The 131,314-nt window shown below is 41.5% G+C and overlaps 3 protein-coding genes and 1 long non-coding RNA gene across 5 annotated transcripts; 3 read left to right on the forward strand and 1 right to left on the reverse strand.

Annotated features, from left to right (window-relative positions):
* Positions 1 to 13,666: 13,666 nt before the first annotated feature.
* Positions 13,667 to 24,504, reverse strand: LOC310636991. The gene is made up of 3 exons (XR_014491851.1): positions 24,467 to 24,504; positions 23,293 to 23,526; positions 13,667 to 13,795 (listed from the first exon to the last, which is right to left on the reverse strand). It is a non-coding gene; the product is annotated as an uncharacterized lncRNA (long non-coding RNA).
* CAMKV (CaM kinase like vesicle associated) lies at positions 22,700 to 39,050 on the forward strand (the record flags this gene model as incomplete). The annotated part of the gene is made up of 10 exons (XM_083357231.1): positions 22,700 to 22,794; positions 24,494 to 24,625; positions 25,564 to 25,638; positions 26,170 to 26,308; positions 26,681 to 26,801; positions 27,804 to 27,879; positions 28,157 to 28,293; positions 28,648 to 28,726; positions 29,028 to 29,115; positions 38,694 to 39,050. 10 exons carry the CDS (start codon positions 22,700 to 22,702, stop codon positions 39,048 to 39,050), a joined length of 1,299 nt encoding a protein of 432 aa, XP_083213357.1.
* A 15,822-nt stretch (positions 39,051 to 54,872) lies between these two features.
* TRAIP (TRAF interacting protein) lies at positions 54,873 to 94,677 on the forward strand (the record flags this gene model as incomplete). The annotated part of the gene is given in 15 exon segments (XM_083351094.1): positions 54,873 to 54,970; positions 55,864 to 55,921; positions 59,708 to 59,737; positions 59,739 to 59,792; positions 75,459 to 75,779; positions 76,284 to 76,309; positions 77,627 to 77,729; positions 77,733 to 77,740; positions 79,686 to 79,773; positions 80,355 to 80,444; positions 80,634 to 80,715; positions 81,701 to 81,867; positions 83,075 to 83,688; positions 91,406 to 91,609; positions 94,334 to 94,677. Coding segments are annotated over 12 exon segments (981 nt in total). The 3' UTR covers positions 81,724 to 81,867; positions 83,075 to 83,688; positions 91,406 to 91,609; positions 94,334 to 94,677.
* A 923-nt stretch (positions 94,678 to 95,600) lies between these two features.
* On the forward strand, positions 95,601 to 119,787 carry RHOA (ras homolog family member A). Of its 2 annotated transcripts, none has more exons than XM_083356148.1 (6): positions 95,601 to 95,718; positions 97,177 to 97,238; positions 113,922 to 114,079; positions 114,774 to 114,894; positions 117,020 to 117,150; positions 118,541 to 119,787. In XM_083356148.1, exons 3-6 carry the CDS (start codon positions 113,924 to 113,926, stop codon positions 118,712 to 118,714), a joined length of 582 nt encoding a protein of 193 aa, XP_083212274.1. In that variant the 5' UTR covers positions 95,601 to 95,718; positions 97,177 to 97,238; positions 113,922 to 113,923; the 3' UTR covers positions 118,715 to 119,787. The 2 variants fall into 2 exon arrangements, with proteins under 2 accessions (XP_083212274.1, XP_083212275.1); XM_083356149.1 differs by lacking the exon at positions 95,601 to 95,718 and adding an exon at positions 96,176 to 96,297.
* Positions 119,788 to 131,314: the final 11,527 nt, after the last annotated feature.

Genomic DNA, 131,314 nt, shown 5'->3' on the forward strand with positions numbered 1-131,314 from the left:
TTGAGTTTGACACCCCTGCTCTAAATGCATGCTGGTTGCCAGTGGCCAAATTTTGGTCACATGACTGTGGAGATGCTGCAATGGTTATAAGTGCAAGGATCCATTGTAAGCCATTTCTTTTTCAGTGCTGTTATAATGGCACCCTGTAAGCTGAAGGCAGCGTAGAAGAAGTGAAATGTTATGAAATCATTAATTTAAGCTTTTCCTTCCAACTCCAGCCAGAGAGAGCATAATGTTGTGTCTCCTAAGTCCAGCTCAATGGATACAATCATGTCAAATCAATTGCAGCAAAAGATCCCAGTGATCTAGTCAAATTATACTCTCTCTCAAGGAATGTTGGCATAGCCATCCACTCAAGTATCCGAGACTCCTTCTACCGCAAATTCTATCCCGAATGCCAATTATAATGGAGTTATATAATTAATTTCTTTAAAAATCACGTTGATTTGAAATCCACCCACCCTTCAACTCACTTCAACATCTTGCTCAGAAAATGTAGAAACAGAGCAGTAATTTCCCCTGATCATAAAAAGAAAATGGGGAGAACTGGGTGGATAGGATAAGAGAAACAGAAGCAACCCATTTCCAAGGATCACTGATTAATTTTGATGTCTAGGCAATGATCCCCAAAGCATGTGGTAGATTTTAGTCCTTAAAGTAGTTTGACACATAGTGCAGCCCTTCTGCAGTAATCTCTGCGTCTGTTAAAATTATGGCATTCATTAGTGAAGCCTGAGTAGCTTTATTTATGAAAAAAATCAAATTACAAGGGTCTTTGAAGTTCTACTTTTTGATCTGTTCCAAAATAGTCTGCTCACCATCAGCTCCACGAGACAATATTGAGTGGATGTGAAAGCGCCATTGAAATAGTCATCCCAAACCTCTCATGTGGATACCGTGTAAAGTCATAGACAACATTCAAAGTTCTGCATAACTCCAGAGCACCTTTTTGAATGTGTTACCTTTCTGTTTTATTTTGATCAAGATATATAACCCATGAGACTTCCAGTTGCTGTGCTTCATGTATAACCCTCAAATCCCCACCCAAAATTCAGCATCAAAATGCAAGGCAGTTTTTACTGATTTTCAGAGATGACAGGTAAATAAAAATGGGTGTGTTAAGCCCTACGCAGGCTTTCACATATCTTTTTATAAATATACTAACGTCTTTTTCTGGAAAAGTGAAAAAAAAAGAGTCCTGACGTTTTCTGGTGATGTAATTATATTGCTGCTGGCCATAGTAAAGTCACTTACTCTATAAATAAGTCTGTGCTCCTTCCATGTAACATTTTTATGTGCAAAATAATAAGTATGCTTTCTAAATCAGATCGCCAATCTGAGATCCAGTATTTTAAAAATCATTTTGTAACATTTTTAAATTGAATGCTTTTAGGTGAATTTTTATTATGCAATTTAGAAATTAGTTTGTGGAAAGAAAGGTAAACTTATCTCTTCCACATAAGAGATGGAAGATGATGTGGCATGTTCTTGGTAATCTCCCATATCTTCATCATTTTCTTTACCACCAAAAACCTAAGAAGGGAAAACCAGAGTAACTGCATAACATCTTTTGACTGGGAATACAAACGTATCTATCTAAAGTGATGGCCCCAGTTCAGGGACCAATTTTCTGTTATCTTGGGAGCACTTTGAATGGTAGTTCCTAATTCAGAACTTGGCAAAGTAGAACACTAGTTAAGTTTTTAATTTTGCATAGCATATGTCACTTTGCATTTACCAACATTTAATTTCATCTGCCATTTCATTGCCCTTTCTCCTGACACTGTGAAATTCTTCTGTAAATCTTTTCAGTCTGCTTTATACTTATATTTGAATAATTTAGCACCATTGGAAAATTTAGTCTATTTGTTATTCATTCCTTTTTTCAGCTCATTAATGATTTAAAAAACAAGTATCACATTAATGTGGAGACCTCTTTTCTTCTTTGTGTCTGCCATATTTAATAATAATAATAGGTTGGGAACTTCCGGTGGCTCCGCGGCGCCGGAGACAGCCTTCCCGGGCTGCCCGCGGCTCAGCTGTGTGATTTTTCGCCCGAAACAGCGCCAATCAGCTGTTCGGGCGAATCTGAAGCCCCCTCCTCGGGAGAAGAGGAGGGGGTGAGCCCCCAGGTGGGGGTTGAGTTCTCCGGGGCCGCCTGAGCTTGGAGCTTGGGCGGCCGAAGGATTGAACTCCCCCGTAGCCTGGGCTGCTCCCAGCTGACCAGCGTCTCTGCTCCGGACTTTATGGAGCAGAGCCAGGCGTCTGCGACCATCCCTGCTTGAAGGAGAGACTATGAAAGGGAAAGAGCAGGCAGAGCAGTACAAGAGGGAAAGATGAAGAGATGAAGAAGATTTTATTTTACTCTCAAGCTTGATGGACTTTGCTTAAAACTTAAAGTGAAAGTGCGTCACAATTGTAAGTAAAGATGGCGGCTAAACCTCCCCCTAGAACTTTTCGGAGTGCTGGAAATTCTCCGGTGCAACAACAATCATTGCTGCAGGCGTTGCATTCTCCTGATGTATTGACATCGAAGGATCTTGAAAAACATACCCAGTTAATTTTGGAGTCAATGGGTGTTAAATTTCTACAGATGGAGGAGAAATTGGAGAAATTGGAGCAGAGAATGGAAGAAAGGATGGAACAGAAACTTAGAGAAATGAAGGTAGACATTTTGTCCTCAGTGCAAAAAGTTGCTAAATGTGTGGAGGTGCTGGATGATCAAGTGCAAGACTTGATTCAAAAGAATGCTTTATTGGAAGCAAAAGTATTGGAAATTGAAGATTTAAAAGACAAAATTGACAGTGAACAGAGCTTGGCCCAATTTTACCAGATGCAGTTTGCTGTGAGAATTAGAGGCCTAAAAGAGAATATTAAGGAAGATTTAAAGCAGCTGGTTTCTGAGGCTTTTGAGGGAGTATTGAACCATCCAGCATCTGAATTAAAACAAGGTATGGACAAAGTGTTTCGTGTGAATTCGTGGATTGCTAAACAGAGAAAGTTGCCTAGAGATGTGGTGGTTTATTTTGTAAAAAGGGAAATTAGAGATGAAGTTATACAAGCTGCCTACGATACCAAAGTTGTGATTGCTGGTCAACAAGTTTTGGTTCTAAAAGAAATTCCTCCAAAGATTTTAAAGAGAAGGAAGGATTTCATATTTCTTGTGCAAGAGCTCAAGCAAAGAGATATAAGGTTCAGATGGGAGATCCCAGTTGGGTTGAGCTTCATGTATGATGGCAAAAGATACTGTTTGAGTAATGTGAAGCAAGCGCATGATTTTTATAATAATGTCTTGGAAGTAACCCCATCAACACTACTGGAAGCTGCAGAGGGATCTGGAGAAGGAGAACATCAAGAGGATGAAGATGCACAGATAGACGAGAAGGGTACAGGAGGAGTTCAAGCTGCAACTCTTTTGGATGATCTTAGAGAACAGAGGGTGACGCGTGCTGCCTTAAAACGCTCAAAAAAGAAAAAAAAATAAGACCAGTAGAAATATATGGAACTTCCACAAAATATTTATAGTTAAGTGGTAGTTGTGTTTTTTTAAAAAAGGAGAAAGAAAAAAAAGGGAAAAGGGAAGAAGAAGAAGAAGAAAAAGGAAAGGGAAAAAAAAAAGTTTTGGGATGCTATGTATGGTAATAGATTTTTTTTTTTTAACTTGGAATTAATGGACAACTTACTACAGAGGAAGAGGAAGAAAGTTTTGTGGGTTAATGTGGGTTAATTTGTGTAAGAACTATTTATTAATGTGCAAATCAGAATATGTTAAGGTAATAGTGAATTGTGGAAGAACATAGATGGGAATGATGCTAGTTTTCTTTTATTTTAGTTTTTTATATATATTTAGTATTATTAAGGATTGGTTTACTATATACAAGCTAGAGAGTGATGGATTTTAGAGTTTATAATTGTTAGTATATGATTGTTTATGATTGCCTTTTAGATATATACCTTGTATTTTGCTCTGGGAAGTCGGGGGGGGAGGGGGGAGGAGGGGAAGTGGAGGGGGGGAGGTAGGGGAGGGAGGAGGGGGAGGGGGAGGGGGGGAGATAGGGGGGAGGTAGGGAGGGGAGGAGGGAGGGGGAAGGGGGTTTTTTTTTAAAGGAAAATTGTATTTTATAAAACTTTTCAATAAAAAAAAAATAATAATAATAGGTTGGAAGGGACCTTGGAGGTCATCTAGTCCAACCCCTGCTCAGGCAGGAAACCCTATACCATTTTGGAGAAATGGCTGTCCAGTCTCTTCTTAAAAACTTCCAGTGTTGGAGCATTCACCACTTCTGGAGGCAGGTTGTTCCACTGGTTAATTATTCTAACTGTCAGGAAGTTTCTCCTTAGTTCTAGGTTGCTTCTCTCCTTGACTAGTTTCCATCCATTGCTTCTTGTCCTGCTTTCAGGTGCTTTGGAGAATAGCTTGACTCCCTCTTCTTTCTGGCAGCCCCTGAGATATTGGAACACTACTATCATGTCACCCCTCACTCTTCTCTTCGTTAAACTACACATACCCAATTCCAGCAACAGTTCCCTATATGTTTTAGCCTCCAGTCCCCCAATCATCTTTGTTGCTCTTCTCTGTACCCTTTCTAGAGTCTCGACAACTTTTTTACATCGTGGTGACCAAAACTGGATGCAGTATTCCAGGTGTGGCCTCACCAAAGCATTGTAAAGTGGTATTAGTACCTCACTTGATCTTGATTCTATCCCTCTGTTAATGCAGCCTAGCACTGTGTTGGCTTTTTTGGCAGCTGCAGCACACTGCTGGCTCATATTGAAGTGATTGTCTACTAGGACTCTGAGATCCCTCTCGCAGTGACTACTATTGAGCAAGGTACCACTTATACTATACCTGTGCATTTGATTTTTCCTGCCTAAATGTAGAACCTTACTTTTTTCACAATTGAATTTCATTTTGTTAGATAGCGCCCAGTGTTCGAGTCTGTCCAGATCCTCCTGTATTTTAAGCCTATCTTCTGGAGTATTGGCTATTCTTGCCAGCTTGGTGTCGTCTGCAAATTTGATGAGTTCCCCATCTATCCCCTCATCCAAATCGTTAATGAAAATATTGAAGAGCACTGGGCCCAGAACAGAGCCCTGGGGCACCCCACTACACACTTCCTTCCATGTAGATGCAGTTCCATTGAGGACCACATGCTGAGTACGGCCTGTCAGCCAGCTACGAATCCATCTGGTGGTGATGCTATCTAACCCACATTTTTCTATCTTATCAAGTAGTAGGTTGTGATCTACTTTATCAAATGCCTTATTGAAGTCCAAGTAAATTATATCTACAGCATTCCTCTGGTCCACTAATTTTGTCACTTGGTCAAAGAATGTGATAAGATTTGTCTGGCATGATCTGTTTTTGACAAACCCATGTTGACTTTTAGTGATGACTTTGTTTGCATCAAGGTGTTCGCTGATTTGTTGTTTGGTTATCTTTTCCAGAATCTTCCCAGGTATTGAGGTCAGGCTGATAGGTCTGTAGTTTCCTGGATCTATTTTTCCCCTTTTTTTGAAGATGGGAACTACATCAGCTCTCTTCCAGTCCTCTGGTAGTTCCCCAGTGCTCCAGGATCTTTGAAAAATATAGTTCAGTGGTTCTGAGATCACGTCTGCCAGTTCCTTGAGAACTTTGGGGTGTAATCCATCTGGTCCTGGTGATTTGAACTTGTCTAGGCTGGACAGGTGTTCACTTACTATTTTTTTGCCTATCTTAACTTGCGTTTCTATTCTGTTTTTTATGGCACTGGTTTTGGTAGGTTGGACTGTTTTTTCCCTTTGTGTAAAGACATTGTCTTCTTGTGTAACGAACTATCTTCTTGTGTAAAGAATTGATACAATTCTTGTTGCATTTGACACCCAGAAAACAATCTCATTCCTTTATCTGATACAATTTGTTTGTCAAAAGAATATATTTTCTTTTTTAAAGTTAAAGAAAGATTTGGATAAAGTTTTATGAAACTTTGATTCAATAAAACATGACATGAAAGTTCCATCAGTAGCTCTTGACATCAGTTTTTGTCTAAAACTAGTCTACAGTTGAAGGATATCAATTACAGAATATACAGGTAGAAGGAGTTAACCTTTAACCTGCTGCAGCTTTCTCAGTGCAGTCCCACAATGGCTATTTTAACAAGGCAGCAGAAAAACATAATAGATTATTCAGATATGTGATTTGCATTATGGAATCGACAAATTAAATATTTAAAACCTGATCTAAATCCTTCCAATGCCTTCTTTCTTGTGGGAGGGTGGCAAAAAACACCCCAACCCCAAATTCCAATTGGTACCATGTTGTCTTCTCTATTCTTATCTTCATTACAATACTTGGGTCAAAGGAGAGAAGAACGTGACATCATATAGAAGGCTAGAAAATGTTAGTGGTTTCACTTCTCTCATACAAAAAGCTGGATCAAATGACAATCTGTACTACTCTGCTAAAATATATACTATGGATGCAATTCTGTTTCTCTCGAATCACAGCTAGCTAGAAATAATTAGTATAAAGGGGAACTGATCCATTTAGCTTCATGAGCCACTAATCTTACTAAATTAGTTGTTAACATAATTTCTTCAGGACTATTGATCTCAATGGGTCCCCAAAGCTCTCAGCTTCAGCTAGTCAGTACTCAATAGACACTGGCCAGTTAATTTTAACAGTTAATGGGTTTTGTAAGAATGATAGACTTTTACTGTGTGTGCTTACCATTTATCTGGTGTGTTTTTTTTTAAAAAAAATAGTGATGGTTGGATATCAAAACAACAGCAAATGCTCAAAGTGGGGATTTTTGTCTGTTTGTTTGCTGTTATTCAAAGGGTATAGATCTTTTTCATTTTTGTCCTAGCACAAAAGAACATGGGAAAGAAAGTAAAAGGGTTTGGGACTCAAATAGACAAGATGGCCGGAGTCTCAAGGCCCCTTAGGTAACTTCCCCCAAACTGAAGAGAATAATCCCAACTCTGATGTGGACAAATAGCTTACAAAACAAAGACCGGCTCCCCAAATGGCTCGGGGGGGGGATGCAAAAAGAAAAAAAAATGCCTCAGGTATCCTTATAGGAGAGGCAGCTGAACAGCACCTTGGCATGCTGCTAGCTGCCCCATTCTAAGCACCACCAGCCCACTACCCATATGACAAAAGTTGCATGCAGCCTGCCCTCTGACTCCCAGTGCGTACATCCAGAGAGACCCAGACGCAACATGATAGAAAAGCAGAAACACTCACAGATACAATGCCTTAAATCCTTAGAAGACAATACAAACACCTCCTACGGCCACTGCTGTTCAAGGGACAAAAAACAATTCCAATAAGCCATTCTCTGCACACTTTCTCTCATTTGTTTATTCTTTCTGATTCAAAGGAACATTGGAAATAAATTATGTGATTATGGAAACTGGTTCAGCCGGATAATTCTCGGGAAACTGAGTAGAACTAAATTTGGTGTGGAGGAAGGTGGGAAAAACAAGATAGGAGTTGGAAAATGGGAGATGAACCTAGGCACTAATTTGTAATATTGCTGATTGCTCTGCTCAAAGCCCCCTCCCTCATTCCTCTCAGCCACGTAACTCAGAGCGGACTATTAAGAGCTTGGAAAAAATTGTAGTAATCTTGCTTCACTTACTTTCCCTATTTTCTTTCCCAAAGTGTCTAATAAGCTACATGGATATTAATGAACCTATTTTATAAAAATGAGCCACTTTATTCAAATAAATTTACTAGGTTCAAAATAGGCCTCAAAGATAATTGAAATAGTAACAAAGTTAGTCAAAGAACTGAGTCAAAGTATGACATTCACTGAAGTGTAAACCTTTGATTCAGTTTTTGACTTATCCTCAATTTATTTTAGGAATTCCTCCAATTCCTCTGCTGATGCTCTTTTGCAGATGCACTGTTGTTATTTCTTCTCAGATTTTTTTTTTAAAAAAACTCAATATATCAAGACCAGTAATGTGTCAGCTCATTTTAGGGAATCTTGGAAAACTGACAACTTTCTCCATTACATTCTTTCCTAAAATGTCATCTTACATTGTTATAGCCTTACTGATTTTAGTTGACAAGTAATTCAAATGAATAGGGGTGCTGTTTGCATGCATAACTCTAAAAGACACAAAATATAAATAGAGGAATTAATTGTTGATTCATCAATTTGGGAAGCATCTCTTTATACCATCACAAAGCCCAACAAACAATGAGCTCATTGTCCCACTTTTTGGGATCATAGTCAATTGAATTGGCTACCTACAACCCATTTTTATTTGGCACCTCTCTCTCTCTCTCTCTCTCTCTCTCTCTCTCTCTCTCTCTCTCTCTCTCTCTCTCTCTCTCTCTCTCTCTCCTCTCTCTCCCCCTCTCTCTCCCCCCCTCTCCCCCCCTTCTCTCTCAGTTTCATTCTGATATATTGTTTCTGATTGTTCCACTTTTTATGTCCATTTGGAAAAAGCCCAGAGAAAGAAAGTAATGACATGCTTGTGAAACTACAATAACAGATCTGGGTTGGAATGACAACCATTTTCTCTTTAGCTCTTTGACCCCATTTTTAAAGAAAGAAATGTCCTGCTTTGGGGGTCACTGAGTTACCTAATCTCACAGGAGAAATTGGGGACGACAGGAGAGATTAAAGCAAAGGGGCTTTAAATTAAGAGAGCAACAGGCACAGTAGAAAGGGGAGGCAAAGTGCCACTGAGAAGCTGCAAGAGGGCCCAGGACCATGGATAGCTCCACACAAGAATGCCCTTATTACGGTAGTTTCATACTTATTGGATACAGAAATAAAAAGAGATTGTCACTGCAAAGCCTCTAAAACTAACTGAACCCTCAGATAAGTTTCCAGGATTCATTTTGTGACCAATTCCATTCCTTCAGCAGCAGCAGCCTTCTGGATCTTAAACAAGCCTACCTGATTTTATACTCTGTAATACTGGGGAAATAGAAGTTCTGCTAGGGATTCCTCCTCTAGCATTAAAACCAACTGCAGAGCTGAGTTGCCTGGCTGGAAGGGTCACAGAGGACTGTGAAGTCCAAGGACTGGAAGCCATAACAATAAGGAGTTCAGTATAGACTTGCAGCTCTCACTGACATTGCTGTGTTTTTATTTTAATTCTTTCTATATTGGCAAATCAGCATTGGCCCATCATAGGAACTCATCATTGTTGTTCTCTATCTCTCTCAAAATGGAAGTATTTTAAGGTTTGGCTGATTGAGTGAAATGGTACTTAGAAAGACATATTCAAACAAGGTTTATTGTGAAAACATTCTACTGAATGGCATTTTTTTCAACTTGTTCCTTCTTTTTGATATTACACTATGATGACCGATGCAGTCTTCACTCTGTAGAAGAAAAGGTGGCAATATGGAGTTATGGAGTCATAACTGCACAGACAGCATTGATAAAATAGAACCAATATATTATACTATCCCCATCAAAGTAGAAAACCTGTGATTCTCTAGCTATTTCTGAATTTAAATTCCCAGCAACTCCAGCACCACATAGTCAACAGCAGGTGATATTATGAATAGCAACATCTGAAGACCCATAAGTTTCCCCAGCACTGATCTTCAGATACAGATATGCAATATGTGCAGAATGGATATAGAAAGTATCAAGGTTACAGAGATTGGTAGTGAAATATGGGGGGGGCTGTCTCACAATTAAAAAATATAACCAAAATTACAGGTATTAACAGTGGGAAATGATCAAAACCATTTTAAGTTTCAAGTATTTCTAAAAAGGAAAAATATTAATTTCTCAACAAAATTTTATACAGAAACTATTATTTTGCCTTGTCTTCTGCCATTACCTTTTGTGGGTTTGTTTCTAAGCAAGCAGGGTAGCATATAAATAAATACTTGAAGAATTGTAAATTGAAATCTTTTGCCACAATATTAAAATTTTTAACTGTACTGTACTGGCAACTTTTTTTTGCAGATGGATTTGTGATTTGTGCCCAGAATTCCCAGTATTGAATATGCATGCTCTGCTTATTGCTCTGAGGGATACATTGCCATAATTTACGGCTAATTTTTCTTCCCAAACAACTTTTTATAGTTTGTGTAATTTGTATAATGTTTCCATATCCACAGATATCCAGTTTTAAAGCTTCTCAGAATCCATAAGTGTTGGTATGTGTATACTAATATGTTTTTACACAGAAGGATACTTCTTCAGTCTGGAATAACCTTCTTTAATCCCCCCATTCCCTCCTCCCAATTGCATCTTTGGCAAGCATGGTTCCTGTGTAGCATGAACCTTACCTTTATTATTTTTATTCTTCCTGTGGATTCTTTCATAAATGCTTCTTCCCTGAGGTGGTCCAAGATTACAACCATTCTTCTCTGTTTCCTAGCAAGGAATCACAAATGAGACACATAAATACAATTTCAACAAGTCAATGAGTTGTCCTTTCTTTTTTTCCCCCTTTTTTGGCCAATAGTTTGTATTACAGCGCCCTCTGGTGCCTTGAGGTTCTCTTTTGTCTTCTTGTGGTTTCACGGACACATCCAGGGAGTCTCCTTGATAGCAAAATTTGCCATTGTTTTCTTTTAGGATTTATTTGGACTTCTGTTCTAGCCTTTAGTCCTGGCATGTCCTATGCAAGTACTACTAAAGACCAGCTTCCAAGCTCACATGAACATGACCAGGAGTTGCCACTTGCTGAGGCAGGACACACAGGCTGCATATAATATTCCATAGAGATTATATTTTTTTAGAAAAGACAAAACATACCTATATAATACCACCTCTGATCTTTTTTTCTGCTTAAAATCTGTTCCCTTCCCAGCAGTTTCTCTTGTATTTCCCCCCCCCCCCCGTGTTTTGGAAATCAAGTGGGGATGTGGAATGAATTAAGCACTTCTCCCCCAGATGTTGACGCTCTCTCGACCCCAAACCACCCCAGTGATGCCCTTGCTGTGATGTCCCGTTGCCTGGAGGCGGTTCGGGTCTGGATGGTGAGGAACAGACTTCAACTCAACCCTGACAAGACTGAGTGGCTGTACATTCCGGCATCCCGGGACATTCAAAATGTTCCATCTCTTTCTATGGGGGGTGAGCTCTTACCCCCCGTGGATAGGGCTCACAACCTGGGAGTCCTCCTAGATTCACGGCTTACTTTGGAAGATCATATAGTGGCTGTGACTAGGAGGGCTTTCGCCCAGGTTCGCCTGGTGCGCCAGTTGCGGCCCTATCTGGACCGGGATGCCCTGTGTACGGTCACTCATGCGCTCGTGACCTCTCGCCTTGACTACTGTAATGCTCTCTACATGGGGCTTCCCTTGAAGACCACTCGGAGGCTCCAACTGGTACAGAATGCGGCCGCGAGAGTTGTCTTGGGAGTTTCCCGGTACTCCCATGTTACACCTTTGCTCCGCGAGCTGCATTGGCTACCAGTTGTCTTCCGGGTGAGGTTCAAGGTCCTGGTCATGATCTTTAAGTCCTTACATGGCATGGGTCCGGGTTACCTCGGGGACCACCTGCTGCCAGCGTCAACTTCCCTCCGCCCAGTACGTGCCCACAGAGAGGGCCTCCTCAGGGTGCCTCCGGTCAGGGAATGTCGACTGGTGGCCCCCAGGGGGAGGGCCTTCTCTGTGGGCGCTCCGGCATTATGGAACCAACTGCCGGTTGAGCTCCGGATGGCATCAGACCTCCGATCCTTCCGCCGCGGCCTGAAGACCCACTTATTTGAATTAGCTGGTCTGGCCTGATGGGGGAATATGGGTTTTAAATTGGTTTCTAGTACTTTATTATTGTTGTTTTTTAACTGGGCACTGGTTTAATTTCTTTTTAACTTTTGTATCGTTATTTATATATGCCCTGTGAACCGCCCTGAGTCCCTAGGGAGAAGGGCGGTATAGAAATCAAATAAAACTAAAACTAAACTAAAATCCCCAACTAATTTGTAAATGGAAATCTAAAATACATCTGAATGTAGAATCTAAAATACATCTGAATGGAATCTAAAATACATCTGAATGTAGTATGAAATTTAGCCTCTTGTCACAGTATCAGGATGGCAGCTCCTAGAGTTCCTATAATATGATTTGTGTGCATTGTGGTGAGGTTTTGCTTGCCTTAACTAGTAATTTGGTTTTTTATGTTATTATGTATCAGATAAAATATGGTAACTTGTGATTGAGATGTTTTGGTCACATTTTTAGGTCTGGCACTCAAGATATAAAAACAGGTGAAATATACCTGCAGGATGAATTAGAAAGCATCAAAAGACAGGAACATGCAGAAGATGCTTATCATAATCCAGAGATCTGAATAACAATCTGAGAAATAAAAAATCTGGACTGTGAACAACAAAGAATAAGAGAACTAAAAAGCTCTAAAAACAAAAAGTTCCACAATCTAAGACACACAGGGTAAGAGTTATGTAGTCTTATCTATAATCTGATCCAGACAGTGGTTGGATTCATGCATCATGCTGGGTTATAACATGATTTGTTTAACCTGTTGTGTGAATGCAGCATTTGGCAGAACACAGAACCATTTGAGACACAGAGACCATCTCTCCATCCTCTCAGTGTAGTGCTATATTGCTTGATCTGTCTTTCTAATCTCAAATATAGCAACACTCCTATTACCAAAACATAAATATATTCAAAATTAATAAAATAAATCTGATAAAATAATATTCTATCCCAGCCCAATTTCTTTCAATATGTGTCATAAATATTTTGTATTTTGCCTCCAGCAACAAAAACTACTTTAAACATTATAAGCCATAACTGACTAGATTCATAAATATTAAGGCATTAAATTGTGGTTTATAAATCACAAAGTATGAGTTTATAAATCACAAAGTATAATTCAGCAAAATAAGTCTTAATAAGGTGTAAGAAATCAGTCAAAACAGTTGGGACATCAAATCTGTGACAAAAGCCACTAATCTATTTTTTAATGTTTGGGAGTAAGGATCAGATGACCTACTGAATCAAGGTCTCCAAGGAGCAAATTGGAATCTACAACTGGGTACCGAGTTAACCATGGGATTCTTTCTCATAATCTGTTAAGCCACAAAAAAAGCTAAAATATGGTTTAAACCTACAAGATCAGTATGATGTACAATACTCTTTACTGGTTAAAGCATATTGTATTGCAGGGCCTAGGGGGTGCAGTGACTCAGTAGTTAAAAAGATGCTGAGCTTGTCAGCCCGATACAGGAGCACTGTGAAATGGAATGAGTTCCTGTTACTTGCCCCAGCAACTACCCATATAGCAGTTTGAAAGCAAGCAAATGTGAGTAGGTAAATAGGTACCACTTAGGTGGGTAGGTAACAGCGTTCATGCGCCTCGGCATATAATCATGCTGGCCACATGACCACAGCAATGTCTTCAGAAAACATTGGCTCCCTCAGCTAAGAAATTAAGGTGATCACCGCCCCCTAGAGTTGGACATGAGTGGACAGGGAAAACCCTTTATCTTTGTGACAGAGTTAATTGTGCCTTATCGCTGAAAACCTCAATCTTTGGCATCTATGCTCATCTCTTCCTTTAATGTGTTTCTGATTTGGTGCAAACCAGATTTCTGCTTTATTCAAAAGCAGCAGGCATGCCATACAAAGCACATTATTTGAAGTAACATCAGTAACACAAATTCAGAATTCATTTCTGAGAGTTGAAGGGAAAGGAATTATCTATCTTAAAATATTACTTCAGGCCCCAGATATCTCAGAGCTCCAAGGTTTCAGCAACTCTCCTGAACAGTCAAGGGCAGACTTGCCTTTCATCTTGGACACGTTGGTGATCCTGTGCAGAAACACTAGGCATCGTTTGTGGAAAAATGTTCTCTGAATGGGAATGGAGAGAAAAATTATATTTGGTCAGAATTTGAAAGTTTTTTCATATTGCTGATCAGCTATTTTTTTTTTCATTAGCTAGCATAATACAACCTTTTGTATTATCTGGGCTTTGTGCTGTACTAAATTTCTTGGAACTGCAAATTTTGCATCAGAGTGCACATTTAATCTAATAAAATTCTGGCAAGCAGCATTATCTGCTAGAAATTGGCATACTGAGTCAACTTTTTTCCCCAAGGGCAAACCTAGGATACAAACTATTTCTTTTTATTTCTGGATAAATTACTAAAGAGTTGAAATGCAAAGCTTGGATTCAGTATAAGGGTTTGGGTTCAAACTCTAAAATGACGTTCTGAATCAGCTGAACTGGATGAAGGACACTAGCTGTTCTTAATGTAGTGTAGACAGTGATGATCCTGGACAATCAAAAGAGAGATCAAGAAATTGGGTGCCATTCTAGAGGCCTGAGTCAGTGGGGTCAAATGAAGAAACATTCAAGATAACGCTACTACAATTGTATAACTGTAATGCCATGAGTTATGTATTTATATTAGATGTCATGACAAAGCTACAAAACTGATATCAGTGTGATATCACAGTTGGTTACAGGCACCACTGCTTGGAGGTAAAAGTAGTATATACATTTCATATTTTCCTTGGCTTCCTTCAACTAGCTAATGACATCTGAGATAGCTAGCAGGCTTTCTTGCCAGACTCTGTTCCCTCAAAAACATAGAAGAGATCAAGTATTTTCTCAATGGATGCTGTTTTGAGAATATCTATGATATAAACAAAGTGACAACAAATAGTGACAACAAAATTCTTGGAAGATATTTACATTTTAACTTGTGAACTCCAGAGTCATTGGGAGTTATGTAACATATAAATTTAATATGTTATTATGATTGTTTGCACAGTTGGCCACAGATTTAGACTGGATTTGATATTTTTTATCAAATATCTGTTTATTAGATATTCTCAAGGTTTTGGGATAGGCAGATGTTGTTTGAGGGTGTTAAAGGTATTGCTGCAGGATGTAAACTATTCCAAGTAAAGCTGCCTCTTGCAATTGACTGATAGCAATTTTGTCAATGCTGTTGGTGCTCAAGTGGTGCTCCAGATTTTTGAGATTGCACTCAAGCCATCTATTATAGAGATACTATCTTTGCTTTATTTTGCCATAGTTATTTTACTTTTGTTTGTAGATCTTTGTATTTTGTGATTTTTTTTCCAGTTCCTTCTCTTCTATTCTGTCTCCAGTATTGCAACATCCACTATCCAGACTTTTTTAGTCTTTGTATTGTTGCAGATACTCGAATGCACCATTACTGCTACTTTCTCATGCCATTGTTTGTAGTCAGTCAGTGGGATCTTCTTGCAGATAACCAGATGATCCACTCTGTCTTCATTTTCTTTGCAGAGGCAGCATGTGCTGTCTGTTGCTGTCTTCTCAGTTCTGGCTTTGTATGCATTTTTTTCTTAAAGGCTTGTGCAACCAGAATGAGGCCCTCTGACTCTTTCTTCAACTTTTCTGCTCTTAGCCTTTGCCAGGTCTTGTTATCTGCTTTTCCTGCTTTGTGTTTGTTTGTGTATGTGTATGTGTGTACTGACCATATAATAATTACCTTGCCATGCCTGTTTTCTATTTTTTTTATATGGTCTTTCTCATAGGCCATTTTTGTCTCTCCGATATTCATTAAGATTTCCTGGCATAATAGCCGCAGTGCATCTTCTTCACCATCCTTCAGATATTCTTCCACTACTGTATTTTCTTCTTCAACTGTCTGGGGTACTTGCAACATTCCACACTCACCTATTAATATTACTCCTGAATAAGTAATCAACATCACTTTGTAGATGTAGGACATGATTTGTTATCATTATTTTTCTGGTCTGCCTATCCAGGGCTTTTAGTTTTTCTTGAGTCCAGGCACTATTCCAACCGTATATCTAATGACTAGAACTGCATAAGTGTTAATTGCCTTGATAATATTCCCTCTACTGAGTTTTGGACTTTAAGATCTTCTTTACTCTTATGAAGTATTCATTTCTAACCTTCTTCACTTCAGTTTGCTTGATGTTGTCAGCTTGAAGGATGCCCAGGTATTCCTAGTGATCTTCCTTAACTAGACTCTTGTTATTTCCATAGGGCATCTTGATTCCTTAAGTTTTCGTTATTTTCTCCTGCTGATGGTAAGAGTGGCACATTTATCCAATCCAAACTCCATTGCACTATCTTGGCTGTATATACGGATAGTACTGAGCAGCAATTCTATTTCAGATGACATTTTTCCATATCAGATCACCCCTGTAAAGGAGGTGGGATAGTCTGGCCAATGCTTTTGCTATTTGATAGCCATGGCCTGTCTTGTACAGTATTGTTGACAGAGGAATTGATGCAGTGAGAAACAGTAGTGGGGATAGTGAGTCTCCTTGAAAGATTCCTCTCTTTATATTAACCTCTCCTCATCTATCGCCCACTGACCAGCAACCATGTCTTCCATTGTACCATTGATTTTTGTACAATAAGTTTCTGTTGTTTTTACTGATTCCTATTATTTCTAGGCATTTGATTATCCAAACATGTGGCAGGGAGTCAAATGCCTTCTTGAAATCAATTGAAGCTACTTTCAAGTTGGTCTTCCTTCTCTTGCAGTTTTCAAAAATCATCTTGTCAATTAGGAGCTGCTGTTCTGTGCCTCTGCTGTTCAAGCAGTTTCTTTCTGCTCAGATGGAAAAAAAATATATTTTCAAGTAGATACTGTTGGACTGCATCAGCTACCACACCAGTTAGTAATTTGAAAGTTATTGATAAGTAGGTAATTGCCCTGCGCTTGCCTGATGCTACCCTTTTTGTTGGATCTTTCATTACCATGTAGGTTTTGCCAAATGAGTAAGTGTAGACAAGTCAGATATTTCAACCAAAAACCATGCAGTTCATCTCCTGGTGCTAACCAATTCTCGATCTTTCTTGCCTCTTTCTTCACCATTTCTGCTGTTATTACTAGTTCTTTCATTTCATTTTCTTTTTTTATTCTTATCCACCTCCTTTACCCAAGCTACACTCTTGTTGTGTTTCTTTGCGTTGTCCCATAGCTGTACCCAGAACTGCACTGATTTTTCTTTGTCAGGTGTTGACTGGCAGTCAACATTACAGTCTCTCCATTAATAGATTGGTAGGGTTTTTTTTCTTATTGAATTAAAATTGGAGATTCTGCCTATAGTGTGCGATTCAAGCTTTATATCCACTGATCTTGGCTACAAGTGTTATTTGCTACTTTGTATTTCTAGTATTTCCTTAATCTCCCTTGTTTCTAGTTGATATTTCTTGATCAGGTATTGTTTGATCTTCTTGTTCTTCAGCTTCTTTTCTTTCACCTGTTCTAGTTTGCTTGCATCTGATCTTACCATGTTTATTTTCCAAAGCCTCCAGTTATGCTATAGGTATAAAACCACTGGTGTAATCAATTTTTCTGTAACATATGAATCAGGAGAGACTAAGTGCATCTGACTCCCAATGTTGGACTTCCATAGTAAACTGGATGTGGGTCAGTAAGCTGAATCCTGATTATAGAAGCACAGTTAAATCTTCTCAAATCTAGAACTACTGTTAGTACAGGTTGTAGCAGTTAAGCTACTGACTGGGATAATGTCTCTAGACATAAATTATACCTCTTCCAAAAGCTATGCACTAATTGGCAGCCTGTTCTTACACAGATTCACGATGTTGAAATTAATATACAAAGCCCTAAACAACTTGGCATAAGACAATGACTCTATTTACACCCACTTCCCAGACCATAAGAACTTAGCAGGAGGCCCAACCTTCTGTGTCACAGCTTGCTGATCTCCTTCTGTGAAAGATCCAGAAGCTGGCCTTCTCTGAGGAACAACTGTGAGTTGGGAAAGACCTCTTCTTTATAGTATGCCAAGCCCCAACAATTTACTTTAAGCATCTTTTTGAAAGCCCAGTTTTGGCCTTTCTTGGATACGAAATCATCCTGAGGCTTTTATCTGATAAATCATTTGAATTCAGCTATTACTTTATTTTATTCTTTCAGTTGGTTGATTGGTTGGTTGGTTGGTTGGTAGGTAGGTTGGTTGGTTGGTTAGTTTTAGAATGAACTACAGATTTTGCAAACAAGGGATATAATACTACTAATTCCTGAGATGCCATTTGTTGCAAAACAGCTACCTGCCAACTTATCACAATACTAAGTCCTGTTCTAAGAGAGGAGGAGAACCCCACTCAAAAGGGAAGAAAAAGAAAAACTGGTGACTTTATTATACACTCTTTGTACATACATCAGAAACTTTTCAAGAACTCAACAAATAGCACTGGTACAATCCAGTCTGTACTGTCCACTCTATTTCTCTAAAAGAAAATATAGATATACAGGTATTCCTCAGCCACAATGGCACCCCAAATTTCTGTTGCTAGGCAAGACAGTTAAGTGAGTTGTGCTCCATTTCCCAACATTTTCGCCACAGTTGTTAAGCAAATCACTGCAGTTGTTAAGTGAATCGTGCAGTTGTTAAATTTGGCTTCGCCCATTGACTTTGCTTGTTAGAAGCCCCCTGAGAAGGTTGCATATGGCAATTACATGACTCTGAGACAGTGCAACTGTGTCACAAATACATGCCAGTTGTCAAATACCAGAATTTTAATCAGGTGACCACGGAGATGCTTCAACAATCACATGAAAACCGGTCATTAATCACTTTTTTCAGTGCTATTGTAACTTTGAATGGTCACTAAATGAACGATTGTAAGTCGAGGATTACCTCAATACCAGAGCACTGTAACATGTGTAACAAACCATCCTGTTCCAAAAGCAGATCTAACAATACTGGGTTACCTTATAGCAATATATCTTAAAAAAAAGAAAGAAAAACTGACCTGTTTTTTTACATGGAAGCAATTACTACCCATCAGGGAAGATTTTTAGAAAAAAATATGTACAAGACTCTTCCTGCTCCAGGCAGCATGCATGTCAATCGAGGTTAGGACTACTCATTAATTGGCTTAATGTGGCCCCAGGATGCAAATTCCTCCACCACCACCCCTCCATGTAGATCATCTTACTTTATAGTTAATACGGGAGAAGGATAAAGGTACACTCCAAGATAATGTGGCAAGGTAATAGGACAGAACTTTGATCACCTCTACTTTATGAGATGTTATTTTTGTGACTCTTCGGGGAATTGCCACTAAGCTAGGATGCCTGCAACACATTCCTGATGGTATTTCAGGCCAATTATGGGAAAAGTCACAAGCCTTAGTCGTGAGATTTTTCAGCTTGCTTTGCTTTGCCTAGCTGTGTTGATTTCCTTTTTCCCCTGTCAAAAGGGCTAGCTGCAATTTTCTGAAAAGGGCCGTAAGGTTCTGATTAGTTTTAAAAACTTTTTTTTAAAGCAGGAAAATTAAATTTGTCAAGCCCCAATTTTAATTGATAGGAATGCAATCCCTAATATTTCTGTTCATGACATTGTAGTGTGATGTGCTTGTGATCATTTAGGCTTGTTAAAAAAAAGTGCTAATGATACAGCTGTCATTACTGCTGTGTGACACCTGAGAAAGCAGCTGCCTGATGAGTAATCCCAGTCTTGACCTAGGTCAGGGGTAGGCAACCTCGGCTCTTTTATGAATCATGGACTTCAATTCCCAGAATTCCTGAGTCAGCTTGAAGTCCATGAGTCATAAAAGAGCCGAGGTTGCCTACCCCTGACCTAGGTCATAAGGTATGTCATCTGAATACAATTTTTCCCCTCAAATTAGCTTTCCAAAATTCCTAGAGGCATAGTAAGAAGTGGTCTTCTATATAACAAAAAGAGTTTAATAATTGTGACCTCCTCACTGCCTGCCCAAGGTGTTATTTCATGCAAAATGAATAGTGCCTACTGTACCTCAAAATAGTTCTATTCGTGTCAGCTCTAAGTAGGACAAAAAGAAAAAAAACATGTGCACATTATGTGTAAATTATGAGATATTCTGCATATATATTTTGAGTGTCTACTGTTGGATGCATTCTTAAATTTCAGTTCAACCCCCATGAACTTAATGGGGCTTTTGAAGTGTTACTTTTAGGCTGTACTATAATTCACTTATTGCCCACTGAAAGCCTGAACCTGTAGTCATGATTAATTTGGTGCACTGAATTCAATAGTACTACAGATCTTAACCCTGATCTCCTCTGTATGCTTATCAGTGGGAGGGAAGATAATTACCAATCCTGTCACCCAAATCCTTGCATGCAAACTTCTGCTAGGTTCATTGGACAATCTTGCAAAGTAGGGTCTATGGGAATTTTCATGCTTTGGATTTAATTTTAGTCTTCTCAAAACACTATTTTACTATGAGAAGTTGAAGAACACCACTTCCCCGAACAAACAGTGACTCCTGCATATAGAAATGTGCCTAAATCATTATTAATAATGTTTATTGGGGAGCCAATTTGGTGTAGTGGTTAAAGCACCATGCTAGAAACCAGAAGACTAAGGTATGAGAACTAGTCCCATTTTAGGCATAAGACCTGTTGTGTGATGTTTTGGGGCTGCTTACTTTCTCTCTCCCAGGCCTTGAAAGGAGGCAAGGGGAAACCTTTCAGAAACATTTGGCAATAAAGCTGAAGGGCCTAGTCGAGGCAGTCACAAGGAGCTTATCAACATTTATTTCTGATTTCAAGCCTCTTACAGACTTTTTGAGAAAAAATGAAAAAAGTGATTTATGGTTTTGCTTATTAGACAAGTTAGCTTACAGAAAGAAGAAGAATATGATGTAACCTGAGAGAGAGAGCTTAAAATATACAGTGTTTGTACTTAGAACTATTGTAAAAATATCAGAAGCCACTTCTTTATACCTCTTTCTCTGCTATTTCTTTCACTTGTTTTCATCTGCTTGCTCCTCCTGCTTTTTCTTTGATTTCTTTTTTCTTCCTTACTTTCTATTAGTTTGTGTCAGTTTTTATCTTCTTGTTTAAAAAATTTAACAAAAATTATACACGCAAAAAAGAGAAGTGAAACGAACGCTACCTGTAGTGTGTTGATTAAAAATGCTGCTCTGAATTTTTTTTTATGGAAAATCAGATTAAAAATATTTAAATATAGTTTAAAAAAGAAATATTATTCGTGCCAGATATTTTGAGTTTAATTCATCTTATCAATTCTCCCAGGTACAGACAGTTAGACCAATGCATCTGTTATAGGTTTGCTCACTGGAAGAATTTATCCATCCGTCTGACTGTCTGTCTGTCTAATCCAGAGGTAGGCAACCTTGGCTCTTTTATGACTCGTGGACTTCAACTCCCAGAATTCCTGAGCCAGCCTTGGCTCTTTTATGACTCGTGGACTTCAACTCCCAGAATTCCTGAGCCAGCCTTGGCTCTTTTATGACTCGTGGACTTCAACTCCCAGAATTCCTGAGCCAGCATGGCTGGCTCAGAAATTCTAGAAGTCCACGAGACTTCCAGAACATCAGGAGGGATGGAACTAACCTAATGTTGGGGAGGGCCAGGGCAGAGGATGTTTCATAAGGCAGGTGCCATGGTAGAGAAGGCCCACTTCCTGGGATCCACTATAAGTTTCTGGCAGAGGGAATCCACTCTCCCTGATCTGATGGAGCAGGCTGATGTAATCAGGGAGAGATGGTCCCACAGATAATCTTGTGCCATGAAGGGCTTTAAAGATTTAACCCAGCATCTTGAATTTTATCCAGATGCAAACTTGCAACTCAGGGAGCAGAAGTGTAACATGCTCTATTCTAGAAGTACACATAATTGCATTTTGAAGCTTCCACATACTCTTCAAACGCAACCCCATGTTGAGCACATTACAGTAGTCCAATCTGGAGGTGACTGGGGCACAAGTGATTGTGAGCAGAGCCTGCTGATCAAGAAATGGGCACAACTGGCACACAACACAAAGCTGAGCAAAGACCCTCCTAGCCATGACTGCCTCCTGCTCTTTGAGCAGGAGTTGTGGGAGTTGGAGTCCACGAGTCATAAAAGAGCCAAGATTGCTACCCCTGGTCTAGGAGGACCCTCAGATTGTGCACCAGGTCGGCTGGGGCAGCACAGCCCCATAAAGAGGGTAACATCCTAGAAACAGTTGGCTCCAGAACCCAAAGTCACTCAGTCTTCTCAGCAGCTGAAGCCTGTTGTTCCCTATCAGACCCCCGTAGCCTAGAGGTAGATAAGATGTTCACAATATTGCTTAATTATTAAACTAAATTAAACTACACTCCATCTCATGTTACTAAACTTCAGTTCCCCAACAATCTCAGCCAGGATGGACAACATTGAAGATGGACAGCAAGGAGCTGTAGTTCAGCAACTACTTTTATTGTGATGGATTATACTCTCTGGCATAGCTATCTGGCAAATAGCCAACATATTCTCAGAATTTTGTTTAGCAGGCTATGCATGCCACCTAACCTAAAAAAAAAATCCCGGTAATGTTGTCTTATTGAGGAACTCCTTTTTGATCATTTTGACAGCATGTACGTTTTCCAGCAATGCCATTTGTGATCTGAGATTTATAATTATCATTCCAAATGGGGCTGCTGCCCTAACTTTTATAAAGACATTACAATATGGCAGGTTTTTGTTTTCATTCAGTTTTGAATCATTGTCAACATTAAATCTCTTTCACTGGAGCTTGGACAGTGGGTCAATCTTTTCATGGACAAATGCTTACCAGCCTGTCACTGCAAACCACATCTGAGCATATGTGACTGTCTTAACTGCACCTGCTCACATTCAGCTTGCTCAGTGATGCAGTGGTGAGTGGATCTCCCTAGATGCCCAATCAAGATCCTGAAGTGCTTCAAATTATCTGTATTCATGAATGATGACTCAGAGCCTTCCATGCACTTATTTTTCAGTATCAGGCTTGGCAATGCCGTTTGGATGTGTTACCTTGGGAGATAAGAAGGATTATAACCAGCCATCTGAGGTGACTGACAGATATGACCTGGGACAGGTAATCAAAACGTAAGTGTTCTACTATTCTGTGCAGTTTTCATAAATTTCCCGGAATGGTGTTCTACTACTCTCTGCAATGTTCTTAAGGAATGATGGAGAAATTGATTGATAATGCAGTATTAGTGACTTTGGATAAAATTTAGACTAGCAAGCACTACTATTACTGTATATTTCATGAATAAGAAAATAATACAATGATTATCAGGTTTTATACTTATATTTAACCACCAGGGATCCAAATGACAATTTAGAAAACAGATGGGCAGATGAACAGAATGACTTCCCAGAGTCACAGTCTCTCTTCTGTGCCAAAAAGAAAGCTGTGGTCACACATTTCAGATGACTCAAACATCCCTTCCCTGTCTGTAGACTGTACAGGCAACGAACCACAGAGAATGCCAGTACCTTTGCCACGTAATTGTTTTGCTGTACTTCTCCCCTAAACAAAAGCCAGCAGGAAATCATGTCACCCTAAATCTTACTGGGTAAAAAGAGGGTTGTGGGTACCTGAGATCCATTCCTTGTCACAGCCAAAAGAGGAATAAAGAGCAGCAAAGAAGTCAGGCACTAGACTTCATCCAATACATCCTTATGGACAAGATAGTTGGGCAGGAGCTCATAATGTTTTTAGCTATTCCATTCTAAGCACTTCTCTCTCATCTTCCTGGTAATGTGACCTAGAGCAGAAATTATGCTGCCAGCCCCATTCACACAAGCTATATACTGTATAGTACATAGTTTCTAAGGGAAAGACAGGCAGGCAGACATGCACACACACACACACACACAGAGAGAGAGAGAGATGGGTTACTTGATTACACAGAAGAAAATGCAAATATTTTCTGTAGCCACTGCTGGTAAAGGGGTTGGAAATAATTCCATAAATCATTCTTTGTATGTTTTACCTATCCTGTTTTATTCCCCCCCCTTAGAGCAAGATTTTAAAAAATACAGAAATGCAACTGGAGTAGGCACCACCATGAGTGAACTCAAAAGATGGTTTTACCTATTCCTTTCTGCAATTTGTCACACATGTTCTCTGTGGCTGGAGAGCAGTATGAAAGCTACAGAGGAGGTAGAGGTGCTTTGAGGGAGTGATCTCTTATGAGTCTCATCTCAGGAGTGAAGAGAGTTAACTAACTCCCTGATTACTAGCTTATTTAACAGAGTGTTAGTGGAGTGAGGGGATTTAGTTTGGTCTGAAACAAGACAGGACCATCTAACCCTCTCTTAAGTTAGTAAATCTATTTAGGTTAGAACATATGGGTGGCACTCTTCCCCTTCCCCTGAATTCCCCCCTCATCTTTTGTTTTATATCTTGTGGTCAAGAAGTGACACAACTGACTACATGAAAAAACATGTAAATGCAAATACAGAATCCTGGGAGACAGGGCTAAATTTAAAGGTCTCCCGAAGTTTGCGAATAATAGGTACTTTAGCAAACACACTTATAATGTTGTACATGTGTAATACATATAATGGACAAATATTTTTTTTTCCCTCTGCTTTTCCTGTCCTTCCATAGTACGCCCCTTGTGGTCAATCCTCAGCCAATATGCACTTAATAATACTTTTGTGTCCTCTGTCTCTTTTGGGGAAGTGGATGATTCATAAAGTTAAGCTGTTTATCCTGTCTGCTGCACAATTGTGTTGCTTCAGCGAATGGATGTAATCTACTTACAATTAAAGTTGGGCATTCTTTTCCCAGAGAGGAGTTTTGTGAGATATTCCGTGCCAAAGAGAAATCGACAGGCAAGCTTTATACTTGCAAGAAGTTTCTGAAAAGAGATGGGCGCAAAGTGCGAAAGGCAGCCAAGAATGAGATCATCATCCTGAAGATGTGAGTGGAGAAGGTTGATTCCAATAGATCCTAGAATCTATGCTTCCTCAGCTACTTTATTGCTACGCTTGCTTAGCCCTTGAAGCTACAAATGTTCAATTTAATTCTTTGTCTAAATGGGATGCAGCTACAGTTAACTCTAATAGTTATTCAGGAACAGTGATTGCCCCTTTCTTCAGGGTTCACTTAAAGTGCCAGCCACCTGTCCCTGAGCCAGCCAAAACCGCATCAGCAGAATATGTATACTGTCCTATACTGTCAATTCCTAACCTGCCTCTCTCCTGATTCCCACCACCACCACCAGATGGTGGCATCCTGATTTTGGGTGCATAAGGCATGTTCACCACTGGTCAGAACCCTTGGCCTTGCTATTCATCCCCCATTCTAAACATCCCCACGAAGAAACACATTCACCTTAGCATAAGAGAAATACTAATTCACACAATGTAACATTTCAGAATAGATGTTGATAAACTGAGGATTCCAAAAACAATTGCACAGATGAGAAAAATACTTGGAAACTAATACTATAAAGCAGAATTAAAGGAACTGACATGCTCCGGAAAGGATTCAATATAAAATATACTTTTCAGAAAGGGGAAACAGTTTCTGCAGGGATCAGAGGGAAGGGGGGGGGGAATGTCAGACTGATGAAAGTAGCATTGCAACATCACAATGCAAGTCACATTCATTTTGCGTATGATAAAAGCAACAGAATTCTACAGTATTTATTGTATCCATGAATAATGGAACAAGTTGTATGGCTTCAGCTATGCCAAAACAGATTTAGGCGAGATATAACATCCTAATTAAAATGTAGTAAAAGAATATAAGGTGACTTGACAGGTTTCTTGAGAAGACCGAGCAGATATCTGACTTTGGCTTTACATTTCTGTCTGATAGTAGACCCTCAAAGTAGCTTTTCTCTTTTCCTACAGGGTAAAGCATCCCAACATTCTACAACTGGTGGATGTATATGTTACCCGGAAGGAGTATTTCCTCTTCTTGGAGCTGTAAGTAGGTGTTGCATGAATCTAAACTCCTAAAATGATCCATTGGGTTCTCCCTGCTGCCATGGCCGTAGGATTATGATGCTAAGCCTTGCCCTTCCCTCCCCCCATCCCAAAATACAGCATGGTTTCTTGGGCACTTATCAGAAACACCTTAAATGTTCATGGCACCATCTAGAAGAGGAGGGAAGGACCTTCCTTCTCATTATATTATAATTTCTTTTTACTGCGGGGAAAGCCCATAACTCAGTAGTACTATTTCTGTTTTCTCTGGTTCAATCCCTGTCATCTTTACAGTAAAATAATGCTGGGAAAGTTTCTATTGTGATGACAATTAACATGTACCAAATCAGATGGATTCAAACAAAGGAGGCTGTTTTGTTTCATTCTCTATTGTAAGCTTAATTTGTAGTGATGTGAAATGAGAAAGCCGCTTTCCTGATATACCACTGCAGTTTGTAAAACTGGTTTGCATTAACTAGTATCTTGGTTATCCAATTTCCCTCTTGCTTTTGTCCATTCTCTCATTTATAGGGCCACCGGTCGAGAGGTATTTGATTGGATCTTGGACCAAGGGTACTACTCTGAGCGTGACACCAGTAATGTCATCAGGCAGGTCTTGGAGGCTGTAGCATACCTGCATTCACTGAAGATCGTACATAGGAATCTCAAGGCAAGTCGGATCATCATCCTCTAGCCTGTGTCTCTTGTTGGTGATACATTCATGGCACATGTACTCTTCCTTCCATTTATAAATTGATTTCAGCAATTACAATGGCTTCTTTTGCTCCTTTCCCCCCCCCGAGTTTAGAAAGACATCCTATATATGATGCTATATATACATAGTTGAAGGAACGGATAGAAACTTCCATTTCAAATATCATGCCTTTTACTATTGCCAGAAGCCGGAAGTGATTGTGTAGACGTATAAGCATGCATGTAAACTAACACATACGTCTAGAAGGGAATAATGCTCCCGTTCAGCAGTTTTATCCACTTCATTCTTTCATCCATATAGTCATTCTCTTTTCAACTGTTTCTGCAGCTAGAAAATTTAGTATATTACAACCGCCTGAAGAACTCTAAGATTGTGATCAGTGACTTTCACCTAGCCAAGTTGGAGAATGGACTCATCAAAGAACCTTGTGGAACTCCTGAGTATCTAGGTAAGAAACGGTACAGCAATTAGGGCAACATTATAATGAATAAACTATAGAAACAGAAAATAACATTCCAGTATCTAGGCATAGACTTATTTCAATCAGATGCCTACTCCTAAGCATAAAACTCCTTCCCTGTTATTGGTCTATAGCAATTTACAGTACATATATGTATTACCTTCTGCCTTGCTGCTTCGTCACAAGTTCCCCATTTTTGCCACAGATATTTTGTGCAGAGAGGAAAAACACTAATCTTTTATATTGTTGCATATCAGTGACAAGCACTGTGGTCCCTACAGATTCTTTCACTGGGAATGCAGCCTATGACACAAAAATATTTCTCTAAATATGGTTGATTCAGTGCAAATGACATTTTTCAACATAGGGAGCAACTTTCAAATATTCCAAACCATTCTGCACAGAGATTTATGTATATGTTATGCAGTGGTAAGATTCAGATATGTGAACAACTGGTTCTCTGTGTGGATGCTGCTTCTGGAAGTTCATTCTGGGCCTGGGCAACAAAACAATTAGCTACTGGTTCTGCTGAAGTGGTGCAAACCGGCTGAATCCCATCACTGATATTATGGTTCAATTATATATACTCTAAATGTGCAATTTGTAAGTTGTAAAAAAGAGAGGATTTGAGTGCAAATGACTCCTAACATGGATATTAAATGTTTCCGAAATAATTAACTGCTTAAGGACATAAGTTTACCTCTATATCACAATTCCATCTCTGTCCCACAAAATGATTATGTATGGAAACATAAGATACCACTAAGGAAGATTTTAATTACCTTCTTCATTACACTCATTCTATAATTTCTCACGATAATATTTTGAAATAGAATTAAGTTAGATTTAACAGCATTCTGTATTTAGCTCTGCCAAGATAAATTTCCTGAAATGTTGTCTACTGAAATTTTCACTGTAATGTGTAATGTGTTCAGAGAAACATATGCCTGTCCTGTGGATAGTCCTGATCTTCTACAATTGCCCTTTCAGCACCTGAAGTGGTGGGGCGCCAACGATATGGGCGGCCTGTGGACTGCTGGGCTATTGGTGTGATCATGTATATTCTGTAAGTAAAGACGGATCATATTGATGACTGGGAGGGAAAGGAGGAAGGTCCAAACATAAAACAGAATGAACATCAGGAGAAAAATATGGCTGCAGAAAAAGCAGTAGAGAGTTCCTATGAAAGGATTTTATAAGTCTGCCAGTGAGCTGTATTGGAATGTGTTGGAACTGCAGTTTTTAGACTTACCAACCAGCGGCTGCATTGGCCATGCTGGCTGGGAATTGGAAGAGGAATATTCAGAGGTATTCTAATCTGCACTCCTATTTCTGTGCTGTAGCTTGTCGGGAAACCCACCTTTCTATGAGGAAATGGATGAGGATGACTATGAGAACCATGACAAGAACCTATTTCGCAAGATCTTGGCTGGAGACTATGAATTTGATCCTCCTTATTGGGATGATATCTCACAGGCAGGTAAGGCTGTGAAAATGGTGGAGGCAAGAAAAAGAGGTTGCACACTGTAACCCAAAATGTTAAGGGCAAATATAAGGCTGAGCTGAGATTGCACCCTCTGGATTATAATTTCCAATACTCCCAAATCACTACCTTTCTGGCAATTTTTAACAAAAAGATTGTGACCCTCAAGGCTGTTTTTATATACAAAAGAAGTCAGTCATACTAAATTACTTCTGTGTAGTATCTCTTTTGGGCTGAAAGACACACATTATTTTTTTATGAACTGGTAATCCTTTCAGAATTTCTGTGTTGCAAAATCTTTACTCCCACTGATGCCATTGAAAAGTCATTTTCCTCCTTTTTTTTCTTTAGCTAAGGACCTAGTGGCCCGTCTGATGGAGGTGGATCAAGACCAGAGAATTACAGCAGAAGAAGCTATCTCTCATGAATGGTGAGAACCCTATAGTTGCTCCATAAGGAAAAAATACAGAAGATATAGAATGCCAAGAAAGATGAACAGGGACGTTATTAAGTGCCACTTCTCCATGTTCGAAAGGAACAGCTCAAGATGTTCCGATTTCACAACGTTTACAATGTGAATTGTTTTGTACTGAGAGCAGGATAATTGCTGCCTCTAGCCTTCCCATTTAGGATCTACGATCTAGGCTAGTAAGCAAAGCAAGACATTTAGACTAGGAAGGGGCTATGATGAAGTGACATAACTGGCTGATTTTTTTTTCTTTCGTCTCTAGGATTTCTGGCAATGCAGCTTCAGACAAGAATATAAAAGATGGCGTATGTGCTCAGATTGAAAAGAACTTTGCCAGAGCAAAGTGGAAGGTAATGTATTGCTAGAAAAGGCCGTCGTTTGCAAAGCTTATGGCAGTTTCACTCTGAATTTGAGAAAATGCATCCAGAACCTTTTCTTTCAGTCTCTATGAAAATCCTTGTGTTGGTTTTCTTTCAGAGGGCTAAATCTAGATGAAAGAATTAGACTTCACTACAGATAACTAAGAAATCAAAATAAGTTTATCCATTTCTCACAATACTTATAATAACTGAACAATACAGGTCGTCCTCGACTTACAACAGTTCCTTTAGTGACTGTTTGAAGTTACAGCAGTGCCGGAAAAAAATACTTATGTTTTTCACACTTACAACCATTGCAGCTTCCCTGTTAAATTGTCTTTACAAAGACAGGCGAGAGACCGTAGGCAAGGTTAACACATTTATTTGGTTCAGCTCCCGGCAGCTGACTGTCAAAACAATCCGGGTTTATATAGGGAACTGTCAAACAGCGTAACCAATCAGGTAGCGGTATTTCCCCGCCGTTCAGAGAACGGCCAATCAACTAACGGTACTTTGACAGCTCTGCGGCTGTCAGGGAATTCCTCTCAGCTGAGCGCTTAGCTCAGCTCGGAGGACCGGGTTGAAGACTTCACGATTTGACAGTTCCGGGAACTGTCAAATCTGGCGCGTGCGCGTTGGCCCCCGGCAGCCCTTTTGACAGCTGTCAACGGGAATGGCGGCCGGCTGGGCGGTGCGCGTGCGTCGTTGCTCCGGGCGGCCATTTGACAGCTGTCAACTGTCAAATGTCGGCCGGCTCGGCTTTTTACTTGCGGCTTGGGAACTACTGGTTCCCAGATATGATTCACCCCCTTTCCCCCCCCTGAACAGGTATGTTATGCATAACAACAGTTGAACGTTTTAAAACAGTATGGTTAACAGGTTCTTTAACAGATGGTGGGTTTCCCTTCCATTCAAAGTCCGCGAGGTATGCGGGGGGTTTTCTGGCTCGGCTGGACCGTCGGGGACAGGGGGTGCTTAATTCGGGTTGCGTGGCTGGAGGGGTTGTTTCTTGGTGGGGCTCAGCAGATGGTTGTGGGACCTGGGGGAGGAATTCATCGGGTCCGGGGGTGTCGGCTGGCGTAGGCTCACCCAGAGTCGGTTGTAGAGAGGGGTTGGGTAGTGACCTGGGTCGGAGCTGATCCGTGTGCCTGCGTTGTATGAGTCCTGCCCCTGTGTCCACCGTGTATGATAAAGGTCCAGTTTGGTCCAGGATAACCCCCTGAACCCACTTATCCCTTCCCCCATAATCTCGGGACCAAACATTTTGTCCTTTGGAGAATGTTTTTGGCTGGGTGTTCGGTGTCATTTCGGCTGCTAGTCTGTCGGGGTGGAGTCTGTCGAGCCGTGTCACCAGGCGGCGGCCCCATCGAAGTTCGGCCGGGCTTTTGCCAGTAGTTGTGCAGGGAGTAGAATGGTGGGCTAAGAGAAATTGTGACAGACGTCGGTGCCAGTTTCCTGTGATGATTCTTTTGAGGGCGTCCTTGGTGGTCCTCACCATAACCTCCGCAAGGCCGTTGGACGATGGGTGGAAGGGAGCCGATGTTGAATGCCTAATACAATTTCTCCTCGTGAAGATCTGAAAGTCATGAGAAGTAAATTGAGGGCCATTGTCTGAAATAATGACGTCGGGGAGACCGTGTGTTGCGAAGATTCCCCTGAGGGCTTGAATGGTTGCGGCAGACGTTGTGCTGTGAACCGGGAGAACCTCCAGCCATTTGGAATAACTATCTACAACTATGAGGAAGACCTGTCCTTGGAAGGGCCCGGCGTAATCAATGTGGATGCGGGACCAGGGGTTTTTTGTGAGTTCCCATTTATGAATTGGGGCTTTGGGTTGGAGTGGGCGGGATTCTTGGCATAGGTAGCAGCCAGCAATGTATTTTTCTATGTCTTGGTCTATTCCTGGCCACCAGACGTAGCTGCGGGCCAGGGCTTTTGTTTTTACGATGCCAGGGTGGCCCTCATGTAAGGTGTGCAGTACTTTTGGCCTGTGTTTGGTGGGCACGATTACCCTGCACCCCCAGAGTAAACATCCTAAGTGTGACGTTAGTTCATTTTGCCTGGAGAAGTATGGCTGAAACTCTGTGCCTGGGCAAGAGGACTGCCAGCCTGTGTGTACCCATGCTAACACTCTGCTAAGTGTTTTGTCTGACGAAGTTGCAGCAGCGATATCTTTTGCTGTCAGTGGGCATTCTGGGAGCTCTTGAATAGCTAAGATGTTGCCTGCTGGGGCTGGGTCTGGCTCTGTGTGGGGTAGAGGTAATCTGCTGAGGCCATCAGTGTGACACATTTGGTGTCCTGGCTTATATATTAATTGGTAGGAGTATGCTGTGAGGAATGTTGTCCAGCGCAACATCCTGGGGGATAAGATTTGGGGGGTCTGACGGTCCCAAGTGAATAGTCCTAACAATGGTTTGTGATCTGTGTAAATCACAAAGGGGCGACCGTAAAGGTAATCGTGAAATTTTTTAATTCCCGCCACAATTGCCAGGGCTTCTTTATCTATTTGGGCATAGTTTCTTTCCGTTTTGGAAAGAGTTCTGGAATAATATGCCACTGGGGATTGGGTGCCATTGTTGTCTAAATGGCTTAAAACTGCTCCGATCCCATATGGGGATGCATCGCAGGCTATGCATAGAGGTTTGTCCTCCTGGTAGTGGGAAATAGTTGCGTTGCTGGAAAGCATTTTTTTAAGTGACTTGAAACTGTTTTCGTGGGCTGAAGTCCACTGCCAGGCTGCCCCTTTATCGAGCAGTCTGTGGAGGGGTTCTGCGATTGTTGCCTTCCCTGGTAGGAAGGCGTGGTAAAAATTTAAAAGTCCAAGGAAGGCTTGGAGCTCGGTTTTATTTTTTGGGGTAGGGGCGGCCTTGATAGCAAGGATTTTTGAGTTTGTGGGGTGAATTCCTTGCGAGTCGATCTTGTAGCCTAAGAAATCTGCTGACGGGACGCCTATGGAACATTTTTCACGTTTTAGTTTGAGCCCTGCTTTTCTAAATCTTAATAGTACTTCCTGTAGTCTGTCTGCTAAGTTGTTTTCCGATTCCCCAGCGATGAGTATGTCATCGAAATAGGGGCAGACACCTGGGATTCCTTTTAAGGTCCTTTCCATGACCTCTTGGAAAATGCCAGGGGCCACAGAGATGCCGAATTGGAGGCGGTTTACTTTGAAAGCGCCACGGTGAGTGACGATGGTTTGTGCTTCAGCTGTTTCCCGGGTGACCGGTAGCTGAAGAAAGGCATGCGCTAGGTCGAGTTTGGCGAATATTGAGCCGGACCCTATTTCTGACAGCAGGTCCCTGACAGCAGGCACTGGGTATGCGTGGGGATTTAATGCGCGGTTGACTGTTGCTTTATAGTCCGCGCATATTCTCACGTCACCGTTTGGTTTAACTGGTGTCACTATGGGGGTTTCCCAGGTTCCCCCGTCTGTTGGTTCTAGGACTCCCAGGCTGACTAGACGGTCTAATTCTGCTTCGATTTTTTGTTTTAGCGCAAAGGGGACCCTTCTAGCCTTGATGCGGATGGGACCTACCTCAGGTTTTAATTTGAGGTCTATGGGGGGACCTGTATATTTGCCAAGCGTTCCGTCGAAAACGTCCGCAAACGCCTGGCAGACCTGCTCTAGTGTTCGGGATTGTATGCGGTTGGTGCCCTCCAGGTGGATGCCTAGAGCCTCGAACCAGTCTAACCCGATGAGGGTGGTCCTGGGAGCCTCAGTGATTTGGATTGTTAATTGCCCCTGGAATTTTTTGTATTCTACCCTTACTTGTGCCTGTCCCTTTAAGTGGATGGCGGCCCCCTGGAAGTCTGCAAGGAGTATTTTGGAGGGCTGCAGGGGGATACGGCGTCTGATTTTAAACCCAATCTTTTTGAGAGTGTCCCAGGACATTATCGAAACAGAGGAGCCGGAGTCGACCTCCATTTCACAGGGCACTCCTTGAATTTTGACCCAGATCTTAATTTTGGGCTGTAAATGGTGGATGGGCGAAATTTTTTGTTGGGCCCGGATGGACAATACTGAGGGCTGAGGAATTTCCCTGGCAGAAAGGGGAACCCTGGTCCTACCTGCCGGCATCTCCTCAAGCTCGTGGAGGGTTTCCCGGTTCGAGCTGCGACACGCGGAGCGAATGTGCCCGGTCTTCCCGCATCCGTGACACCTGGCATTTCTGAAACGACATGTGGTTCTGGCATGCGCCCCGCCGCAGCTGGCACACTTAGGTTTTTGGCCTGCGGAGGTGGGTCTTGGGCCGGGGGTGGCTGGCCTGAATGACCTGCGGTTCTTTCCGGGGTCGGTGCCCATTTTGCTGAAACGGGACATGATGTCGTCGACGCCGGTGAAGGTTTCGGGTTGCTCGTCGTTCGGTTCCCCGGCGTAGTGGACTGACCCGGCTGGGCTGCTTCTGAACGGCGGGGAGCCTTCACGGTGGCTATCTTCGTAGGCCATGATCTCTAATGTGAGTTGGGCGAGGTCTAACGTGGGTCTGGCTACCAATTTCCGCTGGAGCCGTTCGTTGGAGAGGCCGACGATGACCTGATCTCTGATACGGTCTTCCAGGTCGGGAAATTGGCACCTGCGGGCAGCGTGACGTACCCCAGCGATGAAGGCTGTGGTCGTTTCGCCCGGTTGCTGTCGGCGGCGGGCAAAATGGAGGCACCAGTACAGCTCGGACCGCCGGGGCATGAAGTGCTTGCTGAGGCGGTCGGTTAGTACGGCGTAGGGGACGGTCACGATGGGGTCTGGGCTGCAGAGCCCTACGGCGATGTCGTAGACGGCAGGCCCGCTGAGACACAGGAGGGCGGCAGCCTTGTGACGATCCTCCGTTATCTTGTTGACTACGAGGTAGCCTTCGACTTGTCCCCAGTGCGATTCCCATCCCTCGGGATGGCGGACGTCAAACTCTCTGACGTGGCCTAAATTTGCCATGGTCTGGATCCACGGTGCCGTTCAAACTGCCGAAGGGTTCCTTTGCCCTCGATGTGGCTTCAGCAGTGACTTTCAGCGAGAGGGATCGGAACTCCTTCGCGGAGGTTAACTCAGCAGGCAGTTCTGTAGTACCGGGATCCCACCTTCGTCGCCAGGTAAATTGTCTTTACAAAGACAGGCGAGAGACCGTAGGCAAGGTTAACACATTTATTTGGTTCAGCTCCCGGCAGCTGACTGTCAAAACAATCCGGGTTTATATAGGGAACTGTCAAACAGCGTAACCAATCAGGTAGCGGTATTTCCCCGCCGTTCGGAGAACGGCCAATCAACTAACGGTACTTTGACAGCTCTGCGGCTGTCAGGGAATTCCTCTCAGCTGAGCGCTTAGCTCAGCTCGGAGGACCGGGTTGAAGACTTCACGATTTGACAGTTCCGGGAACTGTGAAATCTGGCGCGTGCGCGTTGGCCCCCGGCAGCCCTTTTGACAGCTGTCAACGGGAATGGCGGCCGGCTGGGCGGTGCGCGTGCGTCGTTGCTCCGGGCGGCCATTTGACAGCTGTCAACTGTCAAATGTCGGCCGGCTCGGCTTTTTACTTGCGGCTTGGGAACTACTGGTTCCCAGATATGATTCACCCGTAGTCATGTGATCAAAATTCAAATATTTGGCATTTGGTTCATGTTTATGATGGCTGCAGTGTCCCACTGTCAAGTGATCCCCTTTTGCAATCTTCGTGTTGTGTATGGGGTTTGGGTGACAACATAGCAACAGCGCTACTTATACCTCCAGGTGGCGCTGTACTGGGACTGATGCGGATTGGGCGATGTCTCGGCAGGAATACCAGGTTCAAATGGATTGGCTAGGTGGATACCTGGCCAGGTATATATAAAGACTCAGGTAACCCACAATAAAAGAGCTGCTTGCTGTACTTCTCTGCCTGGCATCTTCCATGCGGTCTAGAACCCACTACACAATACTTCAGATAAGCAAAGTCAATGGGGAAGCCATATTCAGTTAGCAACCATGTTGCTACAGTAAATTAACAACTACATTGGTTCACTTAACAATAGTGGCAAGAAAGGTTGTAAAATCAAGCAAAGCTCACTTAACAAATGTTTCACTTAGCAAAATAAATTTTGGATTCAATTGTGCTCGTACGTTGAGGACTACCTGCAGTGTGATAATGGGTAATGGGAAACTATACTTGCTTGATTAGCTGGCAACGCCTAGCTGACTTTGGATGATCTTGAAAAACTAAGCAGGGTCAAGCTTCCTTATGATCTGATCAGAAACTATTAAGAAATACCAGGTTTGAACCAATGGTGGGATTCAAATATGTGAATAACCAGTTCTCTGTGTGGATGCTGCTTCCGGAAGTCTGTTCTGGGCTTGGGCAACAAAACTTTAGCTACCGGTTCTGCCGAACTGGTGTGAACTGGCTGAATCCCACCACTGGTTTGAAGGATCTACATATTCTACTCCACCTAGGATGTTTTGCAAGTGTAGCTCTACAACTTTTTCCACAGCCTGCTGCGGAAAGAGGTTAGAGAATACTGTGTCTGGAAAATCTGGATGTTATGGTTCCAATCTACTAAGTTCAAGAATGCTGGAATTTTGGAAACCCAGTCAACTACAAAGCTTGCTGAGTGGCTTGAACTAATTATTAGTTAATTATTAACTAATTAGTTAATTAATTAATGAACTGATTGATAAATTAGATAAATAGATATCTCATTTACCTGTTTTATAGCTTTTTAATATTTTTAATATTTTCAATAATAATATTTATTGTTTTGGTTTTGTTGTACCCTTGCAGTTGTACCTAGAATCACTTACTTGTGAGATGGACAGCTAAATAAATTACAAAAATAATAAAATAAAATAAAATATAAACTGCATTTCACAGCTTAACTTCTTTTTTTATTTAAAAAGTTTTACAGTACATTTTAACTTTAATCCCCCCCTCCCCCACCCCTACCTAACCCTCCCTATCCCTCTCCCCCATTCCCTCCTCCCCCCCCCCCCGACTTCCCAGAGCTAAATACAGGGTATAAAAACGAAAAACAAACATAAGCATCCATATGCTATCAACAATAAACTATTAATTCTATCACCCTCTAGCTCATGTAAAATGATTACAAACAATATTAATATTACAGATAAAAAAAGAAGAAAACAGAAAAGGAGCTTTACTCAAATGCTAAATAAAATTTCTTAATCCCAACCCTTATTCATATTAATTTCAAAAAAAAAACCTTTCATCTACTATTTACATTCTCCCACATTTCTCTAATTTCTAAACAAATTCTCAATTACGCGCCAAGAGCACCTATCTCTATTAACCTTATTAATCTCCAACCAAACTGAACTATGATCAAAAATAGTTCTTGCGTGTATCACGCCAAATGTCTCGCAGTTCCAGATCATCCTTGAGATCAAATTTAAAAAAAACAGCTTTATCCATCTATACGTCTAGGACAGCTTAACTTCTATATCACAAAGTGCAGTACAAACATGCAGCCTTGAAGTTGTAGCAGGAAATGATAAACATTTTTGATGGAATATAGATTATCATTGGTGTCAATACTTAGCAACTACAGAGATAATTATAGCTATATCTTTCATAATATATCCAAAATATGATTATTTGACCCAGATCATTTGTGCCTCAAATAAGAACACTGAATTGATTCTTTTTCCATGATTCATTTGCTTGTTCTCTTGGCTACCTATGATATTCTCAGGAGTCTTCTCCAACATCAAAGTTCAAAAGCATCAATACTCTTTCTAACACTATTAGAATATTACAGGGAAAAACATTGCCTGCCTTATTCCATATAGGCCTGCCATGGCATCTGAATATTTCTTCATTATTACCCTACCAAACGCTAATTTGTGATATATTTCTTGACTGCTTATTTATTTAACCCTAAAAAGGAGAAGTTATCCACTATTTCAGTTTCTTCATTGTCATTCTAAGGATGGTTGCTTTATCTGCAGTCATTAATCTAGTCTTTTTTATGTTTATTCTTAGTCTCATTTTTTTCACTGTGCTCCTTGACTTTCATTAGAGCTTGCAAATCATTTGCACGTTAGGCTATTGGCATAGTGTCTTCAACATAACACAAGATATTGATGTTTCTTCCTCCAATTTTAAAAACCCTACAGTATTTTACATTTTCTTTACCAATCCAGAGCCCATCTAGTTTGCTATGTTTTATCACGAATATGGCTTCCTGTGATACTGTGATAATACATGTTCTAGAGTTCCCATTTTCCTAAGGATTTTCCACAGAATTACATAATTTACACCATTAGTGGCCTTTCTAGAGACCTCCAAGGTCCCTTCCAACTTTGCTATTCTATTATTCTATAAACAATGAGGCACATATTCATTTTTGAGAAATATGCTTTTAATTTCTCAAATGAGTGGGCATCAGCAGTAACATTTCTTTTTTTTCTAAAGCTATCTCAAATACCCAGCATCTCTCTTTCCATGTAATTGATGTTGGATAATCCTGAGAATTTATGCTTATGGTTCATGTTTCCACTTTCCAGCTTCAGATTTTTTTAATGGCAACCTCAGCCATTCATATATAAGCTGAAGACTTTAATCTAAAAGAATAATAAAATACCAGCTGTATTCTGGAAAATTCTCACTTCTTCAATAGCATTTTGAGTACCATCCCATCTGAAGGGCCCATTAATCAGCATTACATCAGCAAGCCCTTTATCATGTCTACCCATGTGGTTTCCTTGGTAAAATACAGGAATCATTTAGTTTTCCCTTCTCCCATGATTATTATCCACATTTTAATTGTTTTCCTCTGTTATCACATTAAAATTAAAAATAAAAGTTACAACCTGCTGAGGAATGCATCCAAAGTTTTCAGGGGTCTACTCTCCTTTATTCTTGTGAAGAAATCATTCATATTTTATATCAATTCATTAACCACTGGAATAATTTCTGAAGAGAATTTTCCCTGGAAATTACTATCATAGACATTGTACAAAACTTTCTAAAATAAATTGTTTCTCAACTAAATGGCATGAAGAACTTATTGGTAGAACAAGCATTTTAATTAACCTGGTACTGATAAGATACTAATACTTTTTAATATCACAAATATACATTTAAGTATTTTATAGTAATTGTATATTCCATATACATTTATTTCTCACTATTCCTTGTTTGACTTTTATTAACCTCAATAAATCAATGTCTTTAATCCCTGTATTAATATTAATTTTCCTGTCTCTTTCCTTTATGGTTTAAAAAACAGTATCTAAAAAGCTTAAATTGAATGACAGCCATAAATTGCAATTTCTAAAGACTGCTAGTTGGATTAATCATCATCAGATAAAGTACAAATCACGATACATTAGTCGTACCTTGTTATTTGCTTTCTGATACTTTTACCCTTTGGGATCTGTTATAGATCCATTCTTTTCTCAAGTGTTTATCTGCAGTCACGGACTCTGACAGCACATTTAAAAATAAAATGTGGAACTTCCAGTATGAATACATCAAGGTTACTCTTTTTAAAAAAGCCAAGAGGTCTGTACAATTGTGTATTCTGAGCTGGGATTATGAAACATTAAGGAGACATTAGATCTCAAAACCATCTTTCTCTTGGCAACCCACAGAAAGCTGTCCGAGTGACCACAATGATGAAGAGACTCCGAGCACCAGATCACACAGATGCAGCCAAGCCAACCCCTCCCACTGCTGCCACAACAGATGGTGCTGCTACAACACAGCCCAACAACACCCTGCAGGCTAAACCTGAAGCAGATAGCACAGCTCCAACAACTGAAGCTGCCCAGGTGGCCACAATGGTATCAGCCCCTGCAGAAGGAAACCCAGGGGGTAAAACATCCACAGCTCCAGCAACTAAAGCAGAAACATCAACAATGACATCAGCAGGTCCAGCCACATGCAACGGGGAAGGAACCACTGCCCCCAGTGCCACCCCCGAGTCCTGGAATGAGGAGACTGGCTGAGTCAGAGAGGTGCCAAGCAAGGGCAGGATTGTACCTCTCTGTGTTGTATCTCTCTTGTAAATAATCACCGGCATGGTCCCTCCAAGTGTCCTGGCTTCCCAATCATTCCCTCTGTGTGTGGCTGTCAGTTTGTCTCACTCTGTGTTTCTCCAGCAGAGTTTCTATTTTTTATGTGACACAATCCAGAGTGACCCTGATGGGCTCCAACAAACAGATGCTGTGGAGGCCCAAACACTGCATGAATTTCTTTCGTTTCTCTCCACCCCTTGTCCCTTTCTTCTCTTGCTTTCTTTTTCATTAGTGGATTTTATTTGTTTTGTAGGTACAACCATCCTAAGGGTACTTTTATTTATTTTATGCATTCCTGAGACCACTTTCAAGACTGCCATCTTCCCAGACATTCCCTCAGCCAGTCACTCACACACTCACTCACTGTCCAATTTCTCCGCTCTTTGAGCATCACTAGAAGAAGCTGAGGCAAGCGGATGAAACACAGAAACCACATTCTTCAGCTGACCTATCTGTTATACCATAGGGACATAGTAAATCAAAATCCTTGCAAAACTGCTAACTTTAATTAAGTATTACATAAGTCCATACTACACCATAATTACTCAGTAGAAAATATACATAGAATTTGTATGTTCAGCTGCTATTTAGAACTTCTGCTGTATTTTTATGCGCTCTCTCTGTGTATGTGTCTGTGTGTGTATGTTTTGTCTGTGTGTGTGTGTGTGAGAGAGAGAGAGAGAGAGTTTTCATAGTTTGATTATTTGAGTCTTTTCCTGTGGACAGATGAAATGTTTAAATATTACTTAGGAGTAGGCTGAGGTAATGAAGATGAAATACAATTATGATATTACTTTAGATTTACTACCTGAGGAATCAGCATAAGCAGTTATGCTGCACAATTATAGATTATGTAAATCTGGAATACAGAAGCCCAGATTATTAGCAATAGTTGTAATAATAGGAGTAAGAGCAACTTTAGAATACATGGAACATGAATTAATGCCAATTAGGCTCGCAGCAAATACAAATAGATCACAACTTGACCAAATTCTACTAATAAATTTCATAGGGGTTCTTTTTTATATTATGAAAGGATTATAATCACTTGCAAACAGGCTGGTCGGTGTAAGGTAGAAAGACCAAATGCAAGTGAGAATGCGTTGCTAATATTGCTCTCTACTTTTATTGTATGAATGAATAATTTCTGCAATCACAATTTTTATTTTGCACCTACTAACTTCCTTTAGTAAACTCCCTTTTTACGAACCTGCAATCCCTTAATTCGGGGTAAAGTAAAGGCAATTAGATGGACCTGAATACCTTCCATAACACCAATATTTTATGAGGTGGAAATACAGCTTTTCTGTGGAACTGAGTTTCAAAAATCAAACTGATGATAGTTTACAGGAGCAAACAACTTTGTGGGGCAGAACATATAAAAAGAAAAAAAAGGGATCAGGAGATACATGCAGTGTTGGTACAAAAGATTACACTCATATATACTAATCACAGGAAAAAAAAAACTCCTAAAGTGCACCAGGCAAAGAACTAATTTGCCAGTAGGTAATAACAAATGAATATGCTCCTTTTTTCTTTTTTCTCTTTCACCCTGAAAGTGATATTCTATATTCCAAAAATTAACATTCCTGAGACAGAATAAACATTGCAATTTTTGTAATTGCTGCTATTTCCCATCTAACAGAGATGAAGATAACATTCTACTTTCAAAATTATTGTGAATTTATATAAAATATTAATAATTTTATACAGAATTCCTGTCTATAAACAAATATTTTTTTCAGCTGTAAACAAATGAGAATGGCATGGACATGGCATCTGTCTAGGAGTCCAACAGCTTTGCCCTATGTGTATGCATTAAGTCCGTGGCGGCGAACCTATGGCACGCGTGCCACAGGTGGCACACAGAGCCTTCTCTGTGGGCACACGCGGTCACTCCAGTCCTAGGCCTTCAGCTGGGTTTTATAACCCCTTTTTCCTTTAGGCCTCTGCCACCATGTGCAAAAAAAGGTTCAATCAATCAATCAATTTCAACTTCTCGCGGGGGAAAAAAAGATCTCACAAAGTTGGAATTGATTGATCGAACTTTTTAGTCCCACCCAGTCTGCCGTTACCACTGCAGCCACGCTCACCCAATGGGCCACACCCACCCAATGGGCCATGTCCACCCGGCACTGACGATACATAAGTGGGTTTTGGGTTGCCGTTTGGGCACTCAGTCTCTAAAAGGTTCGCCATCACTGCATTAAGTCATATTGACAAACACAGCAACAAGTGTAAAACAATGTATACATTTGAAAAGTCTGATAAATTTTGTGATTTTAACAGGAAAAGCATGTTGTTTTTGTCAACAGAGATACTCTGATATTCTTGCAAGCAAAACTGCCCTCTTGAAAACATGTCATCTCTGCCATTTTTCAGTTCATCCTAAACCCAATTCATAGACAAAGAAGAAACTAAGTTTTGATCATATTTAACATGCCATACATTTGGCATCTCAATATCACAGAATCCCATGTCCCAGATTTGTTCCTTCCTGGCAGGAGGACAGAATATTCATAAGACTTTTAACATTATAAGAAATTGCAAGTGTATCATATGATTCCCCCTTAAAAGTCTTCTCCTAATTTTTGATACATGGGTAGCTTTTAGGCCTGTTTGGCAATACATGGAACACCTGATTCAGCCCTGAGCATAGAACCAGCATCCTGTATGGTCACTGCTTCTGCTAATCCCAGATGTTTAAGTTTAAGTTTTATTAAATTTTTATACCGCCCTTCTCCCGAAGGACTCAGGGCGGTGAACAGGGCATATAATAAAAATACAAAAGTACAAAAGTTAAAATAGAATTAAATTAATGCCCAAAATAAAACAATAAGAATATACAAATAATTAAAACCCTAAATTGACTCCCCATCAGGCCAGGCCAGCTTGTTCGAATAAGTGGGTCTTTAACCCGCGCCGGAAGGAGCGGAGATCCGGTGCCATCCGGAGCTCAACCGGCAGTTGATTCCACAGAGCCGGGGCGCCCACAGAGAAGGCCCTCCCCCTGGGGGCCACCAGCCGGCATTCTCTGACCAGAGGCACCCTGAGGAGGCCCTCTCTGTGGGAATGCACAGGGTGGAGGGGAGTTGACGCCGGCAGCAGGTGGTCCCCGAGGTATTCCGGACCCATGTTTGTTCAGGTCAGACCCAGAAAACTGGCTTAAGGTTTTTATGCACATGTACCTCTGGAGATGGACCCCACATGGATTTTTTTGGATATCATATTTGTTTATTTATTTGTTTTTCATATTTCTTAACTGCCCATCTCCCTTGGAAAGGGGTTCTAGGTGATGTACAATATAATCAACAAAAGCAAACATTAAAATCAGGATAATTTAGGATTAAAAGTTTTAAAATTATAAAATAGAAAAATTTCAGAAGGTGAATAATTCCAAGATGGGGGATTAGCACTTGTTAATACAAGTGTGGGGAGGTTTCATGGGACCAGCCAGCCCCATGGTTGTTGGGGCCTCTATATCCCCCACACAAGGCTACACAGACAAGTTTTGATCCTTTTGAGGAAGATCAGTGTTGTCCATCTACAGACAGAATGAGACAACTTACCATGGCCAACTCACCACAGGACAATTTGCCATGGCCATCTTGCTCTAGGACAGGGGTAGGCAACCTCAGCTCTTTTATGACTCGTGGACTTCAACTCCCAGAATTCCTGAGTCAGCTGAAGTCCACAAGTCATAAAAGAGCCGAGGTTGCCTACCCCTGCTCTAGGACAACTCACTATGGGACAATTCAACAATTCAATATAATTATTTAAAACAGTTAAAAAATTAATTTAATTTTTGTCATTCACATTTTATTTTGTCCCTCCTTTGGCATCCTTTCTTTAATGATTCTATTCTACTATTCTTCAATATTAGTGTAACTCTTGTCCCTTAGTGAGTTGTCCCATGGCGAATTGACTGCAGCAAGTTGGCAGTGGTCAGTTGGCTGCAATGAGTTGGCTGTGGCGAGTTGTTGTAGACCCACTGTAGAGCAGACTAGGCTATAGTTCCCATTGTAAAATTCCATTAAGTCTCAGGGCTTCTCCTGTAAAATTTAGACAAAATCTGATTCACTTACATAGTTTATTGACTGAGTTTAAGCACCACGTTATGCCAAAATACAGTTTTTTAGCTTAGCATATTGTGTGGACCGCGTTACTGTGTTTTGTAAAATATGATTCATGGCTTGACATATGCAGAGTTACCCAACTGGGATTTATTCACAAAAACACAACTTAGTGGCACATGCAGACCCAGTCCTTATGTTTAAAAAAATGCAATTCTATAACATCAGCCTTCTCAAAGTTGTTAGGTTTCAATAGCACACAATTCCCAAAACCATATTAAAGCATTAGCAGTGACTGCTTGGAATTTGATATGTTCATTTGCGAACAAAAACAGGTTCCTAATATCATATCTCAATTTAGAACTATCTTGATTTCCAACTGAGACAATACCTCTGATAACAGTTATTTGGGATACAGAGATACAAGCTTTGGGGAGCTTATAATGCCAGAAATTATGTAGCACCTATCGTATATGAAAAGCTTAACTCCAGAATAATTTTTTTAATGCTGCAGCCAAATGCCTGACAAAGTAATGTAAACAACCAAGAAGCTGCTGGAAGCCACATGGGCTGATACAGTGGAAGGAACAGTCCAAGAAGTCTCACCAATTTGTCTTCTAAGCTTTCATAATGGCATAACCCACCAATAGCCAAGAACTATAAACATTTGTTCCTGCTTCAAGTTAGTTCCTGAGCCCCCCATAGGTGTTTCTTTTCTCCAAAAGAAACTGTGAGTGCCATATAACTGCTAAAGTGAGCAGCTAAAATGGTTTTTCTGACTAAAATAACAGCTTTGGAAAAAAAATGCCTAGAAATTAATCATTTCATTTATGTATGATTAGTGTATAAACACAGCTACTATGGCTTCACATTACATGCACTTGATAAATAAAACCTATGATTAGTCATAGGTATATATCTTCATTTTTCTATACATATCCATATGTCCCATTCTCTCTGTCTCTCTGTCTCTGTCTCTGTCTTTCTCTGTGTTTATATATATATATATATATATATATATATATATATATATATATATATATATATATATATATATATATATAAATATATATATATATATACACACACACACATATATTACAGATGCAGCATTAAAAGACAGCCTTACAACTATGTTGTTATCATCTCTTAGAAAAAATATCTAAGGAAAAAACAGGTTACGATCTTTATTGTTTGTTGTAAGACTGTTAAATGTAAGACAAATTCTTAGATCTGCTGTGGTATTCTATTGTACACTAATTCTACCGTTGAATGTGAAACAGAGGTGTTTAACTTATGATGAATCTCAACATTGGCCCCCTTGTAACAACTATTGCCAATATTGACAATGGAACCTATGGTAGACATGGTCATAATTTGTCCCATGTGTGACCATTTTGAAAATGAAAATGGTGTAGAGTACTCAGAAATGTACTTCAGCTACTGAGCTATAACATCCTTATTCAAGGCTAAAGCAGTTTCACTGTTTTTTCACACAGCTTGTTTCCCATATCTTGAGTGGGTTTTTATATACGTATATAATTTTGTATTGGGTAAATATTTATCTTTATTTAGAAGCATATAAACCTGCTTTCTATTCATTATTTTAAAAATGCATTATAGTATAAACAAGATTGCTGTAAATTAAGAGTATAGATTGAGCAATATCTAGTTTGCTGTACATACAGAAATTCATAAATACCCAATCCTCATTTAGATATTTCAAACTGATTGATCAATAATTCACATTAATTTCAGGGAAGACTATAAAGGATTTTTTAGTTCTATCATCTCCACTTAGTATTATTTAACTTTAGCTTTTTTTAATAATAGCTGGTGGACTGCTCTGTTAATTAATGAGATATTAGATTGGATTCAACTTCATTTTAAATGGGAATTATTATCTTACATTCAGCACTAGGCAGTTTTGCAGTTTAGATTAGGGCCTGGGCAACTCAGATAAGAATACATGAATACTGTGGGATCATTTCAAAACAAGAATTATATGACTTGTGGCATAATACTGTACTTTCAGAAGTATGGGTAACTCCTAATTCTCTTAAGTTGTACATCCCTTATATATTGCTTAGCAGTAGTGTACCAAGACTGGCTGCAGATAAGAAGGGACTGCTGTTGAAGATGCCAGGTTAGCGGTGGGTGTGGGGTTGGGCCATTGCTGCCCACACATGATCAGCTATTTGGTTATCAGTGGTGGCACAGCAACAATGGAGGAAAAAAGTGTTTCTTCAAGTCAACTTTGATTTCTGATGACTCTCCTCTAGTGTTTTCTTGGCAGCCTTTTTTGGCTCTTTCTCTTTCTGAGAAAGAGAGATTGGCCCAAGGCCATCCAGCTGGCTTTGTGCCCAAGACAGGACCAGAACTTGTTAGGTACCCAATTGCTGCTTAGCATTACTCGCTTGCTGGGAGGCTCACTTTAACTACATACAAGGACAAGTGTGAGCCCAGCTGTCATTTCTTAATACAAATCTGGTTTTAAGAATAACGTGCAGTTGTATGCTTTCTACATCGGTTTATCTGAAGGGTAATGGAACCTGATTCTTTAAGGCAGACATGTCAAACACAAGGCTCGGGGGCCAAATCCGGCCCGCGAAGTGGTTTCATGTGGCCCGCGAAGCCATCCTGGAAACAGTGAGGGAACGGCCCCCACTGCCTTGGCCCTGGCCCTGGCCCAGAGACCCTCCTCCTGCCAGAGACCCTCAGATCTGTCCCACTCCTGCCCAGGCCCCCATAGGCACCCTTGATGCGAACGATGTAGAGATGGCCACGCCCACCCAGTAGGCCATATGCACTCTAGCCACGCCCACCCAGTAGGCCACGCCCACCCAGGCCATACCCACCTGGCCCCCTGAGGGCAACTGCAATGCTGATGCGGCCTTCAATGAAATTGAGTTTGACACCCTTGCTTTAAGGTTTGCTTATTATAGATCTGTTAAAAGTTTTCCTGTGTCAGGAAAACAAGTGGCATTCCACACATGAAGTAGATGCACCCTCGTTCCACACAAGGCACACGAAAGGGAATTTGGTTTTATTGAACAATCTATGGACTTGACCTCCCCAATTTAAGGCCTTCTCAGCCACCTTCCGGCCTCAGTTCCTGTCTTCAGTATTTTTCCTTTTTCCTCCTTTCACAAGTAGTTGCATGTTTGTATGTTTGAGTTCAGTCTATGAAACTGTTTTATTTCAACTACAGCCACCCAGAAATTCCTGTGTAATTGCTGCACTGTACCACTGAAAAAATAAAGTCCCTAAAAAGAATAAACTTGAGAGAACTTCTACTTTTGCACTGTCTGTTTTTGTTTGCATGTTATTCTATGTTTCCACTAGTAGTAGGAACACCTCCAAACAGAATTTTGCTCAAAATGCTCTTGCCAAAATGTAATTTATTTTGAATTTCCCCCTCCTTTATAGTTCCAGAGTACTGTTTCCCAACTCCTAGAACTGATTTTCAGGGATACAGAAAACTGCACTGAAAGGGGAAAATTGTTGTGATTCAGGGTCAGCCTGTGGGTTCGGCAGTTGGGTCGGACGACTCAGAGGAGGAGGAGGGGGGTGTTGAAGAGCTTGCTGAGGGGATTGGACAGCTTGATGAGAGCCCCCAGCAAGGCCCCTCTCATCTGGTCACGATGCAGACCCAGCTGTGTGAGCCTGACAGCGTGGATGAAGATGACCCACAGCTGGCCCTGTTCAAGGACGCCCGATGCAGGAGGCAGTCAGTCAGGAGTAAACAGAGGAAGGCAATGGGGCACCTCGGAAGGAGGCACAGAGAGGCCACGCCCTGAACTGTATTTAAGGGGAATGTGTGGGAGGGCTGGTTTGCTGAAGGCAACCGCTTGGATTGTTCCTGCTTCTTAGCTCGTGTTTTATGGTTGGTGTCTTGTCTTGCTCTGTTTTATGTGAATAAATTTGGCAGGCGTAATTCCAGCCTCTTGCCATTTGTAGAGGGGTTGTCCCTGCCTTTTCTGCAGGGCCGGTAGCAGACTGGTACAGAACAAAAATCAACAACAACAAAAAAAGGAAAGATCCACATGTCTGCATGCTGTGGCATGACCTTGCCCCACTAATTGTAAAGGTCATTTCCTCGTGAAGAGCCTTCATCTCATTGCCAACCCTCATCTGAGGCAGCTACTAGATACATATCGCCTTTGGGCATGTCCAGTCTGAAAGAAGCTATGATGCCACAGGAGGTAACAACATTCCCCATCTTCCCCAACCCATGGCTTTGCTGTCACAACATTAAAGTCACAGGAGACATTCTAGACATCTGTTCTGGACATTCCACTAAATACACGTGAAAATCTCATACACACACTTTCAATATTGCAGCACTTATGCCATGGAAGTGAAACGGGCAGCTGTACCCATTTGAAACACCTCTGCTATCAGTATCCTTGTAAGGCAGGGGTGTCAAACTCGCAACATCACGTGATGTGTCACAACATATCGAGACTTTTTTTGCCATTGCCGGCAATGTGGTGGGCGCGATTTTGCTATGATGCATCCGGCCCACGGGCCAGAAGTTTGACACCCCTGTTGTAAGGGATGCCAGCTCCCCCATGGAAAGGGAAGTCAGCCAGGAGAGCTCTGCAGCCAACAGCCTCATTCAGTATCTGCAGAGCTACTCTCCCAGCATCCTTTCCTACAAAAAAAATAGGAAGCAGCTGGGGACACAGGAACAGTCAAGTCAACAACGTGTGACTTTCAGTAGTTCAATTGCTATATACCTGCCCACACATTTTACTGCCATTTCTTTAATTCAGCCCTGTCAAGTTGTCTGTTTCTTCAGCATGTTGTTTTTAATTCACCTATTATTACGTGCAGCATTGTTAATATGCATAAAAGCCATCCTGAAGGAGGGGAAAGAACAAAAAAGCCCACATAAAATTGGCATGGCTTCTCTGTTTTCTTGGTTTCCTCCACAAGGGTAAAAATAGCAAAGAACGGGAATTCTAGGGAGCAGATAAAACAACATTTTGTGACACTTATAAAGGGATTCTTGTCCATAAAATCTTATCCCGTGTTACATTTATAAATGTTACAATGTGCTGTTTGGCAACAAGAAAGCTAATAGTGATAAATAACTTGAAGCTTCTATTCTACAGTGGACAGTGTAATTATTTTAACTTTTTTAATTTAAAGAGAACCAGTGGATACCAATGGAAGGAAAGAGTAGAAGAGGATGACCAATACCAAGGTGGATGGATGTAATTACAGTGGAAATGGATGCACCTTTGAAGACCTAAAGGACCAGGCTAAGGACAGAGCACCATAAAGAAGGTCTATCTACATGGTCACTTAAGAGTCCACCCAAACCTGATAGGACATACTCAGTAAATCAATTGATCAAATGGGTACCAAAAATTTGTAGTAAGAATGGTAATTAAATTCTGTCCCTACTCCACATTCCAAGAAAATTAGATCTGAATTTTTATTTACATATTTATTTACTGATGCTGAGAAGGAAGCCATATCTATGAATAAGTGCAATTAATAGCACCTCAGAATCCTGTCTTCTGGATATGCTAATTCCCAGGTTTAAATCCTGGGCCCCTTCTTCCAGCCTTCTTTGAGTCAAGTCATGCACTTGCTAACTTACCGGGTTTGAAGGTTTCTATCATATTTCTTACTTACAAAATTATTTTCCATGCCATAGGAATTAGCAAAGATATCAATAGGAAACTTTTTCCCCATCCCATAATATTAGATTGACAGTGGGCTTAAAATGTATTCTTATGTAATGCATTAATTAATGGACTCAGTTACTACAAAATACAATGGTGGCCATTGGTTTACAAGGCAATGTAGACAATTGGACTATCACAGATGATACTCGCCTCTACTGGGGGGGCGGAGGGGGCTTCTTTCTGATAAGATATAAATTGGACTGTAAAGTTCTTGTTTTTATTCAGTATACAAGACACAGCAAGAAAGAAGCCATCAGCATCCACAATTTTCAAGTACCCCCAAAAAATAATTTCTTTTCTAAATTGTATTCTGAAATGTCAAATTTTATAGCACAGTCTGATCATTTCCTCTGTATCATACACATTTGTAGTTTAGGTCTCCAGAAGAATTATTCTCTAGCTAACTTTTATTTATTTATTATTTTATTTATTATTTTTATTTATTTATTAGATCTGTATGCTGCCCATCTCATCTAGCTAAATTTATCAGATTCATTTATTTTCTGCAAAATGTTAGATTCAGATATATAGCACCTCACAAAGCTGAAGATTTCCCAAGAGTTTTTGTCCTGATGTTATTTTTAGATTGACACAGATGGGATGCAGATTTATTCTCTCCCAAGTGTTGGGGGAAAAAGCACCTGGTCCAACTATCATTGCATTCATTCAGATCATTGCTCCTCTGAGAAATTTGCAGAGGCATTAAAATGTACTTAGATGTTGTTATAATTAGTCCACTTAGCGATCGTTCCAATTGATCTCCAGCAAACCCAAACCAAAAAAAGAAAGAAAAGAAAATCTTAAAATTACCATAGTCAAAAACTTTATCTTTGATAGTTGGAGTAAACCTCTTAATAAGAGGTTAAAAAGCATGGAAAACAATTCTATTTCTCAGGAACAATGGAAAAATAGTTTTATGGCACATTAATAATTAATAAATTTTATTATCAAATAAGCTTTATGGGTTATGTCAGCTTCTTCAGGTTAGTTGTCTAATGAAAGTGTAAACTGAAAAAAAGATTTTGTTGTTAAAGCAGCAGTGAGGCAAAATACGTACATGATCATTTTTTTATCCAAATCATGTTGCTGTGGAACTGAATAGCTCTCCCCCACTCTCTCTCTCCCCCCCCTTGTGATCTCACATCTGTTACATTGCTACATAGGATAACACAGTCCCCTAATTGGCACCCCTTGATGGAAATTTGAAATCAAAATTATTTTCAGAGTTTTCTGCTAAATTGGATAGGCTGCTAATTGGAAGCAATTTTAAACACACACACCCCAGCTACAAAGATGTCAGTCTTCATGTTTGAGTTCATTTTTACTATTTCTTTTTAATTTTGTACGAGGGCAATTCAAAAATAAACGCCCATTTGGTTATCAATGACAGACACTCGCAGATACAGAACTTTTATTATACACATTGGAAAACTACAACCTTACATTACTTTTCAACATAATCACCATTCAAATTGAGGCACACCATAATGTCTTACAAGGCTTAAAATTCCTTCTGCAAAAAAAATCTCCTGCCTGGGAATGAAGCCATACTGTAACAGCATTGTGAACCCATTCAGTCTTTTGTGCTCTTCAGAAAGGAGTTTTGGTACCCAACAAGCACAGAACTTGCAGTATCCCAAATTTTCGGTCACTACCTCATACAAAACAGTCCAAGAAATTTGGGGAAGGTGTAAAGAAAGTGCAGATATTGTGAACCGACGGACTTCATAGACCTTTTTGTCAATTTCCTGCATGACTTCATCGCTGACTACAGATGGGCGGCCCCTTCATGCCCCATTGTGCATATCAGTTTGTCCATCTTTAAACATGCAACACCACTGACGTACGACACCTTCATTAATCACTTTTGGTCTGTAAACATTACACAGTTTGCAATGAATTGCAGCTGCCGAAAGTTTTGTCGCACACAGGAATTGTATTACTGCACGCACTTCACATTTGACGGGATTTTCTATGGCAGGGTTCATTTTCAATTGATGTAGCAGACAAGTCAACTGCAACATAACCTCCTTCCACTCTTCATTGCCTACTGAACTACTGCGCACGGCGCCATAGGACAGGTGTCGCTATCCCCGCCTATTTCTTGCACATGCTCAAACAGAGGTTTATTTCTGAATTGACCTCATATCATTGTCATTTTATGAACTACTGAAAGCCTGAAAGGCAGCTGATATATTTTTAAAATAAATAATAAATAATTTATGTATAGACTAAGCTTGCTTAGGACTATTCTGCAGAAATTTAACTCTCCATACTTACCTTGCTACAAGCACATGCCACTAAAATAACATGGACTTATTTCCAAATAAATGTGATTAAACTATGATGTAAACTCTACGTATACATTTGCAGTAAAGAAACTATAACATTAAAAAACTGATAAAGTTTATTGTGAGGTCCAGAACAGAAGTGCTTTGGGGCACAGGTAGTGAAGCAGCTAAGAATTAATGAATTCTGTTACAATATTGAATATTTATACTGGTAAATATTTGTGGTTTGTTATATTCTATCTATTTCATGTTGGGTCTCTTGACTGTAATAAACTTTCTACCAATAGTTCCTTACATTTCTTATTGAACAGCTTGGAATTTTGAAGTAATAAGAAATAGAGAATTAGTAATCATCTTCAATTAGCATATAAAAATAACATATAAAAATTGCATAGATCCAGTCATTTATATGTTTTCTAGTCATTGCTAATTTTGAAGCAATAAGCTGTAATAGTAAAAAGGCTACATTATGTCAATCAACACAAATAAATGTGTCATTTAGTAAATTCATCTTACACTGAATCAAGTTATTTTAATATCACTAGATTTACATGATTTCAACTGCAAAATTCCAAATGATCACTAGATAGCCGCAGAATTGCTATTTTCTGCATTGTTTTTCTATTATCGAACAGTCAATTTTTGCACTTGGCAATTCTATCTCAGTAGAGTTGAGTTTATGGATATCTGGTCACATTCTTGGGGAAAAAATAGAGTAGACTGGTGTGTCAGGACAAATTTTCTATAAGGTAGTGAAAATGTTTATGGTCAGAAATAATTGTTGTAAGAATTGTATTTTTTTCCATCACCATATTGTCAGGACCACAAGGACAGGAACAGACAGGATTCACAGCAACAGTCTTTATTGTGTGCAGGCAGGAACAAAGGACAATGGAGCCCATCCATAGCCCCCTTAAATACCTAGCCAGGTACATTCCCAAAACTAATCCCCACATCTGGAATTCCCGCCGAATGCTGACCAGCCAATCCGAGCCTTGCCTGGCGCCACCTGTTGGTCTGTTCTGTACCAGCCTGCTACCAGCCCTGCAGAAAAGGCAGGGACAACCCCTCCACAAACGGCAAGAGGCTGGAATTACGGATGCCAAATGTATTGCAACAAAAACAAACAAGACACGAACCAAGAAACCGGAGCTTTAAGAAACATGAACCATCCGAGCAGTTGCCTTCAGCAAACCAGCCCTCCCAGACATTCCCCTTATATAGAGTTCAGGGCGTGGCTTCTCTCTGCCTCCTTCCGAGAAGCCCCATTGCCTTCCTCTGTTTACTCCTAATTGACTACCTCCTGCATCGGGCGTCCTTGAACAGGGCCAGCTGCGGGTCATCTTCATCCACACTGTCAGGCTCACACAGCTGGGTCTCCGTGGTGACCAAGTGGAAGGGGCCTGGCTGAGGGCTATCATCAGCAAGATCTTCAACCCCCTCAGCAAGGTCTTCAACACCCCCCTCCTCCTCTGAGTCGTCTGACCCAACTGCCGAACCCACAGGCTGACCCTGAATCACAACATGGTCTTAGTGGCTTGCTGTGATTGACAGTCCCCAGCATACACAACAAATACCACCGAATACAATATACAGTATAACAAATAGGGGCTGAAGAGTCTACAGTCCACTTCTTTACATAGAACCATGGTAGATTCACGATTTCTTCCAAATTGTCACAAATGACGCAACCTTTGTGTTTAGGGGGGATTGTCGCTGCTTTAGTGCTGCCACATTGCTGTACCACTGTACTATGAAGGTCAGCTGCAGTCACATGACATCATTTTCAAGTTACAGAATTTTACTTAAGTTACTTCAGTTTTGGCTTGCAGGGGAATTCTGGGAATTGGGACTCACATATCTTAAAGTTGACCTACGGTACTTCCTCCACCCGTCCCAATTCACACTAGCCCAGAAACAGAGTTCACCTAACAGGGAAGGGAGAGAATTAAGTCTTTAGCGTGACACCTGGGATGTCTAATTCTCACTAGGTATCCCTGGCTGCTAAGACCAGCCTTTTTCTGGAGAGGGGGGGGAAGCTAAAAGGGCTAAAACAGACAAAATAGCTGCATTAACGTGCATTAAAAATAATGACGAGAGGGGCCACTGAACGTCGGATGCCTCGTAGCCACGCCCCTTTGACATCTGCCAATACGCGAAGGGGCGGGAACGTTGCTCTCGTACTCCTTAAACAAGAGCACCCGTTTTGCGTGCGTCACTTCCGTCCCCAGCCGGAAGAAGGTGAAAGGAGCCAAATTTGATTTTTGCAACCTAATACCGTAAGTTTGAGCCTGGCCATCAACCGGTTATCTTTTTTTATGATGATGATGATGATCAGATGACTTGAATCCGGCTGCGGTGCAGAAAGAGCCGTTCCCCCCCCCTCTCAATCCTGATGATCCCCGGGAGGGTGGAGAAAAAAAATGGTTGTGGAGCCGTCCTGGGGTGTATAAGAGGGATAACTTGAAAGTCCAGCCGAGAAACTCCCGGTGGGCGTGAGCAAGTCGAGACTTCCCTCACATTCCGCTTTCATTGTTGAGCCGTCTTCCTAAAGGCAAGGTTTGGCCGTATGGGGAAACCACGCGGGCTGACCGCCAATAGACCGGGTAACCAGAACAACTTTGTGGTTCTTGTTGAGTCTTTCAGAGATGCTGCTTTTACTAAATGCCTTAGTTCTCTATTTCTCTACTAGCGTTTTCCAGCTTCCTAGAGTAAATGCAGGCTTAGTGGAATAATTTGCCTCCAGAAGTTGTGAATACTCCAGCATTAGAAGTTTTAGAGAAGAAATTGGACAACCATTTGCCTGAAATGGTATAGGATTTCCTGTGTGAACAGAGGTTGGACTAGAAGACCTCCAAGGTCCCTTCCAGCTCTGTTATTTGTTATTCTGCTTTGTTTCTCATCAATGGCTGAGTGACGGAGATGCTATACTTCCAAAGGAGAAATGCCCCTGACTTGTTTGCTAACTAGTCAATAGTCCTGCTAAGCATCTGCATTATGAGTTGCAGTCTTCTAATTTGCTTTATAAGGTTGCCAAGTTAAGAAACATGGTGCAATGGTGTAATAATACCAGATGAGATTAGGATAGGATGTTTTGAATATCAGTTGCAGTTTGGAAGAAAAGGAAGACAATTTTGAGAAGTAACATTGACACTAAATGTTTATTACGTCTTATATTCTGATGTGCAAAAGCCCTTGTGAAGTTGATAAATACAAAATAATGCTGAGCTTTTATATTTGTATTTGTTCTCCAGTCATAAAACTCAACCTAATGTTCTGAATCACTGATACGGGCTGTTCTATTCTGGATATTCAACAAGTATAGTTGTGTGATAGAAGTTCTAGATATCTATGGAGATTCTCAGTCATCCAGGTCATGGTTGTCCCACAAGTGCTTTTTCAAAAGGCAACTGGACTTTGTTTTTCCTTGAAGATGTTTCATTTCTCATCCAAGAAGCTTCTTCAGATCTTCAAAGAACTGAAGAAGTTTCTTGGATGAGAAGCAAAATGTTTTCAAGGAAAGACAAAGTCCATTTGCCTTTTGGAAAAAAAACACCTTTGGGACAAGTTCTAGATAGATTTTCCTGTGGGACCATTTATCTGAAATCCTTAAAAAGTGGTTTTCCTCTTTGTAGAAAAGGGCCTTCCATGCTTGATCCTTACATTGTTCTTTTGAAATTATAGATCATGCCTATCTGTGCTCATTGTACCATCTGTTGTGATTCCTTTGACAATAAGTCTGATGTTGCAGCTATCCACTGTGGACATACTTTCCACCATTTGTGGTGAGTATATGAATAAAAATGATGTTAGATGTTCTTAAAGAATATAAGTATCTTTCCTGAATCTTATGTTTTTATTGCATTGTTTTTTTACCTTATTTATGCATATATAATATAGTTGAAGTCTTCTTCTTTATTAGCATTGATTATTGACATTAAGCTATATTGAATAGTTTTGTTCAGGAAAGATAAAATTGATAGATTGCTAAGTTTTTAAGTCTTATTATCACAAAAATGTGCTTATGGAGGTCATGACAAATTGAAGATATAAACAAAAATAACCACATTTTTAATGTTTTTGGGTATATGTAATGCAAATCTGTAATTACTTTCTTTTGGCAATTTGTGACTTTTATTCTCTTGTGTCAGAAATATTAAGTCCTGTTCAAGATTTTAAATTCTGTAGGAGCTGATATTAACATAGGCTCATTACTGAGTCATTTCAAAACTAATTTTTATAGTGATACAGTTACATATTTTTGTATGTAGGACTTACGTACATTTTCTAAAGATCTGTCGGAAATAACATTTCCATACAACTTATGTATTCCAAAGACATATTTGTATCTATCTTAAAATAATACACATTTTAACTATTACTTTACATTTACATTCCACAAAATTTGGCACGCTGTACTATTATTGGCAAACTGTCCACTACTGTGATACTGTAAAGTATAGTTTCAGCAAAAACTGAACAGCTTTGAAAGCTGTATTGTATATAATGGTGCAGTATTTGATTATGTGGAAATGCTTGTGGTTTTACTTTGAACTCATTAGGAGTGGTAGCAATAAATATGTGTTCTATTTGCTTGTGCTATATTGTGTCCTATTTAATATTTTTAACAAAATCCAATATTTTTGTTATCCACTCCCCCTGTCATTATTTGCCCTAGTCTCATCAAGTGGTTTTATATTGCACCAAGTCAGACCTGTCCACTGTGCAGAATCCAGGTAGGTCTTGTAGTGTTTGCTAGTAGAAAAAAAGTTTGGTTTTTAAACTTACAAAATATTTAGTTGTACAGCTTGCCAGTTGTTTGTCTGGGAAAGACATAAAGAAAATAATCCTGACTATCAGAGGGACTACCTACACATGAAGATCTGAAGGAGAGTCCCTTTTTTTTAATCCCATTTATATCCCGCCCTTCTCCGAAGACTCAGGGAGGCTTACAATCTAAAGCACAAATCAATGTGCTTAGCACATTTTAAAGGTATGCCCTCTTTCAAAAGCTGTGAGAGGTTTCCTAATTGGGATAAATTCTTCTAGAAGTTGTAAATTCATCATCCCTTAGGAATTAAGTTGTATGGCCCTCTGAATTCTCTTCATTACAATTTTAATTATGAAAGTTGATATTTTAATTTAATGTTAGCAATAGTGTTCTTGTTAGACAGAATGGCAAGACCTAAATCTAAAATATTTTTTTAAAAAACTTATGACAGTGCTGCTTTTAGAAGTAGTCCTCAACTTACAACCGTTCATTCAGCAAGTATTCAAGTTACAACGGTGCTGAAAAAAATGGACTTAAGATTTGCACTTGAAGTAAAAGCCATTGCAGCGCCCTGTGATCACATGAACAAAATTTAGGCACTTGACATCACTCACACTTACAACCACAAGGGCACTTCAATTTTCCCCCTTTCGGCCCACTGTTACCCTGCCTTGTGGGCATCAAACAGCTCCAGGAAGCCTCAGTCCCCACAGCCTGGCTCAGCAAGTGCTAAGTGTCTCACCTAAGTGTCTTCTGTAAACAGCACCACATGGCTGCCCAGCAAATATTCACCTTCTCTCTCAGTTCCCCACACTGACATTTCATCTTTTGAATCCAGCCACCATAGCCAAAGCAAAAAGTGCCTCTCTGCATGCCTATAGTTATACTAATTTGGGGTATGAATTCCTCTTAAATCATGCATGAACTGTAGCTCTTCAATAAATCATGTACTTCATAGGGTTGCTACTGGCAAAAAATAACACATATCTATAAAGCATTCTGCTCATGAATTGGTAGCTGCAGCCACTGAGGTTTGCTTGTTTTTCCCGTTAGGAAAGAAGTTCTATTTCTACCATTTTACTTCAGCTTTAAGAAATATGGAACTACCACTTGGAATGAAGATGATTTAGAGTAGAATACTTAGAATACTGTATCCAGTTTTGGTCACCATATTATAAAAAAGATGTTGAGGCTGTGGAAAAAGGTGCAGAAAAAATCAACAAACATGGTTAGGGAGTTGAAGGATAAAACATGAAGAACGATTGCAGGAATTGGGTATGTCTAGTTTAGTGAAAAGAAGGATTAGGAATGACATGATAGCAATGTTCCAATATTTGAGGGGCTGCCACAAGGAAGAGAGGAGTCAACCTATTTTTCAAAGCACCAGAAAGCAAAACAAGAAACAATAGATGGAAATTAAGGGGATAAGCAATCTAGGAGTAAGGAAGAAATTTCCTAACAGTGAGAACAATTAACCAGTGGAATGACTTGTCTTCAGAAGTTGTGGGTGCTCCATCACTTTTAAGAAGAGACTGGGTAGCCACTTGTCTGGAATGGTATAGGGCAGACATGTCAAACAGAAGGCCCGGGGGCCGGATGCGGCCCGTGAAGTGGTTTTATGTGGCCCGCGAAGCCATCCTGGAAACAGTGAGGGAACGGCCCCCACTGCCTTTGGCCCTGGCCCAGAGACCCTCCTTCTGCCAGAGACCCTCAGATCTGTCCCACTCCTGCCCAGGCCCCCATAGGCACCCTTGATGCGAACGATGTAGGGCTGGCCACGCCCACCCAGTAGGCCATATGCACTCTAGCCACGCCCACCCAGTAGGCCACGCCCACCCTGGCCATACCCACCCGGCCCCCTGAGGGCAACTACAATGCTGATGCGGCCCTCAATGAAATTGAGTTTGACACCCCTGGTATAGGGTCTCCTGCTTGAGCAGGGGGTTGAACTAGAAGACCTCCAAGGTCCCTTCCAACTCTTGTTATTCTGTTATTTTATTCTGATCACTTTTAATAGAAGACCCATTAGCCATGTATTTCTCAAGCATAAAGGTTCTATAGGAACATGATTTTACAGATTATTATACTACAGTATAAGATTTGTTATGTAGTTGAATTTTGCTTCTCTTGTGTTAAGATTGATGCACACTGGAAAAAAAATTTGGTTTCCATTCATCAGTGGTAGGTAAGCAAAGTATTACACAACTGAATTTCAACACATCAGGAGAGAATCGGGTAGAGGATAGCAGCATTAAACTGCAAGTTTAGTTAAAGATTTACTGATCTAATTCTGACCCGATTTAATGTTTGGAAATCAGAATTCAGTTGACCTTTATTGCTCAGATGAAGATTTATTTATTTTTATTTTAATCCCATTTATATCCCGCCCTTCTCCGAAAACTCAGGGCAGCTTACAATCTAAGCACAAATCAATGTGCTTAGCAATAGCCTTCATTCTATGTATATGCCTGCTTATTAGGGCTTTCGCCCCCCCCCAGCAGCATTTTTACAAAGTCAGCTTATTGCCCCCCACAATCTGGGTCCTCATTTTACCTACCTCGGAAGGATGGAAGGCTGAGTCAACCTTGAGCCTGGTGGGACTCAAACCTGCACTAATTGCAGGCACAGCTGGTGTTACTTAGGGAGGCATTAGCCCACTGCTCCACCAAGGCTCAAATCAAATCAAGATGCTCAAATCTAGAGTACGGTAATCTAATTGAAATTAAGATGCACTTGAATAACAGCTCAGTTGCAACTATTTTATTTCTTTCATTTCAGTGCAATTTGAATGTGAATTATTTTATTAATTTTAGGAGAGTTTTTGAAGTTCTTTTATTGAAATTACTAAGTTTAAATTCCAGTTAAATCAGTTACGTAATATGCTCCATTCAGCTTTCCACTTATGTTTTGAAAGCTTCAGTAGTCAGGATCTTTGGTGTTTGCCCTCTGCAATACAGAATGAAGTACAAAGTTTCAAATGATAATTGTCAGGTGCTAAGCAGCGTGCTCTTGTTTCATTGTGCTTCCCTCTTTTTCTGTCCTTGTCAGGGTCTGGCTCGTGTTGCTCTTCTGACTTGTTGGTTTCCTCTGTTGTTCCCCACCTCTTGCATCTCTGGTTACCATGCAGCAAGAACAAAATAACATCTTGTGAAAGAGTAACTATGCAATTAGCAAGTGTCATGGTTGTATATAATACGTAGAACACAAAGCTGGAGCTGCACGGGGGAGGTGGGGATAGCTGTCACATTCAGTTATTTATTTTTTTCAGTTAATTTCGGTTATTTATTTATTTTTTTAAAAAAGCAAATAGCACATATTTGGATTTGGCACAGCATGAGCTCAGCTTCAGCTGCTAAGCTGAAACTGCCAGAGAACAAACTGCACTGACTTTCCAAAGGTGTGTGAGCTATTTTGTCAACATTCCAAGACTCTGTGCTGGAATGATGACTGCAAATTTGGGAAAGAGTGCACAGCGACAATAGAAGTGGGAAGTGTGTCACCTTGGGGTTAGTCCCATGTGCTTGGTAGGTCACACTAATATCCCTGCTGTCCTTGAATCTTAAATATATGTTTCCAATCTTGCCGAATTTATGTGTTAGAATTTATTATGTTAATGTTGAGGAAAGCTTTGTTTTAATTTTTATATTCTGAGATAACTGTGTTTTTTGTGTTGCAATAAGATACAGATTAATGTTTTAGAAACAATTGTTCACATTTATTCACTGGTTTTTTTTTTCCATATTTTCTGTAGGTTGGAAAAAGAGACATAATCAACAAATTGTTTTTTTAATGTTGCCCCAGAGGAGCAGTCAGAACTGGATGCAAAAAGTCTACAGGTAGTAAAATTGGACTTGCCTTGCAGAAGTTTATACCTATTGTAGGTAGTCACTTTTAGTGACCAGAGTTGGAGCAGGTGATTCAGTTGTTAAGTGAAGCAGTCACTTAGTGAAACTGCAAGTGTGCTTATAGTACTTTACCTTTCCTTTGGTTTACAGACCTGAATGTATTGGTCACAAAGTTACTTTTTTGACTTTGGTCATAACTGCAAGTGATCACTGTACAAGACAGCCCCTAAATAATGTACTTGGAATAGGATTACTATTTCCAGTAAATACTTAACTCTTACAAGATCTAGGGTATGGATCTGCTTCTGCATTCCTTTGTTTGCCATTTTTGGATCCACCTTGGACTGATCCAAATACTTGGAGTCTTTGATTTAATAAAACACTTTCCTCTTTAAAGGCAACTTGAAAATGGAGGAAATATTTCTATTTCCTCCTGTAGGAGCATATTTCAAATTTCATGTAGGTGGCATGGCCTTTTCCTTTTTAGCCTGACTTTACTTTATAAGTTTACTGATACCTCTTTAAACATTGTTTAAATTGGGACTAAGTGAGTTCTGCTTATTGGTGTATTTTTTATGTTTGAGATGCATTGTTTATCCCCAGGTATCATGAGTCTTTGCTTGTAGCAGTTTTAATTATTGTATGCTGCCCAGAGCCACTATTGTGCGATGGCAGCCATATAAATTATTTAAATAAAGCCTAAGAAGAATCTTTGCTTTCCCTCCTCTTATTTAACATCTACATGAGAATTGTGGGCCAGATCATCCAATGGCATGGAGGCAGCATGCTGATGGGGCACAGCTGTATATTCCAACTGACCAAATGAAGCTGTTGAAGCTCTGTCATAGTATTTGGAGGCTTTTAGGATCTCGATGGAAAAGAACAGGTTCAACCCTAGCAAGACTGAGGGATTGTTCAGGAATTTCTCATCTTTAATTCTTGATAGGGTTGTTTTTCTCCAGATGGTACTAATTTGAGGGTCCACATGGGCTCATGGTACTCACTGAAAAAGTGGCAAATCTGTCTAGGAGAGCTTTTTATGTAGATCTGTAGTTCCATTCCCCTTTATGGATTACTGCCTTGTCGTGGCGAAGGGGCTTGCGTAACTCAATGAAGCAATGAGCTATACCGTGCAGAGCCACCCAAGACGGACAGGTCATAGCAGAGAGTTCTGACAAAATGTGATCCACCAGAGAAGGAAATGGAAAGGGACCTAACAGGAGAAGAGATTAAGAAGAGGTGGCAAAACTACACAGAAGAACTATACAAGAATGAGCTTAACGTCCCAGATAACCACGATTGGGTGGTCACTGACCCCGAGCCAGACATCCTAGAATGTGAAGTGAAATGGGCCTTAGGAAATCTGAGCAACAAACAAAGCTAGTGGAGGTGACAGTATTCCAGCTGAGCTATTCAAAATCTTAAAAGATGATGCAGTAAAAGTGCTACACTCAATTTGGAGCAAATTTGGAAAACTCAACAGTGGCCACAGGATTGGAAAAGGTCAGTTTACATTCCAATTCCAAACAAAGGCAATGCCAAAGAATATTCAAACTATTGCACCATTGCTCTCATTTCACATGCTAGTAAAGTTATGCTTAAAATCCTACAATCTAGACTCCAGCAGTATGTGGATCAAGAACTACCAGAAGTACAGGCAGGATTTCGAAGAGGCAGAGGAACTAGAGATCAAATTGCCAACATATGCTGGATCATGGAGAAAGCTAGGGAGTTCCAGAAAAACATCTACTTCTGCTTCAGTGACTATGCTAAAGCCTTTTATTGTGTGGATCACAACAAATTGTGACAAGTTCATAAAGAGATGGGAGTACCAGACCATCTTATTTGTCTCTTGAGAAACCTATATGCGGGTCAAGAAGCAACAGTGAGAACTGGACATGGAACCACTGATTGGTTCAAAATTGGGAAAGGAGTCCAGCAAGGCTGTATACTGTCGCCCTGCCTATTTAAGTTATATGCAGAGGACATCATGAGAAAGGCAGGGCTAGATGAATCAAAAGTTGGAATTAAGATTGCCGGGAGAAATATCAACAACCTAAGATATGCAGATGATACCACTCTAATGGCAGAAAGTGAAGAGGAACTAAAGAGCCTCTTGATGCAGGTGAAGAAGGAGAATGCAAAAGTTGGCTTGAAACTCGACATTAAGAAAACCAAGATCACGGCATCTGGCCCTCTCAATTCCTGGCAAATAGATGGGGAAGAAATGGAGGTAGTGACAAATTTTATTTTCCTGGGCTCCAAGATCACCGCAGATGGGGACTGCAGCCAAGAAATTAAAAGACACTTGCTCCTGGGGAGGAAAGCCATGGCAAATCTAGACAGCATACTAAAAAGCAGAGACATTACCATGCGAACAAAGGTGCGTATAGTCAAGGCCAGGGTTTTCCCAGTTGCAATGTATGGCTGTGAAAGTTGGACCATAAGAAAGACTGAATGCCAAAGAATTGAAGCATTTGAACTCTGGTGCTGGAAAAGACTCCTGCAAGTCCCTTGGACTGCAAGGTATTCAAACCTGTCAGTCCTAGAGGAGATCAACCCTGACTGCTCTTTAGAAGGCCAGATCCTGAAGTTGAAATTCAAATACTTTGGCCACCTAATGAGAAGGAAGGACTCACTGGAGAAGAGCCTAATGCGGGAAAGATTGAGGGCAATAGAAGAAGGGGACGACAGAGAATGAGGTGGCTGGATGGAGTCACTGAAGCAGTAGGCGTGTGCTTAAATGGACTCCAGAAGATGGTAGAGGTCAGGAAGGCATGGAGGAACGTTGTCCATGGGCTCGCGATGGGTCGGACACAACTTCGCAACTAACAACAACATAGTTCCATTATGTTCGGTGTTCTGAACCAGCCCTCTTCTCGCACCCCTAATCAAAAGAAGAGACTGGAAAGCGTCCAAGGCTAAAAGGCTTCTGCCAAGATTTAATAGTAAACACACAAGAGCTTATCTTCTCAAGCAAAAGAGTTGCTTTCAGCAACCAGCCCCTCCCCAAACACTCCTTTTATAGAGAGCTCAGGGCGTGGTCTCCCTGTGCCTCCTCCTGAGGAGTCCCATAGCCTTTCTTTGTTTGTCCCTGCTCGACTGCCTCCTGCGTCGGGCGTCCTTGAACAGGGCCAGCTGTGGGTCATCATCCTCCGCACTCTCGGGCTCACACAGCTGAGCAGAGGTTCCCGGCTGAGGACTCTGCAAAGTCTCCAAATCATCATCAGCCGGTTCGTTTCCCTCCTCCCCCACATCTGAGTCCTCCGATACATCGGACCCGGCTGTCGGACCCACAGGCTGGCCCTGAGTCACAACACTATCCCGCACCGCAGGGCCCTTCCCCCGGGTCTGCCGATCCGGATGCGGTCGGGATGGGAACTGTTCGTGAAAAGCAGTCACCAACGCAGGGGCATGAACGGCGGTCGCGTCTTCCCATGTGAAGTCCTCCGGCCCGTACCCTTTCCACTCGATCAGGTACTGGAAGCGACCTTTCAGCCAGCGGGAATCCCTGATGCTGGCGACCTCGTACTCGGGGGTGCTGTCGCCATCACGAGGTCCTGATGGGGGAGGTTCCGCTTGGCGAAGTGGACAAGCCGGTTGTTCGGGGACCAACAAGGACCGATGGAAGACGGGGTGCACGCGCAGGGAACGTGGCAGAGTTAAACGATAGGCGACCGGGTTGATGACGGCCTCGACTGGGAACGGTCCAAGGTAACGGTGGTCCAGCTTCCTCGCCGGCCGAGTGGATGGTAGGTTCCTGGTGGACAGCCAGACCCGATCCCCCACCGATAATGGAGGCGTATCCCTTCTCGACCGATCGGCGAACCTCTTGTAGTCGGCCTTGGCCTTCTCCAGCTGCCGTCGCACCAACCGATGGATCGCCTGTAACTCCGCCATGAATTCGTTCGCTGCCGGCTCCACGGGAGTCCACGGGAGAAAGGGGGAAAAACCGAGGGTGATAACCCACATTGGCCAAGAACGGTGTCATCTGCGTGGAGGTGTGCTGCGAGTTGTTAAAGGCAAACTCGGCTATGGCCAAATAGTCCACCCAATTGTCCTGCTGCAGGTTAACATAGCAGCACAGATACTGCTCTAAGATGCCGATGACCTTCTCGGTACCCCCGTCGGTCTGAGGATGATGCGCGGACGAGAGGCAAACCTTAATGTCCAACGCCCGCATCAGCTCCTGCCAGAAGCGGGCTGTAAACTGGGCCCCCCTATCGGAGACGACTCTATTGGGAAGGCCGTGCAGCCGGAACACCTGTTGGATGAACATGCGACTAGTGGCGCGAGCTGACGGTAAGCCGCGACAGGGGATGAAGTGCGCCATCTTGGTCAACATGTCCACCACCACAAACACTGTCGTGAAGCCGGAGGATGGGGGTAGATCCGTCAGAAAGTCCATGGACACAGCCCCCCAGGGTCTCTTGGGCGTTGGCAAAGGCTGCAGTAAACCAGGCGGGGCCCCTGTCGCTGACTTGGCCTGCCTGCATGGGACGCAGGAGGTGACATAAGACTGGACATCGTGTCGGACTCGGGGCCACCAGAATGTACGGGAGACCAGGTTCAGAGTCTTGAACAGGCCAAAATGCCCCGCAGCCGGGTTATCATGACATTGGCTGAGGACGAGTCCCCTGAGTGGCCCTCCTGGAACATAGAGCCGGTCACGATAATACAGGAGTCCATCCGTGACCGACCAAGGCGAATCTGGCCCCACCTCTTCCTTCCGCTGAGCCACCCACGCCTCCTGCTGCTGCGCCTCCCGGATCCGAGCACGTATATCCACCGGCTCCCGCACCGCAGCAAAAGACTCGACGGGGATCACGGTCCTGGGCGGAAGCTTGTCTTCCACTCGGGTGTACTCGGGCTTCCTGGACAGAGCATCCGCTCTCTGGTTGTGCCCGCTTGGTATGTACCGCACCCGGAAGTCAAACCTCGCAAAGAAGAGGGACCACCGGATCTGGCGTTGGTTCAAATTCCGAGCGGTCTGCAGGCTTTCCAGATTCTTGTGGTCCGTCCGGACCTCGATTTGATGCCGCGCCCCCTCCAGATGATGCCTCCAAGCCTCGAACGCCGCCTTGATGGCCAGCAGCTCCTTCTCCCAGATGGTATAGTTGCGCTCCGAGGGATTCAATTTCCGTGAGTGATACGCGCAAGGGAAAAGGGTACCGTTGGGCGTCGCTGCCTGGAGTAACACGGCCCCAATGGCAATGTCGGAGGCGTCCGCCTCCACGACAAACGGCCGTTGCGGGTCAGGATGCTTCAAGATGGGCTCCTTCATGAAGGCGTCCTTCAAAGCTTGGAACGCCTGTTGTTCGGGGGCGTTCCACTGGAACCGAGTCTTCTTCTGCAGGAGCCGGGTGAGGGGGGCTGTCAAGGCAGCAAAGCCAGGGATGAATGTCCGATAGTAGTTGGCAAATCCAAGAAGTCGCTGAATATCCTTCACGCGACGCGGGGGTTGCCAACTCTGCAACGACTCAACTTTACTCGGTTCCATGGCGATGCCCTCAGGAGAAATGCGGTGACCCAAGAAATCAATGGTCACCTGGTAGAACTGGCACTTCTCCAACTTGGCAAACAGCCGATGTTTCCGGAGGCGCTGCAGGACCTGACGGAGATGCTGATGATGCGCTTCACGCGACGGGGAGTAAATCAGGATGTCGTCCAGGTAAATCACAACAAACTGGTCCAACAGATCCCGAAAGATGTCATTCATAAAATGCTGAAACACAGCGGGGGCGTTGGTCAGGCCAAACGGCATCACCGTGTACTCGAAATGTCCATAGCGAGTACCAAACGCCGTCTTCGACTCATCACCCGGCCGAACCCTGACGAGGTTGTAAGCTCCACGCAGGTCCAGTTTCGTGAAGATCTTAGCCTCCCGGAGTCGGTCCAAGAGCTCGGGGATGAGGGGCAGCGGGTAGCGGTTACGCACCGTGATAGCGTTGAGTTTCCGGTAGTCACAGCAAAGCCGTAACTCGCCCGACTTCTTTTTGACGAAGAGCACGGGCGCAGACACTGGCGAGGACGAGGGCCGGATGAAACCACGAGCCAAGTTCTTCGTCAGGAAGTCCCGCAATGCAGCCAACTCGGGCTCCGACATGGAGTACAAACGCCCCACTGGGAGAGGCGCATCAGGGACTAGGTCAATGGAGCAGTCGTAGGGCCTGTGCGGGGGTAATTGGTCCGCCTCTGACTCGCTGAACACGTCAGCAAAGTCGGACAGTTCGGGAGGCAAGGAAACCCCTGGGGAACCCTCCACCTGGCCGGCACAGATATGGCGGGTGTGGTCCACGCACTGCAAACTTGGGAAGGTGACCAAGTTCTGAGACCAATAGATCTGTGGATCATGCGCCCGGAGCCACGCCAGTCCCAAGACCACGGGGAAGTGCAGATCCGAAGTGACGTAGAACTGAATGGCCTCCACATGGGTACTGATGGCCATACACACGGGTTGCGTGGCGGCCGTGATAGGCCCGGACAGGAGCACTCGACCATCGATGGTCTCCACAAGCATGGGCGGATCCACTGGACACTGGGGAACAGCCCATTTGGCCACAAAGGCCGAATCCATAAAGTTAGTGGTAGCCCCAGAGTCAATTAAGGCATGGACCGGAATCCCCTCTGGCTTGCCAGGGAGGATCAGTCGTGCCTCCAAAATCAAATGCCGTGGAGGTTCACAGGCACCGTCGGAACGGCGTCGCTCGGCGTGATCGTTGTGGGTCGCCCGATCTTTCACACCGTCTAGATCGGGCTCGGGCCGTTTCCCGATAGCAAAGCAGGGGACTTTCTCGGGGCAGGCTTGGTCACTGACGCCCGCTGACGCTTCTTCGGGCAAGAAGCAGCCAAATGTCCAGGGTCCCCACAGTAAAAACACAACCCCTCCGATCGTCGTCTGTCCATTTCCGTCACCGATAGACGGGACCTGGCGGCACCCAGCTCCATTGGCTCCTCCCTCTGGACTGGGGGCTCACGCACAACAGGGGCGGCAGGGGTCTGTGGGGTGGCACGGCGACTCTTACGCTGCTGCAGCCGGGCATCGATCCGCAGACAAAGATGGATCAGCCCATTCAGGTCTGAGGGAATGTCCACGCGGGCCAGCTCATCCAACATCTCCTCTGACAAGCCATCCTGAAAGGCATCCACGAGCGCAGCCTCATTCCAGGCGGAATCCTGGCTAAGCAGCCGGAAATCGCTGATATAGGCCTGTAGAGGGCGCTGACCCTGCCTCAAAGCTTTCAGGCGTCGGGTGGCAGTCTGCGCCTTAATCGGGTCCTCGTACATGAGGCGCATATGGTCACAAAACCCCCCAAAGTTATCCAACAAAGGGCTAGGCTGTGCCAACAGAGGCGTGCCCCAACGAGCTGCATCTCCCGACAGAAGGCTCAACACGAATCCCACCTTATCTCGGTCAGTGGGGAAATCAGCTGCTCTCACGCTGATATAAAGCTGGCATTGTCCCAGGAAGGCAGGAAACAGTTCTGGTTTACCAGCAAATTTATCCGGCATAGCTATCTGACATTTCCTCCTGGGTGGGGGGGCAGCATGTACCTGAGCCTGCAGTTGTGCCACCTGAGTGGCCAGCAAGGTGAGTTGCTGGTTGAGCTGGGCATTCTCGGCAAGAAGCTGCTCCATCGTAGTATTAAGGGGGGGGTGGCTGAAAGCAAACTGTTCTGAACCAGCCCTCTTCTCGCACCCCTAATCAAAAGAAGAGACTGGAAAGCGTCCAAGGCTAAAAGGCTTCTGCCAAGATTTAATAGTAAACACACAAGAGCTTATCTTCTCAAGCAAAAGAGTTGCTTTCAGCAACCAGCCCCTTCCCAAACACTCCTTTTATAGAGAGCTCAGGGCGTGGTCTCCCTGTGCCTCCTCCCGAGGAGTCCCATAGCCTTTCTTTGTTTGTCCCTGCTCGACTGCCTCCTGCGTCGGGCGTCCTTGAACAGGGCCAGCTGTGGGTCATCATCCTCCGCACTCTCGGGCTCACACAGCTGAGCAGAGGTTCCCGGCTGAGGACTCTGCAAAGTCTCCAAATCATCATCAGCCGGTTCGTTTCCCTCCTCCCCCACATCTGAGTCCTCCGATACATCGGACCCGGCTGTCGGACCCACAGGCTGGCCCTGAGTCACAACATTCGGATTGGACCCTTGGCCAACAGATTGTTCTCAGTCATTCATGCTACATTCACCTCCCATTTGAACTGTTGCTATGCAGAGTACATGGGACCCAGAATATATTTTTCTATACCTCTACTTCACAATTGCACTGGAAACTAGTGGACTACTAGTTGTAATACAAAGTGCTGATTGTTCATGGATCAGGAACTAGATATTTTCAATCTTGTCTACTAGTCCTATAAGATAAGGCATGATCCAAGTCCCATCTACAAAACAATACCATTTTGTGAAACTCGAGAGATATGCTTCTCTGTTATTGCTCCTGACCTCTAGAATAGCATTCTTCCTGCAATCCATTTGGCCCCAACTTTGCTGAATTTCAGGAAAGCAATAGAAAGTTGCCTTTCCCTGGATCAGGGCAATCCATGAATTGCTTGAATGGTGGCTGTTTGAATTTTGTATATTTCCCAGTGCACTATTATTGCTATATTTGGTCTTGTTTATTTAAAGATGTTTAAACCCATTGTTTGCTGCCTTGCATCATTTTGATTAAGGAAACCCTATAGATTGAGAGAATGTATATGAAATATTATGAAATATTCAAGTTGCTGTATACTTGAGAAAAGGAAATAATTTGCAGTTTTTGAAATAGTTACTGTAAGAAAACAGTTGAATGTGGACGTGCAGCACTTCAGATAGGAAGATTAACAGGTGCGTTATATAAACACCTTTGTATAAAGATGTGTCTGTTTTACAGACACACTGCTAAGTGTAGTGTGTGTGCTCACATCCAGTCTGAAACTTTTTTGGGGGGGGCGCTTTGGATCTGAAGCATTATACACCCCCAGTGGGTTGTTATTGTTTTTACAAACTCACCTTTTCATGGTGAGGTATCCAATGCTAGAGAGCTATTCTAGAACAAAATTTTAAAAAAGCAAATATACAGTAGGTAAAATACATAAATATGTTTGAAACACTTTTCAGAAGGCTGTTGGAAAAAGTGAGTTTTACCTAGTTTTCCAATTATAGAGAATGGAGACAAAGCATGGCACAGTTTGGAGTGAATCAAGATAATGGTTCCTCTTATATGTCCCGAAATATTCAGATTGGATTGATGAAAACAGGGTACAGTGCTCTGACATAAGAACAACCATTTTTCTCTCAGAAGTACTAGAATGTGCCAATCCAAACATGGTGAGGTTTGGTCTGTGCAGATTGCCTTAATAAATTGGCAGGGGTACAAAGTGGCTTGTAGTATTCCAAATATATAGGGAACGAGGATATAGTAGCCTATCCTTCCCACATACATAAATACATACGGACCTATCACACACTCGATGGCTAAACTATTGACAGTTTAAAGGGCTATAAAAACAATGTCTCTAATGTTAACTTACTCTTTGACAACATTAAACAGCGGCTAACAAAAGCATAGTGCAAAATATACTTTCTGTCCCGGAGATCAATATGTCTTCCTTTTTACAAATAAATATACCTGGGACTCAGATTTTTAAAACAGTTCTTGATAGGCATGTATATACACGAATGATATTCCTGGCATATTTTGTGTGAACATAGCACGGTTTATAGGCAAGCATGAAATGAGGATGATACTTTAAAGTTGATGGAAAGTAAAAACTTGGCTCTATCAGCAAATCCTAGGATCGGATGAGATGATCTTTCCCTGATAGTATATCATCTTCTTCTTCTTGTTATTATTATTGCAGTTGAGATGGCTCCTTTCCCTGGTATAGTGAATGTATTACTATTTGATTTTTCTTTTCTCTCCTTTTCCTTTTTTTGAAATTTAATATGTAAGTCATCATTTATTGACTGAGCTGGCATTGTTATGTTGTTAGCTGCGGAGTCGTGTCCGACCCATCGCGACCCCATGGACAACGTTCCTCCAGGCCTTCCTGTCCTCTACCACCATCTGGAGTCCATTTAAGCTCACGCCTACTGCTTCTGTGACTCCATCCAGCCACCTCATTCTCTTGTTGTCCCTTTCTTCTATTGCCCTCAATCTTTCCCAGCATTAGGTTCTTCTCCAGTGAGTCCTTCCTTCTCATTAGGTGGCCAAAGTATTTGAGTTTTAGCTTCAGGATCTGGCCTTCTAAAGAGCAGTCAGGGTTGATCTTCTCTAGGACTGACCGGTTTGATCGCCTTGCAGTCCAAGGGACTCACAGGAGTCTTTTCCAGCACCATAGTTCAAAGGCCTCAATTCTTTGGCGCTCAGCCTTTCTTATGGTCCAACTTTCACTGCCATACATTGCAACTGGGAAGACCATAGCCTTGACTATACGCACGTTTGTTGACAGGGTGATGTCTCTGCTTTTTAGTGTGCTGTCTACATTTGCCATGGCTTTCCTCCCCAGGAGCAAGCGTCTTTTAATTTCTTGGCTACAGTTGGCATACAAGTTGATAAATAAGCAAACTTTTAAAGGGATCATATTTTTGTATAAAATATATTACATATTTCTTTTCAATTTGTGTAATATATTACAGATCTGAAAGTAAGGATTAGTATCCTGATGGTTTTGAAAAAATATGAATAAAAATTAAGTGTATCATATTGTTAGTAATTCAGTTCAGAGTTTTTTCAGTTTATTTTATGCCAATTATTAAAATATGTTTTGGCTTTTTTATTTATAAAGTTGGTGTGCAGTTGTCATCAGAATTAATTACTAAAAAGATTAAGCCATCCATCTTATGTATACTGAATGAACTAGGTAACTTTAATGTCAGAAATAGTTGGAAGCATGTCTAAGCTGTGTTTATCATTCTGTAAGGATTTGTTTAAGCAGCTGGTTCCGATAGATGTCCTATTCAATGCAGAAAAGCTTTACAGATAAGGCTTGTGTCCTTGTATTCCCAGGCTGTATGTCAAGGCAATAGACAATATTAGTACTGAAGGATTTTTTTTTTTACAAAATGAATAGTTGTGCTAGTAAACTTATTAATTAAATTTGAGTGAAGGGTTTGTGAGCTGTAGTACCAGTCTCTTTAAATTTTGAAAAGCATTTTTCTGAATAGGATAGTTTGAGCAAATGTTGTAAGAAAGTTCATCTTCATGCAATATGAGATGAATAACATATTTTTAAAGGTTACAATTGGTGCCAGCTGTTAACATGTTAACAACATGTTCTTCAAAGCACCTGAGGGCAAGACAGGAAGTACGGTAACAGATGCAAACTTATCAAAGGGAGACAAACCATTTGTATAGAATGATATACAGTCTCCTGATTGAGCAGGGTGTTGGACTAGAAGACCTCTAACTCTGTTATTCTGTATTCTATTCTATATTCCATCTATTTTCTCTTTTTTATTATTAAAAGGTGACAGTTGTTCCAAAGACCTCTTCAGTGTTCAGTTAATGAAATTTCCTCCAAATTGGTGTCAGTTTAATGCTGTCTGTTTCATCCAGCTGTTAATCTGCATCAGTAAAATCCAACCTCATTTGAACAAGCAATAAACAAAGCTTTAATTGTACTTGGTGTAAGTGTATCCATGTGCCATTGCAAATTGGTTTTTTTTTTGAACTTCATTAAAATAATAGCTTTTGAGATTCTGTTATACTTAAGTGTGTACTGCATGGGTCAGTTTTAATGGGTTTTAATATTCGTTAAAATAGGTTACCGTATATACTTGAGTATAAGCCGACTCGAGTATAAGCCGAGACCCCCAATTTCACCCCCAAAAACTGGAAAAAGTTATTGACTCGAGTATAAGCCGATCCGCCGTTCTGCAAGCCTCTGCCGCCAGCAGAGGCTCGATCCGCCATTTTGCAAGCCTGAATACACAGGAATACCCTGTGTGGCCGCAGCTCGTCGGCAGGTCTCCGTTCCTCCTGCCGACCTTTGGGGAGGTTTGGGCGCCTCCCCAAACGTCCCCAAACCTCGGCAGGTCTCCGTTCCTCCGCGCAGACCTGCCGACCTTTGGGGAGGTTTGGGCGCCTCCCCAAACGTCCCCAAACCTCGGCAGGTCTCCGTTCCTGTTTGGGGAGGTTTGGGCGCCTCCCCAAACCTCGGCAGGTCTCCGTTCCTCCGCGCAGACCTGCCGACCTTTGGGGAGGTTTGGGCGCCTCCCCAAACCTCCCCAAACCTCGGCAGGTCTCCGTTCCTGTTTGGGGAGGTTTGGGCGCCTCCCCAAACCTCCCCAAACCTCGGCAGGTCTCCGTTCCTCCGCGCAGACCTGCCGACCTTTGGGGAGGTTTGGGCGCCTCCCCAAACGTCCCCAAACCTCGGCAGGTCTCCGTTCCTGTTTGGGGAGGTTTGGGCGCCTCCCCAAACGTCCCCAAACCTCGGCAGGTCTCCGTTCCTCCGCGCAGACCTGCCGACCTTTGGGGAGGTTTGGGCGCCTCCCCAAACGTCCCCAAACCTCGGCAGGTCTCCGTTCCTGTTTGGGGAGGTTTGGGCGCCTCCCCAAACCTCCCCAAACCTCGGCAGGTCTCCGTTCCTCCGCGCAGACCTGCCGACCTTTGGGGAGGTTTGGGCGCCTCCCCAAACGTCCCCAAACCTCGGCAGGTCTCCGTTCCTGTTTGGGGAGGTTTGGGCGCCTCCCCAAACCTCCCCAAACCTCGGCAGGTCTCCGTTCCTCCGTGCAGACCTGCCGACCTTTGGGGAGGTTTGGGCGCCTCCCCAAACGTCCCCAAACCTCGGCAGGTCTCCGTTCCTGTTTGGGGAGGTTTGGGCGCCTCCCCAAACCTCCCCAAACCTCGGCAGGTCTCCGTTCCTCCGCGCAGACCTGCCGACCTTTGGGGAGGTTTGGGCGCCTCCCCAAACGTCCCCAAACCTCGGCAGGTCTCCGTTCCTGTTTGGGGAGGTTTGGGCGCCTCCCCAAACCTCCCCAAACCTCGGCAGGTCTCCGTTCCTCCGCGCAGACCTGCCGACCTTTGGGGAGGTTTGGGCGCCTCCCCAAACGTCCCCAAACCTCGGCAGGTCTCCGTTCCTGTTTGGGGAGGTTTGGGCGCCTCCCCAAACGTCCCCAAACCTCGGCAGGTCTCCGTTCCTCCGCGCAGACCTGCCGACCTTTGGGGAGGTTTGGGCGCCTCCCCAAACGTCCCCAAACCTCGGCAGGTCTCCGTTCCTCCGCGCAGACCTGCCGACCTTTGGGGAGGTTTGGGCGCCTCCCCAAACCTCCCCAAACCTCGGCAGGTCTCCGTTCCTCCTGCCGACCTTTGGGGAGGTTTGGGCGCCTCCCCAAACCTCGGCAGGTCTCCGTTCCTCCTGCCGACCTTTGGGGAGGTTTGGGCGCCTCCCCAAACCTCCCCAAACCTCGGCAGGTCTCCGTTCCTCCGCGCAGACCTGCCGACCTTTGGGGAGGTTTGGGCGCCTCCCCAAACCTCCCCAAACCTCGGCAGGTCTCCGTTCCTGTTTGGGGAGGTTTGGGCGCCTCCCCAAACCTCCCCAAACCTCGGCAGGTCTCCGTTCCTCCGCGCAGACCTGCCGAGGTTTGGGGAGGTTTGGGGAGGCGCCCAAACCTCCCCAAAGGTCGGCAGGAAGAACGGAGACCTGCCGAGGTTTGGGGAGGTTTGGGGAGGCGCCCAAACCTCCCCAAAGGTCGGCAGGTCTGCGCGGAGGAACGGAGACCTGCCGAGGTTTGGGGACGTTTGGGGAGGCGCCCAAACCTCCCCAAACAGGAACGGAGACCTGCCGAGGTTTGGGGACGTTTGGGGAGGCGCCCAAACCTCTCCAAAGGTCGGCAGGTCTGCGCGGAGGAACGGAGACCTGCCGAGGTTTGGGGACGTTTGGGGAGGCGCCCAAACCTCCCCAAACAGGAACGGAGACCTGCCGAGGTTTGGGGACGTTTGGGGAGGCGCCCAAACCTCCCCAAAGGTCGGCAGGTCTGCGCGGAGGAACGGAGACCTGCCGAGGTTTGGGGACGTTTGGGGAGGCGCCCAAACCTCCCCAAACAGGAACGGAGACCTGCCGAGGTTTGGGGAGGTTTGGGGAGGCGCCCAAACCTCCCCAAACAGGAACGGAGACCTGCCGAGGTTTGGGGAGGTTTGGGGAGGCGCCCAAACCTCCCCAAACAGGAACGGAGACCTGCCGAGGTTTGGGGAGGTTTGGGGAGGCGCCCAAACCTCCCCAAACGTCGGCAGGTCTGCGCGGAGGAACGGAGACCTGCCGAGGTTTGGGGAGGCGCCCAAACCTCCCCAAACAGGAACGGAGACCTGCCGAGGTTTGGGGACGTTTGGGGAGGCGCCCAAACCTCCCCAAAGGTCGGCAGGTCTGCGCGGAGGAACGGAGACCTGCCGAGGTTTGGGGAGGTTTGGGGAGGCGCCCAAACCTCCCCAAACAGGAACGGAGACCTGCCGAGGTTTGGGGAGGTTTGGGGAGGCGCCCAAACCTCCCCAAACAGGAACGGAGACCTGCCGAGGTTTGGGGAGGCGCCCAAACCTCCCCAAAGGTCGGCAGGTCTGCGCGGAGGAACGGAGACCTGCCGAGGTTTGGGGACGTTTGGGGAGGCGCCCAAACCTCCCCAAACAGGAACGGAGACCTGCCGAGGTTTGGGGACGTTTGGGGAGGCGCCCAAACCTCCCCAAACGTCGGCAGGTCTGCGCGGAGGAACGGAGACCTGCCGAGGTTTGGGGAGGCGCCCAAACCTCCCCAAACAGGAACGGAGACCTGCCGAGGTTTGGGGACGTTTGGGGAGGCACCCAAACCTCCCCAAAGGTCGGCAGGTCTGCGCGGAGGAACGGAGACCTGCCGAGGTTTGGGGAGGTTTGGGGAGGCGCCCAAACCTCCCCAAACAGGAACGGAGACCTGCCGAGGTTTGGGGAGGTTTGGGGAGGTGCCCAAACCTCCCCAAACGTCGGCAGGTCTGCGCGGAGGAACGGAGACCTGCCGAGGTTTGGGGAGGCGCCCAAACCTCCCCAAACGTCGGCAAGTCTCCGTTCCTCCGCGCCCTGCCTGCCTGCTTCTTTCCGCTGCGGAAAGAAGCAGGCAGGCAAGGCGCGGAGTTTGGGGAGGTGCGCGCGCACCTCCCCAAACCTCCCCAAACTTCGGCAGGTCTCGGACGGCGGTGGCTTGGGAGAGGTGCGGGCGATCCCGGAAGCACCAAAGCCTCGGCCGCGCACAAGTCCTCGGTAAGTTTTTTTTGTTGACTGGAGTATAAGCCGAAGTGGAATTTTTCAGCCCAAAAAGTGGGCTGAAAAATTCGGCTTATACTCAAGTATATACGGTAATATATTTTGCTTGGCAGAATATTTGCCTGATTGCCCTGTTAAGTTAAAATGTGAAAAAAATTTCTTCGGTGTATCTTCTGAAATTGCTTAACAATTGAAAAATGAAATTGAAAAATACCCCTATGGCCCCTCCTGCCCTGCGCTTGCCGGACCCACCCTGATCCTCAACGGCTCAGGAGGCTCGTTGGCCGGCTGTTTCTCCGCTGCTGCCCTCGTTCGACGCCGCGCCTGCGCAGAACACCCCAGCTGCCGGCATGACCTGGGGAGGCACAGGAACGGCTGGCGCGGCTCCGGAGGCTCGTTGGGCGGCCGTTCCATCGCTGCTGTCCCCATTCCGACACCGCGCCTGCGCAGAACACCCCGGCTGACGGCAAGACCGGCGGAAGCACCAGAACGGCTGGCGCGGCGGCTGCTGCCTTGGAAGCCCACCTCTTGTTGCCGGCCCTCCCACGGCTTCAGCTGACGGGTCCACTTTCGGCGGAGCGGCCCAGAGCACGGGACGGTTCTGCCCAGGTGCTGATGAGCCCCGCGGCGTGCCTGTTGGGGGACGGGCTTGTTCCCGCCGTGGCGCCTGGGTGGCTGGGGGCCTCAGCTGCCGGCGGCCACGGAGGGGACCAGAGCTGGGCGTGGCCAGGAGGGGGTGAGGGGGTGGAGCACGGTGGTGGAGGATCACGGGTGAGGACTTACCTGACTAGGCGCTGGGCGAAAGGGTTTGCCGGGGAGGGGTGGGGTAGATATAGGGAATGGGAGGGCGTGGGCGTGTTTGGGTGGAGTATGGGTGGGTGCTCTGAGCATGTATATAGCAGCGTTGGTTGCGGGTAGCGGCCAACGCTGGCTTTGTTTCCTGCTGCGGCTGCTGCCTTGAGGAATAAAGTGTTTCAGCTCACAGTGGAGGTCTCTCGTTTCTGTTTCGGCTTTTCGCTCTGCCTGCTGCAGGACGAGCTTTGACAGAGTAGCTGAAAACTGATTAATTGACAATTATAAGTGATGAGACAAGTAAGAACATGAATTATAACATTTAGAAAATGAACAACAGTGAACAGATCTCACATGTTTTGCTCAGACAGAGCCTGCCTGGCCTTCGCATACATTACCTATACATACATTTTTTAAAATATGTGATGATGTTTTGGACTTTGTTCTTTAATCTGATTTGATTCTTTTTGTGATGTGTTTCAGAGTGAAAGCTCAGCTATCCATGAAAAGTAAGTTGAAAAATGAGTGGTCTGAGAGAATAAAATGTAAGTCCTAGTTTTTTTTACACATCTGTATATTTCTGCCTCCAAATCTGGGAATGAAATTTCTTCTGCCCATCCATGATTAAGAGTAAATGAAATGTGGACTATTTGGTGCTGGGTAGTTTACTTCCAGACATTTGGTTATCTTATCTTGCAACATCTTCAGTGCTAGAATGAAGTTGGGTTTGCCCTCTTTATATTGATAATTTAGTCTTGCAGGGAAATGTAATTCTAAATTAAACTTTTCTTTTCCAGGTTCACGTATGTACAGGTAGTCTTCAGCTTACAACAGTTCATTTAGTGACATTGGAAGTTACGACACTTGAATAACGTGACATGACCGTTTTTCACACTTATGACCATGGCAAGCATGCCCATAGTCACGTGATCAAAATTCAAATGCTTGGCAACTGACTCATATTTATGACGTTTGCAGTGTCCCAGATCCATGTGATCACCTTTTGCAATCTTCCGACAAGCAAATAATAATAAAAATCATAAAGACAGACAGACAGACAGACAGACAGACAGACAGACAGACAGACAGACAGACAGACAGATAGATAGATAGATAGATAGATAGATAGATAGATAAAAAAAGTTGGAAGGGACCTTGGAAGTCTTCTAGTGCAACCCTCTGCTCAGGTAGGAAACTACCATTTCAAAGTCAATGAAGAAGTCAGATTCACATAACAACCATGTTACTAACTTAACAGCTGTAGTGATTCATTTAACAACTGGCAAGAAAGGTGGTAAAATGGGTCAAAGCTCACTTTAAATGTCTCACTTAGCAACATAAATTTTGGGCTCAATTGTGGTTGTAAGTGGAGGACTAACTGTATTCCCAGTCCCTCATCCTATTTTTGTTCACGGATATGACTGGAAATCGTCCAGACTAATAAAATGGACAGAATTCTAGTACTCCATGGTTTTAATGGTTTTTCATTTTTCAGGATGTCTATAATAAATACGAGAAATGGCTTGTGAATTGTTCCTATTTTTCAATCAAACAGCTGATTATAAACAAGGAACAAAAAACATGCAATTGTTCCTAAACTACTTAGAAAACCTGAGCTCACTGTTGCTTGTTCATTGTATATAAAGTCTAATCTAGTAACAGTGCAAATTCCACGCAGCAAGGCCGAAATATACTAGTAGATGTTTGAGGAAAGCTTTGGGGCAGGGTGGAATTTTTGCCATTCTGAAATACATTCTCATTTTTGTTATGTTTGTAATATGACTAGCAGAGGCAGAAAACTTCTAACCTACCTATCTCCTCTCCAGAATCGAGACACGGTTACAGGGTCAGCGTTCCCAAGTAGAAGAGATGATCCATGAAATGGGAGCAGGGCAAGCAGCAGTGGAACAGCTTTCAGTCTATTGCATCTAACAGAAAAAGTACGTTCGAAAGTGTACTGGCTTAGGCGTTTTGCATAACACCCTCTAAAGCAGGTCTTTTCAACCGGTGGTATGCGTACCACTTGTGGTACTTTGCCACCTGGCAGGTGGTACTTGTGATTGCTAGCCAAGCATAGCAGGGGAGGGGAATGAGCCTAAGCGAGCCAAGCCTGAGGGAGAGGCAGCTGCAGGACTGGCTGGGCTGGGCAGAAGCCTGCAGGGCTCCAGCTGATTGGCATTTCCAGAGTAGCTCAGAGCTGGAGGTGAACTGGAAAAAAGGGGGGAAGAGAGGAGAGGCTATAAAAGAAAGTGGTTTGGGTGGGGGAAGGGGAAAAAAACATAACAGGAAAGGTTTAATCCCTTTAAACAAATGTAATTAGTTTTACCCCCTTTAATTGAGTCTGTCCGTGGCTTCTTTAAAGTTTTCTTTGAAGGTAAACTGGTTTAATTTAAAGCTAAAGCTTTTCGCAATTGCTGGAGCCTTTCTGTCTGGGGAATTGCAACATTGTGTGAGGCCTGAGGCAACTGAAGGAGAGAGAAAAACGGAGTTTGTGTTTCTTTATTTTCTTGCTTTGCACTTGATTACTGTGTCTTTACGGGTGCAGGGAAGGGATTGGGGAGGTGCATTCTTACTACACTGTGGAAGAGCTCAGAAGGGCCAACCAGTTAGCTCAGGAGTCTACAAACCTAGCAACTTTAAGACCTATGGACTTCAACTCCCAGAATCCCCCCTTTTTTTATTCATCAAGTTTTTGACACCTTGCTAAGCACTGGTGGTACTCAAATATTGTCGTGTCTTAAAAGTGGTACAATCTGTGAAAAGGTTGAAAAGCCCTGCTCTAAAGAAGCAGTGAGTAAGAACAATGTTGAGACTCTAGCTACAAACAGGGATTCAAAGAATGTTTTTATTTGTTTAGCAAATGCTGTCCACTCCATTAAGGGCTCCAGGAGGATTACAGAAATACTATAAAATTTATTTTTGTTTCATAATTAAAAAAATATTTTTAAAAAGCAAGTCATTTTAAAAACTATAAAAAATTAAATTTTGGAGCTTAAAAGATTTGAGTGAATAAACAAATTTTTCAGCCTTTTTCCTGCTAGCAGTTTGTTCTATATCATGAGCCCTGCTGTTATCAAGGTGGCATAAATGGAAGATTTTCAACACAGCAAGCATACTATTGTTGTATCAGTGACACATCATTGCTATGGAAACTGCTTCTAAAGGTTTGCTAAGGTTTTTAGGAGCTGATTGTTTGATGCGAACAGAAGAGATGGATGATTGTAATGATTCTAAGTAATGCGGCATGGCCTCTGAATATCTCCCCTGTGCAAAGCATTTTTGTAGCTGTGGCACAATACGTACAGTGTACTTGCTGGCCCCTACAGGGTGTGTGAAAGGTCTTTCTATTTATACCATGTTTAATTTGCAACTTCTGCAGGCAACACTAGCAAATGAATAATCACAACTTTTAATAATGAGCCACACCATTAAATATCTGCATTGTAACCAATAGCCTCAGCAGTGTTTTATAATACTACTAGAATGATTTCACAAGCTAAACTTTAAAAAAAAACCAAAAACCTGTTACATATCATTTCAGTGAGGTGTAAATTCAGTAAAATATAAAACATTGCTATAAGTAAAGATTGTTTGCTTTGGGTTTTGATATATGCTTTTCTGCCATTTTAATATCTATTCCAAACCTAACAGTGCTCCCGTGTGAAAGTATGTTTTCTCACCTGCTCAGTGGTGTCAGTGTGTTAACACTGTGCAAATCAGTGCTGGCCTGTTCAACACTGAAACTGCTGGTTTATATGTAACAGGAACTTTTGCAGCCACTTAAATAATGACTTGCAGATTTGTTTACTGGCTTTATTTTATCAATCCAAGTCCTTGTTTGCAAGCAAACTCCATAGGTTGACTGACTAGTTGTGGCTCTTTCAGGGAGTATGAAAGTCTGAAGGAATCCCAGAAAGCATCAAATCATAAAGTCGAAAAACTGAGAAAGGAGTTGTCTTATGCTGATCATAAGGTAAAGGTTGCATTAATATTGCAGAGCATCTATTTAAAATCCATTCTCTGTGCTGTCACCTAAATACATTTTTCGTTTGGCCAATAGCATAGTCAATTTGGTAACTACTTATTAACTGGAATGTTAAGTTCAACTGAACCCTCCTGATTCAAATTGTCACTGTTTCATCCATCAGTTTGTCTGTGTAACCATGCAGCGCAATACTGGCAAATTATTCATCAATTTCTGCACACACACAAAAGAGAAACGTCTAGTGAAGTGTGATTTATACCAATCAATTCTTCTTTTTAAAAATCTTATGTCAGCAGTGAGCACACCAATTTCAGAGGTCAGCCAGAAGAGGTCAGCAACTATTTGTTAGTAGTCATTTCATATAGCTGTTCCTTTCCTACCCTCTTTAGTTAACCACTGACTGCCCTGAAATATTCGCAATAACATTGCTGTCTCAATGAAATGAATGGAGGCACATGTCCTAATTAGGATGTGCCTTAATGCCCTGTTCTGAGAATGTTCAAAATTGATACAAGGAATGTGAGCCTCATTGAAATCTGCTTTTCTGATACATAGTTTTTGATCTATAGCTCCAGAAAACTGTTCAAGAGTTGAAGAAAACAACTGAAAAATTGAAAAATACAAAGATAGTTCTGAGAAGTGCAGATAAGGAGATTATGGTAAAACATTTCCTTTTGACCTTTATTCAATGTATTATTGTGTCCCTATTCATAACTTAACATTCTTTTCAAATATTTTCCCATTGAAGTGAAAGTATGCAGATTTCTCTTCCTAAAAATCAACACAGAATCAATACAAAACAGAAAATGTATCTTTCTTTTTTAAAAAAAAATTCTTTTTTTTCCCAGAGTTTGAAAAATAAGATAGGAGTCCTACAAGATACCATAAAAGTGCCATCATTAACCATTATTAGCGGTCTGTCTCTGAAAGGTTAGCAAAGGAAGAACATTAACATTTGAAACAATGAAGATATTATGCCTAAACTGTATAATAAATGCAGACATTTAATAAGAGTTCTAATCATTTATTAAATTTTGTGCACCAAATGCAACATGTTCCAGGAAAACTGTAGAGACAGAAACACAAACCCTCAACAACTTTTTCCCAAAATAATGTCTAGTCCAGCTTCACTGGTACTTCAGTTGAAAATGTGGTACATGTGGTCCTTGATATACGACCACAGTTGAGCCCAAAATTTATGTTGCTAAGCGAGACACTTAAGTAAATTTTGCTCCATTTTACAAACTTTCTTCCCACTGTTTGTTAAGTGAATCACTGCAGTTGTTAAGTTAGTAACATGATTGTTAAGCAAATCTGGCATCCTGTCATAAATATGAGTCAGGTGCCAAATGTCCGAATTTTGATTACGTGACCATGAGGATGCTGCATTGGCCATTAGTCATAAGTCACTTTCTGATGTTGTAACTTTGAATGGTCACTAAATGAACTGTTCCAAGTCGAGGACTACCTGTAGTTGAATCTTGGTAACTTACTTCTTTCTTCCAATTAGTAAGTCAAGTTTTCTTTCAGTTGCCATTTTCCCTGTAAATGTATGATTTCTATCAGTAGGTAATCCCAAAGATGCTTTTTCAAAAGGCAGCTGGACTTTGTTTTTTCCTTGAAGATGTTTCACTTTCTCATCCAAGAAGCTTCTTCAGATTAAATGGTGGAGGATGGAAGGATTTATATTCTTTTTATCTGGTCATTACCACTCTGAGAGTCCTTGAGGTCACTTGAAGGTTTATCTTGCCCTCAGGGTCACGTGAATAGTGCAAATTGGTGTTGAACCTTCTTAGAACTGTTGAACGGACTGTGTTATAAGCAGGAGACAGGTGATATTGTATCCCTCCTCTGTTGAGAGAGGGCTGTTCAATTTTAAGGTAGAAGGTTCAAACCAGCGATCCTCTCTGTCCAGAATGTAGACTGCGAGGAATATAAATCCTTCGTCAGTCACAACTGAAGAAGCTTCTTGGATGAGAAGCAAAACGTCTTCAAGGAAAGTCCAGTTGCCTTTTGAAAAAAAGCACTTTTTGGAGAACCACGATCTTGGGTGACTGCAAATCTCCATAGACATACCTATAGGTAAGTATTACACCTAGAACAAAACTCTTCTTCCTAGTTAGAACTGGGGTTAAATTCTTAGCTTATACCAGCCTGATCATTAGAAGAAACCTACTAAGTTAATGAATGTGTCCCTTAGTTGTACTCATGACTTACTGAATAAATAATACTTGGCTGAAATGATATAAGCCAAGCCAGAGCACAAAGTATGCCCACACTCATTGTGACTATTTTGAGGAATGTCCTAAACTCTTCTTTCTCCAGTTGGTTGAAGAGAGGCACTTCTGCACTGACCTTGTTATTAAATAAGTTGCTTTCATATTTTAAATCTCCTGAACATTCTAAAAATAATCCAGTTGTGATAAAAATAATACAAGGTAAGTATTGGGAAAAGTCATTTCTGATACTTTTTCTTCAGAAGCTTTCTATGTTCTAGTTTGCTTTGCTATTAATAATACTTAATGTTTTAGAGCAGTTAGCTCAAAAGACGTTGTGTTCCTTATAGTCTATGTGTGTTAATGAATAACCAGTTTATCTCTCTTTTTGATCATCCACATCTATAATTGTGGTGAATAAGAGTTTGGCTATATCCTCTGTTCACCATATAGTCTCTTTTCCTTCAGCTATTGCATAGTACAGAAGGCAAATTGTAATCTAAAGGTGATTACAATAAATGAGTCATGACTACAATAAAATAATCAGGATATGGTATAGATTCATAAGTAAATAACCAGAGATATTTTTATTATAACACTATTACTTGGTGGAGCAGTGGGCTAATGCCTCCTTAAGTAACACCAGCTGCCTTCAATTAGTGCAGGTTCGCATCCCACCAGGCTCAAGGTTGACTCAGCCTTCCATCCTTCCGCGAGGTAGGTAAAATGAGGACCTAGATTGTTGGGGGCAATTAAGCTGACTTTGTAATAATGCCACTTGGGGGGGTGAAAGCCCTAATAAGCAGGCATATACATAGAATGAAGGCTACTGCTAAGCTTGTAAGCCACCCTGAGTCTTCGGAGAAGGGCGGCATATAAATGGAATTAAAATTAAAAAAAATTACTGACACAAGAGCAGGCCTGGTTTTATTTTCAATAAAATGACATCTTCCGTTTCTTGTATAATGTCATTTGTACTGAATCATCCATCTTCAGGAAATATTAAAATACCATTGTTGGACTCAGCCATATTGGACCATTTTCTTTTTTGTCTCCAACTTTCCCTTTCTAAGGAGGATTGTTGACAAAGTAGTTGTGCTGAAGAGAGAACCCTGCAGAAGTGGATTATCTGGGCCCTTCTGGTCAGGCTTCAGAACTGGATAAGGGGCCATGACAGCAATGCTCTTGCTTGTGGATGACCTAGAAAAGGAAGTGGTGTGTCCTCCGTAGTATTCAATATCAGTATCCTTTTGGACCAGCTCAGGATGCTAGGAGTAAAGAGCACGTGAAGCTGCTGGCTGAGGTCATTTGCTGGCCCAAAGTAAAGTATTATCAATATGCTGATGATATTATTATCCACCCTAGGCTAACCAAGTGGTATGTCTGAGGTGATTTTTCAATGTCTAGAGGCTGTAGGAGTATTGGATGGAGAAGAACAGGCTTCAACTCAACTCTGGCAAGATTCAGTGGCTTGGTGTTTTCCGTGTTCGAGGCCCTAATGTCAGTTCTGTATTTTATTTTTAAAGGAAGGAAAATCTTACATCCACAAAATGACCATAATGCTCATTAAAGATCTAGGGAAGGAGAAACAGAATTATTGATAGTACAAATAGAGGGAAGCTGTATGAAGGAATACTGCGTTAATAGAAATGAGGAAGAAATAGAAGATCCAACAAAGGGGAAACAGGTGAAAAAAAATATTTCTGTTCTGTGATTGTTATATATTAAATACATAAAATTAAGTATATAGTAGCATGTAAACAACATCCTAGAAATTGTAGAGAATATTCATAGTTGGGATTGTAGATTTAGGCAGAACATCCTATCTCTGAAATAAAACATCCTATTCTGTGAAGAACATCCTGTTTCTGTGTTTCACTAACGAATTGTACAAAGTAGCTTTTTATAGCTTTTCAAACCCAATTCTATGCATAAATCCTGAATCTTATTTAAAATCGTATTTCCTAAAAAAAATTATAGTTGTGCTAATGCCCCGTTTAAATGCTGGATCCTATCATGTCCAGCAGTAAATGAGGCAACTTTCCAGTTTGCAGAACTGAGTCCAAGTGAAAATCTAAAATTTTAAATAACTAAAGATGCCCCCCACACCCAGCTACCCATGCATTATAATCTTCAAATGAGATCTGAGGATTTTTACACTTCTGCTACCAAAGGACTCTTTCTATACTGATACCCTGTTGAGAATTTCTAGAACTACAGAACTACAGACAGCTTTTTTCTGCTCATGCATATTAAAAGATTTTATATTTTAGTTTTCATTTCTCAGTTCTATTATTTATGCAAAGGTAGTTGAATTGGCTATAATGTAATTTATGTCCATGCAGGGTACTGATTCTGTTTGGATCAAAAGCAGTTTAGATATTTTTAAAATAAAATATATCTCCGGTGATAAGAGGTGGTACCATAACCCTATTCCACCTCTTCCTTTTTCTTTAAAGTTAGCAACTGACTATCACAGGCAGCTATTATTCAACTTGTAGCTCCTCTGAATGTAATCATTCTGTGTATTCACAATGGCAAGTAGTCCTACCTACTTTTCAAAAACTGATGGGAACAGGACCAAGTTTGCCAGCAGGAAGGTGAAGATGCTAGTAAAAGAAGGATCGAGTTTAGAGGAAACCTCTGGAAGACATAGCTGGGTTTGTTGTTGCCAACCCTCCCGTTCTGAGCCCCCTCCCCTTCCTGCTTATGTGATTCCAAAAGCCCCACTGCATCCTTTCCCTACCATATGCTAAGTATAGCATAAGCCGTTCTGTTTAGCCTTTGACCTAAAGCAGGTTGTTTAGCGCCCGTTCAATTTTTGAGAAACTCCCAAGGTACTTATGACCTGGTTCCAAAATTCCAATGGCTGCTGCCCCCTGCTCACGTGACTACATTTTGGGCACTCAACAACTAGGCTGCACTGATGGCCATTTACAGTTCACAGTCACGTGGCCATGATTTATGACGATTTTGCCAAAAACAGGCATTTGTTTTTGTTTCAGCAAAAACACCCCACAATGAGCTTGTTTAACAAGTATCACCAAAAAAAAAGTAAAATTGGGTTGGTCACATGTTGACCTGCTTTACAACCATAATTTGCAGACTCCACTGTGGTAAGTCTAATTACATGTGCTCCCTCACAAAATGTATTCAAATATATTTTGAGTTCATACAACTAATTTCCCATCATATTATTGCTATTTGCCATTTGTAAGAAGATTTTCATCAGTTGCAAACTTCAAATTCAAATACTGGAGCATAGATATGCTGAATTTTATCTGAAGCTAATACCAAGTAACCTATAGTATCTAAATTAGCAGAACTTTGCTCTAAGACAGGCATGTCCAAAGTCCGGCCCGCGGGCCATTTGCGGCCCGCGGGGCGGTTCAATCCGGCCCTCGAACAGCCCTCCCTGCTCTATGTAAATGTGGCCCTCCCACGGCCCTCCTGGCGTCACCGCCCAAACCTGGAAGACGAGCGGCGCAGGAGGGCCGTGGGAGGGCCACATTTACATAGAGCAGGGAGGGCTGTTCGAGGGCCGGATTGAGTGCAGGGAGGTGGGGTGAAGAAACCCGACACCGCCTCTTGTCCGGCTTCTCGGGCTCTGTCTCTCTCGAGCGGGGGGACGATCTCGCTGCGCCTCCCACTCTAAGGACCAGCCGGGCAGAGCCACGCAGGTAAGCCCTCCTCCCTCCCTGGTAAAAAAAAAGAAATGCAGCAAGGAGGTGCCTGGGGCGGACCACCTTTTCCTGGCTGGCCGAACCGCCCCGGGCTTTGCGCAGCGTCTGCCCCGCTGGCCAGGGAGAAAGGGCCTGCCACACGAGGGAGGGCGGTGAGAGGGCCAGGGAGAAAGGGCCTGCCACACGAGGGAGGGCGGTGAGAGGGCCGGCCAGGGAGAAAGGGCCTGCCACACGAGGGAGGGCGGTGAGAGGGCCGGCCAGGGAGAAAGGGCCTGCCACACGAGGGAGGGCGGTGAGAGGGCCGGCCAGGGAGAAAGGGCCTGCCACACGAGGGAGGGCGGTGAGAGGGCCGGCCAGGGAGAAAGGGCCTGCCACACGAGGGAGGGCGGTGAGAGGGCCAGGGAGAAAGGGCCTGCCACACGAGGGAGGGCGGTGAGAGGGCCAGGGAGAAAGGGCCTGCCACACGAGGGAGGGCGGTGAGAGGGCCGGCCAGGGAGAAAGGGCCTGCCACACGAGGGAGGGCGGTGAGAGGGCCGGCCAGGGAGAAAGGGCCTGCCACACGAGGGAGGGCGGTGAGAGGGTCGGCCAGGGAGAAAGGGCCTGCCACACGAGGGAGGGCGGTGAGAGGGCCGGCCAGGGAGAAAGGGCCTGCCACACGAGGGAGGGCGGTGAGAGGGCCGGCCAGGGAGAAAGGGCCTGCCACACGAGGGAGGGCGGTGAGAGGGCCGGCCAGGGAGAAAGGGCCTGCCACACGAGGGAGGGCGGTGAGAGGGCCGGCCAGGGAGAAAGGGCCTGCCACACGAGGGAGGGCGGTGAGAGGGCCGGCCAGGGAGAAAGGGCCTGCCACACGAGGGAGGGCGGTGAGAGGGCCGGCCAGGGAGAAAGGGCCTGCCACACGAGGGAGGGCGGTGAGAGGGCCGGCCAGGGAGAAAGGGCCTGCCACACGAGGGAGGGCGGTGAGATGGCCAGGGAGAAAGGGCCTGCCACACGAGGGAGGGCGGTGAGAGGGCCGGCCAGGGAGAAAGGGCCTGCCACACGAGGGAGGGCGGTGAGAGGGCCGGCCAGGGAGAAAGGGCCTGCCACACGAGGGAGGGCGGTGAGAGGGCCGCATCCTGACGGCACCGCCCAAACGTGGAGGACGAGTGGCGCAGAGCGGGCGCCCCGGGCGAGTTCCGCTCGGCAGCAGCGCTGCCCGGCTGGCCGCTCCCTCGGTGCTCTTCCCTCACCGGCGCTCTTCCCTCACCAGCCGCCTCGCCCTGAGCTCACGCTCGCTTGCCGCCTCTGCTTCCCGCACCTTTTCCTGGCTGGCCGAACCGCCACGCTCCTCCCCCCGCCCCGGGCTTGGTGCGGCGTCTGTGCCGGTGCAGCGAGGCTGACGGTGCGCGCCTGGCCTGGCCAAGCGGGAGAAGGGCCTGGCGGGTGGAGTCTCTGAGCTTGCGCCAGGCAGACCTCAATGGCCTTCCCGCCCCCGGAGACGCCCCGGTGGCCAGGGAAAAAGGGCCTGCCGCGCTCTCGGATTCTCTCTGCACTGCGAGCACCGCTCGGTTGCCAGGTGGGCTCCAAGTGGCAATTTTCTTGTCCGCTGCATGGAAAGGGCTCGGCTTGAATTCTTCCCGGATGTTTCTGGTTGGTCCCCTCTCAAGTGCTAACCAGGAATGCAGGTGAAGCCCTTGGTATGTGGCAGCCGAGAAAATTGCCTTTCAGAGCCCCTTTGTGCAATGGTTCTTTTGTCAGCCAGAAACAATTGGTTGTGACCATCTACCTGGGCACCCTCTACTCTTCAGCAGCCTCAAGGCCAGGCAAGGGGTGGGCGTGCGGCGCTGGTTCTCTCCTCGGCAGGGGGGAAGGTGAGGCAGCGGCAGGGCAGAATTTGTGAAGTGGTGGAAGTGTGTGAGCTGTTACCAGAGAGTCTGACCTTGTCAAAGCAAATAACACAGTTTCCATCTTCCAAGGTCAAACAGAAAATGGCGACTATAAATAAGAAAAGGAAAGTTGACAGTGAGGGCCGCCGTTTCCAGGAAAGGTGGAAAGTGGAATTTTTTTTCACTGAAATACGGAATCGCTGTGTTTGTCTGATATGTCAAGAGACTGTGGCCGTTTATAAAGAATTTAATATCAAAAGACACTACCAGACAAAACATAGCACATATGACAAACTAACAGGGCGTGACCGCAGTGAAAAGTTGAAGCAACTTGAAGCAGTTTTAATGTCACAACAGCGATTTCTCACAAGAGCCCGTGAGTCAAATGAAAATGCCACAAAGGCAAGCTATGACGTGGCAATGTTAATTGCTAAAAATTGCAAGTCTTTTGCTGAGGGTGATTTTATTAAAGAGTGCGTTTTGAAAATGGTTGAAAATATCTGTCCCGAGAAGAAGCAAGAGTTTGCCAACATTTGCCTGGCTCGTAACACTATAGCACGGAGAATTGAAGATATTTCATCAGATATTAAGAGACAGTTGACGTCCAAAGGACAGGATTTTGACTTCTTTTCAATAGCCTGTGATGAAAGCACAGACCTATCTGACACAGCTCAGTTGCTGATTTTTTTGAGAGGGGTGGACGATGAAATAAATGTGACTGAAGAGCTACTTGACCTCCAGAGCCTTACGGACCAAACTAGAGGAAAAGATTTATTTGTTGCTGTTAGTTCCGCAATAGATGACATGAAACTGCCCTGGAACAAAATTACTGGGATTATTACTGATGGGGCACCTGCTATGGCTGGTGAACGAAGTGGCTTATCAACCCTAATCTGTAACAAGGTGATTGAAGAAGGAGGCAAAGCTATTAAACTCCATTGTATCATTCATCAACAAGTTCTCTGTGCTAAATATCTCAAATATGATCATGTTATGAAACCGGTTGTAAAGACTATTAATTTTATTCGCGCTAAAGCTCTGTACCACCGCCAGTTTAAACAGTTTCTACTGGACATCCAGGCTGAATATGAAGATGTTTTATATCACAACGATGTAAGATGGCTCAGTCGAGGGTCTGCGCTGCAGCGTTTCTACTCTCTCAGAAAGGAAATAAAAGAATTCTTGGAAACAAAGGGACAACCGATGCGAGAACTATCTGATCCTATTTGGCTGGCTGATTTGGGGTTTCTAGTTGACATAACAAAGCATCTGAATGTACTAAACACGAGTCTTCAGGGAAAAGATGCAGTGGTGAACCAGCTTTATTCACACATCAAGGCCTTTGGAACAAAGCTGCAACTTTTCCAAAGGCATTTGTCACAAACACAGCCCAATACCATACATTTCCCAGCATTGCAGGAAATAATGAACAGTTTTTCACAGGACAATATCAGTGTGCAAATGAGCAGGTATGCAGCAGACATCGCATCTCTGGCTGGAGAGTTTAAACGGCGCTTTCAAGATTTTGCAGCTATTGAAAAGGAGATCAGCCTTTTCTCCTCTCCATTCTCTGTTGACCCCGATGATGCTCCAGATCAGCTGCAGCTTGAGCTCATTGATCTGCATTGTGACAGTGAGTTACGCAGTCGTCAGCAACAGCTCTCTCTTGTGAACTTTTACCGCCAACTAGATAAGGGCAGGTTTCAGGAGATTCGGACATTTGCAAAGAAAATGCTGAGCTTGTTTGGCTCAACATATTTGTGTGAGAAGACATTCTCTACTATGAACTTTAATAAGAACCGTGTGAGGACAAGACTAAGTGACTCACATCTCCGTGACATTTTGCGTATCAAAACCACTGCCTTTGTACCAGACCGAGCCTATTTGCTGCAGTACAGATCTCAGTTTCACCCTTCACATTAGTGCAGGTAAGTTTTTTTTAAAATTTATTTAAAATACATTGTGAAAACTCAGCTGACAGTTGATCTTAATGTTATAAAATGAAAAGTATGCCATTTGCAATTAACTTGGCATAAAATAATTCATTTGCATTTAATTGCAATTGTTCAAAGAATGTTCGGAAAAATGTTCGGCCCTCCAGCATGTTCACTTCATCCAATCTGGCCCTCTTTGAAAAAAGTTTGGACACCCCTGCTCTAAGATATAATATTCCCATGCTTTAGTCAAGAGTGATTATGTTTTGAGAAAGTAAAAAGAACCACTTGTTGGTAGCTTGTAGTTTGTTTGTTTTGAAGTGTTCCCAAATACATTTGGGGGGGGGAGGAAAAGGCAGATTCTATAACCCCGTGGTGGCAAACCTATGGCACACATGCTGCAGGTGGCACGCAGAGCCCTCTGTGGGCACGTGTGCCGTTGCCCCAGTCCTAGGCCTTCAGCTGGGTTTTATAAAACATTTTCGCTTTAGGCTTCTGCCACTGTGTGCAAAAAAAATAAAAGTTTCAATCAATCAATTTCAACTTTTTGCTGGGAAAAGAAAGATCTCGTAAAGTTGGAACTGATTGGTTGAATTTTTTAGTCCCACCCAGTTTGCCATTACCACTGCAGCCACACCCACCCAATGGGCCACGCCCACCCGGCACCCAACGATACATAAGTGGGTTTTGGGTTGCAGTTTGGGCACTCGGTCTCAAAAAGGTTTGCCATCACTGCTATAATCTGCCTATGAAATAATGTCAGGTAAAAGCAGTGAGGAAAGTAGTAGAAGAGTGGTGTGGATGATTAGTGGAAGAAGAAAGCTCAAAAACAATAGCTAATTCATGCAGCAGTGGAGATCTTTATGCTAAAGCAGGGGCATCAAACTGCCGGCCTAAGGGCCAGATGCATCATGCCAAAACCATACCCACCCCATTGCCGGCAATGGGGAAAAAAAGTTGCAATACGTTGCAACACTTCACATGATGTTGCTAGTTTGACACCCCTGTGCTAAAGGATGTATGTGCAGAGCAGAAAAGGATTTAAAAAGTCTTTTCTTGCTTACACTTATATTTTAGCTTCACGTTTGCCCTTCTATAAAAATGTTTATATATGTGTTTTAAACTTAGTACAACTAGCAGGGAGAAAGTGTTTAATAGCATTGCATTTTCTCATGATCTCATGTCTGCTGACTCCTTAAAAGATTGGAAAATCCCATTCTCCACCATTTTACTGTAATCATATTGCCTCTTGTCATTTTTTTTCTTTTAAGTCCAAAATCCCTTAAGCTTTCCTTATAGGAAGGTGCTTTGTGTTTGCAATCATGACTCCCCTTCATTTCACATTTTTTAATGATACATAGTCATACATAAACATAATTATACCATGCATTTTTATTAAAACTTTATAACAGTATTTCTTCTCTTCATCCTCATTTGTACATAAAACATCTGCTTTTCATGTCCCCTTTTTTGTGATTTCATCTTTCCCTTGTTTTGTATATACAATAAAAGCAATGTAAGAATGTGTTTATAATCATTTTAGAATTGTTTCCTAATACTATATAATACTTTTATGCATCCATAAAATGAGTTAACATTATTATAGAATTGGAACAGGATTGAGTCTCAAGTATAAATTATTATAGTATTTACTTATTTAGCCTTAACCAAGACCAGAAAATGGACAAACATCCCTGGAAAAAAGGGCAAATTACTTCCCAATTTGTGCCAAGAAACTATGGACACATTCAAAAAGTCATCAGTCAATGTTTTTATTCTTTGTTTTATGTCTCAGATTATCCAGTGTCCTTAATTTGTGGATAGTCAACCAAGTAGTGATAGCCTCAACGGCTCTAGCAAAAAAAAAACCTTAATTAAAGTGTAATTATGAAGTAGCTAGCATCTTTTTATCTCATCCGTTTCAGGAGTTGGCATTCTCAAAGGGATACACTGCCTTGATCCACCACATAAAATATGGCCTTTTAAATGAAGTGTTAGTGCCCTCCAGTGGCCTATCTTGGAAACAATTATTAATTACATCAAAGTGTAACAAATGTTTTGATGTGGCAGGTTCTTGGCAACACAGTATCACAAGAAGGAAGTGCTGATGAAAGAAATAATATTGCACCGTAAATACAGTTTATTTTTTATTACTTAAGTTTTTTCACCTCAGTTCCTGGACCCTTTATGACACATGCATGTGATTTTCTGTAACCTACAGCCCTGGCACTCCTTTAAAGTCTCACCTCTGAGTACTTATCAGGCCCAATCCTCTTAATGTTCAAACACAAATGAGGTCATCCTGGTGCTGCCATTCAAGTTCTTAGTTCCTCCCTGCATATTGCATACTGACTCTTAACCACTGTTAAGGAACACAAAATGAGTACAGGTAGTCCTCAACTTACAACCACAACTGAGCCCAAAATTTATGTTGCTAAGCAAGAGTTAAGTGAGTTGCACCCCATTTTGCAACCCTTTTTACTAGAGTTATTAAGTGAACCACTACCATTATTAAGACAACCATGCAATTGTTAAATGAATCTGGCTTCCCCATTGATTTTGTTTGTTGGAACTCAGCTGGGAAGGCTATAAATGGTGATTACATGAGCCCAGGATACTGTAATTATCATAAATACATGCCGGTTGCCAAGAGCCCCCAAATTTTGATCAGATAACCATGAGGATACAACGGTTGTAAGTGTGAAAACTACACCCATAAGTCACTTTTTTCATTGATGTAACTTCAGTCACTAAACAAATGGTTGTAAGTGGAGGACTATCTGTACCAGTTTCAAAACTGCTTAAAAATAAGATTCTGTCATAATTACAGTATATTAATAATGATAACATAAACTATAGAAACACTGACTTATCTTATTTATCTTTGGCATAAGTATATGATGAAGAGTACCCCTGTTCACAGTATAAAAAATGTAGTGCCTGACTCAAGTAGACCTATAAAATAGAAAGTTTGCTGCATCTGTGTAAATTTGTGGTGTGACTGTTATTATGATGGTTGTTTTAATTTTGGCTGTTTGTGTTGCTGTTTTTTTTTATTCTACCAGAATGGGTAGCTGTAACAAATCTAAATAACAATATGTATATTCCTATTAGTGACATATAGGGATGCTTATTAAGTTTTAACTAAAAGACTGGGATAACCTATGAAGATGGTTCAGTATGGTGATGATGATGATGATGATGATCTCAGAGAGGAAGTAGTTTTTTTAATAGATATATCATTATATATTGAAAAACCTGTACCTATTACCAAGTTTTTTCTGGGACTCAATTCAAAATGGAGTGTAAAACTTCATATAGTTTAGGCTAAAGTTGTTTACAGGATTTGCCAATTATTAGGATCTTCAATAGATCCTATCATGGATATGTTTAATCATAATTTCTAGTTGCTCTAATATTGTTACTTTTACATTAATATATCCCAATTTGAAAGTAAAATGTACTATAAAAAAGGTAAATACTTAAGAAAATGGTGGGTTCCCACATAGCTGAATGTAGTCAGAGGCTGAATAGTTTTCTAATGTATACTTTGTTTCTTGCAGTAAACAATGATAAAATCTGATTCCTTTCCAATTCAGTGATTTGTGAAGCTTACATACCCTAAAATAAATCATTCTCAGCTATGTAATTCCTGTGTACTATACTGAACAACTATATCATCCAACCTGGCAAAAGAGAAAACTTACAATATAGGTAACAGACAGTGTTTATGTTAAAAGCAAATTAAGAGTTATTAAAAGAGATACTAAGAACATTAGGATTAACAGTCAATAAATAAACCTGTGAAACCTTTTGCCTATAACGGTAGTGTCCATTGGGAAAAGCCAAAGAAGTCAAAACAGTTGCAGCAACATGATGAAAACCCTACTGCAGGGGTCTTCAAACTTGGCCCTTTTATGACTTGTGGACTTCAGCTCCCAGAATTCCTCAGCCAGACACACTGGCTGAGGAATTCTGGGAGTTGAAGTCCACAAGTCATAAAAGGGCGAAGTTTGAAGACCCCTGCCCTACTGCTACATACATTTATCCATACTGCAACATAGGTACATAGAACAGAACTGCCACCAGGCTATCACAACTTCGGTCATGAATCTATTTAACACACCCCTCTTAAGTGCTGCTGTCCTCTAAAATCCTCAACATGTTAAACGCCAACCTTATTCCCTTGAGCTTGTTTTAAAAGATAGCCTGGAAAAAGCCTAAAAGTCCTAGAGTCCTAGACAGAGTTAGGGTCATTGTTAAATAATTAGGTCATGCCTAATTTTCTACAATTATTTTTTTAAATATCTGCTACTTCTGAGCTTTTGAAAATTGTTGTAAGCCATCTGAACATTGTCATGGAAGAATATAAATATAAGAATTTAGTACTTATAATATTGTTTCACTAATTCATTTGGTAGAAACCAAATTCCTCTGCATTTAAAGTTAGTTCCATATAATCTATTCTGTTTTGACATATCAGTCATGCTCATACCACAAAATTAACATGCATCTGAATAAAATACCTAATCTATTAGTTCTTCATGTACACTCTCATTGCCATGCTTCAATTATCATACACAATTCTTAACCAATATGATTGCAATAGAACTACAATGTGCTAGATTTAATTTAATTTTAATTTTATATTGTATTGTTTTTAAATTTTGCCTTGTAAACCACCCTGAGTCCTTTGGGAGTAGGGCGGTATATAAACCGAATAAATAAATAAATAAATAGACAAAGTTATATACTCATCCATGCTATTAACATTCTCATGAAGTACATTTATAAAAGAAACTAACTTGTAGAAAATTCCTTGTACTTAGATTTGCATCTCTTCTTTCCTCCAGAAGTGTAAAGAAATATACATGGCTCTCCAATTTTTCCCAAACCATGTGAGATAGACCACACTGAAATCTACTGATTCAAAGAATAAAGTTATTCTGCAAGGACAATGGGTGGTTTGGACAAATACTTCCAAGGAATTTTCTGGATATGAATCTTACCAGCTCTAAGCCAGTATCTTCACTACTAGATTAGAGTGGCTATGTAAAGAACAGGGATCTCTCTATGCCTTTGGAAGTCCTTTATCGTTATAATGTTTCCATCAGGTTTTGCATCATTATATAATAACTTGTACTTTGTTTTGCATATCTGGTTATTTGAACATTTAAGCCAATATTAAAACAGATCAATGCACCATAAAGGAATATGTCTTACAATGTACACTGCTTCTGCTAGGTTAATGAGACCCAAAACAGCACAAATTGTGTTAATCAGTTACACTGGAGGTCCTCAAATTCTTCCAACTCATCAATTCCCTCCTGAAGTTCGTTTGTTCCTTAATCCATGAACATTATATGAAAATAATTTTAAAAATACTACTTTAATAGCTCTACAAATATTATCAATCCCTCGGATAGTGCCGTTGAACTTTGAAGGTTAATATTGGTCACTCTAGGGCAGGGGTCGGCAACCTCGGCTCTTTTATGACTCGTGGACTTCAACTCCCAGAATTCCTGAGCCAGCATAGCTGGCTCAGGAATTCTGGGAGTTGAAGTCCACGAGTCATAAAAGAGCCGAGGTTGCCGACCCCTGCTCTAGGGGAACCCCGAATTAGACAAGTATCTTACAAACACGTGAAAACTTTGAAATTTATATTTTGCTGTCACGCATCTACGATGGCGATTTGTGAGAAAGTCGCATAAAGGTATTTAGATACGAAAGCGTCTAAATTGCCCCTTCCACCTGGCTTAGGCAATTGTCAACAGGTGTCTGACCCCGCCTAGCCCTGCCCCGCTTTATTTTTTTGTCGAACAACTTCCCGCTTGACTCGCTTTTGCCCAAACAAAAAAAAAATTAACGCGTTACGGCTCCGCGAGATAAAAGAGGGCAACTTAAACCTGGCCTTTACACGTAAACATACACACGCGCGCACCCCGCCCGCCCGCCACCTCCGCCCGCCGCCGAGAAAGTTATACCGAGTGTTCGCAAATAGATTGCGGGCTTTTATAGCGCCTTTACCCAGCAGCCCCCGCGCGCGCCGCGGCCGATTGGCTGCAGGGCTGCACAGGGGGGCGGGAACGCGCACGTCGCGTTTTTGTATGAAGCCGTGGACGCGCTTTCCTCCTCACCCGCCCCGCCGGTTTCTCTTCTTAGCTGCCGCCGGAGTTTGGGCCCGTGGACGGATAAGGAGGAGGCGGCGGCGCCGGGGAGACGCAGGAGAGCCCCTCAGGTAGTGGGTGAACAGGGCCGCGGAGCTCCCCTCGCGCGGCGAGCGGCCTCCGTGAAAGAGAAAGCCCCAAGTGGAACGGAGCGGAAGCCTGGCCTTTCTGCGGCCGCTCCCAGTGCGGCCTGCCCCACCCGCCAGCAGCGGCCGCTCCGGGAGCCTCTTCCTCCTCCTCCTCCTCCCCCCTCCCTTCCGGAGAGGCGGTTGGGGTAGGAAGCCCCCCCCTCCCCTCCCTGGCACTGGCGCGCGCGCTCCTTTGGGCGGGGTTTGAGAGCCGGCGATGGGGAGGGGGCGCCGAGGCTCCCTAGACCAGGGGGTCTTCAAACTTGGCCCTTTTATGACTTGTGGACTTCAACTCCCAGAATTCCTCAGCCAGCTTTGCTGGCTGAGGAATTCTGGGAATTGAAGTCCACAAGTCATAAAAGGGCCAAGTTTGAAGACCCCTGCCCTAGACTCTGTGGCTGTGCGAGGGCGGGGAGGGGGAGGAGCGGCTCACGTCTCTGTCGACTTTAGGGCGCGACGGGCTGCCCCCCCCCTTTGGCGGAGTTAGCGGCCTCGAAGCGGCGGAAACAAAACGATCTCTAGGTGGGCCTCGGTCCTCTCTTGTTCCCCCCCCCCTTCTTCCCTTCCCACCCCGGCTACTCCTCCTCTTCCTCCGAATATGGATAATTCTGTTGCTTATTCGCCTGGAGAAGGGGCGGCGGATTACCTCCCACGTTCTTCGTCGTGTGTGTTAAAAAAGTCAAATTAAGACGTCAAAAATCGTAGGAAAGAAGTTAAGGGTGCTGGCTAGTTTTTCGACTTTCGCAGATAGCCTCGGGTTACTCGCTGGCGTTATCTCCTGCCGAATCTCTGCAGTAGGATTGTCCTTTAACGGTCCGTTTGGTCCCTAACGTTTGAAAGAAAGCTTGGCTTTTTAGAAGCCCGGTTTTTGTAGATTTTTATTTTGATTTTTTATTTTTTTGGAGTTAGTCTTTCTAGGCCTTCCTGGCCCTAAGAGCATCCCACTTGTATAATGTTGTTTTGAAGTGAGTGGTTGAGACAAGTTACGAAATCAGTAGCTCAGCTTAATAACGTGAGAAAAATATATTTGATGCAAATTTATTGTCTCTGATGTGTCTTGAAGGTAAGTAAACATAAAAACAAAGTGTTTCCTGAGTATTCCCCATTAATTATTTAGAGCAGGGGTGTCAAACTGCCGGCCCGTGGGCCAGGTGCAACATGCGGAGGCCACGCCCATCCCAGCTCTGGCAATGCAAAAACAGTCACGATACATCGCGACACGTCACGTGACACGGCGAGTTTGACACCCATGACTTAGAATTATCACATTTCATAAATTCTAACTTCTGTTTTGAGGTAGCTTTTGCTATAATAATTGTTAGTACATATTTTGAGGTGTTTAGGCTACTTTATAAGCAATAATTCAATAACGCTACAATATAACTGCTTTCCCAATTTTAGGTGGTGCTGAAATTGAAAGAACAGTGTTTTGCCTGAAACTATTTAGAGACTTTGTGGCTGAGGTAAGATCTCTCTTTGTGATTTATGAATTCTAACACACGTGTCAATTTTATGTAGAACCAATGAGCTGTAGTAGCACAGCACTGTGTTCTGGTGAGACCTGGATACAGTGTTCACTTATGCCATTAAACTCACTAGATGATTTTGAGGCAGCAGAACAGTAAAAATACAATTTTGTTTTTCCACTAAAATAGCAACATAGTGGCCAAGGCTGCCACAGTGGTTTCCTTTGTCTCTTGATGTTCTATGATTTGTGCCTTATAAATGAAGAATTCTGACCTGAATAAGGAAGTGTGGTATAAAAATCAGTAGTAAGACCATCATAACTAATATTTGTGAGAATTATAAACAGAAAAAATATTTTTCTAGGAGATTTTTAAATATACCATTCTGAAGAATGTTGCAGATTTTTGGATTTTGTCTTACTCTTATACAATGTAACTTCAGAGAAGGATAAATCTAATTATGATGATGGCTATTACCAATCACAATATGCTATGACTAATAAAAGTAGCAGCAAGATCTATCATGCTTCATTGCTCTAACACTAGCAGGCAATTAGTGATAAACATTAATATTCTCATACTGCAAATAGAGTAGCCAGAATAGTTAATCTCTGTTAAAAGTCAGAGGTTTTTCCCTAACAAACACCTGTCAAATAATGAAGGCCTATCAAGATGCTGTTGTGATTACTATAGCAACCACACTAATATTGTGTGTTGAACACTGCAGTAGAAGAGAAGGCTGTGTAATCAGAGTTGGGAAGAGGTATTTATGCAATGTTCTGTGTTTTAAAAATTGAACAATTGTACTTTTTGTTCTGAAACATGTTTGTGTTTTGGTTAATATAGTCAGTTATTAAATTATGCAACTTAATTTTAAATTCTTGTCCAGTGGACAGAGGATTTATGACCATATTCTTTTCCATATGGGTTATTTATAAGCTGACACATTGGTAACATATTTTTTGAGGACTGATCATGAGAATAATAGTGGATCCTCATGCTTTTGGAGAAAACATTCCTCAGAGATAGATAACCTGGTCCCTTTCAGATGTTTTGGAATACAGCAGGTGGTACCATTGGCTGTGTTTTCCTGAACCATGAGAAGCTGTACAAAAAACATCAGAATCCCCATTGCTAATCAGTATTTCTGAATGGCTTCAGGACTGTGATTGTCCCTGATCACCTTGACGAATGATATAGAATATGCCAGAAAAAGAATCAGTTGTAACAATGTTAAGTTTCTCTAGTTTTTTCATGACTTCTGATACTATAAACCATGATATACTTCTTGATCAGTTATGTGATCTAGGCATTGGAAACAAGATAGATGGTGATTTTGTTTTTTCTTCTAGGATTTGGGTCCTATGCAGTTTTGAAGCATTTTATCTTGTAGGGACCCATACGTGTTTTTTAACAGGGCAGTAAGTTCGCCATAGTATTTGTAGTGAGGTCATTGCTAATTGAGATTGTATCAATGCTGCATTGATACCTGGATTTGATAATACGTCTGTATAAAGATCACTAATTTGAAGTTGAGTTCCCAAAAGATCATCCTTTTGATAAGTAGGTAGTCTACAAATTTGAGAATTGAATATACAATTATATATGCTCTTATGAACCACAGTTCATTGCAAATGAACATAAAATATAATTTTGAAGGAATGGCAAATATGTAGCTATCTTTTGGGAATAGTCTAGAGCAGGGGAAGGCAACCTTGGCTCTTTTATGACTCGTGGACTTCAACTCCCAGAATTCCTGAGCCAGCCAATTCTGGGAGTTGAAGTCCCCGAGTCATAAAAGAGCCAAGGTTGCCTCCCTCTGGTCTAGAGAAAACAAAACCAGTAAGGCAGATGAAATAAAAAGCAAAAGAGGTAGACAGTGGAAAATTACAGTTGTACTCACAAGTTTCCATACCCCTTGCAGAATTTGTGATTCAAATTAAACTATTAAGCATCACAGAATAACACAATCATTAAATCTTAGCAATAAAAGAAATAAAGAAATGGTCCTGTTCAAAGGTTTGCATGCCCTTGGTTCTTAAAATTGCACCTTTGGCATCAATGAGAACTTGCAGTTTTTTGTGATAGTTGTAAATTGAACTCTATTTTCTCCTGTGGTAAAGCTGCCCATCCTTCTTGACAAAACTCCTCCAGGTCCTATATATACTTTTGTTGTCTAGCTTGAATGAACAGCATGTTTGAGATCTCACCAAAGTTGTTGAGATCAAAAGACTGCGATGGCCATTCCAGAATCTTCTCTGTTTTGCTGCAGCCACTGAAGGGTGAACTTGACCTTATGTTTCAGATTATTGTCATATTGGAAAGCTCAAGTGTGTCCAGTGTGCAGTTTCCAGGCTGATGAATGCAAATTTTTCTCCATTATTTTCTGATATTCTGTATTCATCTTGCCATCAATTTTGACTAAATTTTCCATGCTACTGTACCTCACACACAGAGAGACACCCCAAAAAATAAACAGCAGAGATCCACCTCCATGCTTCATAGTAGGAATGGTGTGTTCCTCTGCATAGGCTCTGATTCCTCTCCAAATAATATTTATACTTACAACCATAAGTTTGGTTTTGGTTTCATCACTCCAAATGATTTTGTTCTGCTAATGTTGAGGCTTCTTCTCTAAGTGCTGTCTGCCAAATTGTGAGTGGGTTCCTTTGTGGTATTGGTGAAGCAATCAGCAATGGCTTTTTCTGGCAACTTTACCATGTGGCTCATTTTTGTTCAAGTATCTCCTTATTGTGTATGCTGAAACAGCCATACCACTTTCTTTAAAAGAAGCAAGTATTTCAGTAGAAATTGACAGTGGATTTTTTTTCTTTGCATCTGAACAAATTTTCCTGGCAGTTGTGTCTTTCATCTTTCTTGGTATTAACAGGTCCCCTAATTTTCCACTTCTTGATGAGAGCTTGAACAGTACTGATTGGTATTTTCAAACATTTGGATATCTTTTTATGTCCTTTTCCTTATCTATAAAGTTGAAACTATTTTCTTTCACAGTTCTTTTGACAGTTTTTATTTTACTCATGGTTCATTAACCAGCAGTGCTGCTCTGGATGAATTGTACAAAGATTTTTCAAGAGCTAGGAACCTTAATGACTATTCATACATAGATGTTAAGTACAATCAAATAATGCACTACTTATCCTTCATTGCCTTCACAACCTTTGTGGGTCAATTATACCTATAAAATACTGTTTATTCACAAAACTTCTCACTGTTCAATGTCATAAAAGTACCATCGTCAATCAGAAGTGACATTGCAGGGGGTTTCAAATTGTTCGTGCTGAAGAACTTGTTAATTTTTTAAAAAATCCTTGATCAAAAGGCAAAGTTCTAATGATAGAAAAATGGCTATGTTTTTTATTTTGCCTTTAATCTCATAGAACCTCCCCTAGTTCTCCTGGAACCATAGAGCTTCATGGAATACATTTTGAAAAATTCTGCCCTTTTCACTTTGTTAGAAATAGATAAAATGTCTATAAAAGAATACTTGCACCCACATTGAATGTCAGAAATATCCAGTCAGGAGAGTATTTCAACTCAACTGCTTTGTCACTGTCTTCAATATTTATCCTTGAGAATAAATGAATCTTAATGGTAAATTTCTTTGTAAAAAGACTGAGCTAAAAGTCACAAAGAGATTTATACTACTTTTCAGGAATATACCAATCACCCCTTCAAAATATATATGTCAAAACCAGCAACTATTTTTTGAGTGGTCACTACCTGCAAATATTTGTTACTGTTTTCCCTGAGTACAATAGTAAGATACAGTACTACTTTAATTCTCATCTGTGTTTTTAGTATTCCCTTAAAAATTATTTAATAAATATATATATTATTGTGAGATGATAATGTAACTGATGAAATAGATTGTGGTCCATAGAAATCTATTATATCGTAATGGTTAGTTTGCTGGGAGCAAGAGAATTTTTACTGCTCTGGACAAGTTTGTACAACCCCCAAAAGAGCAGAAATGTGATATGGATCCAAGATGGAGTTAGTAGCACCAAACCCGATCAGCCTCAGAAGTCTGGAATTCTTGCAAAGCAGAATTGGGAAAGATGCAGAGAGAAATAGAAAATTCTTTTCACAAGCACTATTTATTTATTTGTATCCAGAATTATTTATAAATCTTTACAGCTTAATAACAGAACTTGAAATTAGTCCAACACAGAATTCTAGCATAAGAGTACAATTTGACATTTAAGTCTAATAATAGATTAAAACCGAGTAAAATATGTTTTTCAATAAATCTAAAATAGAGTAAATTAGAACCAAATGCAATAGTATAGACCTCGAAATGACTAGAAGGAGCACTTTTCAGAACACATTTTCAGTCACTACATAGACAAGAACAGTCTCAGCTTAATTTTTTCTATGTTTGTAAAAGGTTTGTGAAAATAGAGACAATATGCAGTAAACTTTAAAATTAGCATGCCAAAGATAAAGGAAGAAATGTCTACTAAAACAGAATGAAAATTAATGTGCAAAAGCATATGCAGATAGTCCTCGACTTAAAATTATTACTTTAATCACTGACGTTATAACAGCACTGAAAAAAGTGACTAATGACCATTTTTCACACTTATGACTGTTGCAGCATCCCTATGATCATGTGATCAAAATTTAGTCACTTGGCAACTCCTATTTATGATGGTTGCAGTGTCACAGGGTCAAATGCAACCTTCTGACAAGAAAGTCAGTGGGGAAGCTAGATTCACTTAACAGCCATGTTACTAACTTAGCAGCTGTATTGATTCACTTAACAAATGTCGCAAGGAAGGTTGTAAAATGGAGCAAAATTCACTTAACAACTGTTTCATTTAGCAATAGAAATTTTGGGCTCAATTGTGGCTGTAAGTCGAGGATTACCTTTATATGGAAGAGTTGTATCCTTTACATAAATACCTACTAACCTGAGATCTATTTTATGCACATGACTCTGGTTACTGGTGATACAAATGCCTGTAGAAATGGTCTGCTTAAAGGGTTCTGAGTGTTTGCTGTCTTGTTTCGTGGTGGTGGTGTTAAAATATTGGCTGCTCTGTAAAATATGAAAATGGCTTAGACATAATCAGATTTAAATTGGGAACAATAAATAGGAGTTTAACAGAGCAAGACTGAGTACGGATCACATTGAAAATGGATTATAGTGCAGTTAGAGATAATTTATGGTTGCAAGAGTAGCAAAGAAAACTCTGACAGGACTGTGTTCATTCAGTGGATTGTTAAGTAGCATGAGACGTACTTCACTAGGCTGTTGAAAGGGGGAATTGGGACAATTCAGTGCGAACAATTGATTACATTCTTTACAGGCAGGCTCACCTGTTTCTGATTCTTTAAATTTCTAGTATTAAGGAAATTCATATTTCTAGTGTAAATGTGGTTTAAATAACTTTTATTTTGGATTCTTCTCAGCTTACAAATTCTGGATGTAGTCAGGATATCTCAAGCAGCAAAAGCTGCTATCACTCTTGTCTTTCTTGACTGAATAAATCAGCTTCTCTGTGAGTTTGTTTCTATGGAGTCATTGGTTGCCTATTTGTGAATGAAGAGGATTTTCTTTTTGCATAAAAAAGCCTCTTCTGAATCTGTCCTTGGTTTAGTTTTGTATAATTATCATATGGGCTAGTTTAATTACAGTGTGCTATTTTAACCAATGTGATTAAAAAGTTTGTGGCATCACAACTTCAGATGCATCTAAATTATGCTGAATATCTTGGTTGAGGTATACTAAAAATATTTTGATTGCCTTAGTGGATGACTCATCCTAGGAGTTGAATGGGTAGAGTTGTAGTTGGTTGTCATCTATAAAGTCCTATATGGCTTAAGACAGGGGTTCCCAACGCCCCGGTCCATGGACTGGTACTGGGCCACGGCATGCCAGTAACCGGTCTGCACAAACAAGCAAAGTCCCATCCTGGGGATGCAGGCAGAACACAAAACCACACACGCTGGTCCACGGAAAAACCTTTCTGCACAGAACCGGTCCCTGGTGCCCAAAAGGTTGGGGACCTCTGGCTTAAGACATGGTTATCTTTAGAACTATCTTTCTTCTGCGTATGTGTGGCCAATAAGATCTGGAAAACTGGTTCCAGATTCAAACTGTAAACTGTCAACTATCGTCTTATGGGACCTAGAGGGTGATAATTCTCTGTAGCTTCACATTCCCTGTGGAACAGCATTCCCCCCCCTCCCCAGGATTATACAGTCTTGATCTGATTCAGTTGTAAAGCTCTTCCAGCAAGCCTTGAGATAAGAGTATAATAGCTTATTCTAATTTTTTAATACTTGGTTGGTTGGGTTATCCTCCATAATATATGGTTATGTATGGTTATCTGTTTTTGTTACTTTATTGTTTTTATTATTGTTTTGACCCTAGTGTATAATAAGCCATGTAGAATTTCTTTGGGGATCAAAAAAGCATACAAGCAAACAATCTTTTGAAACTTGTTGATATTTGGTATCATTGATCATGATAAACATGTCTGGTGCTTTTGGATTTTAGGAAAACTATATTCCAGTAGTTATTCTTTTTGATGACATTTGTCTTGAAGCTGTACTAGCTTATTACGGTAATTGTCTTGTGTGTTTTTTTTATCTGTTGCAAAGGAAATAGGTTTACTTTGAGATCTTCCCATCCAAACAGCTGTAGCCTTGTTAAAGATCTTTCCCAGAACCTCAACCCTTAGAATTAAGGATCTACTCCTCTGTTGCCAGAAAACTACTTTTTGTGCATGCAGAAAGTTTCAGTGATTTCTTTTTCAAAATTCCCTCAGTCTGACCTGTGGTATCTCATGTCCCCCAGCGTATCTATGCTCTGTAATATCTATCTTATTAAAGGACCCTTTCCCTCTATATTAAATATCTAAATAAAATTGCTATAATAAGGAATATTGCTGATTAATAAGCTAGATGAAGACAAATGACTTCAGATTAGTTCCAGATAAAATGGTGATGTTTGGCCAGTAGTAATGAAGTTTGTAGCTCAAGGGTGAATCTTGGTTATATACTTTTCACGGATATTCTGGTTATGGTAACAAGTGAATTTGCTTAATTGCATTTGGGATGTCACCTTTGTCCTTTCCAGAAGATTTAATTTCTCTTCTGACAAGAGAATGAATATTATTTGGATTGAGCTTTGCTGGACACAATAAAAATGACTTGTTCTACTTGTGACTGCCCCTAGAAGAGTAGATACGACATTTTCTCATTTAAGTCTGGCGCATACAAACACTTTGGGCAGAAATAGTCAGTGGTAAAGTATCATTATGGGATTGACCTAATAAATATATTTTGCATAAACGTTGGTCACCCATTTTTAGATAAATTTTCTTTGCAAAGCCATGATATGTTACCAGTAAAAAGTTTTAGATTTTAATGTAATAATATAGTATATCCACATCATTTAAGATTGCAGAAACTTCTTAAATATTATGCAAATATACTCTTGAAATGAGTTAAGAGGACTTGTTATTTCTAGAACTCTTTGCAGCATAACATTTAAAGAATATTGGCTAAAGGAAAAATAAATAATGATACATATCCTTAACGTCAATGGACGTTTTTCTAGGGTATTGCCCATTTTTCCATATGGTACACATGATGCAATATAAGAAATTCAATGGTTTGTTATCCTTTGGATTTACTGTTACAAAGCATTTTTAAAATCTGAGAAACAGCATTTGCTAAAATATCAAATTGACTGAAAATCTTGGGAAAATTATCTGAAGATTGTTTTACTTACACTGATTTTGCTTTTAGTTATTTAGAAAAGTAACTTATAAACTGTCTCCGACTATACACATGTCTGAACAGAACTGTTGATCATGGATGTCTAAAATTGTGTCACTTGCAATGAAACTATACTCACAAACTTGTTTTATTCTTGTTTTTCTTGTACTTTGTATTCCTTGTTCTTTATTTTCATATCATTTCATATTTAAAAATAAATTTAAAAGTTTGTTTAGGCTAAAATGTGGTAGGAGGGAAAGGTTAAAGAAAAGGCTCATTTGTGGCTATATAGAGGAAGCTTCCACATCTATTTCAAATGAATTGCATTTTGTCATATCAGAAACCCAAATAAACATTTGTGATTTATTAAAACAAATTACATAAATTATGAATTAATCTCAATACTGATGCTGTTTCTTCAAATAACCAAGTACTTTTCATCAAATACTTCCACAATTTCTCTCAAATATGTTAGTCATACTTAGTCTTAATCCTAAACCATTTTTTGTTTAGTAGCCTGTCTTGCTGACAGTCATTTCAGTACAGATTTGTTATGCTAAGTCTTTGACAACCTGTGAAATATTATAATAGTTACAATGTACAACTGATGTGTATGCTTGAAAAAAAACTATACATTAAATAAGCTGAGGGGTTTTTGCCCTAGTTTTTTTTCTTACCCTCATCATAAAGTGGGCTATCAGATATACTTTCCCATTTTTGAGGAATAATTTTTCAAGTATCCTTCTAAAATAATAATATTAAATGTTAGTACACTAGTTCTTCCAAATTTTCATTTCACATATCTCTAATCAAATAAGTCTTACATTGTTCACAGATAATCGTACTATGCCAAAAGTAAGCACTAACAGCATAATCAAATAATAGACTTGAAATATAATCTTAGTTGTTTTCAACCCTTTCCCTTAAAAGCTCATGACTTGCTAAAAAGCTTGCTCAAAAATGCTGAAAAATTTTGTTTACAAATTCTAAATGTTAACAAAACACGTTTCCTGTATTCATTTAACATATATAGCCAACAAAATATATTATGGCTTAATGTGATGGCCTAGTTTATACAGCATGTTAATACAGTGAACGGATTATTACAACATGCTAAAGCATCTAATCCCATTTTCTCCTAGACTAGCATATTTTATGAATCCTTTCATAAAAGAATTTCATCAATTGACAAGTTTTGAATATACTCTGATATTTTAAAGCTTAAGTCAACTGATGCATAACTTTTACTTTTAGAAACTGATTTATGCTTTTTTTTCCCTTTCATACTATGCACATTTTCTAAATTCTATTACATTTATGAACAAACCATTTTTATTTACTTGGGATTAAACTAGTGTTTGCATTTATTTATTATCATAGATTGGTCATATATTAGATTCATTTTTCATAGGTTCCATTTTTATTTATAAAGCGCTTATGGGCAAGCAACGTTTAATTAGACTTTCCTCAGTCATTGTTTCCTCATTAATTTATTAACCATCAACTGATCACTGGGAACAGAGCAACAATTTCTTCCTTCTAATAGAGGAGCAAAAAGTAGAATTTTGATAAGCTTCTCACTTCCCTCCACATTCCAGCCTCATCTTTCTACTGAATGATTTGACTAATCCTCTCACTAGGAACAGGTGAGCTGGCTACTTTTCTGAGCTTAATAGCCAAGAACAAACCAACTTTTACAATGGAAGAGAAATAAGATTTGACAGCACACATGTAAACACACAACAAAATGTGCTAAATAAACCAGATTGGTTTTGAGTATTTTATATTTGTAAATTATTTATAGAAAACTCTTCAATGTTTTATGGTAGAGTACTGTGATTGTTCTGCATGAACAATCATTAATAGTACAAAACTAGATTGCAGTGGTAAAGGAGAGGCAGTTCTGTAAAAATCTGTTACTAAGAGCAGAATTTACAGATCTCTAACGTAGATTTGCTTGACTGGAAGTCTGTTTCTAAGATGGCTTTTGCAAACAATTTCAAACTGTTCTGAAAGTAGGAGATTATTCCTTTTGTTTAATCTTTTAGAGAGAGATGTTATCCATTCCATGTATATTCCATTCTATGTATACAGTATTTGAAATAGTTCTGATTTTTGATATTTTTGTAGCATTTCATTAACTATAGTCAATTCCCTATGAATGACTTGAAAGTATTAACTGCCTAAACTTGCCCACAGTAGTTACTGTTTAGCTAAAATAGAAAAGAACAAGATAAGATGCATTACCAGAGTGGAAATAATGGAATGGTTTATATTTGAGGAAAATGACCACTCTGATCTCCACACTCTCAGTTTTTGAAGACATTATAATTAAGGGATGATGTGAAAATGAATACATTGAAGTTATATAGGGTATATGGGTAAAAAACATGTACCTGAAAATTTATAAAGAAATTTGGGCTGATGCTTGTGCTACAAGCATGATTTTAATTCCACTAACTACACCCTTTGGAGCACACTTCCCCCTCAGATCTGGCAGATCCTTACCCTCTTAGATTTCCAAAAAGCTCTGAAGATCCGGCTTTTCCCACAGGCCTTCAGTGAGGCTGGAGCCTATTGAAGCTGTAAAGTTCTTCTGTGAAAGAAGATGTGTTACATTTGGGAGCACCTGGAGGTTGTTTGTTGAGTTTACCCAGGTTTATGCTGCAGAAGATGGGCAGCTACACATTTTTTTTAAGTAAATAATTCAAAGAAACAGCAGGCAATCAGACAAGAGAGCAGCTTTACTGTTATGCTCATGGAATTTGGTTTTTCAGTGTGTTTTCTATCTCTCTTCAGTTATTAGCTTTAGCATTCACAAACATCCATTCATGACTTATTTGGCGAGCTTTAATTTAACACAGAGAGTAAAAATGATAAAAATTATGAAAAAAATCAAAGGACTGTTTTGGCTGTACAGATTATAAATTGTAGACATTTAAAGTAAACAAGAAAATAATAGAACTCCAGTAGATGGGTATTATGTATACCTTTTCTTTGCAAACAACCTAGCTTCAAAGGCTCAGGTTAGAGCACAGTTAAATATATTCAGTTGGGAGAGAGAAGTGGAATAAGGAAAATGATGTCTATGGCTAAGGAAAAAGCAGTCATTAAATTGAAATGCTAAATACTACTATTAATTTCCTCTCTTGAATTGAATGTCTAAAATGTTGGGTCCCACTTACCTTGTTACATTTCAAAACATGAAGCAAATGACAAAGTATGTGACTAAAACCCTTTTTAAAAAAATCTAGATATTGTCTCTGTATTTATTGGTCTGGTTCACTTATAAAGCTAAAAAAACATGATTTTTTAACAAGTCATTATGACTTAGCCCACACATAATATGAAACCATAAGAGTTGAGATGGCATGGTACAGTAAACTAGGACAAATTACATTATGGTTTATATATATATATGTATAAAACAGTCCATAAAAACAGTGGAAGGGGTTATATTTTTGTCAGGATACCCAGATTGTTTATATTGTAATGGTTCAATTGTTTTGTTTTTGTTTTTTGTTTTGTTTTAAATGAAAGATCCAATTCAAGTTACTTTTAAATTCAGTTTCATTTTTATTTGTGTTAATTGAAGTAATACAGAAAATGAGATTTGCCTAGGATAATTATAGTAGATGAAAAATAGATTTTTGCTCATGATTTTTTTATTCCTAATTAATAAAGACAGAATAAATTATGCAGAATAAAGTGTTTAAATTATAAAGTTCCTAAATACATGTGATACTAGTGGCTGGAAGCATCAAGTGGGTATTTTATAACTATTCTGACTGAATCAGGCTGAAAAGGCATATATATTTTTTCCTTTCCCAATTTATTCTCTTATTTGATAACTCACCATTCTGTATTTTCTGTAACATAACTGCAAGTCCATACATGTAGACATAGAAATTATGTTCTGCAGTGAGTCTTTTGATTCCCCTTTTTCAGATTCTCGGGATTGGCATCAGAAAGCTTTCCATCCCTCTGAATTCAGTTTGGAAAGTATACAAAGGGCTGACAGAAGGGAAAACCTTTGCTGATTCTGTTTGCTAAAAAGAGTTGATTGTGTTCCCTTGCAAGAGCAAAGTCTGCTTTGCATTTATTTATATATATATATATATTCTACAGTATTGTATATATGAGTAAATTTATAAAGATGTAGAAATCTCATTTTCAGAATAGGAGTCAATTCCAGTTAAAGCAGCTTGTCATGTCTTAATTGAGGCTTATACTCATAATCTTAACAACCCTTGGCATCTGATAAAGATACTGACCTGAACTTTTCAAAGAGTAGCTTCCTGTGTTTATTTTATTTATTTATTTATTTAGATTTATATACAGCCCTTTCCTGAAGGACTCAGGGCGGTTTACAGGATATTTAAAAGAAAATCAATACAAAAGCTAAAAACAATTTTAAAAGATTACATCATTCCCTGAGGAAAAATAAAAACCCCAGTTAAAGTTAAAAAATTCTCAGCCTGGGCCAGAGAGCTCGAAGAGCCAGGTCTTCAGGCCCCGGCGGAATAAACAAAGGTCAGGGGCAGTCCTAAGCTCCACGGGCAGCTGGTTCCAAAGGGCAGGCGCGCCCACTGAGAAGGCCCTCCCTCTGGGTGTTACCCACCGGCAATCTTTAACCGGTGGCACCCTGAGAAGGCCCTCCCTGTGGGAGCGCACTGGACGAAGGGAGCTTGATGCTGGCAGCAGGTGTTCCCTCAGATATCCCAGACCCTCGCCATTTAGGGCTTTATAGGTCATCACCAGCACCTTGAATCTTACCCGAAGGGAAACCGGAAGCCAATGCAGCTCGCGGAGTAGAGGTGTTACATGGGAGTATTGGGAAACCCCCACACAACTCGTGCGGCCGCATTCTGCACCAGCTGAAGCCTCCGGGTGGTCCTCAAGGGCAGCCCCATGTAGAGAGTGTTGCAGTAGTCTAAACAGGAGGTCACGAGTGCATGAGTGACTGTGCGTAGGGCATCTCGGTCCAGATAGGGTCGCAACTGGCGTTGAACATTATATTTAAAATTGTAAATCCATTTTGATATGGCATAGGAGATTGGGTTTTCAAATGGGTTTTAGTTATTTATTGATAAATCAGAGCCTGCATTTTAGTCCTATGAAGTAGGCTAGGCTTGTCTAAGATATTTATTCATAGATTAAGCCTAACGTATGAGACAGTAGTGATGTTTGAACCTGACCTTTGCTCAGATTTACTCTAGTCTAGATTCTAGAAGATGAGTTTGCTACAAATGCAGTGCTCATTTCCTGGTTGTTCACATTACATCTAAGTGAAGAAAACTGTGTTTCAATTAAGGGTACTGATGCAGTTAGCTGTTACTCTGATCCTTAATGTCCATAAAGACAAAATATAAAATTGCACTGGGTAAAGATCATTAAACTTTTTCTTGTCCCGTTTGGTATGGAATTTGAACAGAAGGATTTATTTATAAACCCTAAATCTGTTAATTATAATTGAAAACCGATGTAAGTCTTCAAAATAACACACTGAAAGCAAGTTTTGTTCTGTCTTGAGTTTTTAATTAAGAAAGCTAACGTAGCATTTGGCAGCTGACAACAACTTGCTTCATGTACTGAATTTAACTACAGGAAACAGTTTTAACTCGCAGATTTTTCCTTTTTCTTACCCACTCATTGAATAATAAAGTAGTCTCCAAAGCCAGCTGTGGGAACATATTTTCAACAGTTAGTTAATTTTCTTTATTATTAATTTATTTGGGATATGTATATGGCAACCCAATTCATAAAGCAACATGCAAAAACCATTAAAAATAAAAAAGAAAGATAAAGCATACCATTAAAACAAACAATGCAAACAATAATCAGAATTAAATATGTTAGGTCTCACCAATTGGGAACTCTGTTCATCCTGAGGGGAAGAGCCAAGTTCTAACACACTTTCTCAAGGCCTATAGTATCAGGGCCAACTGTAACTATGTTTAATAAGAATTGATTGCCGCCACTAAGATACTGGAAAATCTTGTATTCTGGGAACTCTAAAACATTCAATTTTCTTGTGGGCTACCCCACTCTGGCTTTTCTGGAGGTAGTCCAACAGTTTTCCAGATATCCTCTGGGACAGATTGTTTCCTGTTTCAGAAATGTACTTCTGGAAAATTGCTGACTAGTGCAAATAACCCAATCTGCATAACTGGAGAAAAACAGAACATTCCAGAGTTTCCCAGAATGTTCTATCTGTGGAATGGAACACTTTGCACATCCTTACCAATTATCTTGCTGTAGAAAATATATGAGAGCCATGTTTAATTTACTGCTGAATTAAAATCTCATTTTAAAAAATACAAGCTATATGAAACATCTATTCATTGGACTTATTTTATTCCCCCAAATTTAAATATATACTTCTTTAACAAAATATACTACTCAAAGCATGTTTTAAAACATATGCCATTGCAAAAGTCTAGGAATTAAGATTCAGTCCTCACTTAACAATGCTAATTTGGACTGGAAACTTTTTAAGTAATATGTTGTAAATTAAAAAAACATGTCACTTAGCAGTGGCAATTCCCACAATCCAACTAACATTCAGTGAGAATCTCATGTGATTGTAACTTGTAACTTCCTACCAGGTTCCTTGTGACTTTTCTTGTTGGAAGTCTGCAGGGAATGTTGCAAAGTGTGATCATATGGCTATAGGATGCTGTAGTGGCCATATGCACTACAGCATCCTGTTATAAGTAGCACTTGTTCAGTGCAATTTGTAAGTTTGAAAGGTTGATGAACAAGCGGCCCTTAAACCAAGACCACCTCTAATATTAATCTGACAGCAATGTTATTGCCTCTGACCAAGTTACTAAGCAAGCAGTTTTCTTGTAAATTGATGTTGCCTAAGTATTTTCAAATTTTGCAAAAGTAATATTTGAGGAAATGCCTATCTTTTTTAAGTTTCTCAAATAAATTGAGAGTTGTATTTTGGAAGTTCTTACTCTCTAGGCCAGGGGTAGGCAACCTCGGCTCTTTTATGACTCGTGGACTTCAACTCCCAGAATTCCTGAGTCAGCTGACTCAGGAATTCTGGGAGTTGAAGTCCACGAGTCATAAAAGAGCCGAGGTTGCCTACCCCTGCTCTAGGCCTTTATGTCCCTACGGTAATAAGGCTTCTAAGCAAATAAATACATTGGAGGAACAGGGGAGATAACCGCTATCTTATTTCCCCCTTTAAAAGCACCCTGAGCTTCATGATAAATCTTTTCCCCAAGGCCGTAGAGATGGGATGGGAAGGCAGAAGGGAATAAAAGGCTGCACAAAGAGGATCTTTAAAAAATCAAATTTATTTTCTCATGAACAGATTGTATCAGTTTACAAAACAGCTGTGTTGGATTGAGGCAACAAAAATAATATGCAGTACATTAAAGCAAGTCAGTGTTGTGCACTGAAATAATTGTGTTGCATTGCTTAAAGGAAGTTAATTTTATTCGAGGTTACTGTTTTGAATCTGGTACTCTTCTCACAACACATTTTTGTGAATGAGTTGTGCAACCATGGAGAGCAGTCTGCAACTGCAAGCCACATGCAATTGTACTGATGAATTTTAACAGTGAAATCACCAAAAATTAGTAGCAGTATTTTCTCATGTTTTGAGTCACAAAATAAGTTATGTATACTTTATAACATCACCTGGGCAATTCTGACAGTCACCCATGCCCTAGTCACTTCTCACCTCTATTACTACGTGGGGCTGTCATTAAAAACCACTTGGAAATTGAATTATGGTTGGATCACTTCTATCAAGGGAGCAACATTCCTAGATAGATCACATATAAAGTATCTCTGGATTTACACACTTAGTTGGGTTCAGTGTCTTAAAATAAATGGTATCTCTTTAAAAGAATTGAAAAGGCTTTGAACTGTAACTGTTCAAAAGAAAAGGATTTAAGCAAAGGACAAAGTTGAGAAAAATGCACACAAGGAAACAGAAAGGGCAAAGAGATTGTGATTCAGTGGACAAATGGGATGGGTAAATAAGTAGACTGGTGTGATCATGCTATTTTTATTTGTAGCATGACCTCAGACTTAAGGCTCAGTTTGGATTAGCTCACTTGAATTTCCAATCATATGAGCTGTATAGTGAATGAATTAACTGCAGGAGTAGGAAATAATATTTAATATTTTTGGTATGACAAAGAATGAAATGGCTGTTACATTTATCAGACATACCCATTATTTCCTTTCTATTTCCTTATGCTGTTAAGAATACAGTATAGAAAGACAGCGATACAATGCTATAGATTGAAGTAGAACAACATCTGCAGTGTTTCAGCAAAGGAGAAGTTGATGATGATCCAAGAAACCCAGTGTTGTATATACAAAAAGAAGAATTGAGAAGAGTTAGAAAAGTTGAGAGGAGAGCCAGTGGCTTGTGGAAAAAAAAAGATTGTTAGAAAGGCCAAAGAAACAACTGGGTCAGTTGGTAGAACTCCATATAATGGCAGCATGATGTGATTTCCAGTTGTTTGACAGCAACAAAATCACTCTCAGTTAATTTGAAATTTCGGGCAGACTTTTTTTAGAGTTGTGAAGTCTGTTCTATTCTGGACACAAAACACATGCTTTAGTATTCAGTTCAGTATTCTTTAATTCCATACGTGTATTTTGCACCAGACTACAATGCATATTGGGTTCTAAAAAAAATCACACTAGATTCTAGTCTACAATCTTAGATTTCATTGTTGTATTTAAGGAATTACTTGATAGATGCAGTTTAATCTATATTTAGTGAGGAATGGGACCTCAGAAAGTTTCTGGATGGAGGAAATAGCAATAGAATGTGCTGAAAGTTGCCTTCCAGTAATTTTACTATATTTTCCTTGTCTCCCTTATTCAATGAAATATCTGAAGTTTAAAAATACTCTTGCATGTTTTAATAAACAATTTGTTTTTTCCTCATAGCTATGGCAGCCATTCGGAAAAAACTGGTTATAGTTGGTGATGGTGCCTGTGGCAAGACATGTCTGCTGATTGTATTTAGTAAAGACCAGTTTCCTGAAGTTTATGTTCCTACAGTATTTGAAAACTATGTAGCAGATATTGAAGTTGATGGGAAGCAGGTACGTTTTTCTGCCACTGTCAATTTATGATTAAAATTTTTTATAAGCTAACATATGTGAACTAAGGTTTTGTGCCATGTGTTGAATCCAGAATGCTCTTCCATTCATGAATGGTCCTGCTGAAGACAAGAAGGCGAGATGTGACTCCAGGAGATGCACTGCTTTGGCATCATATCTGAAACCTTGAAATGGTGTTGTGTAGTTCTTTGTAAATCTGCAAATTATATTTTTGTGGTACAGAAGCTGTTGTAAATGCAGATAAAAAACAAAGCGGAAATTAACCCATAATTTAATACATTTCTTATAAATAATTTGCAAATTGGAGCAGGCCTGAATATTCAGCTCTGAATTATTTAAACTTATTTATGCTATGTTATTAATATCCATAAAACAGTCATATTTAGTAGTGATGGACACACTAAACATTTGAACATGTAAATGGATTTTAACAGTTTGTTTCGACAAGCCAGCAAAGAACTTTAAGCACCTTATAGTAGTACTACCCCTTCAGGTCAGTACCAAAAGCAAGGAATTACTCCCATAGCTTTGTCATCCCAGCTGAAGATCCTATATAGCACAGGATGCCTATATGGATGAAGAAAGGTGGCAGCCTATGAAATGAATTTTGACTAGCTATGTTTTGTCAGAGTACTTTTTTCCCTTTCGGGTATGAATGTAGTTATTATTCCTGTAGGTGGAGCTGGCCTTATGGGATACAGCTGGACAAGAAGACTATGATCGACTTAGGCCACTTTCATATCCAGACACCGATGTTATACTAATGTGTTTTTCAATTGATAGTCCAGATAGTTTAGGTAAGTAGATAAAATTGAAACACATGCCATATTCTGTAAATTACTGTACCAGGTAGCCCTTGTTGAACAACCACTTCTTCAGGGACTGTTCAAAGTTGCAATGTCACTGAATGAAGGAGACCTTCAATAAGTCCTTGTAATTGTGGCTGTCACAGTGCCCCCAGGGCCATGTGATGGCAATTCAAGTGTTTGCAACCACTTTGCAATTAGGATAGTCACAGCATCCTGCGGTCATATGATTAACATTTGCACTGCATCTTCATTGCCAGCGACCAACAACCAAAATCAACAGGGAAGCTGGCAGAAGATCACAGATGGTGACCACTTAACCACAAGATGCTCTGACCATGCCGGATTTATTTTATTTTATTATTTTATTTTATTTATTTATTTATTTATTTTATATACCGCCCTATTCCCGACGGACTCAGGGCGGTTCACAGGGCAAATTAAAACAGTACAAAAAGAGGAAAGATAAAATAGAATTAAATTAATACTAGCCCACAGAATTAAAACAAAATTTAAAATTAAAATTAATTTAATTTAAAACCCCTCAGTCCAGGCCAGACAATTCAAACAACCAGGTTTTTAGGTCCCGGCGAAACGAGCGAAGGTCGGGGGCAGTCCAAAGCTCCATCGGCAGTTCGTTCCAAAGGGCAGGCGCGCCCACAGAGAACGCCCTCCCCCTAGGAATCACCCGCCAGCAATCCCTAACCAGCGGAACCCTAAGAAGGCCCTCCCTGTGGGAGCGCACAGGACAATGGGAAGCAGGTGCTCCCTAAGGTAATCCGGACCCATGCCATTTAGGGCTTTATAGGTCATCACCAGCACCTAATGATTCACCTAACGATGGCAACTGGGACTGCTGCAATGACTATTGTAAATCAGGGTAGTTTTGTGGTGTCTTGTTTAACCATCACATTGCTTAGTGAGGGACTCTACAAGTTTTAATTACCATTGTTAAGCAAGAACTACCTGTGTTATCAGCATCCTGTACAATATATAAATGAGATAAAACTGCTAGACAGTAGCACAGTAGCAACATAATTTCTGTCAAGTAACGGAAATTCATCTTTATAAAATCATCTCCTTGCTTGAAAGAAAAGGGCAAAGTGTTATTTTAAATTGACCACAATTGAGCCAAAAATTTCAACAGTTAAGTGAATTTTGCTCCATTTTACAACCTTTCTTGCCACGGTTGTTAAGTGAGTCACTGGAGTTGTTAAGTTAGCAACATGATTGTTAAGTGAACTTTGCTTCCCCATTGACTTTGCTTGCCAGAAGGTCACAAAAGGTGATCATTTCACTCCAGGACACTGCAACAGTCAGAAATATGAGCAAGTTGCTTAGTGCCTGATTTTTGATCATCTGACTGTGGAGTGCTACAATGGTCGTAAATGTGAAAAACGGTCATAACTCACTTTTTCCAGTGCCATTGCAATTTCAAACAGTCACTGAATGAATACTTGTAAGTCGAGAACTACCTGTACTTTTCTTCGCTTAGAAAAGGTGTGACTTTTAATTGTTTGTATATGCTTTACTTACATTTACTGAACTAATATTTAGTTTAAATATTAACTTCAAATATTTTTATAACCTATTTTTCCAACACAGACCTCCACTATTTGTCATGGGCTGCCGTGTTAAATAAGACACTGGAGAGCTCGTCCTGTGAGGCAGCTGCTTATGATATAGAAGAAAATGGGGAAACTAGTTCCCATGACTATCTTTGGATAAATAAATCTGTGATATTATTTTTAGTTTAATATTTATTTATTTTTTATTTATTTTAATTCCATTTATATCCCGCCCTTCTCCGAAGACTCAGGGCGGCTTACAAGCTTAGCAGTAGCCTTCATTCTATGTATATGCCTGCTTATTAGGGCTTTCACACACACACCCCAAGCGGCATTATTACAAAGTCAGCTTAATTGCCCCCAACAATCTGGGTCCTCATTTTACCTACCTCGGAAGGATGGAAGGCTGAGTCAACCTTGAGCCTGGTGGGATGCGAACCTGCACTAATTGCAGGCAGCTGGTGTTACTTAAGGAGGCATTAGCCCACTGCTCCACCAAGGCTCTATATTGATTGAAGAGTTGATCTCTGGTATTTGCTTCATCTCAGAAAACATTCCAGAGAAGTGGACTCCAGAGGTGAAACACTTCTGCCCCAATGTACCCATCATTCTGGTAGGAAATAAGAAGGATTTGAGGAATGATGAACATACAAGACGGGAGTTGGCTAAAATGAAGCAGGCAAGTCATCTTTTTTGTTATTGTTCGCCTTGTCAAATAAACTGTGCCAGTTTTGGTTAAACAGATAGTCCTTGTTTAGCAACTGTCTCAGACAGCAACCATTTACAATTATAGCAGTGATGAGAAAGTAATTTTGTGGCCAATTCCTGCATTTGCAACCTCTCTGTCACGTGTTTGCTATTACAGTCAATACGCACTGTCTTATGCCTGACCCATTTTTTCCCTTTTCTTGCCCCTTCACAGGGCAAAGATAATTAAAGAAATTATCTCTCTTCCTGTGCTGCTTTTTTCCACAATCCAGGGGTTCTTGAAAGTTAACAAGCTTCATCCTTAACAAGCTTCATCCTCTTCATCCTTAATTAGCTGATTAGGACCCTTGGCCAGCTCCCAGCTGCTGTCTGAAATAGACAATACCGTAATTAGGTTCACATTAAAGGCTTTTATCTGCCTTCTAAACTGCTCCCTAGGGCATTCCTTTCAGTGTGTATTCTCTGTTGCTGCGTGCTTACTCTTGTAATCTCCTCCCCTCCAGTGAATGTAAATACAAACATCACCTCTCTTTCTAGCTAATTATCCCAGTGGCAGGGTGAATGTTCCAAAGGTCAGGGAGTGAGGGGGAAAAGCTATAAGATTTGCTCATGAGTCAAGTTCCTGAAACCTTCCCCACCATTTGGGCTCACCTGGTTGTTTGGGGTTGTATCCTTTTAATGTTGTAAAGCAAACTAAAGTAAAATCAGTTGGCAACACAAGGAAACAACAGCCAATGACTTAATAGCCAGCCATCAACACCCCAATCAAAAATTAAAAACCACACGCAACCAGGCACCATATAAATATTACCATATAGAATAGTCCAAAGCACACATTCTGTTAGAGAGAAGTTCCCTGAGGATAGGCTCCAGCTTGGAAGACTTAAGATTGTGTATAGTTCAGACACAGTACAGATTCTATAGTGTCTAGAATAATTTGGGGGCATTCTTTTCTAACATATGGAGACTTTCTAAAATTAATGTGATTATAATATTACCCAGAGTTTTGATGGCAGTTTTACATAATGAATATTAAACAATTTTTAAATTCAAGATAAATACAGATTACAATAATCACTATCTATCTATCTCTATCTCTATATCTATATCTATCTATCTCTATCTATCTATCTATCTATATCTATATATATATATCTATATATCTATATCTATATCTATATCTATATCTATATCTATATATATATCTATATCTATATATATATCTATATCTATATATATCTATATCTATATATATATATCTATATATATATATATATATATATATATATATATATATATATATATATATATATATATATATATCCCTTGCCTTCATATTAATTATCTTTTTTTTTTAATAGGAACCAGTCAAACCTGAAGAAGGTAGAGATATGGCAAATCGCATTGGTGCTTTTGGATACATGGAATGCAGTGCAAAGACCAAAGACGGTGTGAGGGAAGTTTTTGAAATGGCTACTAGAGCTGCTTTACAAGCCCGACGTGGCAAGAAAAAATCTGGGTGCCTTCTGTTGTAAGCACAGCCAAGGGAAGATGGCTGAAGCAGTGCCCGGCACTCAATGAATTTTTGAAGTGCTGTTTATTAATCTTAGTGTATGATTACCAGCCTTTTTCATTTATCTATAATTTACTTAAGAGATTTAAAATTGAGTCTTGCTACCAGTATTTAGAAGCCAACCATGATTTTTTTATAATGGTCTGCATCAAATACATCTGTGCACATAAGGGTTAACTTCAACATTCCTTTAACAAAACTTTTTCTGCATTTGCAGAGTATGCTATGCAGAATATGCCAGGCACTAATTCAAGACAATTCTCTAACTTCTTGCTTTTTTTTACAAATGGGAAAAAGCTGGCGACACTGAGAATTGGGCTGTAACTACTCCATAACTAACATGTTCTAGCCTATTCAGGTACAGCACACATAGCTGTGGAAAGATCCTGAATAAGTTCAGTGTTTTCACTTTAAAAGAAGGAATTTTTTTCTCCTCCTTCTGTTTGAAAGCTCTGAAGCATAAAATAATAGTTGGAAAATTATTTCTCTGAAACACCAAAAGTCCCACCCAGCTATGAAGTGACAGTTCTGTGATTTCATGTTAGTTACCTTATAGTTACTATGTAATTAGTGCCACTTTGTGTGTTACCAAAAATAAATCTATATGCCCCAGTTAGATGTAGTATTTTTTGTATAATTGGATTTCCTAATACTGTTGCTTGTAACTTCTGCGTAAAGTGTTCTGGGTTTTTTTAAGAGTGTACTTTCAAATAAAGTCAAATGAAGAATGGTGCCCTTCCCACATTTGTAACTATCCAGGTCATTTGTATGACTTAAACTCACCCAGAAAAGTCATCTTTAATACCTCCTTCAGGAGTAAGGGAAAGGCCATTATTTTTACATTAAAGGTCACTGAATGTTCCAGAAGCTTTAAGTTAACCCCTGCTGGATCTGGTTCCAATCTGAACATAAACTTTTTGCTTATCATCTGCTGGCCAAATTCCCATCCTGTGAATGTCCTGCTGTTCTGCAGCAAACTAAACTCTTCTCTATTTCTTGTTTCCAACAACTAATAGAATAAAGGCAGTTTTCTAAGCTCCCTGTATTGTGGTTGTTTATATTTCTCACTGTTGTCCTGCAAATGTAAATCTTGACATAGAGTTTGAATTATCTGATCCAAAAGAAAATCTAAAGAAAACCTGAACCGCTTCCATATTAGCATATTTCCTAGTAATGCTGCATCCACAAAGCCATAGTAACTCTTTGCTTCTGAATATGTCAGCTAATTTTGTGCCTAAAGACCGAGGTGAGTATCAGCAACTAGTATCTCTCAAGTTGCTACCTAAGTGCCACAGGAGAGCAGCTCCTTTCTCTCAGGGAAGATTTATACTTCCGTTAGCACATTAAGCATACATAAGCAAAATATTTAAGTACATAGAATTTCCAGAACGTGGTCATTAATAATACACCAAACAAAGTTACAGTACAGGTAGTCCTTGACTTAAAACAGTTCACTTAGTGACCATTCAAAGTTACAACAGCACTGAAAAAAGTAACTCATGGCCATTTTTTTTTAACTTATGACCGTTGGAACATCCCCATGGTCAACGTGATCATAACTGAGACACTTGGCAACTGATTCATGACAGTTGCAATGTGCTGGGGTCACCTTTTGTAACATTCTGACCAAGTTAATAGGGAAACCAGATTCACTTAACTACCGTGTTATTACCAACTGCAGCAATTCACTTAACAACTGTGGCAAAAAAAGGTGGTAAAATGGGGCAAAATTCACTTAAATGTCTCAGCAACAAATTTTTCGTTCAATTGTGGTTGTAAGACAAGGACTACCTGTAATATATAGATACAGTTTGCCTATGTGCATTTTTGTATATGGACATAAGAGTTAATGTAACATACATGTACATAAAGTAATGTTAAATCTTGGTAGTTAAGAATTCTATGTAGCCGGGATGCCCAGCTATCGGGCAGGCTGCGTATACTCCGTTTTTAATATAGTCTACCATTAAAATTAGCAGTAAACCCCATAGACTGTTAGATCCATAGCTTCAGATGACATTGCTGAAAGATTTGTCTAAACTTCCAACTTCCACCACCGTATTGCATCCAGTGACAACCAGGAGGTGGGGGGGGAGCAACAGCGGCAAATTAAAACTCACGCTGACAAAAAAAAAATATTTGTATAAATTTAACAAAACATTCTTGATTGTAGTATATCCAGGTACACAAGAAAGTTGTCTAACCAGTTAGACTACGGTACTGTTTTCTCCTTTTGATGGTAGAAGAATTAACCTCTGCAGTAAAGGGAGAGAAGTTTGGATTTACAGAAGTTAATATATGTGACCATGTTAGGATCATGTTTTGTTATGCATTGTTTATACACAGAGAGAAGTTAACATCTAAAAATCTGTATATTTATTTGCAAAGAAATATTTCACCTCTTGTATCTCCATTTCTGTCATTATACATTTGCTATATTTTTATATTTCCACACTTTATGAGGACTTTTGGGAGTACACAGTTAAGGTAAAATTTAAACACCACCACACATCACCGTGTAGCAAAAATCAATATTGAATAAAACCATACTTTCATCTTAATAAAGGCAATACTAACAATCACATCTCGCCTCTCACTCTGCCCCAAATCTCTCATAAGGAGGGAACCCTCAGCATATCCGTATCAAAAGTTAGGGTCCACTTGAAGTACATGGTACCTAGTGCCTAATAAAATATTTTATAGGTCAGGAACAACACTTTGAACTGTACCCATATATAGTCAGTGCTGCTTTCACAAGTATTTGTGTATTCTGCTTTGTTTGCTAACATAGCTGCTGCATTTTAAAGCAATTGCAGTTTCTGCGTATTCTTCAAAGGCAAGTTCAAGCAGAGCACATTGCAGTAATTCTCCAGAAAATGACAAGCTTATGAACCTGGTCAGAATCTCCTTCAAGAAGGGCCACAACTGGAACATCAGCTGAAACTGATTAGTGTCCCTAGCTACAAGCTTCTACCTGCCTATCTCATAGCTGTGAGCTAGGAGGGCCTGAAGTTGCTGATCCACTCCTTCAGGGAAAATGCTACTTTATCCAGTGCAGCCACTGGAACAAATTGCAGTGATAGATGGTTTCTGGACAGTTTGAGCCATCCTGGGATTCACTTCAACTTGTTTATCTCCAACCAGATCTTTATAGTCTTCTGCCATTGTGCCAAAGCTTTTATTATATCACTGTGCTAGCCCCAAATGATGTATATCTAAGAGTCTTCAACATGCTGATATTTCACCCCAAATTTGACAGATCTCTCCCAGAGATTTTATATAAATGCTGAACACTAGGGAAGAAGGAAAAAAATCCTGTGGCAGCCCACAGTGAAGTAGCCAACAGACGCATCCTACCTATGGCAGACTCCCAACAATACTAGCAGGCAAGAAGGATATCCTGATCAATAGTACTGCATGCCATTGAGATCTAAGAGGATGAGGAGTACACACCCTCCATTGAATTCCCAGGTTAACCAAAAATTTGACCAATGCCAATAAAACTTTCACCCTATGCCCAGGTCTAAATTCTGACTAAAAAGAATCAGATAATCCACTGGCAGAGACACACTCCTATGGAAGGATAGGTGTTGGGGGTAGACCTTATCATAGAGAGTAGGACGTTCCAAAGGATGGCGCTATGTCAGAGAAGACTCTTCTGGATCCCGTTCGATGGAGTTAATTTAAAACATCTAGTTCACGTATGTCAAACATGTTTGCTAACCATGGCTTAAATAAGCCACAACTGGTTAGGTTCACACAACACAGCCACAGTTTGCAACCCGCAAAAACAATTGGTCTACAAACATCTTAAAAGAAAGACATTAAGCATGTATGAACCTTTGGATACTTATATGTACACCTAAAGTTGCTCTTCGGAGACTAGCAAAAATCTGCTTTGTGCCTTTTAGCATTAGTATATTTAATCTGCCATTTCTTCAAACACAATCCCAAAATAACATTATGCCTTGGCACTGATGCCAGGGAGACTTACAACTTGATTACTGGGTAAGAAAAGTTTCCATTTCAGTCAGTGACTCATTAATCCTGTTTCTCCTGCACTGATGAGAGGTGGGGTGCTACTGGAGAGTGAAACAGGAAGATTTGCCATAATTACAGTCAGTGACTTAGCCAACAAAAGTTAGTAAACCAGTCCTTTAGTATACCATTTGAGAAAAAGATTGGTGTCCTTATTTGCCATATTTGTAGTTTGTCATTTTCAGTCTTTCCTTACCTATAGGAGAGGTGGCAGCTAGTAAGTTTCACTTCTTCCCCCTTGCAGCAGGGGTGGGGGGTTTCAATATTTTTCAGTTAAAAACTATCCCAGAAGACTTGATCAAGAAGGAAAGTTCTACAATAATGATAGAAAAATTGGCTGTGTCTGAGTGGTCTTATTCTGGCACTGAACCCCATCAAGTTCTCATGGACTCTAGGGATCTGCAAACCCAGTTTTTTTTAAAAAAAAAACACACCTGTTTATGGCAAGCTCTGCTTCCTGCTTTCTGGGACTATCTCTGGTTTGGCATCTTTCCTTATGTTTCTTAATTCTCATTATGTGGCAAAATGGATTAGTGGAGGAGAAGCAGAGGAAACAAGCAGAGTCCTGAGTCTTACCCATCCTGGCCCTTCTGCATCACCTCGATTAGTGGATGTTTTCTTCCAGTTGTTGGTGTGTTGAAAGGAGATAACAGCAAAGCTGGAGGAGAAAAACAATAATTATAGCATTAATCAGAGACACAGAATCTGAGCATGAATTAGAACAATGCCCTAAGAGGCTGGCAAGAGTCTGGCATGGGGAAAATAGATATTATGCCAGCATTATTTTCTGCCAATTTGAGGATGAATGGTTAGCATTTTTACAAAATGCAGAAAGACCCTTAGAAGCTGGAATAAAGTCCATTTCCCATTCCCATTATTGCTAGAACTTACTAAAACAAATACAAAAGAAACTCTGTATTAAAAATCTCTTTGCATTTCCAATTTCAAAGCTATATTTGAGAATTTAACTACTTTTTCCAGTTTAAATTTCTCATAAAACGTATCCTATATTTTGTCAACCAGTATCATAAATCAGGAAATAGAGCCATTTAGAACCCCTGGCAAATCCTCTTTTCTAAGAATTCCCTGTGAAAGAAAATTAAAGGTCAGGGTCAATTTTCTGACATGCCCAGGCATGGTTAATTGGGGAGTTTTTGCCTCTTTATCAAGGATCTCTTCTTTCAACCCAGCTCTAGGGAAATTGGAAAGGAAAATGACACATGTTCAGAGTTCATAGACCCCACATTTGGGTGCTCACAGGCAGACCCTACTTGATAATTTCAAGTGATCCCATTTCTCTCCCCCCCCACCTTCCTTTTCTGGAGCACTATCCCATTTTTCCCCAATTCTCCATCCTCCCCCCCCTCCATATCTCATTTCCCCAACTCCAATTCCCATTCACACACATACACACCCTCTTTTCTGGAGCACTCTTTCTTAGTTTTATACAGTGTGGAATATAACTAAAAGCTAGTCTCTTTGGGGGGATTGACTATTAGTTTCTCCAAAAAGCATATTCCATTTCCAATGTCTTGAATGTAGCCCAACAAATCAGCAATTAAGAGGTTAAGAAGATAGACTTCACCAGATTTTGATGAAATGATAAAATGAATGTATTTTCCACTGCTTTAGTCATTATATTGTGGGAGCGGCTTTAGGGGGTTGGCTAGGGAATTCTGGAACTTGAAGTCCACAAGTCTTAAACTTGCCAAAGTTTACTCCTGGTTTAGACTTTTCAGCACAGGATCAACCTACCAGATTCTTTACCGGGTACTGTTGTGCCATATCAAAAGTTAGGGTTTTGCCACATGGGACCAGGAAGATGGAGCAAGAAAAGTGCAGGAAGTGCTTCATATAGTTTATGAAAACCTAAAGGACAGTGGATAAACTGTTGCCAGGACACTACTTGCTGCTGTTGGCACAGTTTCAAAAATATTTGGCACATAGTCAAATAGATAGCTTGCAATTTTCTTATTATTTCAGCTCTTAAAGAAAGGGACAAATATTTGCAGCCAAAGGGAAGGACAAATGGGTGTACCAATACTTTTTAACTGGAAGTTCATGCCTGGCCTTTGGCCAATTATTTCAACAGAGCTAAATTACAGTAAGAGAGATGTTGTGGTGCAAGAACACAAGTCTGAGAAAATTACATTAACAAAAATTTTCACTAACATTCCATTTGTGCATCAGTCCTTTGAAAACATCGCCTAAATTAATTACCATCCCTGTGCCTTCCCTACAGCTACCAGACCTGAAAACAAAACTCTGGACTATTACTAGACAACAGAAAAAATATATAGAAAATATTAACCATTTACACAGGTGGTCTAAATTTAGCAGCTAAATTAATAGACCTAACCTCCCAACACTTCAATAAAATACAGCTCCGTATCCTGTAGCAGGACTTATCTGGTATTTCACCACGGTTATTTTTAAAATCCACAAATTACCCCTTTTAAAAACAAAGCAACTAGCAGCAAAGCAGTTACCAGGAAGAAGCTAAAATCACTCTTTGTTTCAGAAACATGTATTGGTAGGCAAATGACACTGCAGAAAGTATTCTGTGGTTACAAGCACAACATGGGAAATGACACAAGTTGAATCCTACTGCTGCTTGACCTAACTTGCTTTCTTTGATACTTATCAGTAAGACTGTACCGTAGCTTCACTCTCCTTCCTCTCTACCCTCCTCTACTGTGCTGGCAAGATTTGTTGTTATTCAGTGGTTCAGTTGTTTGTAACCTAAAGCAGAGGTCCCCAGCCTTCTGGGCACCATGGACCGGTTCCATGGAAAGAAGGGGACCGGAGGGGCGTGCTTTCATGTGCTGCCTGCATCCCATGGATAGGGTTTTCCTTGTTTGTGCGGCCCAGTTGCTGGCATACCGTGGCCTGGTACTGGTCCACGGACCGGGGATTGGGGACCCCTGACCTAAAGGTCACACATAACTGATTCTTTGAATCCCTGTAAATGCTTGTAGATAGATAACTTTGATTGTCAATTTTTACTGTTGTTTGTTGCTTGCTCTCAAAAGTGTAGGTATACATAACACACATTTAAACATGCTACAGTATATACAACATATATATAATCCTACACTTTTAACATATAAATAACATAAATATTAGTCACTGTCCATCTTGAATACATAGCAGAAATTGTCTCATCAATATCAAGCACCTTGTTTATTGTTGGTCTGTTTTTCGACTGCCTTTGATTTGTCCAAGCATTACATTCTTCTCCAGCAACTCTTGCTTGTGCATTATTTGTTCAAAATTCTAAGGTTTGGCTTCATTATAGTATTACCAGTATCATTTCCAGTGAGTACTTTGGTTTTTTTATTTCATCTAATAATGATTTATTGTTCTTATGAGCCAAGGTATTCCCAACAATTTTCTCCAGCACCACAATTCAAAGGCATCAGTTCATCTGATCAGTATTTGTGATTATTGATTTTTACAATCACACATTATAATAGAAGACCATGTCCTTGATAATACTTATCTTTGCTGTCAGTGTGTTATTTCTGCTCTTCAATATTTTCTCCAATCTGTCATAATATTTCTCCAACATGACAAATGCATTTTTATTTAATGGATATAGTCACCCTCTGCTAGATAAAGATCGTTATCATTTTATCTATTTGCATCGGCATTGCCTTTTGAAAGATTCCTAGTTTTTGAAATATTGAGTAACGGGGGGAAATGCACTCCTTTTTTCAACATCCAACAAAAAAAATCTTTGAGTTTTTCTCACTTCTAGCCAATCAACAATATGTGGATATCATCTGCATATTGGTGTTCCTCCCAGTAACTTTAATTCCAAGTTCAACTTCTGGTTCATCATTTCTCATGGTATATTCAGCATATAAGTTAAGTAAATAAATAAGGTGACCATTTGCAACCATAGTGCTCTCCTTTCCAGTGTTGGATCATTTAGTTGCTTAATTGTTCATTCTGTCTGCTGTTTGCTGGTTATCATACATATTCCTCAATAGGCAGATGAGGAAGCTCTAACCCTTGACATTTCCATTAATGTACCATATTCCATTGTTCCAGTATGATCTCAGGCATCCCTACCTCTTCTAAATCCAATTTCTACAACTGGGCTGGCAAATACTTGCTCACAAATTTGATTTGATTTGATTTTGATTTTATTAAATTTATATGCCGCCCTTCTCCCTGAGGACTCAGGGCGGCTTACAACCATAAAAAATAAAAAACATAAAGTAAAAAATTTAAAAAAGAATTAAACAATAGATGCAATAATTACGAGACAATTTAACCCAGTAAAAGCCTAATTAAAAACCGTAGTCAGTCCAGGCTCACTTGTTGGAACAACCAGGTCTTCAGGTCATGGCGGAAGGACCGAAGGTCAGGGGCCGTCCGCAGCTCCGGGGGTAGTGCATTCCAGAGGGTCGGCACACCCACAAAGAAGGCTCTCCCCCTGGGGGTCACCAGCCGGCATTGCCTGGCCGACGGCACCCTGAGGAGGCGGACTCTGTGGGAGCGAAACCGGGCTATGGGAGGTTGACAATGGCAGCAGGTAGTCTCGCAAGTACCCCGGGCCTAAGCCATGTAGGGCTTTAAAGGTTATTACCAGCACCTTGAATCGCACTTGGAGGGTAACCGGAAGCCAATGCAGCTCGCGCAGGAGTGGTGTAACATGGGAGTACCGAGATACTCCCATAAGCACCCGTGCAGCTGCATTTTGCACCAGTTGAAGCCTCTGGGTGCGCTTCAAGGGCAGCCCCATGTAAAGAGCATTGCAGTAATCCAGGCAAGAAGTGACGAGGGCGTGGGTAACCGTGCATAGGGCATCTCAGTCTGAAAAGGGGCGCAACTGGTGCACTAGGTGAACCTGTGCAAAGGCCCCCCTGGTCACGGCCGTTAGATGATCTTCCAAATTAAGCTGTGGATCCAGGAGGACACCCAAGTTGCGAGCCCTTTCTGAGGGGGGCAATACCTCCCCCTCATCAAAAGAGATGGAACTTGTTGTACAATATGAGATGCCGGTATCCACAGCCACTCGGTCTTGGAGGGGTTAAGCCTGAGCCTGTTCCTTCCCATCCAGACCCGCACCGCCTCCAGGCACTGGGACATCATGTCAAGGGCATCACTGGGTTGCTCGGGGTGGAGATAAACAACTGGGTATCATCTGCATATTGGTGATACCTCACCCCAAAGCCACGGATGATCTCACCCAGCGGCTTCATATAGATGTTAAACAGGAGGCGGGAGAGAACCGACCCCTGAGGTACCCCACAAGTGAGGGGGTAGATCTCTGTCCCCCTGCCAATACAAACTGTGAGCAGCCTGAGAGGTAGGAGGAGAACCACCATAAAACAGTGCCTCTCCCTCCCAACCCCTCGAGCCGTCGCAGCAGGATACCATGGTCGATGGTATCAAAAGCCACTGAGAGGTCAAGTAGGACCAGGACAGAGGAACAACCCCTGTCCCAGGCCCACCAGAGATCATCCACCAGTGTGACCAATGCCGTTTCCGTGCTGTAGCCGGGTCTGAAATTGGACTGGTACAGGTCCAGATAGTCCGCTTCATCCTGGAATTGCGGGAGCTGACGCACCACCACACTCTCAAAAACCTTCGCTACAAAGCGAAGGTTGGAGACAGGACAGTAGTTATTCAACGAGGCCGGGTCCAGAGCAGGCTTCTTGAGGAGGGGCCTCACCACCGCCTCTTTTAAGGTGGAGGGGAAGACACCCTCCATCAAAAAAGCATTGACAACTGCCTGGAGCCAGCCCCCTGTCACCTCCCAGGCAGCCGAAACCAGCCAGGAGGGACATGGGTCCAGTAAACAAGTTGTAGTGCTCAGTTTATGCATGATCCTGTCCACATCATCCACAGGGTCAAACTCACTCTAAATGCTATGATCAAGACCTGCCCTCTCCACTCCACCAGATTCCGCCCAGTCGAAGTCCAAGCCAGTCCGGATCTGAGCGATTTTGTCCTGCAGATACTGTACAAATTCCTCAGCCCTACCCTGCAAGGGGTCATCCCTCGGTCCCTGGTTAAACAGTGAGCAGATCACTCTAAACAGGGTGGCTGGGCAGTTATCTGCAGACGCAATGAGAGTGGAAAAGTAGACACGCTTTGCCACTTCCATCACTACTAGGTAAGACTTAAGATAAGTTCTTAGCTGTGTTCGATCAGATTCGGATCCGCTGGACCTCCAACAGCTCTCTAAGCATCTTTTCCGGCACTTCATCTCCTGGAGCTCCTTGGTAAACCAGGGGGCCACCCGGGGTCTGTGCCAGGTCAGAGGCCACAAAGGCACAACTCAATCCAAGGCCCCAGCAGCCCCCCTCTCCCAGGCTTCTACTAGGGCCTCGGCAGAGTCATGGGCAAGGGAAGCAGGAAATGTCCCGAGCTCCATCTGGAACCTTACAGGGTCCATCAGGCTCCTGGGGCAGAACCACCTGATCAGTTACGCCTCCCAGTGGCAGGAGGTGGCGTACTGAAAGTCTAGCCAGAGAAGAAAATGATTGGACCATCACAGGGGTTGGATGATTAAATCCCCCCTACCCAGATCATTAATCCACTGTCTAGAGATAAAAACCAGGTCGAGTGTGTGTCCTCCATTATGGGTTGGGTCCTGAATTATTTGAGTCAGGTCCATGGCCATCATGGAAGCCATGAACTCCCGGGCCAACTCAGATGCCTCACCCATGGAAAGCAGATTGAAATCCCCCAGAACTATAAGCCTGGGGAACTCAATCGCCAACCCCGACAAGACGTCGAGAAGCTTGGGCAGGACCAATGACACACAGCTGGGAGACAGGTACGTAATCAATAGGCCCAACTAAACTCCAGGACCCCACTTCAAGAGGAGAGACTCACACCCGTCTATCTATCTGAGGGACAGTGGCCACTCATGGACAAAGACTCTCCCTAATAATAACCGCCACCCCCCCACCCCTGCCCTGGGCCCGCAGCTGGTGAAGCACCCGGAAACTTGGTGGGCATAATTCTGAGAGAGGGACACCCCCCTCTTGGCCCAACCAGGTCTCTGTAATGCAAGCCAGGTCCGCGTTCTCCTCCTCAATAAGATCCTGTATGAGGGGTGACAAATGACATTCAGCTGACACTGAGAAGGTGGGAGGCATTCACATATAATTGTTACAAGCACAAAAGCATTTATTTAACCAACAGTCAGCAGATGCTTATGAAATAACCAACTCCCCAACCTTACAAAAAAAATGCCAAGAGGAACTAAATGTTTTTAGCAAAATACAAGGCAGGCCTTTCTTTCAGATCCTTCCTAAGGTGCAGTTACAACAGAACACAGATAAAAATGAGCGACACATTGAAACTTCTTCCGTTTTCCACTTCCTCATCTTGAACCAGTGGTATATATTTGAACTTCTGCTTTGTTAATAAAAGGGAGCTAGTTTGGATTAATACTTAGAATGCCTGCAGGGTGGGGGGGAACACTCAAGAGGGACACATATTCCTTTGGGGATGTAAAGTTCACTCAGTGGATCATCATGTAAAGTTCACTCAGCACATCATTTTTGTTCTTCACCTTTTTAACAGATTATTTTTTATTTTTTTATTTTAATTCCATTTATATCCCGCCCTTCTCCGAAGACTCAGGGCGGCTTACAAGCTTAGCAGTAGCCTTCATTCTATGTATATGCCTGCTTATTAGGGCTTTTGCCCCCCCCCCCCCAAGCGGCATTATTACAAAGTCAGCTTAATTGTCCCCAACAATCTGGGTCCTTATTTTACCTACCTCGGAAGGATGGAAGGCTGAGTCAACCTTGAGCCTGGTGGGATGTGAACCTGCACTAATTGCAGGCAGCTGGTGTTACTTAAGGAGGCATTAGCCCACTGCTCCACCAAGGCTCCATTATAAAGATTATGGGGAGCTGGGTTGTTATACAGACAGTCCTCGACTTACAACAGTTCATTTAGTGACTGTTCAAAGTCACTGAAAAAAGGGACTTATGACTATTTTTCACACTTACGACCGTTGCATCATCCCAGGGTCAGATGATGAAAATTCAGTTGCTTGGTAAGTGGTTCATATTTATGACGGTTGCAGTGTCCCAGGGTTATGTGATCAGCTTTTGAGACCTTCTGAACAGCAAAGTCAATGGGGAATCCTGATTCACTTAACAGCCATGTTACTAACTGAACAAATGCAATGATTCATTTAACAACTGTGACAAGAAAAGCTGTAAAATGGGGCAAAGTCACTTAACATATGTTTCACATAGCAACATAAATTTTAGGGTCAGTTGTGGTCATAACTCAAGGACTACCTGTACCACTTCTAAGCTATCTATTCTACTTCCTCTACTTCAACGCAAAGATGCAAAGATGCCTTCCTAGCATTCAAGGACTTCAGTGCCAAGTCAGGGTAGCAATTATTGCAGGAATCTTGTTTTGGACTGTAAGATCAACCATATTTATCCATAATCTATAGCCCACTTAGCAAATATTTTCCGCAACTAAAAGACATCTATGCCAAATTTAAAATCCTGTGTAATATGTGCAGCTTGTA

This window comes from Vipera ursinii (assembly GCF_947247035.1).
Source record: "Vipera ursinii genome assembly, chromosome: 2".
Classification (NCBI taxonomy): domain Eukaryota; kingdom Metazoa; phylum Chordata; class Lepidosauria; order Squamata; family Viperidae; genus Vipera; species Vipera ursinii.

Bases quoted from the DNA above. Each gene is read 5' to 3' on its own strand.
- RHOA (XM_083356148.1), top strand. From the start codon at position 113,924: ATGGCAGCCATTCGGAAAAAACTGGTTATAGTTGGTGATGGTGCCTGT. The intron at 114,080-114,773 runs GTACGTTTTTCT...TTATTCCTGTAG, and splicing joins TTGAAGTTGATGGGAAGCAG to GTGGAGCTGGCCTTATGGGA. The intron at 114,895-117,019 runs GTAAGTAGATAA...GCTTCATCTCAG, and splicing joins TGATAGTCCAGATAGTTTAG to AAAACATTCCAGAGAAGTGG.